We start from the raw sequence: 121,896 nt of genomic DNA on the forward strand, positions 1-121,896 counted from the left end.
GTCAAGTATTTAAAATTTGTTTGCTGAACTATTTTAGATTCTTAGTAACTGACTAACAACACCAATTCTTAGCCATCATGAAGTGATAATCGAACAGTTGTTTGTTTGTTTGTATCTGTTACACAAATACTACCCTCGACGTGAAACAAGAAAAATATCATGAAATTTATGTACAATGAAAGAAATTTTTTAACTGTGTCAGTATGTCTATGTACGAATAAAACACAGTACATTCTAAGACAAAAAAAAACACACACCACGAAGGAATTATCTCAATGTGACGGGAATCGGTAGATGTGATGTACACGTACAGATAAATAAATGATTAAAATTTCAGAAAAATTGGATTATTTATTCAAGAGAAAGTGCTTCACAAATTGAGCAACGTGTTCAACTACCTAGGGCCCTTATCCAAGCACTTATTCGGATTGGCACTGATAAAGTTATTGGATGTCCTCCTGAGGGACATCATGCCAAATTCTGTCCAATTGGCGCATTAGATCATCAAAATCCCAAACCGGTTGGAGGACCCTGCCCAAAATGCTGCAAACGTTCTCGATTGTAGAGAGATTCGGCGACCTTGCTGGCTGAGGTAGGTTTTGGCAAGGACGATGACAAGCAGTCGAAACTCTCGCCGTGTGCGGGCGGGCATCATCTTGCTGAAATATAAGCCCAGGAAGGATTGCCATGAAGGGCAACAAAAAAAGGCACAGAATATCATCGACGTTTAAACCAGTCTCAGGACTGAAGACCACAACAACCGGTGTGTTGTACGGGTGCCGCGGATTAGAACCAAAGGGGTTCTGCTATGAAAAGAAAGGACCATCAGTTCTGGTTGTCGGGCTGTATGACGGGCGACAGTCAGTTTGGTATCCCACCACTGTCCGGGATGTCTCCATGCACGTCTTCGTCCTGGACTCTCATTGACTGTGGTAGAACTGTCTTCAGTGATATGTCCCGCTTCGAACTGAGCCCCCATGACCCGTGACGACGTGTCTGTAGATACGTTCTATTCCCAGATATCGCAAGTAAGTCATTACCAGTGTCATACCGAAATATATCTACAGTTCAGAAACACAGACGGAGAAATATATTTCCTTTATGGTGTTCATATAAGTTGGTCTACTGAACTATTTCAGCTACGAGGCTCTCTGGAAATAACTCCTTAAGGGGCTCCAGAAAGGCTCAAAATCATGAAAAGTTCAATTTTTACTTTTTTGCGTTTTCTGAATCTGCAGACTATTACCTTTTAATAGATATATAATTTATTCAATTCTGAAGACTACAACTATTTTTAAATTTCTTTTGAAATGTGTTCTACATGGGCGTGACCCACTGTGGCGCTGTTAAACTGCTGTCAAATGGTGTTATTATTAACGTCCGTGTTCATCAGGTACATTTTAGTGATGTGAGATAAAGTATGTGTTGTGGCTAAACTGTGATGGTTCAATATATATCGCTGGTGTGATTGTCGATTGTTTCATGTTTATTTACTCTGTCGTTATCTCGAAAATATTCGTAATTAATTCTGTTTCTTGAGTCTCTGTTTTGTTGAAGTATAATAATGAGTAAAAGTAAAGTTATTAGAAATCCTCTGAAGGCTTTTAAGAAAAGGAGAAATGTTGGAAAGCCAAAGGTATGTGTTATTACTGTAAACAATAAAGACTATAACCAAGTGAGTGAACCTAACCTCTCAAGTACACCTGCCCATAGCAGTCAAAGTGGGAAAGAAAATACTTCACAGAAGAAGCTTGGTTCAATGAGTGAAAACTATGAATGTTTTATGGGCGAATCGGATGTGAATGAAATATTTGATATGTCGGTTCTCAAAGGAATTTTTTCAAACTGTGTAAGATGTATTCATTGTAGTGAAGTTGGTCTGGAACTCTCCATAATAAAGCACGTAGGACTTGATAGTGAAATACAACTGAAATGTGATAAGTGTTCATACATGACCACCTTTTGGAACAGTGTTGCAGTAACTGCAACTGAAGAAAATGGTAGCAAAATCTACGAACACAACATTAGACTTGTTTATTCCTTGCGTTCAGTTGGTAAGGGTGCTACTGCAGGTGCAATTTTCTGTGGCATCATGAATCTTCCAAATCCCCCAACCAAGTTTACGACCTATAATAAATTAATAAGGTCTAAAGTAGAAGATGTCTGTATAGAATCTATGAAGAACGCTGTGGAAGAGGCAGTAATGGAAAATAATGGTAACAGAGATTTGACTGCAGCGTTCGATGGTACCTGGCATAAACGGGGACACACATCTCTTCATGGTGTAGTATCTGCCACCAGTATGTATACAGGGAAAGTTTTAGATGTAGCAGTAATATCAAAGTATTGTAGATGTCCACAAAAATATAAAGGTACACATGAAAATAATTGCAAAGCTAACTATAGTGGCAGTAGTGGAGGAATGGAAGTGGCTGGTGTTGCCAGTATATTCCAGCGTTCCGAGGCGTGTGATAAAGTGCGATATGTTAATTACCTTGATGACGGTGATTCTAAAAGTTTCAAACATGTTCAAGGACTGAATCCCTATGGTGATGATGTTGTAGTGCAGAAATTTGAGTGTATTGGACACATACAGAAGCGAATGGGAACAAGACTTCGGCGACTGAAAGCTTCGTACAAAAAACAAAAACTCAGTGATGGTAAAGGGTTGGATGGGAAGGGAAGGTTAACTGACAGTGTAATTGACAAAATACAGAACTATTATGGAATGGCTATTAGGCAAAATACACAAAGTGTCGACGAAATGAAGAAGGCTGTTTGGGCTCTTTTTTTTCATACTTCTTCAACCGATGAAAATCCCCAACATAGCTTGTGTCCCAAAGAAGAAGACAGTTGGTGTAAATATAACAAAGGATTGCTAACTAGTGAAGTGTACACTCATAAGCATAGTCTGCCTCATGCAATAATGGAGGTGATAAAACCTATTTTCAGAGACTTAGCAGCACCTGAACTGTTGAAAAAGTGTATTCACGGAAAAACTCAAAACCCCAATGAAAGTGTAAATAGTGTTATATGGTCGAGAATCCCCAAGACTGTATTTGTTGGAATAGAAACACTTCACTTTGGTGTGTATGATGCTGTTGCGACTTTCAATGATGGCAACATTGTAAGGTGCAAGGTATTTAGAAATATGGGAATGAAGATAGGTTCTAACATGGTACGAGCAATGCTTGCTTTAGACAAGGAACGCCTTCGGGCTGCAGACAGGGCTGTAAAGAGTCTAGAAATACAAGCAAGAGTAAACAGGAGGAGGAACAAGAGGAAACTGGAGGAGGAGTTTGCAGAGGATGAAGATAATCCATCCTATGGACCTGGAATGCACTAAAAAGTTAATCCAATCTTTGTCACTCGATTCCCAAAACTTTTATTTTCTCATACTAATTACATGTTTTCTAAGGATCTTCTAAACATATTTGTTTCAAACTTTCAGTAAATGTTACACAGTACCTTCTGCATAATTTAACACAGCCTTTTTCCAAAAAACTGTATATTTTTGAATATATAAATAAAAAATCGCAAAAAATGTTGTGAATTTTCATTACAATTGAAAAAAAATCATCTTTAATAACTGAACTAAAATTTTGTAAAATCCCTGTGTTAAGTTGTAGCCCATATTCCAATAAATAATCTGTAAAAAGTTCAACTTCCTACCTCAAATACTTTGTGAGGAAAGATGTAATTTATAAGCGTTATTTTAACATTGCAAGTATAGGGCGTTCCGGAGCCCCTTAAAGAAATTAAGGGGCCTTTTTCTAGAAATGCACACTTTCATTCTTTTCATTAAGTGGCGGCATAGTCTGAGTTGTCGAATTCAATGAACCAAATCACATTTCTTTTCGTAGATCTTGTTGATAGTCCTGGCTTAGAATGATCTCTTCGAATTTCTTTTTCAACCTCACTGTTATTTATTGTACGTGCTTGATTGTCGCGGAAATCGTAAGTACCACTTATTTCTGAAGACAAATTACAAGTATCAGTGATGTGGTCCACTTAAAAGGGCAGGTTATTGTCAAAGTCATCATTCCAACCCGAGTCATCTTCTGATTTTCAAGGTGATTTGGAGGTTAAAATGATTTTTTTTTTTAAACGGGGACCCTATTATTTGATTTAAAATCTGAAAACAGCGTCAAATTTTACGTATAAAATGATACAATATTCAAGGTCATAGGAAGGTTCAATGTAGGTCAAATATGTTTTTAGTTACCGTACGGGTTAATTGAGAATACAAGAGGGATACAGCAAAATACAATGTTCGTTACGAATTAAAAGGGGCGTACCATTATGAATACGCATTATCTTAAAGGTAATTATCGAAGGTCATTTGAAGGGTGGGTTTTGTTTCATGGAAACCCCTATTTGCGACAATGGATTTGGAAAGAGCGAAGAGAGGTATGAACTTTAAGTTTTAATTAACATGTTTACTGCCAAAATAAATACCCCACCACATATAAATGCCATTTTGACATTTGCAAGATAGAACGAACATAAATAATCCATTGATTTACAAGTCGTTGAGTGAGTCCCCTCGATGTTCCATTCCTCAGGATGCTTGATTTAATGAGTTCCCATTCCTTTAAATACGTACCTGGAAATTAATCACTCAGCATGAGCTCAAAGTGACCACGGTTTGCTTCAGTACATAAATTAATCCTCCTTAAGAAATGTTGGATAGTGGAAAGCAGGACATCTCATGGAACGGCTGCACAAGCTCTCCAGATATGTTCCATCATGTTTTGTCTTGTTGTTGGCTGCTGCTCGTAATAAGTATTTTTCAAATATACCCAAAGGTAAAAGTCAGGGGAAGTTAGATCAGGTAAACAAGCAGGCCACAGAATGGGACCAGTATGTCCAATACATTCACATGGATACTGTTCATTTAAAACTGTCCTTAAGGTCCATTAGTAATGTGGGGGCACCAACCATTTACACCCACATTCTTTGTCTGGTCTAAGTCAACATCTTCAAGTAAGCCAGGTGAATGGTCTCTTGACATTTCTAGAAAATTATGTTGTTTTACATTATATATATATATATATATATATATATATATATATATATATATATATATATAGACACACACACAGAATTCAAGCTTTTGCAACAAACTGTTGCCTCATCAGGAAAGAGGGAAGGAGAAGGAAAGACGAAAGGATGTGGGTTTTGAGGGAGAGGGTAAGGAGTCATTCCAATCCCGGGAGTGGAAAGACTTACCTTAGGGGGAAAAAAGGACGGGTATACACTCGCACACACACATATACAGACACAAGCAGACATCTTTAAAGACCAAAATATGTCTGCTTGTGTCTGTATATGTGTGGATCGATATGTGTGTATACCCGTCCTTTTTTCCCCCTAAGGTAAGTCTTTCCGCTCCCGGGATTGGAATGACTCCTTACCCTCTCCCTTAAAACCCACATCCTTTCGTCTTTCCCTCTCCTTCCCTCTTTCCTGATGAGGCAACAGTTTGTTGCGAAAGCTTGAATTTTGTGTGTATGTTTGTGTTCGTTTGTGTGTCTGTCGACCTGCCAGCACTTTCATTTGGTAACTCACATCATCTTTGTTTTTATATATATATATAATAGAGGGAAACATTCCACGTAGGAAAAATATATCTAAAAACAAAGATGATGTGACTTACCAAATGAAAGTGCTGGTAGGTCGACAGACACACAAACAAACACAAACATACACACAAAAATATATATGGTATATGTGTGGATGGATATGTGTGTGTATGCGAGTGTATACCCGTCCTTTTTTCCCCCTAAGGTAAGTCTTTCCGCTCCCGGGATTGGAATGACTCCTTACCCTCTCCCTTAAAACCCTCATCCTTTCGTCTTTCCCTCTTTCCTGATGAGGCAACAGTTTGTTGCAAAAGCTTGAATTTTGTGTGTATGTTTGTTTGTTTGTGTGTCTATCGACCTGCCAGCACTTTCGTTTGGTAAGTCACATCATCTTTGTTTTTTATATATATATATATATATATATATATATATATATATATGAACCAATCAGTGTATATATGTTTGTGTTTGTTTGTGTGTCTATCGACGTGCCAGTGCTTTCGTTTGGTAAGTCACATCATCTTTGTATATATATATATATATATATATATATATATATACACACACACTCCTGGAAATTGAAATAAGAACACCGTGAATTCATTTTCCCAGGAAGGGGAAACTTTATTGACACATTCCTGGGGTCAGATACATCACATGATCACACTGACAGAACCACAGGCAACAGAGCATGCACAATGTCGGCACTAGTACAGTGTATATCCACCTTTCGCAGCAATGCAGGCTGCTATTCTCCCATGGAGACGATCGTAGAGATGCTGGATGTAGTCCTGTGGAACGGCTTGCCATGCCATTTCCACCTGGCGCCTCAGTTGGACCAGCGTTCGTGCTGGACGTGCAGACCGCGTGAGACGACGCTTCATCCAGTCCCAAACATGCTCAATGGGGGACAGATCCGGAGATCTTGCTGGCCAGGGTAGTTGACTTACACCTTCTAGAGCACGTTGGGTGGCACGGGATACATGCGGACGTGCATTGTCCTGTTGGAACAGCAAGTTCCCTTGCCGGTCTAGGAATGGTAGAACGATGGGTTCGATGACGGTTTGGATGTACCGTGCACTATTCAGTGTCCCCTCGACGATCACCAGTGGTGTACGGCCAGTGTAGGAGATCGCTCCCCACACCATGATGCCGGGTGTTGGCCCTGTGTGCCTCGGTCGTATGCAGTCCTGATTGTGGCGCTCACCTGCACGGCGCCAAACATGCATACGACCATCATTGGCACCAAGGCAGAAGCGACTCTCATCGCTGAAGACGACACGTCTCCATTCGTCCCTCCATTCACGCCTGTCGCGACACCACTGGAGGCGGGCTGCACGATGTTGGGGCGTGAGCGGAAGACGGCCTAATGGTGTGCGGGACCGTAGCCCAGCTTCATGGAGACGGTTGCGAATGGTCCTCGCCGATACCCCAGGAGCAACAGTGTCCCTAATTTGCTGGGAAGTGGCGGTGCGGTCCCCTACGGCACTGCGTAGGATCCTACGGTCTTGGCGTGCATCCGTGCGTCGCTGCGGTCCGGTCCCAGGTCGACGGGCACGTGCACCTTCCGCCGACCACTGGCGACAACATCGATGTACTGTGGAGACCTCACGCCCCACGTGTTGAGCAATTCGGCGGTACGTCCACCCGGCCTCCCGCATGCCCACTATACGCCCTCGCTCAAAGTCCGTCAACTGCACATACGGTTCACGTCCACGCTGTCGCGGCATGCTACCAGTGTTAAAGACTGCGATGGAGCTCTGTAGGCCACGGCAAACTGGCTGACACTGACGGCGGCGGTGCACAAATGCTGCGCAGCTAGCGCCATTCGACGGTCAACACCGCAGGTGCTGGTGTGTCCGCTGTGCCGTGCGTGTGATCATTGCTTGTACAGCCCTCTCGCAGTGTCCGGAGCAAATATAGTGGATCTGACACACCGGTGTCAATGTGTTCTTTTTTCCATTTCCAGGAGTATATATATATATATATATATATATATATATATATATATATATATATATACCAATCAGACAGCGACTTACAAATCCGCACCACACATTAAGGCTCCAGCGATGTTGATTGTCAGCAGTTCTGTACAGTGTGGATGGACATCCCACCAGTAATGACAGTTGTGCCTGTTTAATTCACCGTACTTGTAAATGTGGCTTCATCCGAAAACATTACTGACATGAATACCTCTTGATGGTGTATGGCCCAGTGGCAAAATGTAAGGCATTCTTCAAACTTATGATGAGCTTGTTCTTGTATCAATGTGATGCCGTGAGCATGAAATCTCCTACCCGTTAGGATTCTGAGATACGCTGATTCTCAAATTTAGTAATGAAAGCAGACTATTATGAGCATAAATTATGTTACAATGTAATGCCAGCACCTCATCCATTTTTCCTGCCTTCACAGACTGAGATGATGTATGAGAACTTGTTTTCTTTGTTCAGAGGCATCAGTTTACACATAAAATGTCCCACTCTTTTCAAATCTTAAATCAAATATAAGGGTTCTCATTTAAAACATAACTTTAATCTCCAAATCTCCTGGAAAATCGCATTCAATGTCAAAGCCATTACCAGCAATGCATGACCCTCTTCGCCATCTACATTTTGCTCTATCTCATCTCTATCCCGAGTTATTCCCTATTATGGATTGAAACGAATTAAAATGTTCCCAAACCAACTCATTTAACTTAGTCTTAAAACACTGTACCCTGTCCTCATCAATAAGACCTGCTGCTTCGTATGAACATGGTGCAGTGCTGTAAGGTAATATATTGTTTATTTCCATTAACTGTCCATCATGATCACATGGTCCATAAAGAAATATAGTACAGGTTGATTGTTTCAGCCTGAGCACTGTCTGTGATAATGTTATCAATCAGGCCCTGCTATCTGGCTGCACACGCGTTGCAAAATCCACTAATGAAATCAGATTCAAACAATCAAATAACGAGTCAATTTATTTTTCCTGTCAGAATCTTTTAAAAAATCTAAAGCAATGTTTCTTCTTGTCTGAAAGGTTGCTCAACAAAGCATCTAGATTTCTCATAAATAGCTGAAAGTATCCTAGAGAGGATCTATAGACTGTTACAATTACAAGAGAAGTATTCTGCAGTAACAACTTATAAGTGCATGTTTCTGGATTTTGATCTACAAAGAAACTGCTTGTTTTAATATTTCTGACTCTGTGTCCAACTTTAACATATGTTGCAACTCTGTTTTCTATGTTAACTCTACATGAAAATGATGCTATTCTATAATCCCTAGTATTTAAGATCTCTATCCTTGGTACATGGTGTTCAGAGAGCCACAGAATATCTATAGCTCCAGAATTTTCCATGTCTCCCCATGTGTCTCACAAACCTTTGACAATTCATGTTCCCATCTTTGTACACATTCCTTATCCTGTCTTAGTTCTACATGGTATGGATCCCCCACAATCAAGCAATTTTCTAGGACAAGTCGCATGAGTCATTCTTCATTGTAGGAAACAAAAGAAACGGAAAACAATACAAAAAATATAAACCAATCCAATGTTACTGAAGAAGTGAATCTGACATCAAAAACATCAAATAATCCTCTGCAGGAGTAAAAGAAGACAGCAAAATCACCATCCAATGACGAGCAACAGAAGAGGAATAAGACAGCAGTTCCAGTGCCGAGAGGGAAGATTACAGCCTCACCAGAAGTGAAGTGCTCAGAATCAAAAGAGCCAACAATGGTTCATCTACAGAAGAGGAATGCAGTAACTCCAGCTCACTTAAGTGATTTTTTTTCTGATGGGAGCCAGAAAAAGGACAAAAAGTTCGGTACACGAGGAGTAAATACCTTAGTCAATAAATTAATAATTACACATCAAAACATTCTATCAATCAAAAACAAACTTTTAAACTTACAAGTAGCTATAGAAAGCAGTGGTATAAGTCCTACTGTTCTCTGTGTAACTGAACATTGGCTAGAAAACAATGAAATAACTTGTAAAACTTAGACAATTATAAGTTAGTATCATACTTTTGCAGAAAGAATTTAAAAAATGGTGGTAGCTGCATATTTGTTACAAATTGCATCTCCTGCCCTGTAACTGCAATTCCATTGGCAATGTATGCAACTGAAAAACATTTTGAACTTCAAAATGTAACCTATGTAATAATGCCTTTATACAGAGCTCCCAGTGGTGATTTCAGTGTGTTCATAAAAAAATCTTGATAGGCTGCTATCACTATTTTGGAAGAACAAGTTAATTTTATGCAGAGACTTGCATATTGCCTCCCTATCTGAATCAAAATATAGAACAGAACTAGAGAGCTTACTTCTAATGTATAGTTTACATAACACAATTAAAAGGTATATGAGAATAAGTATGAACACTCAAAGTGCCATTGATTACATAATTACAAATATTCAGTCTGGCAGATATAATAGCCTTAGAGAAGACATGAATTTATCAGATCACAACTCACAGACAGTAATAATACAAGAAGTAGGGAAATTAGATTCACTCAGCTTTAACCCTTACAGATATATAAGAAATTCTAACATAACAGACCTGAAGATAAAACTACAAAATGAAAAGTGGCCAGAAATGTATTTATCTAATAGTGTTAATGATAAATATAACAGTTTCCTAGATATCTATTTAAAAATCATTGAAGACTGTTTGCCAACCAAAACTAAACCAATAAAGAAAAAGCGAGGAAATCTGCCATGGCTAACAAAAGGTCAATTAGCATCCTGTAAAAAGTTGAAACTTCTTCATGCAATTTGGAAAGCTCTAGATAGGCCTATTCATTTTGTTGAATATTATAAAGCCCATAAAAAGACTTAAATAACTTTAATAGCTGCAAAAAACTGCATAATGGAAATGTTATTACACAAGCTGCCAACAAAGTCAGAAGCACTTGGAAGATGATATACAGAAAAAACAGGAAAGTCATCAGGAAATAACAATAAAAGCTTAAGCCTAAAAATCAATAATGTTGTAACAGAAGATCCAATAATCATTAGCAACACTTTCAACCAATATTTTATCAGCATCTGCCAACAACTTACACAGGGTAACAATAGCAATTCTCTACAAGCCCAAAAACTAGTTGAAAATAAACAAAAGTTGCTCATGTTACCTGTATCTGGCAACTGAACAAGAGATAAGAAAAATAATAAAGAAACTAAAAAATAAAGCATCCACAGACATTAATTGCCTGTCAAATAAAATTTTGAAGCTAACTACTAGGGAAATTGCTAAACCCCTCTGTCACTTAGTCAACTCATGTCTCAAAAAAGAAATCTTCCAAGATAGAATGAAGACTGCCAGAGTACTACCACTATTCAAAACAGGTGTTCACATGTGCCCAGATCATTACAGACCAGTTAGCCTCCTTCCCATTTTGTCAAAGATCCTACAAAGAATAATATTTGTTAGGTTAATGGCATTTTTTCATAAAAACTGTATCATTAAAGGTAGACAGTTTGGGTTCCAGAAGGAAAAATCTACAGTGTCAGCTGCATTTGAACCTAGTAATATAATCTCTGCAGGTATAGATGAAGGCCAAATCCTGGTTGGTGTTTTTTGTGACTCATCTGAAGCTTCTGATCTTGTCAGTCACCACATATTAGTAATGAAGCTACTCTGCTATGGAATTATAGGAACTGCTCTTGATATCATAAAGTCATTTCTGCAGAACAGAAAACAAGCTGTGGAAGTATCACAGAATCAAGGGAAACAGCTATCAGAACTGCAAGATATATAACATGGGGTTCCACAGGGTAGTATTCTAGGACCCCCTCCTTTTCCTTATACATGTAAATGATTTACCTTGTAACGTAGACAGTGAATTGATAATCTCCACAGATGACACAACAAGCACAGCTGTGAGACTGAGCTTACAGGAGGCCATAAGTAAAAGCAATCAAACAGTTAAAATGATCACCCACTGGCTTGAAGTGAAAGGTTAATTCTCAATTATGAGAAAACTAATGCAGTCCTACTTAGAAACAACAAAAGGAAAACAAGTGAACTGACAAATTTGCAAGAGCTAGATGTAAGAGTAGTTGAAAGTGCTAAATTTTTAACGATCACCTTGGACAGTTGTTTAGGATGGAAAGATCATATTTCCAATACAAGCAATACACTTAGCAGTGCTGTTTTTGCTCCGAGACAAATTAAGCCACTAAAAACAGAAGATGGTGTGTACATAGTGTATTTTTCATACTTCAATGCTATAATGAGCTATGGTATAGAGATCTGGGGCCACTCGACTGTGGCAATTAAAATATTCAAATTACAAAAGAGAGCAATTATAATAATAGGAAACAAAAGAACAAGAGATAGTTGAAAGCCTTATTTCAAAAAATATAAGATTCTAACCATCTACAGCTTGTGCATATATAAAATTCTGCTCCTTGCCTGGGATCATAAAGATAAATTCAACAAAAATGGAGATGTACACCACTACCACACCAGAAACACCAAGAAATTAAGAATTCTGCAGCATAACAACTCAATATGAGAGAAGCAGTGGTTACATGGCAGTAAAGTTGTACAACTCTTTACCACCATACATCACTAATGCCAAATTGAAGGATAAGTTTAAACAGTCAATCAAACAACTGCTATTAGAAACCCCTTTATATTCAATCAGAGAATTTCTTTCAAATGAAAATAACTGAAGCAAACAGGCATAGTACACCAAAAAAATGTACAGGTATAGAGAAAAAGAAAAAGGAAAATGTGCTAACTTTTTAACAGCATTGTTTTATCTAAATATTTTGTTTTCTATAGTATTATTGCTGTTAATTTTTTTATAAAAGTAAATAAAGCAGAATATAGAATATGTATGTGCTATATGACTGTATTATACTGTGAATATAAAATGCTGGACCCATAGTATAGGATTATTGCAAATAAATGTTCTGTAATTTAGGTACATAGATTATGTATGCCTCATAAAATCTGTTCAGTTTACAGTATCAAAAATTTTGTAACTATGATGTTAATTTCCAGAAATGTTATGGCTAAAATTTATTAGTTACCTTAGCAAAAAAATAGTTAGAATCAGTAAAAGTAATGTATTCTATTGGAAAACAGACAAAGCAAATATGTACTTGGACTTACTCCATAGATGTACATTATAAGCTGCTAAATAAATAAATAAATGAGTGTTTTGTATGCAATCTCCTTTGTAGACTGACAGCAATTCCCTAACCTATGACTGAGCCTATGTAGTTCCATTTCATATCCCTAAAAACTGTCACACCCCAATATTTGTATGAGTTGGCCCATTTCTGGATCATTTATATTGTAACTGTCGGATATCATGCTTTTTTTTCATTTTATCAAGTGCACAACTTAACATCTCTGAACATTTAAAGTTAATTGCCCATCTTTGCACCAACTGTGAAAAGTTTGGGGTTACTGTTAATATTGTCTGTAAGGTCATTAACATACAACAAAAACAGAAAATGTCCCAACAATCTTCCCTGGGGCACATGTGAAGTTACTTCTACATCTGCTGATGATCCTCAGTCTGAGATAACATGCTGCACTCACCCTGTCAAGAAGTTCATAAATTTCACTTGATACCCCACTTGACTGTACTTTCAATAGTAAATGTAGGTGTGATACTGAGTCAAATGATTTTCAGAAATCGAGAAATACTACATCTGCCTGTTTGCCTTCACTCATAGCTTTAAGAATGTGATATAAGAAAAGTGTGAGTTAAGTTTCACATGATTATTGTTTTTGGAATGTATGCCATTTAGCGTGGGGAGGTCATTCTGTTCAAGATCCCCATTATGTTTGAATTCAGTTTATGTTCTAAGATTCTACAACAATTTGATGTCTGGGATACTGGACCGTTGTTTTGTGAATCACTTCTGCTAACCTTCTTGAAGATGGGTGCGACATGGCTTCCCTCCAACTAAGGACACAGTTTTTTTGTTCAAGAATCTGTGGTACATTATGATTAAAAGAGAAGTTAACTCAGCCACAAATTCAGTACAGAACTGATAGTGACTTCATCTGGCCCTGGAGCTATGTTCCATTTTAGCAATTTCAACTCTTTCTCAACACCACTGACACCGACACTCAACATGTGCACTTTATTCCTATGTTCATGCACTGCATTGGTCACAAACACTACTAACTTCACACTCCAAGAATATATTAGACAGTGGCTGATGGGAACAGCAGAATCAACAGAAGTTGTAAGGTGTTGAAAATATTGGACCAATGTTTACTTGTTTAGGATCAATAACAACCATAGCCCAACATACAAAGCAGTACACAGTGGCATTATTTTCACCTTCTTTGTTGTCACTGCTATGCTGTGTTTTATTTTTTGAGTCACTAACTTTGATTGTCAAATCTGTTTTCGTATACAAAAGCACACAACATGCTAAATTTAGTGTTGTATGTCAATGATACCAGGCTAGGATGGTAGTGAAGGAAATCTGTCTGTGCCGGTCAACTACCTTCGATTTGTGTCATTACAGCTACCCATGTCAACCACAGCACCATTTCTTCCATTGCTCTTATAGTGAGACGACTGCTGTCAAGTCATCTGCCTAGCAGCAGCCTTCATCTGTCTAACTGGCTGCAAGACCAGTGGAACCAAGTAAAGTTAACTTTCCATTATTCTTGGCACGACCGGTAACGAGTACATCTTCTCATTTCCAAGACTTTGTTGATATAAATGTCAATGTGGTGGCATACAGTACATAGGCACTTGTACATCAAAAAAGAAAGTCAGAATATCAAAAGACTTTAATCCATTTCTCTTCAAAGACAAAATGCTACATTATGACCTGACTTTAGAATGTGCTCATCCACTGAAAAAGCAATTCCTGTTTTCCTATGCCTTTTTTCCATCCACATTTCATTTCACTATCTACCCGGACCATCTACATTTAAAATTTTCATTACCGTCCTAACTGTCTTCCACTCTCGTCTGTTTCCCCCCCCCCCCTCTCTCTCTAGCAAAATTCCCATCATGCATCACTCCACTGCCACTGAGCAACACTCGGCTTTTCAATGTATCCACATTAGCAGTTCATAAATCCTGGTAGTAGTGAAAACTGACAGAAGATACAATCACACAGCTGGCTGCAACCAAATACCTTGCAGACCATGCTAACAGAAACCCTGACATCATTTCTAATAGTGGTACATTGAAACTGCATCAACTAGTTAAACTGGAAGTAATTCTCACAGATCTTGGCTAGAAACCAGTCTTTTTTTTATTTAAGAGTTCTCTATGTATAAATGCCAAGGCTTTCCTTTTAACATTCCAAAAACAGAATAGTTACAGTTAACCATCTAAAGATTCTACAATGTATAGAGTATACCATGTTCTCAAACAGGAAACAAAATGTCCTCCTTGACGTCTAGTGTCAACATGCACATTGTTGAGCTGTTTCGGCATCATGATTGGTCACATTTTAATGGAACTGTGAGGTGGATTTATGAGGGTTTGGAAAATGGTTTAATGGTAGCTATGCACACATTTTGCTGGTAGCAGTTGGGACTATCAATAGATGGGTTTTCACTAGGAATCCCCACACTGAACCACCACACAGGAAACTTCCTGGCAGATTAAAACTGTGTGCCGGACCGACCGACTTCACAAGGCAAAGGTTCTGAGTTCAAGTCTCGGTCTGGCACACAGTTTTAATCTGCCAGGAAGTTTCATATCAGCGCACACTCCGCTGCACAATGCAAATCTCATTCTGGCACCACACAGGAGTTTGAATCAATTGCTAGTGCAGCTAATTAGTAAAAGCATACTGGCTGGGTCTTGGACCACGCACTGTAAAATACCTTTTGCAATTGGTAGGAAGATGTGTTTCTTTCGTGAAATTTTTTATACCTCTTTATGCTGTTTATCACCAACTTGTATCCAAGCCTCTCAGTCCTTATATAAATCTTCTTTCAGATTTCATCATCGCATATCCTCCTCCACCTGATTTTTCTATTCTGATTTCATCTCATTATACTGTATATACCGTTTTTCCACCTCTTCCATGTTGTAGTTAAGGGTTTCCACTCACTTCCTGGTCTCTTTTTTGGGATCTTCCATTGCCTCAAAACTACAAGTTCTCCAACCATTTGGATAGAGTCAAGTCTCCTTCTACCTCATTTTGGCATTTCCCACAATTCCACCCCATACAGAGTAATGCTTTGTCTTCTTGATCCATATAACCTTTTTTGCCTCTTTCTCAATTTTATCTGACCAAAGATTTCTTATTTAGCTTGTGTTGTCCTCTGTCTTATTTCTTGTTTATTGGAATCCTGATCTAAGATATTTGCACTTTTGACATGCCTTAATAGTTTTTCCGCCTCTGATAATTTCATGTTATGTACTTCCAATAGAGAGGCATGTTTCAGAAAAAATTGTTGTGTTTTATTGGACAGTTCTAAGATTAATTATTACAGTCATTTGCAGCCAATATTATTTGATCATTGGCAAATAGTAAACCTGACAGCTAACCCCATCTATCTACAGGCTCATTCCTTCAGACTTTTTCATCCACTCTTTAAGGACTTTGTTCAGATAATATTTAAACAAAGTATTGTGCTGTATAGCGCCCTTTTCTTAGGCCTTTGGTCAGTCATACTGCATGGGAGATTTCTTTTCCTATTTCAAATCAAGTCTCTAACACCTCAGAAACTTTTTTAACTGCATCAACATATAACCTGTTTATTGTGTTCTCAACAAAATAATGATATATGTAGATTCTTTATTGGTATGGTGACACACACTTTTGTAAATCTATAATAATCACATGAGTGTTTCTTCCGCTGGCTCTTCTTTATACAATTGTCTTTTTTATAGTAAATATATTATTTACATAAGATCAGCCTGTGGTAAAGGCACTCTGTTCTATTATATTTCACTGAATTTCAAACATCAGCTGTGTATGCGACATTGACTGAAATCCAGGGTGCAATTTGTGCTTTTACCAGTGGGGGGGATGTCTTCAGGGGTTATTAGAATTATGTATGTTACTAGCTTGGACCGTGGCGATACGCATTGTTAAACAGCTATTTATAAATAGATGTTAATGCCGAAACTCACTATTCACGCGTATGCACTATTAGAAAAGCCATCCCTTGTTATATCTTTAAAAGTGCATTATAGGTAAAGCTTATTTACAAAATCATCTACATACAGGTATATGAGGGGAATTCAAAAAGTAGAGGCACATTTGTGAAAAGCTGTACTTATTCTGATGATAGAAAACTGAAACATATTAATAGTATTAATAGTAGGACTTATTACAAACTTTCAGTGTTCGGCTCCACAAATTTAAATTATATGTAAAGTTTCACCCCAGCGCGTGGGAAATAAACATCCCAGGTTGGGACACATAAACTAAAACCAGAGGAGGGGATGGTCTGATGCAGAGGGGGGGAAATCCCCCCATCCACCCCTGCAAATCGCACACTGCTGAAATCAGCGGGGAAAGTTGAAAATGTGCGCCTAACCGGGATTCAACCCGGGATCTCCTACTTACTAGGCACGCGCTCTAACCCCTAAGCCACCGAGGACACAGGAATTAGCACGGCTGTACAGACGTATCCCAAGCACGTCCCCAAACAGACCCACATTCTCAACTTACTCCACGCACTACGAAAGTAGTGCAGCCTGCCCATTAATCTCAGAGCTCGTGGCAAGGCCTATTCCCACATGAGTTCAAGCGTATGTGTGCATCCACACAAAAATGATCCTTGGCTTGTGATTGCCGTAATTATATATGTATGGTGTCTGTTCTATTATAATTTCATTCTCCAGATGTTCTTTTATAATTCGGCCATACAGCCTTCCTGCTGATACAGTAATGTTAATGTTCCTGTAGTTGTTGCAACACTTTAAAAAAAATCCTTTCTTATAAAATGCTATCAAATATCTTTCCTCATTATTTTGAATGTCTTCTCGCTTAATCAAACACTTGTTAAAGAAAATTTAGAGTGTCTTCTGTTGCGGTTTTTACCAGCTCAATGGAAATTCCTCCGAAGAAGTAGTTCTTTTTTGGAAGAAGTCCGTACAACATGTTCCCTTGCATAAAGAATATCTCTATCAGTTTACAAACTTCTGCAGGAAGCACGTACAAGACAGCTACTCATACACCAAAAGAAACACTCACTACATGTCATAAAAAAGAAGATCTCATTGAAACAAGTAACAAGTTGGGTTAAACCCAAAGTAGAAAGCTTCAAAATATTTCATGAGGCATGGAACACATATTGAAAATAATGGTTAGATATCGTGGGAGGGGGTAGTGTTCATTGCAAATGACAAAAATATTGTGTGTATTGTGGTCAAAATTAAGTCTAACCAAGAGGTTGTCTGGACCCAAGTAACCAGCTTAGATGAACTCAAATTAATTATCAAATATTTTATTGGCCAACCAATTTTACTATAGTAGCTATACAATAATTCAGATAAAAGTCTATGCAGGAGTGCGGACATACCCTCATCACACAGTATTAGTTGGAGGTGACTTTAACTTACCAAATATAGACTGGGAAGTCTACGGATTCATTACAGATGGTACAGACAGACTGTCTTGTACCGCAGATATGAACACATCCTTCAAAACTATTTTGAGCAGCTAGTTCAACAACCCAGAAGCAATAGAAATATTTTACACCTAGGAGCTACAAACAGGCTTGACCTTACCAACAGTGTCTGTGTAAAGACAGATTAGTGATCATGGCATTACCAAATTGATTCAGTTATGACAGTTAATAAATCTATCAAGAATGCTAGGAGCTTTTTATACTGGAAAGAGCAGATAAACAATTGTTAGCATCACACTTAGATAAAAAATTGACATCATTTGTGATGAGCACTTAATAAGTAATGCAACACTTTTTTCTGAAAGTAGGTTTGTTTTATTCAGTATTCCAATACCCATTATTTCCCACACTTTTGGATGCAACACCCTATTTTTCAACATACTCTCTGTTTCATGCATCACCATACGCAACCTTAATGGTAGGGGTCCTCATGCCTGCATGGTACCACTCTACTGGCAGACGTCGGAGCCAGCATCTTACTGCATCAGTAACCTCCCCATCATCTGCATACTGCTTCATGTGGAGTGCATCTTTCATTGGGCCAAATGGATGGAAGTTGGAAGGTGCAATATCCAGGATATTATGTGGATGAGAAAGAAGTTTTGTGAGCTACTCTCACGTGTACAGATTTGTGTGAGGCCAAGCATTGTCACTGAGAAGGAGAAGTTCATTTGCATTTTTGTGGTGACAAACACGCTGAAGTAATTTTCTCAATTCCCTGAGGGTCACACAATACACTATATTTTTCAACTGAAACAGGCCAAGAAAAAAATGCATTGCATTACTTATCAAATGCCCCTCATAGTTCAAACCTCTCCTGGGGACACCACCTTGATTAAGCACTGTTCGTGAGGGTGGATAGGCTTGCGTATTCGTGGGAAGCTGGGGACTATGCCGAATGTAGAGGACCTACTGCCGGAAAGGCTTCAGCCGATGGATCAGACTAAGAGTGTCCCACAATGTCCCATCTTCCCTATCCACTCCTAGTCCTACCCTATAGCCTGACCCAACCCATGGTGTGATGCGATCCGTGCTGAGGGGTGCGTGGCACATGGGAAGATGTGTCGCAAACAGAGCCTCAGGGATACCAGGTGACCTCCCTGAGTAATTAGCCTTACACCGCGTGGGGTATTCGTGGTGTGGACCTTCTAGATCCCCAAATCTCATCGGACCAACATGGACACGACTACAGAAAAAGAAAAAGAAACTGGGGGGAAAATTGAGACCTCAGATACCCAAACATCGGGGACTGAACAGATGGAAGGCATTTCCACTACTGAATCAGGGTCTAGACATGAGCCAGAAGTGGGACATCATTTGTGATGAGCACTTAATAAGTAATGCAACATTTTTTTTTCTGAAAGTAGGTTTGCTAGACCAGATTAAGATCAAAGGCTTGTCTGGGGTCCAAAGGAGGAAGCTACTCAGGGAGCAGAGGGAAAAGGAAGGAAAAGAATGGCTTCCTAAACACAAGTGGAGGGAAGTAAAGGGACTAGAACCCAAGACCCCCAGGAAAAAACTGTCTCAGATTTAAGGTGACATGCAGACCCCCACAACGTCAAAGACAGGTAGTAAGCGGATAAGGGAGGAATCAAAGACTCCCTCCTCCCTGAATAAGCGAGTCCAGAAAAAACCGAGGCAAGAAATAGGGAAACAGACCTATAGTACTGCAGTCTTGGTTTTTAGGATGGCAGTTGTCCAGGAAGGTTATCCACTGGTGGCCATTACTTCGCAGCAGGAGGAACTGTGCAGATGGCACTCTTTGAAAAGATTGGGGGGGATGATGTTCAGGTCCCAACTTCAGGAGGGTCTATCTAGATCATGGTGCACTCATTTTTGTCTGTGAGGGGGTGCACACAGTAGAACGGCACAACGACAAGGCGCCTATGATATCCCCGTGGGAAGATGCGAAGCTGCTGGTCGAGACAGCAGCGGAGCTTCTTAAGACCGCAAAGATATCATTATGGGTACCCAAGAACCTTAAGGAAGCCTCTCCCAAGACCCTCAGCATACCTTCCTTACGAAAACAGTTCTCCCCCTCCCTTGGAGGTGAGGAGACTGGTAGAGACTTGCCATCGGCAAGGTGACCAACTGCTGGTGGGGTGCGATGCCAATACCCACAATCTAATGTGGCGCAGCAAGGACACCAACAGTAGAGGTGAGTATCTTCTTGAATTCCTCTTAGCTAACAACTTAGAGGTCCTGAATAGGGGCAATGAACCTACATTCAGGAATAGCAGAAGGGAAGAAGTAATTGACATAACATTTGGTTCCATGACGATGGGTAGTTATGTCAAATAATGGCCTGTGGTGTTGGAGCCATCCTCATGTACATTAAATTCAAGGTTGAAATGGGAATCAGACAGACCATGACTTATAGAAATCCCAGGAAAACAGACTGGGAGGCATATAGGAGGGACCTTGACTTAGGCTTATCGGAAATTAAAACCACGATAAGGAAGCCAGTAGAATTTGAGGAAGTAGCAGAGGCTGATACCTCTGCCATAGTGACCTCATATCAGGACAACTGCACCTCCGTATCAACAGGAAATGCACAAATAGGTGTGTTCCTTGGTGGAATAACAAATTGGAAATGCAAAGAAAACAGGTATGGAGACTGTTTAATATTGCAAGATGTAAAGGACAATGGGCTAAATATTGTGAGGCCCTTGTCAGTTACAATCTTGCAAAAAGACAAGCAAAGGAGGCATCATGGAAGGCATTCTCTGAGGAAGTGGAAGGCATGGCTGTACACGCTTCTCAATAGAGTACCAACTAATCCAAGAGGTACGTTGAGGGAGGAGGATGGGGAATATACAAAGACAGCACATGAGACACTGGAATTGCTCCTCAAAATTCACTTTTCTCAATATGCTCTGCTGGATAACACAGACCAGTATGTGACTCCAGAGAGACAACGGTTCTCAGGCACTCGAAGAGAGGACTGGGAATCGGCCAAGGAGTGTGTGAACTTCAACAAAATCCAGTGGCGGTGGGAACATTCCAACTGTTCAAGTCACCTGGCCCAGATGGAATTTTTCCAGCTCTCCTGCAACAGGGAGGAGGAAAACTTATAAGAGTCCTATGCAGGCTATTCATGGTTAGCTTAGCAGTAGGAATCATTCCCAATGTTTGGAGGGCAGTGAAGGTTGTCTTCATTCCAAAGCAAGGGCGAATTGATCATACCAAGGCCAAGGATATGAGACCAATCAGTCTGTCCTCCTTCATTCTCAAAACATTGGAAAAACTGGTTAATGTGTACGTTGGGGAGAGGAGGCTAAGTAGCGTCCCTCTACATAGAAGATTATTTTCTGAATACATCATCACCCTGCTAAAGAAAACTTTGGGTCAAGAATCTTGGGAATCAGTTTATAGAGAAAGGGGAGTTGACAGCAAATGGGAAGTATTTGTAAAAATTTTAACTAGACATATTGATATTACTATCCCGGCAAAGAAGATCAATGTAAATAAAAATAAACCTCCAGTAGTCAAACATGTAAAACTGTATGAAAAAACGAAAAGAATCAAAGGAGGAATGGAGTATATGTATAAGCTACACAGAGAAACCAGTCTTGATTCGTATAAAGAGGATTATAAAAAATATAAATATGAGTATCACAAGGAAGTAAGGAGACGGAAAGTAGAAGATATTAGTAAACAGATCCGAAATTCTGACTGTGTCTCAAAGTCGTGCTGGGCAGTAGTTAATGATATGAGGAACCCTGATTCAAAAACTAAAATTAATAATATAGAGTTAAGTATACATAATGATAATTCTTCTGATCCTTATATAGTTAGCAATATATTTAATGATTACTTTATAGATGCTATTGAAAATGATACTTGCATGAAACAGGAGAGGCAGTTTAAATATGATAAGGAAAAGGAACGGGACTCTTGTAAGCTACCTACACCATCAAGGACGTAACACAGCTAATTGACAGCCTAAAAAATAAAAGATCAGCTGGATGGGATGAATTTTCTCCTTTTCTACTGAAAAAATGCAAGGGTGAGTGAGCCAGACCATTAGTCCATCTAATAAATTGTGTACTTGAAGAAGGTGTGTTTCCGAAGAAACTGAAACTTGCTATAGTTAAACCTTTATATAAAAAAGGGGAAAGAAAACAACCACAGAACTACAGACCAGTTGCCTTAACCTCAGTGTTTGGTAAATTAATTGAAAAAATAATGCTAGAAATCTTAATTGAGCACTATAATATGAATAACTTAATAGGAGATTTCCAACATGGCTTTAGAAGTGGTCGGAGCACCATATCTGCAGCAGTACAGTTTGTACACTGTCTGATGGAGAAAATAAATGAGGGCTACGAAATGGCAGGAGTGTTTTTAGATCTTTCCAAAGCGTTTGACAGAGTCTATCATGGTGCTCTTTTAAGAACTTGCTTATAATGGTGTCAGTGGGAAACTGTTGCTTTTAATAGAATCTTACCTTAAAGATAGACAACAATGCACAGAAGTTGTGTATGATAATGGAGAGGTAATCGAAAAAAGATCTACATCTGAACCAACACGCATACCAACCAGGTAAATCATGTGAGTCAGCTCTCCACCAACTCGTCGGGAAGGTGGAAAAAGCACTTCACCTCCAAGAAATAGCCCTCTGCATCTTCCTGGATATCAAGGGGGCCTTTAGCAACATGACCTTCGATTCCATGATAAGGGCAGCAGAGGTGCATGACCTGGGTACCACTGCATGTAGATGGACCAGTCATGCTTAGTGGAAGGAAGGTAGAGGCTACCATGATGAATGAAAAGACGGTAATTAAGACCACTAGAGGCTGCCCACAAGGAGGAGTTTTGTCTCCTCTAATGTGGAATATAGTGGTGAAGGAACTCATTGAGGAACTAAATTCCAGACCATGCTTCTGCCAAGGATACACAGATGACCTTGTCATAGTAATACTTGGCAAATTCACTGACACAGTCAGGAATATGGCACAAGGAGGGTTGGACATTGTGCAAAAATGGTGCATTAAACAGGATCTGAGAGTTAATCCTAAGAAGACTGACAACAGTGGCCATTGGCCAGTGGCCATTTACAAAGAGACATATTCAGCATGCAAGTCGGAATCTAAAGCTCTTCGATAAAACTCTACCTGTGAAGGGGACAGTGGTAATTAAGGGTAACCTTGGATGAGAAGCTAACTTGGACCCCTCATATTAAGAGTATCTGCTCCAAGGCAAAAAGCACTTTAGTGAGTACTAGGAGGGCTTGTGGCAAAAACTGGGGCCTGAGCCCCGAGAGTATGCACTGGATATACACCACAGTGGTTAGACCTAGGATTTCCTATGGGGCTGTAGTGTGGTGGAAGAAGGTAGAACAGTAGGTTGCTGCTAAAGAGCCTGCTAAGGTGCAGAGATTGGCCTGCTTAGCCATAATGGGCAGAATTAGCAGTACACCAACTGCTGGAATGGAAGCCATGCTGGATATGCCTACACTTCACCTTTGATTTAAGATGGAGGCAGCAGCTGGGGCATACAGACTTAAAACTGGGTTTCATTTGGATATCCAGAATCACACACTAACATAGTGAGTGAGGTGAATATACGTATGGTTGGGGAAATGCTCGCTGACTATATAATAACTCCCAACTGATTCAACAAGCCTTACAACATAATAATTGGAAGTAGGGAGAAGTGGGAAAAAACAGTTCGACACCATACGGGGGACGTCATTTGGTTCACCGATGGGTCAAAAACAGATTAAGGCGTTGGGGCAGGGTTGTACGGGGTTCGCCCAAGGCTGGAGAGCAGCATCTCTCTAGGGAAACTAACCTCTGTATTCCAAGCCAAAATTACTGCAATCAGGGCATGTGCGGAGGAGAATATGAGTAGGTGCTACAATGACTGTAGCACCTACATCTATTCAGACAGCCAGGCAGCCCTGAAATCATTGGCAGCTCCTGCAACAAGATCTAAGATTGTTGCAGATTGTCACAGGGCTCTGGTGGAGCTAAGGGGAAGCAATAGGGTGTACTTACTGTGGGTCCCTGGCCACTCAGGGATCTGTTGCAATGAACAAGCCGATAGATTGGCTAGGATGGAGGCAACAACTCCATTTATTGGGCCTGAACCTGTCTTGACAATCACCAAGGCTATGATCAAATTAGAACTATGGAACTGGCTTAGGAAACAGCATGTAGGATACTGGACCAAGGTCCATAAACAAAAACATGGTAAGGTACTGATGCCTAAGCCATGTTTTAAAAGAAGCTCTGTAATCTTGGGATTGGACAGGAAAGAATCAAACTCATGACTGGACTGATTACTGGCCATGGAAACTTCAAAAAACACCTACACACAATGGTTATAATGGAAGAGGACCCTAAATGTAGGATCTGTGATGAGGGTGAAGAAACTGCATCACCCCTAATCTTCAAATGCATGGCACTGGAAAGTAAAAGATACAGAATCTTCGGGACAACTAGACCTGAAGAAATGGTGTCTAACAAAAAACTGGTAGAGGGACTCCTTGCACTATTTAAGGGCACTGGTTGGCTTTACTAGATATACAGGGAGCGATACCATACAATAAACCTATTTTCGGTGCGGGCAGTGGTGGGTCAGACCTAAGCTGGTTTAGCTCTCCTGTTAAAATCAATCAATCAATCATAGTTCAAATATGTAGGGTATACAGGAATTATGGTGAAAGTTTGAACTGATTGTAAATTGTGCTTTGGGGAAGTATGTGCCTTGTAAATGAATTATGGTTGGAAAATACCAAACGTGGTTTAATTATTAAATTTGGTTAACGGTGAGGAGAATAAGATTGTTGTATCATCAGTTCAAAAGAAATGCAGAAATTTTGACAAAGCAAAAGTTAGTAGAAATTTGTGAGGGCTATAAAAAGATTGATGCATGAAGTATATAATAACGTCCACAATCATATTTTAGCTAAAGATCTTACCATTAACGTGAGAAAATTATGGTTCTACATAGAATCACTAAGCAAGTCAAAGGCTTCTATTAATTCACTCACCAACCAATTCGGTGTGGCAATAGAAGACAGCAAAAATAAATATGAAACTTTAAATTGTGTGTGTCTAAAAAATCATACATGCAGGAGGATCCTACAGGCGGATCATTGTTTGACTGTTGCTAAGACTACCGTACGGAGGACATAGAAATAAATATATCTGGCACTGAGAATCGACTGAAAGAGTTGAAAACAAATAAGTCACCAGGTCTTGAGAGAATACCAATTCAGCACTGACCCCTTACTTAGTTTGCATTTATGACAAAGCTCTCAACCAGTGCAGAGTTCCAAGTGACTCAAAAAACGTGCTAGTGATGGCCATATATAAGATGGTTAAAGGATGGGCCTGCAAGATTACAAATCAGTATTCTTAACTTCTGTTTACTGTAGAATTCTTGGGCATATTCTATGTACATATATAACAAATTTCCTTGAGATAGAAAAGCTTCTTTCCACAAATTGGCACAGATTACGAAAGCATTGCTTGTGTGAAACTCAGTTTGCCCTTTTCTCACCTGATGTCTTACAAACCATAGACGAAGGGAAACATGCAAATTCCATATTTCTAGATTTATAGATAGTGTTTTGACATAATTCCCCACTGAAGACTGTTAGCAAAGGGTTGAGCAAATAGAATAGGTTCTTGTACATGTGAGCGGCTCATAGACTTTGTAAGTTATAGAACACAGTACATTGTCTTGGATGGTGGTAGTTCATCAGAGACAAGGGGATCATGATGAGTGCCACAGAGAAGTAGGATAGGACCAGTCTTGTTGTCTATACACATAAATAATGTGATGGATATGCTGAACACCAACCTGTGACTGTTTGCTGATGATGCTGTCATTGACAGGAAAGTTTTGTCATTGACTGACTTTAGCAGGACACAAACACAGAATTTATGATTGGTGTGATGAATGGCAGCTTTCTCTATATGTTGAATAATGTAATCTAATGCAGATGAAGAGGAAACAGCATCCTGTAATGTTTGAGCATAGTATTATTGATGTGCTCCTTTGCAAGGTCACGTTGATGGAACATCTACGCATTGCAAAGCTACATGAATGGAACAAGCACATAATATCAGTAGTATGGAAGATGAATGGTCAAATCTGGTTTATTGGGAGAATTCTAACAAAGTGTAGCTCATCTATAGAGGTGTACACATACAGACCACTTATGCGACCTATTCTTGAGTACTGCTCGAGTATTTGGATCCCCACCAAGTCAGATTAAAGGAAGACATCAAAGCAATTCAAAAGTGTGCTGCTAGATTTTCTACTCGCAGGTTCAGTCAACATGAGAGTTTTACTGAAATGATGCATGATCTTAAATGGAAATCTCTGGAAGAGATGATGATCTTTCCGCAAAATACTATTGAGAAAGTTTCAAGGACTGGCATTTGCAACTGATGTAGAACAGCTTCTACTGCAAACAATGCAATGCAATGTACCAGGAAGAAAACATAAGAGAAATTAGGGTTTATATGGAGGCATATAGACAGCAATTCTTCCTTCACTCTATTTGCGAATAGAACAGGTTAGTGAATGACGTAGATGTAAATGTAGATTGGACATTTCACGGAATTAATAATCTTTCATCAGAATATACAATCAATAAAAGTGTTTGAAGTTCAGATCCAGTCTTTGAATGGCACAGTAGTACGTGTCACAGAACACTGTTATAGAAAAACAGAATTCCAACAATAGTATTACCATTAATATGAAAGGGCAGACTCTTGCTGCAGGACTTCTTCAAAGGATGGTGGATCATGCATTTATGTTAGAAAAGGAACATCATTTACACCAAGACATGACCGTAGTGCGATTAGCAAAGACAAACACTTTCAAGTATCAACTGCTGAATAACTAGGCTTGACACAGATAAAAAATTAATCACTTTGTGGGTGTGTCAAGAACACCATTTTTAATAAAGCAGCAGAAGTTCTAAACACAGTTTCAGCCACAAAGTTAACATAATTTTATATGGAGACATAAACATAAAGCACAAAATCACAGACGAAACAAATAGCACTTTCATAAAGATACTTTATATTTTCAGCATGTTCCTGTTGGTCAACAAGCAACAAGGGAAACTTAATGACAGCATCAGTATTCAATTATGTGATCACAAATACAATCTGTAAGTAGAGTGATATGTTTGTAAAAGACTGTGTCATGTCAAACAATAACAGTAAATCAGATATCGAAAAAGGTCTAAACATCAAGCCTGCAAAAGACTTTTATCAAAAATCAAAATGCAAAAATTTTGATGAGACCTAGCAAAATCAAAGTTGGGAAAATGTGTATAAAGAAACCAATGTAGATGTGAAATTCTTTATGGCATACTGTGCAGAGAAATGAATGTAAACACAAAATTCAACACTATTTAAGCTGAATTTTGAAAAGACATTTCCAATAATTTCCACATAAAAAATAAACAGATAAAGGAGAGAGAGAACGAAGCAAAAGCATAACAACTTGCAGATAAGGGATCGAAATAAGTAAGTAATAAATTATTCATACCTCCCAGCAAACTTCGTGAATGAGCATTTTTCAAGTACTACAAAGAAATAACATTTCATTAAAAAAAGAGAGGGGCGGGGGGATTAATATCAGCAAATAATTATGTGCTAAGTACAATGATGTTACTACCAACCACAAAGGAAACTGTAACAGAAACTGTTGTTGTTGTTGTCTTCAGTACAGAGACTGGTTGGATGTAGCTCTCCTTGCTACTCTATCCTGTGCAAGCTTCATCATCTCCAAGTAACTATTGCGCCCTACATCCTTCTGACTCTGCTTAGTGTATTCATCTCTTGGTCTCCCTCTATAATTTTCACCCTCCATGCTGCCCTCCAATACTAAATTGGTGATCCCTTGATGCCTCAGAACATGTCTACCAACCGATTCCTTATTCTAGCCAAGTTGTGCCACAAATTCCTCCTCCCCAATTCTATTCAGTACCTCCTCATTAGTTACGTGATCTACCCATCTAATCTTCAGTGTTCTTCTGTAGCACCACATTTCGAAAGCTTCTATTCTCTTCTTGTCTAAACTATTCACCGTCCATGTTTAACATTCATATATGGCTACACTCCACATAAATACTTTTAGAAAAGACTTTCTGACACTTAAATCTATACTCGATGGAAACAAATTCCTCTTCTTCAGAAACACTTTCATTGCCATCACCAGTCTACATTTTATATCGTCTCCACTTCGACCATCATCAGAGACACTGTTTAACTGCTCTTCCAGGTCCTTTGCTGTCTCTGACGGAATTACAATGTCATCGGAAAAAAACCTCAAAGTTTTTATTTCTTCTCCATGGATTTCAGTTCCTAGTCCAAATTTTTCTTTTGTTTCTTTTACTGCTTGCTCAATATACAGATTGAATAACATCGGGGAGAGGCTACAACCCTGTCTCACTCCCTTCCCAACCACTGCTTCCCTTTCATGCCCCTCAACTCTTATAACTCCCATCTGGTTTCTGTACAAATTGTAAATAGCCTTTTGCTCCCTGTAATTGACCCCTACAATCTTCAGAATTTAAACGAGAGTATTCCAGTTAACAATGTCAAAAGCTTTCTCTAAGTTTACGAAAGCTAGAAACGTAGGTTTGACTTTCCTTAATCTATCTCCTAAGATAAGTCGTAGGGCAAGTATTGCTTCATGTGTTCCAACATTTCTACGCAATCTGTACTGATCTTCCCCAAGGTTGACTTCTACCAGTTTTTCCATTCAGCTGTAAAGAATTTGTGTTAGTATTTTGCAGCCATGATTTATTAAGCTGATAGATTGGTAATTTTCACACCTGTCAACACCTGCTTTCTTTGGGATTGGAATTATTACATTCTTCTTGAAGTCTGAAGGTATTTCGCCTATCTCGCACATCTTGCTCACCAGATAGTAGAGTTGCATCAGAGCTGGCCCTCCCAAGAGTATCAGTAGTTCTAATAGAATGTCGTCTACTCCCGGGGCCTTGTTTCGACTTAGGTCTTTCAATTCTTCATGCAGTATCATATCTCCCATTTCATCTTCACCTACGTCCTCTTCCATTTCCATAATGTTACCAAGTACATCACCCTTGTATAGACCCTCTATATACTCCTTCCTCTTTTCTGCTTTCCCTTCTTTGCTTAGAACTGGTTTTCCATCTGAGCTCTTGATATTCACACAAGTGGTTCTCTTTTCTCCAAAGGTCTCTATCTTACATCTACCTTACCCTGAGTGATATATGCCTCTACATCCTTACATTTGTACTCTAGCCATCCCTGCTTAGCCATTTTGCACTTCCTGTCGATCTCATTTCTGAGACATCTGTATTCCTTTTTGCCTACTTCATTTACTACATTTTTATATTTTCTCCTTTCATCAATTAAATTCAATATCTCTTCTGTTACCAAAGTATTTCTACTAGCTCTCGTCCTTGATCCTCTGCTGCCTTCACTATTTCACCTCTCAAAGCTGCCCATTCTTCTTCTACCGTATTTCTTTTCCCTGTTCCTGTCAATCGTTCCCTAATGCTCTCTTTGAAAGTCTCTATAACCTCTGGTTCTTTCAGTTTATCCAGGTCCCATCTCCTTACATTTTTGCAGTTTCTTCAATTTTAATTTACAGTTCATAACCAATACATTGTGGTCAGAGTCCACATATGCCCCTGGAAATGTCTTACAATTTAAAACCTGGTTCCTAAATCTCTGTCTTACCATTATATAATCTATCTGAAACCTTCCAATATCTCGAGGCCTCTTCCATGTATACAACCTTATTTCATGATTCTTAAACTAAGTGTTAGCTATGATTAAGTTATGCTCTGTGTAAAATTCTACCAGCAACTTCCTGTTTCATTCCTCACCCCCATTCCATATTCACCTATTACTTTTCCTTCTATTGAATTCCAGTCTCCCATGAATATTAAATTTTTGTCTCCCTCCACTATCTGAATAATTTCTTTTATCTCATCACAAATTTCTTCAATCTCTTCATCATCTGCGGAGCTAGTTGGCATGTAAACTAGTACTACTGTGGTAGGTGTGGGTTCCATGCTTATCTTGACTACAATAATGCATTCACTATGCTGTTCGTAGTAGCTGACCCACGGTCCCATTTTTTTAATCATTGTTAAACCTACTCCTGCAATATTTAATTCTGATTTACAATCCTGTACTCACCTGACCAGACGTCTTGTTCCTCCCACCACCAAATTTCACTAATTCCCACTATATTTAACTTTAACCTATCTACTTTCCTTTTTAAATTTTCTAACCTACCTGCCCGATTAAGGGATCTGACATTCCACACTCCAATCCACGGAACACCAGTTTTCTTTCTCTGGATAACGACGTCCTCCTGAATAGTCCCCACCTGGAGATCCAAATGGGGAACTATTTTACCTCTGGAATATTTTACCCAAGAAGATGCCATCATCATTTAACCATACAGTACAGTTGCATGCCCTTGAGGAAAAATTAGGCTGTAGTTTCCCCTTGCTTTCAGACGTTCACAGTACCAGCACAGCAAGGCCATCTTGGTTAATGTTATAAGGCCTGATCGGTCAATCATCCAGGCTGTTGCCCCTGCAACTACTGAAAATACTGCTGCCCCTATTCAGGAACCACTTGTTTGTCTGGCCTCTCGACAGATACCCCTCCATTGTGGTTGCACCTATGGTATGGCTATCTGTATCGCTGAGGCACATAAGCTTGCCCACCAATGGCAAGGTCCATGGTTCATGGGGGTGCAGACAGTAGTATAAAATGGAGTTCCAGTATAGGTGCTGAACTAGGTACACAGAGGATACAAGCTACATTGACAAACATCCACATCAGGGAATTATCCCCAAATATTCAAAACAGATAAAAGTTGTGCCTCTGCTAAAGAAAAGTAACACAGAGTTTGATGAGCTAAATAATTTCTTGTATTTCTTCCTACATTCTTTCAACTTCTACATCACCTGTGGGGCTAGTAGACACATACATGTGCTATTATGGTGGGTCTTGATACTGTGTCTATCTTGGCTGTGATGATCTGTTCTATGCTGTTCTATGCTGTTCATATCAGTTGAACAGAACTCTTATTCATTATTAGACCTGCTCTTGCATACCCTTATTTGATTCTGTATTGATAACCATGTATCCATCTGACCAGGAATTATGTTCTTCCTGCCACCAACACTTCACTACATCCATTTTCAACCTACTCATTTCTCTTTTTTAAGTTTCCCAATTAATAGGCCCAACATTCTACTCTGCATTCCGTAGAATTGTGCTGATGATAACATTCTCCTAAATAGTTCCCACCACAAGATCTGAGTGAGTGACTATTTGACTGCCAGGATATTTTAACCACGAGGATGCTATCATCATGCCCGCATCCCGTGGTCGTGCGGTAGCGTTCTCGCTTCCCACGCCCGGGTTCCCTGGTTCGATTCCCGGCGGGGACAGGGATTTTCTCTGCCTCGTGATGGCTGGGTGTTGTGTGATGTCCTTAGGTTAGTTAGGTTTAAGTAGTTCTAAGTTCTAGGGGACTGATGCCCATGGATGTTAAGTCCCATAGTGCTCAGAGCCATTTGAACCATTTTTTGCTATCATCATGTAGTACATCTATATATCTTCACAAAATGTAATTGTTGCAGTTTAGCCTTTGCTTTCATCTGACACAGTAACAACAAGGCTAAATTGGCTAATGTTACAAGGCCCACTAAGTCAATAATGCAGGCTGTTGTCCCTGAAACTAATAAAAGGTTGCTGCCACTTTTCAGGATCCATCTGGCTTCTCAACACAAACCTCTCCAATATGGTTGCACCTACAGTAAGGCTATATGTAATGTCGAGGCACACAAGCCACCTCACTGTAGTAAGGTCCATTGTTCACAGAACTACTACTACTACTACTAATACTACTACTGTTTTAAGGGGAGATTGTGCCTTATATACCTAAAATGTTAAATTTGTCAATTTTTGTAGATAAGTCGCTTGCATAATTTATTTTTTAGAGAATTTTTTCAAGTTGTAAAATTTTTTCCACATATTTAAGCTTTATTAATTCATAATTTCTACAATATTAAACTGAACTTCTTTTAAAAATGCATCATTGACGTTCAGCCCAGTTGCTGTAAGTTGTGTAAGTTTCACTGTTCTATGATGGTATATTCCTGAGAAAAATGTACCTATTTTTTAAAATCTCAGGAATCCAGTTTTAAAGATGAACATAGTTTGTCACTGACCTTAGACAACCCTGCACCATGTCCTGGGTCATCTGCATTTTTCATCATCCCTGGCTCTCTTAGCATTCCTTGAGTGCATTCTTGCCTTCCTAGGTATCATAGTCACTTCATAATCTACTTTCTTCAGATGGACAGCATCCAATTCGGAAAATGTCATCACCATACTTTCCCCAGGTTGTGTGCCTAACTTTTGAAGCAGCTGAACTCTCACCACACTGCCATCATTAAATGAAAGAACTGCATCAGGAACACACAAATTCAATGTATCTTTACCTACACACACTGTTTCAGGGATTCTAGACCATATGACACTGTTAAATCATACATTTGGGTTCTGGAGGGACAAGGAACAAGTGAATGTAGTGCACGAACAGGGTAGCCAAGTGTGAGCATGAAATATTTTCACAAATCAGTAAATTAGGTTTTTGAAACTCAAGAAGTTGACAGATGGCAAAACAGGGGTGTGGCAACATGTGCCGCCCTTCAAGTAAATGAATATTTAAAGCCTTTAATGGATAAAATGCCCTCAGGAAACATATTTCTCTAGTAAAATACACTCCAAGGAATATTTACGAGCAAAAAAAAATTTTTTATATTTTGCACCCTACAAAGGTACAAAGGTACAATCAGCCCTTAAGAAGATAATCTTACCAGCAATTAGCAATAAAGGAATATTAGACAAAATAGTGAATTGCTCCATCTCATCTCATTTATTGACAAATTATTCTTTCAGAAATGTCAGGCGAGTACACCTGTAACTGTCAGTAATCAAAAAAATAACACTGTTCATAGATAAGATGATCACCAGTATATGTAGGAGTATATTTATAAATAAGTGCAGACTCTTCAGATTCCGCTGTTGGAAAGCTGTGAAAGTTCTTACGAGCTGAAAATAAAAGAAATAGAATATCGTTAGATAGTGATTTATCTATATACCTTTATGATGTGGCAATTTCTTGAAGTAAAATGCATATTGCTAAAATGGAAGCAACATTAGATACTGTCCAACAAGTGCATAACTTTTAGGTTGTACAATTTTATTCATATTGTGAGCTGCAACAGGCAAGGGAGTAAATCTCTATTGCTTTCACAATTAATTATGGTCACATTCATAGTTGCAGGTATTTGTGCAATCTGCACAGCATTATGATTTGAATAATTAGGTTAACTTTTAATGTGAATGGTAGGTGTCAATAGTAAGAACCATCTTCCTCCATCTATATCCTTACGAAATATTGTACAACTGTTTCGAGACCTTCCAATTCAAATTTTAGCTGCAAGGAAATGCCTTCCATATTCTTGGAACATCAGATAACTTTAAACTTTAAAATTATTCATCACAACAATGTCTCATCCCAGTACTATTAACACCCAGTGCTGCTGTCATTCTTTTGTTGCTCTTTCTGCCTCCATGACTTTGTTCTCCTTAACACAATATTTTTGAAATATTTTTACAAGAGAAAAATTTTTACAAGAGAGGTTATGATGCTTTTTTATCTGAACCAACTTGCCATTCAATGGGTCAGATCTCCAGCCTTGAACTTCAAGGTGGTTTCAAACGCCTTATTTCACATAACATTTCATCTATAATTAAGTTCCCTCTTCTCTTTCCTTGTAACTATTCTATTTCTAAATTTTCAAAAGATGATGCAGAATTACTCTTCCTCTGCCAACACAGAAAAAAATTTAGCTTTTCATTCAGAAAGGCCCGCATATTTTTCAATATCTCGTTGGAAGATGGTACCAAATATATTTCTTCACCATGTTAGACTGATTGTCTTTGACACTGGTAATAATAATAAACTTCTGCTGAACAGTAAGTTTTCATCATTTACTAACCATAATTACCTAAAACTATCATACACACTGGGATGAGTCCTCTTGTTTTGGTTTCATCATAAGTAAACTTTGAGATATCAGAGATGACAGAAATCAGGCATGCAAATTTGTGCAAAAACTGCCACCTCAATCTCTGCATTCTTATTAGCTTACCACTTCAATTCACCCGTTTCTTCCTGCATGTACAGGTCTTTCATAAAAAAGATATAAGTTCAGACCTTTTGTAGGTTTTCTCAACATACCATCTAATTTCAAGGATGACACTGTTTTAAACCCAAGCTTAAATGCATCAGTATGCTACATGTAAAGACTTCATATCATGATCATTACACAGGTTTACTCAAGTACATCAATTTATCTGTGAACTTACTGGAACTGACTATGAAATTATCAACCTAAACGCTAAGAATTATATAGTGACCAACAGGATAAATTGCAGTGATTGTCCTTTACTCTAATAGCAGTTTAATATTTTGCACTCCTACAGCATCGACTGTACACCGACCTGTGCACCAACACAAATAGCAGGCAGCAACACAACTCCAGGAAGACAGAGTTCAGTACCCCCTGTCAACACTGACTTAACCAGCTGCCCATCGCTGGTCGGGTCCAGTTTGGTCACAGACAACACTGCTGAGTAACACAAAGACGATACTTAGCATGCACTCTGTGAGTAGTAATAGTGTATTGTAGGAGGCACAGGAAGGGCATCAAGCAAGTCAAGGACTTTATAACGAGAAGTAAAGATATGTTTCTCACATTTTTGGAAATATAGTGATCTATTAATTTGAAAGTGTTATGTCCAGATCATTCTGGATTCCTGCCAACGGCCAATGCAACTTCTCTCCTTCCTTGTTTGTGTCGGTGGTGCCTCCCACATAAGCTGACACTATACCTGGCACCACAGAGTACAGGATAAACACTGTTTTCACTCTTTGCCACTCTGTCACAGAGCATCACTTATATTTCTCTCTTTTCTGTCAGTGGAGCTTTGCTATTAATTTGTTTTTTCTTGCAGACTAGCCGCAATACTACTGCTATTTGTGTACTTGCCTTGCTCCTAATTACTTTGTCATGGTGCTCCTCTCATTAAAATGGCCTCTAACTCACCTCCTGTAACACCTGTGTCTATATCTCCAGCTGCTGCTGGCTTTGATCTAATGTAGATTTTTCAGTTTCCAAACCAGAAAATGTCACAGTTGATAATTACAGTCCAGATGCTCATTAATGCACAAGCTGCTGCTGCTGCATCAACTCCGCCACAACAGCCAGTCACATCCATGGCACTGCCTCCGTGCATTCCACTGTTATGTGCTTTCAGTGAACAACAAGAGGAATGGAATGAGTTGTACATTCAGTTCAATGCTCATTGTGCTACAAATCAAATGCAAGATACTGTCAAACTTCCTTACTTCTCGGCAATGGCCAACACACAAGTATACCGCCTTGCTTGAAAGTTATTCGGAACTAGTAGGTCGGAGTTGCTAGTTTCTGGAGTTTTAGTTTCCACCCTCAGTAGACAGTACGAGAATCAGGTACAGGTTGCTGCAGTTCGTTACAAGTTCTTTCAGTTGTGGAAAAAGCTAGAACAGCCATACCATCAGTGGGTCACTGAACTTCAGGGTTTGGCTAGACAGTGTCGTTTTCAATGTAGCTGAAGATAGTACTATACTCACGCAGTGATTCATGATGCAATTATGCACAATGTGCCATACAGTAGGAACCATGAACAAATTCTCAAAATTCTAATCCTACTTTGAAACAGGTGTTACAAATTATTTAACATCAGGGCCTCACGTGATAGTGCCATGGAAAACATTGAGGTAGCTCCTGTCTTCAGTGAAACATCAAGTGACAAGCAGGTGCAGCCTTGCGACCAACCACCACACACAAAAAGACCACTGCGCTGTGAACAGAGTAAACAGTTCAAGTCCTCCCTCGGGAATGTGTGTGTGTGTGTGTGTGTGTGTGTGTGTGTGTGTGTGTGTGTGTGTGTGTGTGTGCCAGAACAGTGACATTTAGGATGTGTGAGACTTTGAAAATGTTTTTGAGTTAGATTCATTTGATTTGTTTGATTTCTGTATTCAGGACAATGTACTATCTATTTCTACATCTACATCCACATATATACTCCACTAGCCACCAAGCGGTGCATGGCAGAGGGCACAATTCGCGCCAAAGTCATTCCCCCCCCACCCCCCACCCCCCGCCCCCCTCTCTGTTCCACGCATGGATCACACAAGGGAAAAATGAACACCTCAGTACAAGCTCTAATTTCCCTTATCTTTGAATGGTGATCATTGCATGATTTGAAAGTTGGTGCCAATAATATATGCTCTACATCCTCGGCGAAGATCAGATTTCAGAATTTAGTGAGCAGCCCCTTCCATTTAGGGCGTCGACTATCTGTAAGTGTGTCCCACTTCAAACTTTCTATGAGATTTGTAAGGCTCTCGCGATGGCTAAATGTACCAGTCACATATCTTGCCGCTCTTCTTTGGACATTCTCAATCTCTTGAATCAGACCCAACTGGCAAGGGTCCCATACAGACGAACAATACTCTAAGACTCTAATGTATTGTAAGCAATTTCCTTTGCTGAAGGACTGCATCGCTTCAGGATTCTACCAATAAACCACAATCTAGAGTTCGCACTGCCTGTTACTTGTGTAATCTGATCATTCCATTCGAGATCATTTTGAATAGTCTCACCCACATACTTGACGGATGTTACTGCTTCCAAAGATTGGGCATTTATTTTGTACTTGTAATGGAGATTCCCACCTTGTTATACGCAGTAGGTGCCACATACTAATATGGAGAGATAACTGACAGTCATTACGCCACACATTTATTTTCTGCAAATCCTCATTGATTTGTTCAGAACGTTTGTGTGATACTACTTTCCTGTAGACTACAGCATCATCAGCAAACAGTCTAATTCCACTGTCAATACCATGAACCAGATCGTTTATGTAAATCGGAAAAAGCAGCGGACCTATTACGCTGCCCTGGGGCACACCTGAAGCTACGTTTGTTTCTGTTGAAGTCACCCCATTCAGGATGACATACTGCTCTCTGTCTGTTAGAAACTTTCTATCCAACCGCATATGTCATAGGATAGACCATAAGCGTGCACTTTTTGGAACAAGTGACAGTGCGGAACTGAGTCGAACACCTTTCAAAAGTCGAGAAATATGGCATCAGTCTGGGAGCCGGTATCTAGAGCCTGTGTATATCATGCACAAAGATGGCCAGTTGTGTCTCACATGACACTTTTTCCTAAAACCGTGCTGGTTTCTGCAGATGAGCTTCTAACAGTCTAGAAAGGTCATTATGTCTGAACACAAAATATGTTCCATGATTCTACAACAACTTTCAACCCAAATGACAGTGTTACTCAATAGACTAAGGGGTTTCCCAGTTTATTTTCTGGCAGACCTGGTACAGCAAATAATTTTGTGGCACACGATAATGAAGGACAATGCGCAACATATGTTTTTTCTGGTGCGTCCCTTCCCTCATGCACTTGGAGACAAAATTGCAAGTGAACTTAAAGAATGGCAGGACAATGATGTTATTGCTCCTACCCACCCTATTCAATGGGCTTCTTTCTCAGTAATCTTACCAAAGCCTTCTAGAAGACTTTGTTTTTCTGTTGACTTTAAATCCACAGTGCATCCATAAACAATAACTGATACTTATCCATAGTCTTGGCCTGAGAAATTTAGGAGAGGCTCACTACCCCAAAGCGTATTTGTAAATTCTATTAGATGAGGAGTCTCAGAAAGTGTTTGTGGTCAACACACATTTAGGATTGTTCAAATTTCTGCGCTTACCCTTTGACAGTACTTCCGCACCTGCCAAATTCTTACGCTACTTACAACAGCTTATTGCAAAAGTTTCATTCTGTTCAAATTACTTGGACGACTTTCAGCTGCAGGTTTGAAATGTCACCTGGACAAATGTACCTTTTTTCAGATCGAAATTCAGTACTTACGACATGCTATTAATCGCCAAGGCATTCATCCCATTCAACTACATTTGCTGGCTAGCCAGGACTTCCCTACCCCAAGGAATGTGATGGAATTGCAGTCAGTTATCGGGAAGATGACATATTATATCCAGTTTATGCCCAATCCAGCCCAACGAATGTGTCAGGAAGCATTCCAGAAACTTAAAAATGCCTTTTTGAGTGAGGGACGCATTGTTCATTTTGATCCCACTAAGTCTGTAGTTTTGGCAATGGACGCTTCTTCATACAAGATTGGAGCTATGCCTTTGCACAGATTTAGTTCATAGGACAGGCCGATTGCTTTTGCTTCCAAGCTATTGACTAAGACTCAATGTAACTACACCAAAATCGAGAAGGAAGTGCTCGCTACTGTCTACGGCATGACAAAGTTTCAGCATTATCTGTTTGGTCACATGTTTCACCTAGTGACAGACCGTAAGTCACTTCAGTCTTTCTTCAATCTGCCCAAATCTGTTGTGCCACACATGGCTAAGAAGCTGCAGTGTTTGGCTTTGTTATTGTCATAGTATCAGCCCACACTGAAGCATATAAATGCTGACAACCTTTTTTGCCTTCTTGTTGGTCCTGATTCTGAATCCTATGCTACTGCTGTAGCTCATTGTTACATCAAAGTGCAGGACACTGAACTTCTACAGACTTTTCCACTCCACTGTAGGAAAATTGCACAGGCCATGGAAGCAGACCCTGACTTGAACTTTTTGTTGTACTACATCCATACTGTTTGGCCTTGTTCAGTGAAAAAACATTCAGAATTCTTTTGTGTGCCGATATTTTGCTTTTCGGCATAGCCTCTCCATCCAGCACAGTGTGATTTTATTGCAGATTTACTCTGGACAATTGCATGTGCTTATTCATAAAGTGTTGCAAAAAGACGTGTTGCGATCGCTCCACCAAGGGCATTGGTGAAATGTACACACAAAACAGTTAGCACGTCAGCACTGTACATGGCCAGGCATGGTGTTGTGCTTGTGCTGAAAATCTATCGGCCCCACCACAAATGTTTTCAGCTTGGCCAAAGTCTCCATCACTATGGCAACAAGTGTGTGTTGACTTTGCAGATCCTTTTGGAACACTAGTTGTCTTATTGTTGTGGACTCTTTTAGCAAATATCTGTTTGCAGTGCCCGTGAACTTGACTACATCATATAGTATCATTCAGGCTTTGTCATCTATCTTTGCTTGGAAAGTTTGCCTGAAGTGTTGGTTAAAGACAATGGACCACAGTTTATGCCTTAGGACTTTGAACAGTTTTGTATAGCCAATGATATCATTCACCTTACCAGTGCTCCGTTTCATCCTCAGTCAAATGGAGAAGCTTAGTTTGTACAATATGTTCAAGCAACAGATGAACAAACTACATGCCTCCCATACATGGCAACAAGCACTGCTGCTCTTCCTCGCAATGTACCACTCACAGTCGTGAGATGGTCCATCGCTCGCGGAGCTTCTACATGGCCAGTATTACCATACACTGCTCTAGTTGTTGCACCCACTGCAGCGCACTGAGCCTCCCACGCTCTGCGAGTATCACTTTGTGACTAATGATTCTATTCTGTTCAGAGTTGTTGGTCGCGCCAGATACTGAGAGAGAAGTTTGGGCACTTGCATGTATGTAATTCAATGTCCCATTGGGTTACTGCGCCATCATCAGAACAAGATCCATGCTTCTCGATTGTGAGACATGCTTGTCAATTGCTAGATTCTTTCGCAGATTTTCTGTTCCCAGATTTGCATCCTACAAGGATATTGCGCCCAGTGCAGACACTGCTGGGAGCCTTCTCTTCAGCAATGCCTGTGGAACCAATGTAGCATTTGCCACTGCAGCACATCAACTTTCCAGTGCTCATCACAGCAGCCACCGTGGACCCGCGTCCGTCACCACTGCTGTCAGCATCGCCACCACCATTGTCATCGATGCCTTCTCCATTTTTCATCAGGCCAGCTCAGAAAGAGGGTGGGCATGCTCTCAGGAGTTATCCGAGTGACATTCCCCTCAGAGTGCAGGGCAGATGTTGGGGTGCAGCCGGGGACTTGGCATCGGTCCCAGTTGCACCTCCCAGCTCCTCATGCCACCCAGCTTTCTCCCCCCCCCCCCCCCCTGTTGTCATAAAATGGCTCCCTACACGACAACAGTGTGGCAGTTTGGGGTGGAGGAATGTGCAGTCCCAAAGCTTCAACTGCACACCGATCAGCGCAGAACTGCAAAGCGGCAGCAAGAAGGCACTGATCCGCATGCCAATGGAAAGAGCGGACAGTGCCAAACTTCCAGGGACACAGAGTTTATGACCCCCTGTCACAATGAATTAACTGGCTGCCCATCACTGGTCGGACCCAGTTTATTTGCAGACGTCGAGAGCATCAGTACTGAGAAATATGAAGATGATACCTAGCGTGCAATCTGCAAGTAGTAATAGTGTATAAAAGTAACTTCTTGTAGGAGGCACAAGAAGCACAACAAACCACTTCATAACGAGAAGTTAAGTTATGTTTCTTTCCCTTTCAGAAATAAAGTGATCTATTAATTTGAAAGTGTTGTGTCCACATGATTTTGGATAAATGCCACTGGCCAGTGGCACAAATCTCTCCATCCTTGTTTGTGTTGGGGCTGACACCCACAGTAGCCAACACGACAAATATATACATGTCAAATATTAAAGGAATAGATGCAGATTCCTGAATATGTTAAGCATTTCTTCAAATATAGGTTTTAATTTATGTAATTTGTAGCTTCATATCTATGTTTTAGAAGTCAACTTTTTCTGAAAAACAGTGTTTATTAAAACAAGTTTCAGCTACATTGTTCTCATGGCAGTTTCACTAGGACCAACATACACATTTCTGAAAAGTCGGAAGTCCTTAAAAGCAGGTTTATTAAGACAGTATTTTACTGTATTATCTCCTGTGTTTGCAGGCAAGACATAATGACTGGCTGAGATCTCAGTACATGGTCTTTGCAGGACCAGTCACAGTTACAGCTTCCACAGACTCAGTTAAGAAGTTTTCAGTATTTACCTTTTTTAATGACAGGTACCAATGATGGTGCTAATACTGGAAATTTAAAAGTCTAGCTAAATTTTGTACCTTGAGCATACAGTATCCTCTTACTTGTATAAGGGGCAGTCAAATGAAAATGAGATTTCCTATGGAATCAGGATTATACCCCAGTGTGCATCTCTTCATCCAATGCAAATCAACAGATATGAATGTCTTACTTCAGGGCTCTAAAAACATGGAAGTCACATGGGGAGAGATCGAGACTGTGTAGAGTATGTGTAAGGGCTTCCCAGTGAATCTTCTGCAGCACTGTCAAAACAACCTGCCAACAAAATTCCCACTCCCATATTCCCAAGGTTGTTTCAACTACACTACAGCAGTTCCACTGGGAAGTTCTTACACATCCTCTGTACAGTCCCGATCCTTCCCCACGTGACTTCCATATTTTTGGAGCCCTGAAGAAAGACTTCCATGGCTGTCAATTTGTTTCAGACTAAGAGGTGCACCCTGGGTATAATCATTGTTCCATAAGCAACCACAAACATTTTTTCTGTGAAGGTGTTGACCATCTTGACTCACAGTGGGATAAATGTACAAACACTTACAGTGGTAACTTCACTTTTTTTCCCATTTATCTCATTTTCACTTAATTATACTTTACTTCAATGAAAACTGAACAGTCAGGACTTCATACTGCATGATTCCTAAATGCTGCATGCATACCAGTGAAGAGCAGGATGCCACTGTTTCATACACAACTCTCCCACAGATCATCTGGCCATTGCACAGTACAACAATGCACCCACACTTCTGGCATTTGAAACAGCTCAATAATCTGGGGACACAGTGTCACATCTTAAGTCAAGGGAAACAAGCCTGAAATGTCTGGATAAGATAGGTGAACTGAAAGTAACTATAAATATGTTTTTAAGCTAGCCATTTATATTCATGCAATTTCTCACTCTTGTTACACCTCCTTCTTCTCAACTGACTTTTAATTTTTAAACATCTATCCACAGTAGATCTGTCTAAATGAAACAACAAAATTCTTGCTGAAATTATGTCCTGTGAAATATTTTTTTGCATTTTGTAACTGTTGAACTTGCAGAGAAGTAGATGTTTTTGCCAGAAGTTTATGACCTCTGTAACATACTCGATGTTGTGCTATAGTTGATTGCTTTTTTAGAGCTATCTTTCATGAAGGGCTATCCCTTAGGGAATTTGGTCAGATTTTTTAGTTGTCAGGCCCATCCCAGTGGGAAAGTTTTCAGTTTGTTCACTTCTTATGTTCCCAAATGAAGCTAGAGAAAAGGCGTGAACTCAGGAAGAGTCCTGCCCAGTAGGTTTCCACTAATGACTGTTTCATCTCAACAAGCACACAGGCCATCAACATGCAGCTCACCTTGAAACAGAAGGGCTTTTAAAACAGTGTTGTGCTATATGATGGAGTTCAGCCAAGAGCCTCACTCTTTGTGAAACACAATGTTAACTACTGTACTCAATGCATTTCCAGATTTTACTGGAGCAGAAGACCAGTGATGACCAGATCTTAGGTCAGCAACCACGTGTATGCCAAACCCATATCCAGCCCAGCCTGGTTTAGTTTCCAGAGATGCTCACCATTTATCATGTCTGATAAGCACATGTAGTTCATCAAATGCAAACTCATACAGGGCACACTGTCTACAATTTGTCCTCAGTGGAAGTGTGTGTGGTTCAATATGACTACAGATCAATACAACACCATACAACTCATATAGATATCCTGTCTGCTGAGAATACTTTCAGAGATGTTACATTACAAGTGAAACATATAAGAAAATGATTTTATCGAAGACATAATACTTGATTTTATCCATGACGTAAGACAATTGCCAGTAAGTCAGTGTTCACTTTTTTGTTGTACCCCTGTGTAACATAATAGAACTAATGAAAAGGTCACTTCTGCTGCTCTGTATAACTTTATTAAGTGCATTACCAGTTTAGGTTTTTTTGTTAAGCCATTCACAAGTGGATCTGAAAAGTGGAGAAATAATGTCCAATAGTACAAGGACAAGTTTGATAGATTTGAAGCAAGTTTGATAGCTTTCTTGTCTAATGATGTCTTGAAAACATGGTTGTCTCAAGGCTAGTTCAAGACAAGTCTTGAAACAACCATTTTCCTGGGTCATCATTAGACAAGCAAGATTTTAAAACTACCAAACTTGCACTTACACCTTTCGGCATTACTTCCCCACTTTTCAGATCTATTTGAGAAAGGCTTAACAAAAAAGCTGAAACTGGTAGTGAACTACATATAAAGTTTTACAGAGCAACTATTAGGGGATTTAAATGAAACCCCATCACTATTGTAAAGTAACGCTAACAATTGTACTAACTCAAAAATGTAGTTATATACATTACACATACCCAAAAATAGTCGCCAAAACTGTTGACATATTTATCCCATTGCGACACTAGCCAGTCGATTCCATCCTTGAAGAAGCTAGTAGACTGCTGTTGGATACAGGCCTGGACCCAGTCACACACTACATCGTCTGTTACAAATCTATGTCCACAAATAGCTTCTTTTAGAGGTCCAGTCCCATGAAAGTCACACGGTAAAGGGTCGGAGCTGTATGGTGGATGTTCCAGCATTTCCCACCAAAACTGTTGCAATGTCGTCTTCACCACATTGGCCATTTGTGGGCGGGCATTATCATGCAGGAGGATAATGCCATCGGACAACATGCCTCAGCATTTCGACTTGATGGCTCGTCTAAGGTTCTGTAAAGTGGCTTGATGACGCTGGGCACTGATGGTGGTTCCCCATTCCAGGAACTTGACAAACAGTGACCCTTGTCGTCAAAAAAGGAAGACATCATGGCCTTACCAGAAGTGGTATGTATGGCCTTTGATTTCTTTGGAGATGGTGAAGTCCCATTTTTCCACTGCTTGCTCTTGACGCTTGCTTTCTGGTTCAAAATGGTGACACCATGTTTTGTCACCTGTGACAATATGTGACAGAAAGCTGTATTCCTCCTCATGATAATGTTGCAGATGACTCAAAGACAGCACCATTCAAGTATGGCGCTGTTCGGCGGTCTGTTGGTAGGGAACCCACTGTGCACAGATTTTTCAAAAGTTCACGTGTTGATACACCAATACCCAGTAACCAATGGATCTTGTCCACGGTGATTCTGCGATTGTCCAAGACTAAAGCATTCACTTCCGCAACCATTTCCGGTGTGATGACGTGATGAACCTGTCCAGTAAAAGCATTGCCCTTCCAGTGACTCACGCCCCTCAAAGAATCGTTTGCACCATTCCACAACACTTAAACAACTCAGACTGTACTCACTGTACACAGCCTTCATCTGCCGATACATTTCACACCAACTCCCTCTGTCATCAAAAATCTAATCACTCCTCATTGTTCCTGCTTACTCGCCCAAGTGTTCGGTAGTGGATGATAACTTGTGTGACCACCTTCTTTTCAGGGTGAAACCACACTGGCGCTATGCAACATCAAACGGTACGCACATATCAGTCTCTCTACCAATAGATGGCGCCACCATACCCGCAGTTACATGGTGCCACCTTACATGTAAGGCAAAGACAGATGTACTGACCAGGTTTCATTTGAATGAACCTCATTGAACAGCCTTTTCATTAATTAATGAGCAGTTGCAGAGTATGCCATCCCCTGGAAATTCGGCAAATATTGAATGAATTACAGTACAAAGTGTTGTGCTCAAAAAGGGCACGTGAAAGTGACAGTAGAATCATAGAATGTGGAAAGTAATGTCAGAGATTATTATAAACCTTCTCTTTTATGTGTTAACTTTTGTTCATTCTGATTCGGCTGCTGCGCTCGACAGAGAGAACATCGCTGTGCTAGCATATCTGTTTAAATGATGGAAATATTGACTCGCTGAAGCTGTGTGCATCATGTACGTGTGTTTAAATAATATATCAACTGTTAATTTCAAGTTGTCATGGTTTCCTTTACCTTCACTTTCCGCTTGTGATATGGAATTGAATAATAAGAATTTTTCTACCTTTGCAAAGCTCTGCAATTGTTGGTTATAGGCCATCAGCTGCTATCATGCCAGAACAACTTTATTTCAAATATTACAGGCTTCACCCAATAAATAAAGAAGCACTACTCATATTGTTTAAGAGCGAAAGCTATACCAATTTTTTTATTTTTTTTTTTTAAACAGAGTATTAACTGAAATAATCAATTATTGACAATATAATTTAATTGGGTGGATAAAAAATCTACTCACAAAGAGGCAGCAGGAAAAACACATACGCACACACACGCACGCACGCGCGTGCGCCCCCCCCCCCCCCCCCCCCACACACACACACACAAGTTTAACTCTCCTCTGACCCAGGGTTCCGGATAACTTTTCTGAACTGTACCCCTTTTCCTAAATCTCTCCAGTCCTATTCCTTCACCCCTCTTCTGTCCCCTTCAGCTCTTCTGCCAGAAGAAGGAGACACAGGTTCCAAAGGCTTGTAAAAGTTAAACCTTTTTGTGTGTGGGTGTCCTCTGTCACCCTTGGTGAGTAGATTTTTTTATCTATCCATTTACATTATAGAGCATTAACTGAAATAGTTTCTTTCATGAGAATATGTAACATTCCAATCTGGTTAGTCTTGCTATGAAATAAATTCATAAAACAATCTCTTAACGAACCTATATGGTAAACTAATGGATTAATGACCCATCTGAAAGTATAAAGTAATATTTTCAGTCAAAGGTCAGCATATGTTCCCTATAAATTTCTTTAATTATGTTGGTGTGTTGTACTGGTGGCTTCTTCCATAGCACAAAAGTTTATGCTGGGCAAAGAATAGTGCTTATTGCACACTGTGATTAATAGCATTGGGTATGAGACGTACTTGCAAATAATGGTGCATATATTAAAAACTTTAATGAATTTTCTTTGCTATGTAATGAATGATTATTATTCCTGGTTGTTGCTAACTGCCCATTGCTATGAGTACTTCTATGCATAACTTGATGCAACTAATATTATCATGCTGAGTAGTGGCTGTGTGCCTGAAATTGAATAACCTTGCAGAATTGACTATTTGTTGCTGTCAATAAGCAGAAATGGGAAGCAGCCAGTACAAGAGAACATGGAGGAACACATAATGGAATTTCAACTATGAGGACACCTGAATCCAATGTAGCAAATAGTACAGGAAATAAAGGGTGCCTGCACAAACCCGTGTGCCATTTACCAAGTGAAACTTGCTGGTGCCATTCACTAGTGTACATAATGTCAAAGAGAACTTCAGTTGGTTTCATGTAACATAACTTGAAAAAAGAACATGTAGTACAGAGACTTCAATTTGTAATGCTATTTTCATTGGTGATAATGATATTTACTGTGGACCTGTTTGTGAGCAATGACACGAATTTTCACCTAAATGGATAGCTGCAGGATTTAGAAATGGTTAACTCATTTGAAGTGCACAAAATGCCTTTACTCCCTGAAATTAATTAGCATGTGTGTCATATCACCCAAACATGTTGTCATCATACTTCTTTTAAAAATGTTGTACACCAACAGAAGAGCAGAACAATTCATGCACATGTTGCAAAGACTGTTTCTTCCAGAGTTGTGGCATTTTGTAGTTCCAGTAGGATGGACTGACAAGGGACACCATTTGCATAAAAATTAACATCCTTGTCAACATTTTCAAACCAGACCTATTCCATGCTGGATGCACAGTTTGGATCTGAACAGTCTCCAACCCTCTAGCCCCAGACCTTTATCTCTATAGGTATTTAAAAGTGAAGCATACAGACAACATAACAAGAGGCATTATAAAGATGAGAACAAAAGCTGCGCTACTGAGCTTACATCTGACATGTTATGAAGTAACTGGTCACAAAGGGCTATAAATGCTGTCAGAAAAGGAACCACCAAATGAAAAGCATTATATTCACCAAAATACTTTCTCTAGCAGTAAGATCTCTTTTGTGAATTTTCACACATCAACAAACATAACTGTAATTTGGTACACATTTTACATAAGAGTAAATATACTTCATACTCTTGTTAAATTTCAATCCCGTCTCCGGCCATTCTGATTTAGGTTTTCCGTGATTTCCCTAAATCGCTTCAGGCAAATGCCGGGATGGTTGCTTTCAAAGGGCACGGCCGATTTCCTTCCCCATCCTTCCCTCACCCGAGCTTGCACTCCGTCTCTAATGACCTCGTTGTCGACGGGACGTTAAACACTAATATCCTCCTCCTCCTCTTGTTAAATTGTCTGTAAATAGTTGGAAGATCTTGTTCAAGATTTCATTTCTGATGTGTCGGCAGCTGGGCCAACACCTTGTAGAATGAAGTGGCTGAAAGTGCACGCTAAACTAACGCAGACGGGCGTGAAGTACTGGAACATGAGACTTATTAATGAATAAGAAGAAAAGTACGTAGCTGGAATAATATACTTAACTTTATTCTCTTGTTGGAATACATCTCTTGAATAGTAGTAAGCTATAAGCACTGATACAAATGGCGCCTTGCTAGGTAGTAGCTATGGAATAAGCTGAAGGCTATTCTATCAGTCTCTCGGCAAATGAGAGGAAGACTTGGTAGGTCTGGTCGCAAGCTATGTCGTCCGTACAACTGGGGCGAGGTCTAGTCCGTGTCTTGTGACCTGCCATGTGGTGGCGCTAGGTTTGCGATTACACAGTGGCGACACGCGGGTCCGACATGTACTACAGGACCGCGGCCGATTTAAGTTACCACCTAGCAAGTGTGGTGTCTAGCGGTGACACCACAATTTCATCAACAACAACAACAAAAAATGAAAAATTTATTTCTTACTTTCTATGAAGGGAGGTCATAAAATTTCTACCTCTGACTACACTAATGCCAATATTTGAAGGTACACATATGCATTGGAAGCACAGGATTTTTCTGTTGTTCATGCAATTCTTTCTGTATTATGTTCCTTGGCAGACTACTGTACATTGCTGTGCTGAATAATTTGGTCACATGTGCAGTCATTAGCATTTACAAAAGAAACTGACAAAGTTAGTTCAAGATGAAATGGAGATAATGAATGTGTGTAATGCACAGATCCGTAAGACACAGAATACAGTATCAGACCATTTCTAATGAAGCAACCAAGGATCATCACAACAGCTGAAGCTTTGGTGTTATACAAAAGCTAAAGAACAACTACTAATATCAAGTGTGGCATTAAAGAAGTGTGCCAATGAAATAGTTAACCCCTTACCTACCTTACCGATTGCTGTGTTAATGAAGACATGTATACAAGTGCCTTAAAAAACGAGTGTAATTCAGCTGATCCATACAAAGGAAAGTAAAGAAGTAGTTTCAAATTATAGACCAAATCACTAATTCCCACCTTCAATAAAATATTTGAAGCTGTTATCCTGTATTAGAATTAAATACATATTTCCTTGCACAAGGACTGAAGGCCAATGTAAGTAAATACCAGATGATAATATTTGCAACTGGCAGCTCACACTAGGGCTGTTGACAAAACATGGACATATCAAAAATGTTTCCGAAAAATGTCGATGTATATCGCCAATATTTCTTTCCCCAATATATCGATGCATCAGTATCAAAATGGCAATATCGAGTTCCGATACTTTTATTTTATATTACATTTTTTTAACAATTTTTGATAAATATTTGAAGTTATTCTTTTTAAATTGTAGTAGAACATAATTATACCTCCACTGTGTGAAGGAGTCTTACTACTTTTTGAGCTTCATCACATCCAAACTTTCTCTTTGACTGTGTGAAGGAAGTATATGTGGCATGAAAGAAGAAGACCAATTGCACTGGGTGGTGGCAGTGTCAATGGCATAACAAGATTTCCAATGTGAAAAAATAGCACACCAGTTGTGTTAAAAAACAATTTTTAATGCAACTAGTGTGCTATTTCTTCACATCAGCATTCTTTAAAAACAGTTGCTGAAAATGAGGAACAAAAATCTAAATGACAAGATCGGCCTTTGCGGTAGGCAGAGATATGTGAGGGGAAATGCTCATGATCAACACTCAGGGCTACCAAGAGAAACTGCAATTTTTGGCTTCACCACACATTTTTGACACTACAACTGCTAGCTCACTGGCGTTGGCAGAAATGAAAAAGCAGGGAAGTCGACATGAAGTGTTCCAGACAAACCCACATGTATGTCCATCCTTCTGATTGGAGATTTGAGAGACTTTGCTGCTCACTTATGTAATAGAATGGAACACCTACAGTTGTCCTTACGATATTATTTATTATATGGCTACCAGTTTCAGTGCTTTAGTACAGCATCTTCAGGCCTTGATTGATGCTGGTGGCCAAAATCTATGAACTGGGTTTTGCAGACTGTAACAACTAGTTGATGGTTGGAAAAATAACATTGTTGTTACAGGTAGCCTGCAAAAACCAGTTCATAGATGTTGGCCACTGATGAATCATATATGCAGTTGCAGTTAACCCTCTCAGCTACAGTTAAGGCCTGAAGATGGCTACCGAAATGAGTAGCCATATTATAAATAACATCATAACTATGGCTGGAGGTGTTCCATTTTTTACAAATCCTATAAGTGACAAAATCAAACGGCAGACCCATGAGACACCTTTTATTGTGCCACTTACACGGAATTACCATTTTTAGTAAAGCAATTATCACCAAGTGTGAACGTGCATTGTTTTCCTTTCTCTTCTTGCAGTAAAGGGGATAGGCAGGCTGCTAGCTTGTTGATGTACATAACATGTAATAATAAATCAGTATTTAAATATACATCTCTAAAACTGGAGGTATATTTACAATTAACGGCCAATATTTTTTATAGACAGATACGTTGTTATTTCTTCCATCAATATCGATACTTTTTTTTCGATATATTGACAGCCGATAATGATATTTTTATAAACACTGATATATTGGATTCCCGATATTTTTTAAAATATCAACAATCCTAGCTCACACCACTCATGCATAAATGAGTTATGTGGGATAATGGCAGAGGAAGTGAACAGCTGTAAATTCCTAGATGGCTATCTGGATATTGCTGTGTAATGACATAGGCACTGGCCTATTATTTTCTGTCTGAACTGTCCAAAATGGTGCCCACCCACAGTCTGAAAACTGTATTTTATGGACAATCTATCTCTATCTTACCTATTGCATGGGGTTGTGTTGTAGAATATACCTTAGAAGAATACTGCTACTACAAAAAAGAGTTATGGGTCACACAAGGACTGGGCTATAAAAGTTTTTGTCATGAAATTTTCATACAACACACATTCTTCACCATCTATTCTTTGTACCTCTATAAATTAATTATTCTTTTTGTCTCTAAGAAAACTGAAGTAATTAAATATGGTGATATACATGAGTACAAAATAAGGTCCAAAGACAAAGAATAAAAGTAAAAATGACAGACCGGGCCTATGCACTAATGGAGTGATAAGGTATAATAAGCCACCACAGTCTCGGAAAAATAGTATTAAAAATAACTCAAATAAAAACTAAAAAAGTGTTAATTGAATTGTGTCTGTAGTCACTTAACAAATTTTAAAGCACAAAACATTAAGACCCCATAGATGTGCTGTAACATCATATGCAAGTTTGACATAAAATGTTTCAAGTGGTTTTATAAATCAGCAAGAACATTTTGATAAAATATAGAGTTCACAATAAGTGGTAAATTAATGGTTTCTGTTGTACTAATATATTTAAAGATTGTTAAGTATTCTGTCAAGCAGTATTGATTGTGTGTAATCACTACCTTAACACTAACACCTCTTGAATTTCATATTTCCAAAACCCTTCATATTGATGACTAGACGCAAAAACAATTAGATAAATAAAGATTCATTACCAGCCAAACAACTGTCAGAAAGAGTGGTGTTAGTATACGGTCAATGCATAAGAACCCGAACGATCTACTGTACACATCAGAATGTCAGCACAATGGGTTCCCTGTTAGTTAATGCTCATTCACAGGTAGGAATGTTGTAGAAACGTTGAGAACATGGAAGCACAAGGAATACGAGGTTTTCAGCCATGTGATAATAAAGCACAAATGTTGGTTTCACAATTACAACCCTTAAACAAATAAAAGATGCAAAAAATTCCCCTCTATCAAAGAAGACAAGGACAGAGTTCTCTCCTGGAAACATTATGCTGCCCGACTCTTCAGATTGTCGCTGACTATACAAAAAAGGAACAGGAAATTACAACAGATAATTAAGGCAACGGAATACCACCGCAGATTATCTTCCCTGCATAATGCAGTCTCCATTTTTTGACAGAGAAAGGCTGGAGGCTTTTGAGATCTGGACATGGCGGAAGATGGAAAGAATAAGTTGGATGGACAGAGTAAGAAATGAAGAGGTACTGAGAAGAGTGGGAGAGAAAAGACAGTTACTAGATGTAATAAAGAGAAGAAAAAGAAATTGGATTGGGCATATATTAAGAAAGAATGACGGACTGATAAAAACTGTTTTAGAAGGTTATGTAGAAGGGAAAAGGAAGCGAGGAAGGAAGAGATTCCAGATACTGGATGACATGATGGACGGTACAACATACAGATTTAAGAAGGAAGCAATGGATCGCAGAAAATGGAGAGACAAAGGACCTGCTAATATAGCAGATAACTGATGATGATGAATTAAAAAACATTCTGATTAATCTGTAGCCTGGGATCAAGGAGAAGAGTTAAGAAATGAGTGAGAAAGGTGTGCAACTACTGCATGACCATGTACCTGATCACCTTCACTCAAGAAACTATGACTCTGTTCACACTTAGTCTATGAGATCTTACCACAACTGCCTTGCTTGGTAGATCTAGCACCCAGTGATTTCAACCGTCATGTTTTCTTTGTGTAACTTTTCCAGAGTCAAACTGGAGACTTCTCTTTTCTTCCATGTGAAGGTATGAACTTTACTAATGACCTTCTAAAATATAAATCAAGCTATGTCTTTCAAAATTATTACCCAATTCTCACTCTTTATCTCGTTTTTCTGCTACTTTTCTTTCTCTCCTTCTTGTAAGCTTCATCATTAATAATCTCAAATTCTCTTTGGTCTTGATTTATTGTTTTATTTCATCAACCTCAAGTCCAATTTACTCCTTGCATTTTTTCTGAACTCTTTTTACTTTGCGTACAAAACCATTCTACCTCCACTATCATCTGTGACAGGTTTCTGTATTCATTTTGCCCTAGTTCTCCTCACCCTTATTTCCCTACCACCTCCCTCCTCTCTCAGACTACATCATTATCATGCTGTGATAAAAAGTTGGTTACATTGTCATCATTACTTTCCTCATTGAAAATGGCTACACCAAACTTACTTATAAAATCTAAATACACAATATTCTTCATATCATATACCTTCATGTAAGTTCAGGAGATTTTTTGTTTACTTAGCAGTTTGTATCCTGTCCTCAAGTTAGTGCATGAGGTGAAAAAAAATGCAAATAAATAATAAGAATTACTTACCTTCATTCACAAAAAAGTTTGCAAAGTACTGCATCGCAACCACTGCATCTGAACTATGGGGTATGTTTTTATTTGATTTCCATTCATATGCATTTTTTTCTGGATGAAAAATGACACCATAAAAAGGATACAGTCTTGACTGGATAGATGATATAAATTCCAAACCATTTATATCATGGTTCACAGAGAGGACATGCCACTGCCCACTCAAGCCGAATTCTGTTAAGTTCTATAAACATAATACCAGAACATGTAAACATCGCAATTATCTGTCTTAACAAGAGACTGAAATATGCTGTTTTTAGTACCAGAATTACCTTTTGAGTTACGCAGAAGTTGTGGTAATCGGCAGTAATATTCTGTGACCCAAGAGCAGTTATAATATTCTCTGGAGCTGCACCAAAAAGGCTGCTTTCATTGAAATCTGCCACGAAAAACAAATGTTTATATGATACAATGAATGTTAAGTTATTTGGTATAATAATATTCTGGTGGTGTAAAGGAGGGGTATGCATCAAGAAGAGGAGGCTGAGTATTAAGGATTAAGAAGTTTTTTCATATTATTGCATATGTGCATTTAAGTTATGAGCACACTTGAGACCTCACATCACAATCTAATTGCAATTAGTAGAAACACAAATGACAAGCAATTTCAGAAGGGCCAACACTGAAACAGTGACAAAGTTACAATTGGAAACTGCAATTTAGAACAGACATACAGATGTAGACCACTCACAAAAAATCACAATGACAGTCTATTACACACAAGGTTTGTGGTTTCCATACTGGAGAGCACTGAGACATTTATCGATGGGAATTAACCTAGACTGCAGCCTACACTAGAGATCAGCCTGCCACCAAAACCAAGATTTCTGGGTGGGAGGGAGAGAGGGGGAGGGGGGGGGAGGCGATGTTGGTGTGGGCAATATCACTAGCCAAAAGATTTATTTAGAATCTGCACAGGTGTGACAATGCCACTAAACAACACTGTCAGCACAAGTTACCATATTGGCCGATGGTGCTTTGACAACAAGCTGGGGAGTGGAGCTCTGCAAAAGGAAATGAAAACTCGCTATGTGAGTCAATCTATAGGAAAGCACAAACCTGAAACCACATACAGATGTGTGTGGGGGTAAACAAAACACACAACAGGCATGGGCAGTTGATAACAGCACATAGAAACAGCACACAGCACAAGGTGAAAGGATGATACTTGGTGGTTGAACACAGACAGCATTATAACTGCCCCACCCAGCTGACTGTCACCACTTCCGTCAGCAGGTCTGTCCAAGCATCACATGTGGCCCCAATGCTGCTACAATAACTACACCAGTTGATCTGCCTCCATCATAATATCCACTGGCAGGGATTCTAAATCACTCCCTTCTGAAAAGGCCGTGTAAGGCCAAAAATAGCCAGCTTAGGCACTGACCATTGGTGCAAAACCAGAGAGAGTGCCAGAAACCCAGGCAGCAGATTGGCTACTGAAGAAGACAATGCCAACACCACTGGCTCTGCCAGAGGGGCAGAAGGGTGCATAGGCAGAGGTAACAGTCAGTACACTGGCAGAGACGAGTCACATCCACAGACTAGGAGCAGGAGCAGGAGCAGGAGGAGGAGGAGGAGGAGGAGGATGAGGTGGAGTTGGATCAGAGTCCATGGGCTCCACATCGGGAGACATAGGAGCAAGCCTCAATGGGCCTGAGGCCACAGGCAAAGGGAGGGCACCACAGGGCATGGAGGAGGTGGCAACAGGAAAGCACAATGCTGAAAATGGGAGCCTGCACCTGGAACAATGCAGTGACCAACACTGCCACTGGGCTGACTGGAATACTGCCACAGTCATGTCCCAACAGAGCACAGGTATAACTGATTTGCATGAGAGGTCACCTGCACTCAACCAATGTCCTGCGCAAACAACTGCCAGTATTTGTGATGCACCACAACACCTGGCATCCATCCCTGATGCTGGCCCAAAGAACAGGCACAAATGGATGTCCTAGGGGTGAAATGTGGCAGGCCACAGTTGTCCAGGACATGTGACTCAGAATGCAACAAATCCAGAGCCCCAGTCTTGCTTCCATGCAAACATCCTGCCGAACTGCAACTGGTAATCACATCACTCTGTATGGTAGCCAGAAACCTTGACAATGCATCATCACAGGAAGAGGCAGACATGACTTCTTCATTAGGATCTTGAACATACAGATTCCATCTACCAAGTTAGAAGTTGAGTGAAACAGGGCAGTAGTCAGATGCTGGATACTGTTGTAGATACAAAAGTCTTGTAACTCCCACAAAACAAACTGCTGATTGTTATCATACACTAGGTTCCTGGGGGATCCCTCGATGGCAAAAATAACTGACAATGCACCAACAGTGGCAGTTGACAACATGGAAGACAGCTCGGCTACATACAGGAAATTTGACGAAGCATCGACCACCAACAACCACATGCTGCCCAAAAATGTACCTCCAAAATAGACATCCACCCTGTCCCCACGGCATTCTGAACAGTCAAGGGGAAAACAGGCACAGTGGCGAAAACTGGTTCTGCGCAGGGCGGTCAAGGGAAAAACTGGCATGGTGGCGCAGCCTGGTTCTGCGCACAGACTGCAAGCCTGAAGTTTGAAGCTGCAATCAATCACAAGCAGTAGACTTGATGTTACACCAATGCCTCCATATGAGTCATACTCCAGTGCGACGTATACAGCAACTGGAGTAAGTGAGGATGCAGCATGGGGGAGGGCAGAGGGCAACCATTCGACAGCACTGCTCCTCTGTCACAAGCATGAGTGCCCTCTGGATGACTCTGAGTTCATCACATAAGAGAAAAAAATGTACACTGTGCTGGATCTGCACACAAAGAGACGCACTCGAGCCAATCCACCAGGACAGCTGAAACAATTTTCTTATAAACTGGGTCAGCAGCTGTGGCAGTCATGACCTCTCACACTGCCCATGGAAAATCAGTTTGCTGCAAGGTATCATCCAGTGCAAACACAAGAGCCACCTTACGATTGAACTCTGGGCCAAGCCACACCGGTAGTCACGAAAGCACATTGGCATTTGCATGCTATACTTGGCAGTGGAGGAGTAATGTAACAATTACTGACAAAAAGGGACCACCTCAGAAATCAATGGGCAGTCATATCGGGTATCTTGGAACAAGAGCCATATAAGGAAACCAGTATCTTATGGTCAGTGATGAAACGGAACCTTCCTCCATACAAGAAAATGAGAAACATTTTAGTCCCAAAAACAACAGCTGGCTCCTCCTTTTCCACCCGTGCTGCAGAAAGAGTCTATGAGGCACAAGTGATAGACTTTTTGGTGCCATTCAGATTCTGATGGGACTGAACTGCAACAAAGCCATACTGGGAAGCATCACAGGCCAGGGTAAAGGTTTACCCAGTGTAAAAGAAGTCAAACAAGGAGCAGAGCTCAAACACTGCTTGAGGGATTGAAATGCACATTGACAATCTGCAGACCAGACAAACTTAATGCCCTTTCGGCATAGCCAGTTAAGAGGATAGCAAATGTGTGCAGCCTGCAGAATGAACTTAGGCTCAAACGAAATCTTGCACAAGAAAGACTGGAGCTTCTTCAGGTTTCTGGACGCCAACATATTGACAATGGCTTTGATATGTTCGTTTGTAGGGATAAGGCCATCTTTGCTAAGCATCTGTCCCGAAAAATGCACCTTTGGGGAGAAAAAACTACACTTCTCCAGCTTACAACAAAGGCCGTTCTCCAGGCGGCTTTGGAACACTGTCTGCAGGCTTCGTAAACGCTCCTCTTGTGTGGAGCCCACATCCCAGATGTATCAAGGTAGTTCACACAACAGGGAATGTCTGGAATCCACTGCTCCAAACATCGTTGATACATTTCCAGTGCACACAAGATTCCGAAATGCAAGCAATTAAATTGACAAAGCCTAAAGACTCTTTTGAGTAAATAGAAAGTCCAAGAGGCTGTGTTCAACAGAAATTGCACGTATGCATCGCACAACTCGATGCTTGGAAAATACTGCCCCCCTCCCCAACTCCCGCTCCCTCCCAATGACTTCGCCAATAACTCCTTCAGCTGCAGAATCGGAAAGGAATCTGCGACACATTGCACACTGACAATCTGTTTAAAATCGGCGAAAACATGCACAGTGCAATCAGGCTTCTGAACCACCACCAAAGTGGGGTCTCAGAGAAACAGGAGAAACAATGCCTTGTTCTTGCCAACATTGCAACTCAGCCTTTACCTTGTCGAGCTTACAGAAGGGAATGAGGCACAAGCAACAAAATTTAGGCACCATCGATGGCTTAAGTGAAACATTAACCTTGAAATTTTCTGCCCAGAAAAAGTAATCTAACACAGCTGGTTGCAAGATTGTAGTAAAGAGTTCAAATCCTGAAAAGGGACCAACAAACACAAAACGAACTTTGTCAATTATCTGGATGCCAAAAACAAAAAAAGCGTCTTATCCAAAAATATTTTGCACCAACGGGGAGTTGACCACTAATAATGTAAGTTGTCGTTTCACATTCTTATGACATGCAGAGACAGAGAATTGCCCCTCATAAGGGTACACTGTTTAGTATACGACACAACTTGATGTAGTGGCCGTTGCAACATCAGGTAGCACAAGAGCCTGTTCATACCTAATTAATGAGTCTGATCATCACTCCTGTATCTACCTGAAATTCTACCAGGTGCCCATCCACTAACATCAGCAAGATACACCAGGATGCCCGTGCAGGGCGTCAGAGACAGCCCACAGTCCAGTGAAGGCACAGAGGCAACCAATCACTGACCCGCAGCTCTTCAACTGTCACAAGCAGTTGCTAAGTCACGCACTTGACAGTACACCACAAACATGGCCTCCATGTGTAGGCAATCTCGTTGAACATGAACTAAAAAATTGGGGTAAGACTACTGGCTGACCCAATGAGTGGAAGGAGAGCAATACCAATGACCCAAGAAACGCCTGGTGCAAGAATTATGACACCGCAACCAATGCAAACATACCGAGCCTGACGTGGGTAACAGGCAGGACCACGATGCGACTGCATTGGAATTGTCAACAGTTTCAGTTCAAGGCAACTCAGTGATGGGTAAGGCCACATGGAACACTGGGGGCTGTTTACCATGCACACATACACATTCCACCCACCAATCTTCGAAAAAGATGTCTGATGTCACTGCCATAAGCTCATGCCATTCCACAGTCTGTGTAATGCCAGCTAAAGAAGGATCGAAAAAGGTCAATTCTCTAGTTTGGACCTGAGGATCAGAAGCTAACCAGACAATAACATCACGAATTAGTGAGTCTGCATATCTGGTAGCAAATTTGGGCCACTCAAATCAACAATTGGATGAAGGACCCTGAAAACCAACAAGCCAGGCTGCATATGACTGCCCGGGGCACTGATGGTGTTGGTTAAATTGCAACAGTGCTGCCATCACATGGGTTTGATGTCCAAAACACTGCATAAGCAACTGACAAAGTTTGTCAAAAGGGGAATTTCTTGGGATCAGTGAAGGGATATTAAAGCATACAGTTGTGTCTTCTTTCCATTTCACAATCAACTACAAAATAACATTAAAAGCTAATTCCAAGACAAGAGTGTATTCTCCATTGACATCATATTTACTGACACTTTATCACAACAAAGCACATTAAAAACATTTTGGAGTTTTAATGCAGTGTATCATCCTTTTTATGCACTTCATTTAGCACGCTAAATAGGTAGTTACAACAAAGGAAATGATTATCATCGTATATCAATGCACATTTTGTGTACCTTAGTTTATTTGATTATGGATGAAATCAGCTAGTGTCACTTTCTATGCTGTAAAATGATCTATGACCATTTCATTGAAATTTGGATGATTCAGTAGTACTTTTTCAAGAGAATACATCACAAGTGCACGAAGTCTGTCCTCATTCATAGTATTTTGCACGAATGTTTTCACCTGGAAGCAACATTCTGCCTCTCCAGTCATCATTCAGAAGGCCACTATTATCTGCAGAAGTTTAGCACTTGCGAGAAAAAAGCTTTTGCCAAGTTGTTCTCATAAAGAAATTTTGGTGAGGTCATAGCACCTGATGCTTTCATAAAACCCTTTTGGTGTTACAACACATTCATTTCATGAGGTAAGTCTGAAGACTAATTTAAACAAATTAACAGCTACTTTCAGTTTTTTCTGGGAAAAGTAATGTGGCAATTTGGCACACTTATTTCCTGTAATCATTCATGAAATTCTCGCTAGTTGGTGATACTCATATTATCATTAGCGTATTCTAGCGTACTCTAGAGAGACATTTTGAACTTATTCCTACAGAGGACAAAACTGCCAATTAATTCTAAATGTCAATTAGTAACGCATCAAAGCATAATAGAGCTATTCAGAGACATGTTTTGATATTGGAGTTTCAGACACTCTGTTCACTCCCTTCTGATGTAAGCAGTGAAACATGTAAAGAGTTATTATTTAGTAATGGTAAGCATCCTTAGACTAAACAATCAGAGCCTTTGGGAGGTCCATATGAGCAAATGTTTGATGATGCAAGCTGTGCTGATCTGCCGCTAAATGAAGAAATGCATGTTTTACAGACATAACAAAACCTTCACCTTTCATAGAGTGACACTACATAGAACTAACTAGTATTCAAGGCACAGTCTTGACAGTAGATGTTACCTTTCAGAAAAGCATCACTCAGTATAAACAGTTCCAGAAACAATGACTGTCAATGTGGGAAATATGTGAAATGTTTCATTGTAATTTAAACTCTGTCAATTAATGAGAAATATATTTTAATATATAGTTTGGAGCAACTCCACCTAAGCCATTAACTATGCAATTGAGGATTTTAAAAAAGTGTGTGAAGGAATTGCATGTAACATCAGAGTGAAGTACAAAGGAGACGCTATATTAAGACTTACTCCATTACCGTTAATTTCAAATTCACAACCAGTTATTTGTTCTCACCCAGATTTTAAAGATATTCATGTACGTACAATTAGGTAGAGAAAGTTTGATGAATTAAAAAATGCTTGTAAAAAGCCGTATCCTCTGGCTTTCTTTCAATTACTTCAAATGTATAATATTGATTATTGAAATGAAACACTGTTCTAATGTAATAATTCATTTATTTACAATTTTGTACAATACAAATGTATTTACAATAAATACAAGATATTATATTCAAGCTTGTTTAATTTCATATTGTCCCTTGTACACTGATGATTCCTGATTCCTTTTCACATTTGACGTATAAATCATATCAGATCCACTGCTGTTTCAGCCGTTCCAGATAAAAGCGGTGTATTTTCGTCTGTATCTACATCTATTGCAGTGTGACCTTCGCCGTACTGATATGGATGACGCTGGCGCAGTCCAGTATTAACTTCTTCTGATGGCATTGGCTCCAACTCAAATTCGACGACTTCTTCGTCTAAATCATATGCTGGATTTTCTCCGTAGCTAATTTCATCTGCGGCATCTTGTCGAAACATTGTCCGTATACTATTATCTCTATTAATATTAAAAGTGTTTCCATGTTCCGCCATTTCAATATCGTCCACTGGTCCTGGATATAAAGTTCCTCTGTCGTACTGAATTGAACTATGCGATCCTGTGCTTAAATACTGATTTAACCACGACATTGTGCTGACTGAATGAAATGTAGAAGATTCTGCATTTATATACATATTGAACAAAAAGGGGGCACTGCATGACGCTCGCAAAACGACAACTTTTACACGTGCCAACCTTTTGCTGGCGTGGGTGCTTGCTCAGATAATTGTCCTAAAAGGACAAATTATCTCAGTGGGACAGGGACCGCCCCCCATGCTGACCCCGGGGGCCCCGGTGGGTAAATCACCTTGGGTGCTCGAAACATGAAGACGAGTCGTCATGTCTTCGTTTCATGATCTATTTATGAAAAAAATATCATTACTTGATGTGTTCCAAAACAAAAATGTTACTACTTTCATCAGTCCTTATCTCCACAACACCCATCACTGGGCACATATGAATCTTAAGTCATACATCACTTATAAAAATTATACTTTTTTCCTTGTTGGTTGCAAACATTCATTGCATACCCTACCCGTTGGAGTGCTTAAATATGATGCACACATAATAAATACTATAAATTCCCAATGAGTAATTTTCCATTGCCTTTGTCAAGCACAATACAACTACTGGCTTTTGAGAACTAAGGCTGGCTGACACTGCACTGACAAGCAAATAATAAAACAGAATAATTCGGGCAAGAGCAAAAAAGCTTTTCTGTCAGAAAAAACTAAATTTAAAAAAAGTTCAATCCCAGCCATGAATAAACAGCATGAGGTATTATTATTAATGTTACATAGTTATACTGACGCTGGCAAGCAAGGAACCCTGTAGTGAAGAAAAATTGCTAACAATATTGAATGCAGCACAGTGGGCATGACAACCAACAAGTTGTCTGTCTGCATGAATGGCCACCAACAAACTGTGGCCAAGGATCAAGTGGACCACTCTGTCGCTGAACACACTGCCAAACATGACATCCTTCATTTCAATGACTGCTTCACAACCTGTGCCATATAGACCCTTTCCACAAACACCAGCTTTTCTGAATTTCACAGGTGGGAACTCTCCCTGTAATAATCCTATGTTCTCATAACCCTCCAGACCTCACCCTCCATTCGTCACTGTCCTCACCCATCCAGCCCCTTCCTTGTTCCCATTCCAGCACTACACAGCCATCATTCCACCATCACACTCAATCTTTTTACTTATCTCCTTTTCCGCTACTTGCCCCTCCCCCCCCCCCCCCCCTTTCCTCATCTTTCCCTTGCCCACCATCTCACCTATAGCACTTCACTGTCCACCACCCCCACCATACTATCCCTCCCCCTCCTGCCCCAGCCTCCTTCTTACCCCACCCAGTCAGCACTCCCATCATGCATTGATGCTGCTGTTCGCAGTGTGGTTCCAGTTGCCTGATACTGTGGTCATGTGTGTGAGTTAAGTTTGCGCGCGCGCGTGTGTGTGTGTGTGTGTGTGTGTGTGTGTGTGTGTGTGTGTGTGTGTCTATTGTCGATGAAGGCCTTAATTGCCGAAAGCTTTGTTTATTTGTGGCAGTCTTTTTGTTGTGGCTATCTGCGACATAGCATCTCCGCTATATGTTGAGTAGCAGCATTTCTTTTCATAATATTGTTACATTCTATCTTGGTTTTTCCATTGTTCGATTTTTCCCAATTAAATGTTGGATAATTAAAGTCTCCAGTGATGATTAACCAATGACTGGTGAACTTATGTACAAGTGAACCAAGGTTTTCTCTAAGGCTTTTGGTTACATCAGGAGATGAGATTGCTGGCAATAGAAGGATCCAATTATCATTTTATGCCCATCCCTGATACTGAGTCTTGCCCAAACAATCTCACACACGGCTCCAGTTTCTAACTCAGTGGATCTGAGTTTCTTGTCTGCTGCGAAAAATACACAATCTTCAATTCCCATTTCCCATTTACCTATCCTTTCAATATACATTTAGACTTTTCCCAAAAATCCCATTGCTATCAATTTCAGGTTTCAACCAGCTTTCTGCACCTAGTATTATCTGAGCTTCACTGCTTTTCATGATCGCCTCTAACTTCAGACCTTTGTTGCAAGTGTTTCAGCAGTTTACCATTAGGATTTTCATACTCTCACCTGTGGGAGGCATTTTCTTTTATCTTACACTGATACTTCTGGGTTTCCTAAGGCTATTGTTATCTGGAATTGATGGAAAGTCACCTAATCTAAAAAACCCTTGTGTGCACCCCACCAGTACCAGAATGTGTATTGCACACCTGATTCATTTAGGGAGACCCTACAGTTCTCAACCTTATGGCGGAAGTCCAGGAAGTCACAACCTAGCTCGTCACAGAACCTTCGAAGTATTTGGTTCAATCCTTCCAACTGACTCAGAACCAAAGGGCCACCATCAGTTCTGGGGACAATGCCGCATAGTGTGAAATTCGTTGAAACTTCATGTGAACACATGGTCTTCTCAAGCTTCTCTGCCAGTCACTGGAATGATCCAAGTATGACCTCAGAGCCCAGACGACAGGCATCATTTGTTCCAGTGCACTACAGTCTGCAGCTGGTGCACCTGTTCCCTCAACGCAAGACTTGTGCCTTGTTATTAAAGACGGAGTATTTTCTCCAAGCAAAAGGTCAGTTAGCATTAAGTAATCATATGTTTTATAGTTTTATGTTATGAAAATTCATTTATAATTAGCATAGTGAAGGGTTGTCCCAAAATATTTCCTTTAAAAGAGGAAATCTGTAGTGCAACATGCTGTTTAGGCAAATAACGTTTCCCACTCTCTATTTATGACAAGGAAAGATGACAAGGACAAAATAGTAAAGTAATATCTGGTAGGGGAATAGGTAGCAAAACACATACCATGCACGGTCATTTTGTTCCATGTTTGTGCAGAGTCGAATGAAGAGGTGTGTGGTTCAAGTAATTGGTAAGGCATGATGGCGAGTAAATGTCTTCACCTGCTGTGGGTAAGCCTTTTACATTTTGACATGATAGCTTGGCTGTGTCTTGACTGTCAAGGAGCAGATACACTCTCCAAGAATGAAAACAGCAATGAACAACGGAAGCTCTAAAAACGAAATGAATTACTTCTTATTGAGTCTTCAAAGCAGATGTTGTACTTCATTTATATTGTATCTTCTCCAAGTTACAAAGTAATCATAATCTGTTCACCCATTGAAACAAATAGAAGACAGTCAATTATGAAAAGTCATTTTGTAATTATAGTAGATACCATTTTCCCGACGATCAATAACAGCTGCAAAGGCAAAGAGTTAACGTTTTACAGGGCTACAAATGATTCTACAGTGATATTGCTTTGAAGGACCTCCACATAAAGAAGATAGTTAACGGTGACTGAGTTACACTACACATAAATTAACACACAATGCTTCGGGTGACAGATCAAATGTGAGTTTCAAACACATATGAAGAGGGTCAAAACAGACATTTCAACAGGTCATATTTTTTAGTTATTTTGTCATGGATCATATACTACAGAGTAAACATTTGCTATCTGAGTGACATAATATCAATTCCAAGTTAGCTGACCAAAATTTAGCATTCTGTATTATAATACAAGCACATGATTTAAGGAAGACAGTGGGAACTTTATTTACTACACTGTGTCATAACAGAATGTAAATCATCAGCCTAAAAGACTTTAGAGTAGCTTGCAAACTCATTACTTCTAGCAAACCTAACAGTAATAATCACATACATAGCATGTTACTGATGTATATAGTTGAACCTCACTTAACAAGCACCTCCCTTAATGCGCAATTCGCTTAACAAGCAAAACTCTCACTGTTGGCAGTGGCATATGAACAATATCTTCAGTACGTACCGCAGTCTGGGTTCAGCATTCTTTCCGCTACCATCTTATTGCAGCTCATGATCACACATATTTCTACACAAGTGTTCAAATGTGCAAATTTTAATAACCTCCTTAGAAATGTCCCTGAAGATAAAGCCACACAAAGACAATCATAAGAGAAAGAAAATTATGAAATTACAATGAAATTAATACCCCTGGCTGCATACAGGTGCTGATATAAGTCAACGGGGACAGCTGAAAATGCATGCCCCGAACGGGACGCAAACCCAGGATCTCCTGCTTACATGGCAGACACTCTATCCACCTGAGCCACAGAGGACACAGAGGATAGTGCGACTGCAGGGACTTATCTCTGGCACGCCCCTGCCCATTATACTCATTACTCACAGCCTTACTGCCAATTCCCGTAAGAGTTTGAGCACTGTTTGTACATCTGCACAGAAAAAGATGATCAAATGGCCAGTGAGCCTTAACTATATATATATGAAGATGGTATCTGTTCTTTTGGGCATGTCCGAAAGAACAGATACCATCGGTAACCATGCAGCTCGTTAGAATAAAATTACAATGAAACGAATACCCCTTGCTGCATACAGGCATTGATGTAAGTCAATGGGGGCAGTTGAAAATGTGTGCCCCGACCGGGACTCGAACCCGGGATCTCCTGCTTACATGCAGACTCACTATCCATCTGGGCCACTGAGGACACAGAGGATAGTGCGACTGCAGGGACTTATCTCTGGCACGCTTCCCGTGAGACCCACATTCACAACTTATTGTCCCGCATTATATTCATAGTGCCCCTGCCCATTATACTTATTACTTGCAGCAGGCATGGGTTTGATCAGGACGGATGTGTGAAGCTGGCCACTGGACAGATGAAGGTCAACGTCGAGGAAAGTGGCATGGGATCTGCACCCACCAACAAGCAACAGTACCTCCATTAGGACAGCTGCCACCCATTCCATATCAAACAGTCCCTTCCCTACAGCTTAGGTCTTCATGGCAAACGAATCTGCTCCAGTCCTGAATCCCTGAACCATTACACCAATAACCTGAAGACAGCTTTTGCATCCCGCAACTACCCTCCCGACCTGGTACAAAAGCAAATAACCAGAGCCACTTCCTCATCCCCTCAAACCCAGAACCTCCCACAGAAGAACCCCAAAAGTGCCCCACTTGTGACAGGATACTTTTCGGGACTGGATCAGACTCTGAATGCAGGGATACGACTTCCTCAAATCCTGCCCTGAAATGAGATCCATCCTTCACAAAATCCTCTCCACTCCACCAAGAGTGTCTTTCTGCCGTCCACCTAACCTTCGTAACCTCTTGGTTCATCCCTATGAAATCCCCAAACCACCTTCCCTATGCTCTGGCTCCTACCCTTGTAACTGCCCCCAGTGTAAAACCTGTCCCATGCACCCTCCCACCACCACCTACTCCAGTGCTGTAGCCCAGAAGGTGTACACGATCAGAGCCACGTGTGAAAGCACCCACGTGATTTACCAACTGACATGCCTACACTGTGAAGCCTTCTATGTGGGAATGACCAGCAACAAACTGTCCATTCGCATGAACGGACACAGGCAGACAGTGTTTGTTGGTAATGAGAATCACTCTGCGGCCAAACATGCCTTGGTGCATGGCCAGCACATCTTGGCACAGTGTTACACCGTCCTGGTTATCTGGATACTTCCCACTGACACCAACCTATCTGAACTCCGGAGATGGGAACTTGCCCTTCAATATATTCCCTCTTCCCGTTACCCACCAGGCCTCAACCTCCGCTAATTTCAAGTTGTTGCCCCTCGTATATCACCTGTCATTCAACAACATCTTTGCCTCTGTACTTCTGCCTCGACTGACATCTCTGTCCAACCTCTTTGAATTTACACATGTCTGCCTGTGTCTGTATATGTGCGGATGGATATGTGTGTGTGTGTGCGAGTGTATACCTGTCCTTTTTTCTCCCTAAGTTAAGTCTTTCCACTCCCAGGATTGGAATGACTCCTTACCCTCTCCCTTAAAACCCACATCCTTTCATCTTTCCCTCTCCTTCCCTCTTTCCTGATGAAGCAACCTTGGGTTGCAAGAGCTTGAAACTAGTGTGTGTGTTTGTGTGTTTTTTATTGTGTCTATCTACCAGCACTTTCTCGTTTGGTAAGTCACAGCATATATATATAGTTAAGGCTCACCAGCCATTTGACCATCTTCTTCTGTGCAGATGCGCAAACAGTGCCCGAACTCTTATGGGAATCGGCAGTAAAGCCTCGAGTAATGAGTATAATGGGCAGGGGCACTATGAATATAGTGCAGGACACTAAGTTGCGAATGTGGGTCTCACGGGAAGTGTGCCAGAGATAAGTCCCTGCAGTCACACTATCCTCTGTGTCCTCGGTGGCTCGGGTTGGATAGAGCATCTGTCATGTAAGCAGGAGATCCTGGGTTCGAGTCCCGGTCGGTGCACACAATTTCAACTCTCCCCGTTGACTTATATCAACACCTGTATGCAGCCAGGGGTATTCATTTCGTTGTAATTTCATTCTAATGAGCTGCATGGTCACCATATCCATATATATAAAGAAAATTATCTTAGAAATGAAACGTAGAATCATTGAAAACTTTGAACATTGTGTGAGCACTGCTGATTTAGCACACACATACAATCAGTCAACATCAAATATTTGCACTATCCTCAAGAACAAGGACAAGATGAAAGAGATAGATGCTTAAAAGGGAGTGACAATAGTATCTAAACAATGGTTTCATATTCAGGATGATGTTGAAAGGTTGCTCCTTATATTGATAAATGGAAAGCAATTGCAAGGCAACACTATTAATGAGAACACCATTTGTGAGAAGGTGAGAATGATTTTCACCGACCTTGTTAAGAAGATGCCAGGATCATCAGCGGCTGAAAAAGTGTTTAAGGGAAACTGTGGGTGTTTCAAGAAGTTTAAGAGAAGAAACAGCATCCACAACATTGTGAGGTACGACGAAGCAGCCAGCTCTGATACAAAGGTGGCAGAGAAGTTCATCCGGAACTTCAAGATGCTCGTAGCTTCTGAGGGTTATCTGCCACAACAGGCTTTTAACTGTGATGAGACGGGTCAATTCTGGAAAAAGACACCAATGCGTAACTTTATAACAGCAGAGGAGAATACACTACATGGTCATAAGCCAATGAAAGATGTCTGACACTGCTATTCTGTGCCAATGAAAGTGGCAACTTGAAAATTAAACCACTACTTCTTTACCATTCAGAAACTCCATAAGGCTACAAGAAGTGTAAAGTACAGAATATCGTATTAAATGTGATACCGAGGTCCAACAATAAGGCTTGGCTGACACATGATCTTTTTTGTGATTGGATCAATGAAGTCATTTGGTCCTTCAATAAAAAAATATTTTCTTGAGACAAATCTGCCACTCCATGTCTTGTTTTTATGGACAATGCTCCTGTCCATTCTCCAGGCGTACAAGACCACCTCCTTGAAGAATTTCATTTCACCGAGATCCAATTTCTGCCTCCCAACACCACACCATTACTCCAGCCTATGGACCAAGGAAAGCATTTCTGAAGAAGAGAAATTTGTTAACATCGAGTATAGATTTAAGTGTCAGGAAGTCTTTTCTGAAAGTATTTGTATGGAGTGTAGCCATGTATGGAAGTGAAACATGGACGATAAATAGTTTGGACAAGAAGAGAATAGAAGCTTTCGAAATGTGGTGCTACAGAAGAATGCTGAAGATTAGATGGGTAGATCACATAACTAATGAGGAAGTATTGAATAGGATTGGGGAGAAGAGGAGTTTGTGGCACAACTTGACCAGAAGAAGGTATCGGTTGGTAGGACATGTTCTGAGGCATCAAGGGATCACCAATTTAGTATTGGAGGGCAGCGTGGAGGGTAAAAATCGTAGAGGGAGACCAAGAGATGAATACACTAAGCAGATTCAGAAGGATGTAGGTTGCAGTAGGTACTGGGAGATGAAGAAGCTTGCACAGGATAGAGTAGCATGGAGAGCTGCATCAAACCAGTCTCAGGACTGAAGACCACAACAACAACAACATGGACCAGCAGATTATCTCTAACTTTAACAAACTCTACACTAAAGAAAGCACTCTTCGAGCATTGCTTTGAGTTGACTGAACCTACCAATCTCACTCTCAGAGTTTTGGAAATATCACTTCAACATAGTTGCCTGCATCAAGATGATTGAAAAGGTGTGGGAAGGTGTTTCCAAGAGAACTCACTTCTGCTTGGAAGAAGCTTTGGCTGAAATGCATTGTCGAATGTGATTCTGAGGCTTCTGAGTTAGCACCTATGAAATGAGATTGTGTCTTTGGCCAAGAGCATTGGACTAGAAGTGGATAACAATGATATCGATGAACTTGAAGGAGATCACAGCCAAGAAATGTCCATCGAAGAACTTATGCAGTTGCTAAGTGTTTCACAGCAGGAAGTTGTGGAGAGGAGTTCAGAGGAGGAGGAGGAGGAGGAGGAGGAGGAGGAGGCGGTAACAGCAAAGCAGTTATCTTCTGGCGCAATAAGAGAAATGCTGAAAGCATGGGAGTCGGTTGCATCATACACTGCAAATCGTCACCCCAAATAAAGGAGCAGCTACGCATGTTACATATTTATTTGATGATATGCTGTGTCGCATTTTCGCAAAGTGTTGAAGTGTTGGCAGAAACAAATCACTACAGACAGCTTCCTAGTAAAAATAATTAGTTATGTATCATGAGTACTCAAGTATATAATACTGTATGCATAATTTTCTTTGAATATATGGTATGAATAAGATAAAACTTTAGTACTTTTACTGTGTGATATAATAATAATAATAAATAATAATATATAATTAATAAGTTAGTTAATTTTTTTTTTGAATGTGTAATCAATAATTGATTAGTCAGGAGGAAAGCTAATAAATGAAAAGTAAAATGAATTTAAATATCTCATTCTCATACACAAACAACTTTCTTAATCTTTTTTACCTTTTTTGTTGTTTGAAGTGAAGATCAGTAGACTCTTAATGTGCTGTAAAAATGTTTAGTTTGCAATCTTAAAACCTCAGGGGAATGGAAAAATGTCTTCTCTCCTCGTGAGAAAATTCAGATCAGTTCTAAATTAATTTCGTGGGTATCACATTGACAACATAAGAAAAAATGTAGTAAAGCAAAATCTGTAACATTTTATAAATTGGGAATTGATAACTATTACTATGAAATGAAAGTGGAAATGCCAAATTAAGCAATTATTATTTCACAAAGTAAGTATTTTATACAGACATCTGACATCTCAAACACTAATCTCACAGTTTTGAACAAAATAAAGAATTGTGCCATATTTTGGCAAAACACATAGAAATTATAGTAATCTCAGCTCAATTCTGGAGCAAAAGAAAAATATTCATAGTAAAGTCATTTTGATAATCGCAATTGCCGATAATAATGACACAACTAAACAAATTCCTAACAGGAATACAATTTCAGTTCATTTGACACAAAATGGAAGAATATAGGAGTCTGATAGTGTAAGATGCTGTCGGAAAGGTGCACGACTAAAGAGAGAGAAAGAAAAGATGAGCACGCATTCTTATATAGGACAAAATACAGATGATAATGCTACGCCATTTTCATTATCCTGGGTGTACATATTTGCTGACTTGCAGTGCAGTTAACTGGCACAAAGATTAAATTATAACTTTAACTTTTGATATTTTGATAGAAAAGGAAAATAGTACATTATTACATCGCGGGCAGGACACAATATTACAGTGGAACGCATTATCATATTTTACATTAATTTATACGCGATAATTTGTTGCACTCAATGAGTGTTTCACACAATGAATAAGATTCTGGAATGAATTACGCTCGCTATGCGAGGTTCCACTGTACATTGTACCAAATATACTGAATATGAACTTCAAAGCTGTATAAACAATCCTTCACAACACTGCTCATACACTGATTGTATTAATAAATTAATTAAGATGTATGCATGCACTGGTACATTACAGAAAGTACAACATTGCAAACTACATTATAAAACTGTAAGATACTTGTGCTAACATATTCAGGTAATCCCAAAATCCTCCAAATGAATGGTATAAAAGGGCTATTTGGTTGCACTGGTAAAACTAATTCAAAATGCATTACTCAAACGATTTGCTAATATACATTACTTATCCTTAACGTGAATGCACTACAAATATCAAATCTTAATACAGAAGATAGAGACAACGCAGCACAGTGGTAACGGTATAATCACTATTCACATTACATAACAGGAACACACAGGCTTTAACACATATTCTTACTTACACATGCTGGTATATCTATAAATTTTCCATCCCCTTGCTTAAATCATATGGCTGTGTTATAATTGAGAACACCAAATTTTGTTGATTAACTTAAAACTGATACTGAGTCACTCACTCAGATAGCAAATTATGCTTATTATGTAGCTTATGATCTCTGACACTATGACAGAGAATGAATCTGTTTTTTCCCCCCACCAACAGACTCAGATAGCAAATGATGCTTATTATGTAGCTTATGATCTCTGACACTATGACAGAGAATGAATCTGTTTTTTCCCCCCACCAACAGACTCATCTGTCATTTAGACACCATACGCAGCATCTTGAACAAACAGGTGTAAATAACAAATGTGCATTCAACCAGTCAGTTGTGAGCATGCAGTGTTAAGTGGACATACAGCCTGGAGCAACATCTCTAAATCAAGTGTTCAAGACACTCTCTTGAATGTTTTGAATAAAGGAAAAGTGTGTGCAAGGTTTGTCCCATAAACCGTGACTCCTGAACAATTGCTGTTCGTGATCACCTGTCACAAATTGATTGTAAAGCAGAACACAGACAATTCTTTTCTGGATAAAATCATCACAGATGACAAGACTTGATGTTATAAATACAAACTACCACAAAGTGACACAGTGCAGAATTCACATGAGGGGTCAATAATTTGACAACGTAAGTGATATTCAAGCCAATGTTACACACGAGTTGGACAACATCCCAAAGGATTTTTCTGACAGTTTTACATGTTTGAATGAATGTAATGTGTATTGTACTCAAGTGGGGGCAATCTATGTAGAACACTTGAAAGATTAAAACCAACATCTTAACATTTTACTATTTTTTTAATTACTCCAGTCTCCAAACTTTATTGACTGATGGGGTATAGTGTAATAAGTAGTGGTTTAATGTGATTTGTATAAAGGATGATAATAACGATAACACCTTGTATAGGGTTGGGTTGGTTTTGGGAAAGGAGACCAGACAGCAAGGTCATCGGTCTCATTGGATTAGGTAAGGATGGGGAAGGAAGTCGGCCATGCCCTTTCATAGGAACCATCCCGGCATTTGCCTGAAGTGATTTAGGGAAATCACGGAAAACCTAAATCAGCATGGCCGGACGCGGGATTGAACCGTCGTCCTCCCGAATACGAGTCCAGTGTCTAACCACTGCGCCACCTCGCTCGGTAACGCCTTGTATAGTTTATGCCATTTTTCTGATGTACACAGTCTTGTTCTTGATTAGTGTACACAGTCTTGCAGTTAAACACCCAATAAATGGTTATTTGATGATGTCACACATGTATGTCGGATATACTCGTATTTTAGGAAATGCCTGGGACAATGGGACAGGTCTTGCTTCTAGAGATATTACACGGATATGAGCCATGGGTCAAGGGATTGGAAGCACGGGAGGAATAGGGATGGACAATAATATTGCATAGGTTGGGTGTGTGGTCGTACACCACTGTCGGAGAGGTGGGGACAATAGTAGGGTGGATACCATGATGAGAGGCAGCTGAAATGATGGCAAGAGAACATTATTCAGCTGTTCCATTCCTGGGTGGTACTTAGTCCTGAAGAGGGTGAACCTTTGTGGCTGGTCAGTAGTCATGTGGCTGATGGTAGGTGACAAACTGTTTCTGGGCAAGGTAGAGAATGTTATTTTGATCTGCAAAGCTCAGTGAGACAATTGGCATATTTGGACAGAGAATGCTCATTGCTGCAGATGCAATGACTATGGGTGTCTAGGTCATATGGAAGGGACTTCTTGGTGAGGAATGGGTGGCAGTTGTCGAAAGGGAGGTATTGTGGTCATTGGAAAGTTTGATGTGGGCAGAGGTGTTGTTCTCCATGAAGTGAAGGTCAACATCGAGGAGGGTAGCTTGTTGGGCTGAGGAGGACCAAATTAAGTGAATAGAGAAGGTGTTGAGATTCAGGATAAATGTGGATAGGATATCCTCACCCTCAGTCCAATCATAAAGATATCATCAATTTGAACCAGGTGAGGGGTTTGGGATTCTGGGTGGTTAAATTCCTCTAGATGGCATGTTAATAGGGAGGCATAAGATGGTGCCATGTGGGCATCCACAGCAGCACCGCAGAATTGGTCATAAGTGATGCTTCCAAACCAGAAGTAACTCTTGAGTGACAATATAGCGGTCATGTTGACCAGGAAGGAGGCTGTAGGTCTGGAGTCAGTTGGGCACTGGGAAAGGTAGTGTCCAATGCCAGCAAGGTCATGGATACTGGGGATGTTAATGTAGAGGAAGGTGACAACAGTGACGAGCAGGGCACTGGGTGGTAAAAGGACAGGAATAAGAGCTTTGTTCACTTTTAAATGCACTTTAAATGTGCCTTTCTGCCACTCCAAAGCTCATCTACATGATGAATAGTAACCTATCCTGTTTAATATAACTGGATAGATTTAAAAAATCTACTCACCAAGGGGTGGCAGGAGAAAACATATAAAAGATATGGAAATTTGCAATCTTTTGGAGCCAATGGTTCCTTCTTCTGGCAGAAAGATTGAAGGAAAAGGTAGAAGGATGAAGTAAAAGGACTTTTGAGCTTAAGGAAATGGAAGAGTTACAGAAAAGTCGCCAATAACCCTGGGTAATGAGAGTTTACTGAACAGGATGAGACAGAAAGACTGATTGTTGTTGCCTGCATTGGATGAGGTTTGAAAACTTGAGAACTTAAAGATGGAAGACAGGGTAATAAGCAACACTGAGATTACTGAAAAACATCATGTAAGTATCAATAAGAGCAGAAAGCTAAGTGAATTACACATAGTAGGCAGGTGAGGAGGGAAGGGGTGGAAGAGACAGGTCAAAAAAATAAAAGAAAAGAAATAGTAACTGAAAATAAATGCTAAAACCACAGAAATTAATGTAAATTTAGGCCAAGTGCATGGCAAGAATCCAAACAAATGTCAAGAACAAATTGAGAGAGGAACCTGGGAGGCCAACTGTTGACATATTTGCAGTGACATGGCACCAGGAGTGCCACTACAAATTTGGGGAAGACATTGATACAAAAAAGACATCTAATAGCATCTGTACAAGACCTGTCAGGAAAGCACTAGAAAAGAATGGAGTGGGAAAAGATACAAGAAACAAGAGTGGCATAAATGTACTATGGAAGTTCGAGTTGTGTGAAAAAGGGAAATGAAAGGACAGATTGATTCCAGCAAAGAAATGCTGTGAAACAGGGCAGTACATTGTCACCCTTGGTCTTCATAATGGTCTTGGATGAAATAAGGACTAAGGTGGGAGAAAAAACTGGAGAAGACAAGATGAAAGTAATGGTGTTTGTAGATGACTTGATGATCTGGAGAATCAGGGAGGTGGAGATTCAGGAACAGCTGCATGCTTGGGAAGAAACTGTGAGACAGTGTATAATGAAGTTTAATGTAAACAAATGTGAGATCCTGATTACAACAGAAAGAAAGATAAAGGTAGACAACTGGCAGAATAAGGATTGGAGGTGAACAATGGAAGAAGGGGCAAAGTATCAAGTAGATGGGAAGTGTGATAGAGGAAAATGGAAAAAATGAAAGAGGTACCAGTGAACATGGCAAACAGGTAGAAGCATTCGTCTGAAGTGTTAGAAGCTTGGTGTGGAACAAAGACATTTCACAAAAAAGCAAAGTAGTAGTATACAGAAGTTACTACGTTCCCATACTGACATATGCATTTGAAGAAAGATGAAAGCAGGTTACAAGCATATGAAATGAAATTCCTCAGAAGTATGATAGAAGTAAAAAGAAGAGACAGGATGAAGAATGAAAGTGTAAGGGAAATAGTGGAAGAGCAACCCTCACAGAGCAGTACAGAAACATCGAGACTAAGCTGGTATGAGCACTTAAAGAAAATGAAAAACAAGACGATTCCCAAGAAGATATGTGAAATGCAGGTACAAAGAAAATGATGAAGAGGAAGACCAAGGTATACAAGGCTGAAAGGATGCAGGAGAGTGTTGTAAAAGAGGCAAGAACTGGACCAGAGTGAATACAGAAAGATGGTGGGAAAACAGGACTAGGTGGCGAGGCTCATTTTCAAAACAGGCCCAGCCTAGGGCTGGAAACCTTTAAAGATGATGATGGGTGTTGAGAACCAAGCACATGTAATGCCACCAGCTTCAATCTGCAGAGTTATGAAAAACTCGTGTCAGCTGCTGAAAGATTGCACACGTCCACATCTTTAATATTTGTGTTCTCCTGCCACCACTTGGAGATAAGATTTTTTTATCTACTCATTTATATTTTCAAACATTGATTATTTTCACTAACCTATACTATTTCACTGTTATAATCAACACAGCTTTGACAAAACACTATATGTAAATCAGTGAGGAACTTCTTAGAATTCGTATGGGTTGAAACAGAATTATAATATCTTGAATAGTACTGTATCTATAAGGGACATCCACAATTTAACACTCAAAAATAATCCTCCTGTAAATTGCGTCTTCTAGTATTCTGTATTATGGTGTAAAGATCGTTAACTAGCTGACTGAAGAATAAGACAAGAAATATAGGGTCCCAGCACATTAAAATGATTAAACAGAAATGTCATTTAAAAAAATCTTAATAAGTATCTGATAAAAAAGAGCTGAGAAAAAAATAATGACATTTATTGTACAAAGGGTCCCATTATTACTTGTTTTGATAATTATCAGTGTATTCATGGTCAACAGTCTCCCTAATTAGCAAATAAATCATACAAACAGCAATACCTCACGGAAAACAATGCAATTAACACGTAAGTTGTGCAGTTGTCAACACCAAATGGAAGTCAATGAAGCTCACATGTCCCTGCCTCATTTGTATATAAGAGACAATTCCACACTTGAGAGTCAGATGTCAACGGGTACTGTGAAAATGAGTAAAGGTGGATGACGCAATCAAACATAGTTGAATTGCAATGAGACAACATTTACATCTGCTATCGGCAAATTTATTGTTGTTGAAACTCAGGAAGATGTGACCATGTAATTAAATGCTTGTTTTTCTGTTGTTTGTAGACTGTATGACATGAATGTTTATGATGGGCCGACAAAAATAAACATCACCTTCAAATTTTTGAAGGCAGCGTACACAAAGGGTATGGTCACAACAAAATTCAATTTGTCATTGGCTCATTCTGTTCCACAAATCCCATCATGAAGGAGAATGTTCAGCAAAGTGGAGTGAACTGAACACCCTTTCTTCAATAGTCTCATCAGCAGTAGGATGCTAAACCATATATTCTTATTTATGATTTGAGGAGTCCGTAGCAAAGAAGCTAATTCTGAACACTGTATTAACAAATGACTATCATAATTTTAAACAAGAAAGAGAGTTACAGATGTGGATTCTATTCAAAGTAAACTTTTCATTTCCAATATCACAAGCTAGCTGCCTCTGAACAGTTCATCCACTTGCACCCTACATACTGAAGAACATATTGTAATGAATCAAATAGTACCTGTAGCTCAGTGTCACGTTCCAGGTACTGACTGCTGTGGTCAATGATCTATGCTGATACAGCACCCCCAGCAATGAGCCACTTAAATTCTCTGTTCTATTTCTGCAAGGCGATGACCAAGTCCTAGGACAATGACCATTCTTTGAGAAGCTTCCACATAATGAAAGAATGTGGCAGTACTACCTCTTCTGCATAATCAGCCCCCTGACAGCAGTACTTATACCCACTGGGGCAGCCAGTCATCATCGGACAGATGGGGTACATTACGACACCAACCCTGTGTCAGACGCTGCTGTGTAGGCAACACCAGTAGCTTTGGCACAGCTGCCAACATCATCACCAGGCCTCAAACCCTCAACTGTTACCTGATCACTCAGGCTCTTGGCAGCCCTGTGCTCAGCCTCCACTGTGGGACTTCTCAACAGAATCCAGTCACTTTCCATGTGAACTAAGATTCCCCCATCCTGTGCCTCTGGGACATGACACAGCGAGTCGTAGCTGTCCATCCTTCAATGTAGAGTTTGGGGCACTGTGTCACCCTACTGTCACTTCGATGACTTCCCTGGGACAACAGTAGACACCAGAGCCATGTCTGTTATGGACTCAGTTACACAACACATCCACAGGAACTGACGCAGCATCAGTGGGCACTCAGTACGCGCTGCTGCTGACTAGGACAGCAATACAAAAACAGCTGTGGCAAGAGATGCTGCAGCATTGTTTTTTCACACCTGCCAAGGTCCCAGAGATGAACACCCACGGTCAAGAAGACTGAATGATAGTAAATAATATACAATAAAGGTCATTTATATCCATGGACTGCTTTCTTCTGTTACACTGACATCCAGCTTCAAAGAGAATCTCGTGCCCACTCCACACCATCCGAACACACTGTCACAATATGTCACACATCTGTTGCTACAATAAATTTGTGTGTTATTTATTCTAAAGATACATAATTAACAAAAGTCCACATTTTTACCACAAATTATGTAATGTACTGGATAGTTCACTCAAAAAGATGGTTTTGCATTTCCGCAGAATATGCTCCATTGTCAGCAATGCAACTATCATGCTCAACTGTGCACAATGTGTCAATCAGCAGTCACAATGAAATATGCTATGCATTTACAATTTCAAATTCCAACATTTCAACAAAGAGATCACATCAAGTTTCAAGAACAGGTCATTAACAGATTACTCACCATGTGTAAACTCTAGAGGAAGAGCAACATCATTTGCAGAACAGGAACAACGATGTTCTCTTTGACCAGCTGCTAAATATAGCATCAGTTCAAATCCCAAACATGTGCTCCAAAGTGGAAAATAATCACCATTTTCATTTAAACCAACGGTTAAATTGTACAAAATTTCTCCTGCTGCTGCATAGCCATCAGTATTCGTAAAATATGAAGCACCACCAGGAAGCAGAAGTCTGCAAGCACACAATACACATCTTCAGATCACCACCACCACCACCACCACCATTATCACCATCACCATTTAGCGCATTAACAGGCATTTAAGGCCTACAGCAGAAAAAAGAAATAACCACACTGCAAAAGGAGAAAAAAACAGCAATCTATAAAAAAAATACAAAAGAACACTACAAATGCACAATGACAATGGAGGTCAGTCAGTCTCAACAGAGGAGATATCTACTGCAGATGGCAGTCCATCATTGCCAGTCTTCAGCTTCAGCTTCCACTGCTCTCAGCTCCACTACTTTAAGGACTGTTAATACTTGATCCTTCCATCACATCCTTGGATGTCCCCTTGGGCATTTCCCAGCAAACTGAGAATGGAGGATGCAGTATGGAAGAGATGTATCAGCTTGAAGGATGTGACCCAACTAGTGCAGCCTCTTGTACCCTAATATTTGGCCAATGTATCATTTTTCCAACCACTGGCACAGGTCTTCTATCTTTTCTCATTCCCATTTACCTTCCATGGTACTGTAGACAGGTCCACAGATCTTTTGAAATACCTTCTTTTCGAAGACACAGATTGTTTCTTCAGTTGTTGCTGATGATGCTCAAGTTCACAACCATTTGAAAGTACTGGTCTTACTAGTCATATACAGCTGGATCTTATTCTTCTGTGATATCAGTTGTGACGTGAATAAATTGTTCAGGCTAAAGAACATATGATTAGTGTTTACCATTGATTGATGTGCATCTTTCATCACTCCACTTTCATTAGTATCGGACCCACGTACTTGAATTCTTGAACTCATTCAAAGGTATTCCAATCAATCATGGAAGGAAGGGGAGCTTGACAGCACGATAATGCAAAATATTTGGTTTAATCATCACTCACCACCAGCCCAAATTTCTTTGGATTGTTCAGAAATCAGTGCATACTTTCTCCACGATGTCACCAAGAAGAACAATATTGTCAGCAAAAGCCAGGATTGTGTCTACTCCCACCTTCAGATGTTGTTGTTGTGGTCTTCAGTACTGAGGCTGGTATGATGCAGCTCTCCATGCTACTCTATCCTGTGCAAGTTCGTTCATCTCCCAGTACTTACTGCAACCTACATCCTTCTGAATCTGCTTAGTGTATTCATCTCTTGGTCTCCCTCTACAATTTTTACCCTCCACGCTGCCCTCCAATACTAAATTAGTGATCCCTTGATACCTCAGAACATGTCCTACCAACCGGTCCCTTCTTCTTGTCAAGTTGTGCCACAAACTCCTCTTCTCCCCAATTCTATTCAATACCTCCCCATTAGTTATGTGATCTACCCAACTAATCTTCAGCATTCTTCTGTAGCACATTTCGAAAGCTTCTAATCTCTTCTTGTCCAAACTATTTATCATCCATGTTTCACTTCCATACATGGCTACACTCCATACAAATACTTTCAGAAACTACTGCCTGACACTTAAATCTACATTCAATGTTAACAAATTTCTCTTCTTCAGAAACGCTTTCCTTGCCATTGCCGGTCTATATTTTATATCCTCTCTACTTTGACCATCATCAGTTATTTTGCTCCCTACCTATCAAAACTCCTTTACTACTTTAAGTGTCTCATTTCCTAATCTAAGTCTCTCAGCATCACCCAACTTAATTCAACTACATTCCATTATCCTCGTTTTGCTTTTGCTGATGTTCATCTTATATCCTCCTTTCAAGACACTGTCCATTCCGTTCAACTGCTCTTCCAAGTCCTTTGCTGTCTCTGACAGAATTACAATGTCATCGGCGAACCTCAAAGTTTTTATTTCTTCTCCATGGATTTTAATACCTACTCCAAATTTTTCTTTTGTTTCCTTTACTGCTTGCTCAATATACAGATTGAATAACATCGGGGAGAGGCTACAACCCTGTCTCACTCCCTTCCCAACCACTGCTTCCCTTTCAAGCCCCTCAACTCTTATAACTGCCATCTGGTTTCTGTACAAATTGTAAATAGCCTTTCACTCCCTGTACTTGACCCCTGCCATCTTCAGAATTTAAACGAGAGTATTCAAGTCAACATTGTCAAAAGATTTCTCTAAGTCTACAAATGCTATAAACGTAGGTTTGCCTTTCCTTAATCTTTCTTCTAAGATAAGTCGTAAGGTCAGTATTGCCTCACATGTTCCAACATTTTTACGGAATCCAAACTGATCTTCCCTGAGGTTGGCTTCTACCAGTTTTTCCATTCGTCTGTAAAGAATTCGCGTTAGTATTTTGTAGCTGTGACTCATTAAACTGATAGTTTGGTAATTTTCACATCTGTCAACACCTGATTTCTTTGGGATTGGAATTATTATATTATTCTTGAAGTCTGAGGGTATTTCGCCTGTCTCATACATCTTGCTCACCAGATGGTAGAGTTTTGTCAGTGCTGGTTCTCCCAAGGCCATCAGTAGTTCTAATGGAATGTTGTCTACTCCTGACGCCTTGTCTTGACTCAGGTCTTTCAGTGCTCTGTCAAACTCTTCATGCAGTATCGCATCTCCCATTTCATCTTCATCTACCTCCTCTTCCATTTCCACAATATTGTCCTCAAGAACTGGGTTTCCATCTGAGCACTTGATATTCATACAATTGATTCTCTTTTCTCCAAAGGTCTCTTTAATTTTCCTGTAGGCAGTATCTATGTTAACCCTAGGGAGATAAGCCTCTACATCCTTACATTTGTCCTCTATCCATCCCTGCTTAGCCATTTTGCACTTCCTGTCGATCTCATTTTTGAGATGTTTGTATTCCTTTTTGCCTGCTTCATTTATTGCATTATTATATTTTCTCCTTTCATCAATTAAACTCAATATTTCTTCTGTTACCCAAGGATTTCTACTAGCCCTCATCTTTTTACCTACTTGATCCTCTGCTGCCTTCACTACTTCATCCCTCAAAGCTACCCATTCTTCTTCTAATGTATTTCTTTCCCCTATTCCTGTCAATTGTTCTCTTATGCTCTCCCTGAAACTCTGTACAACCTCTGGTTTAGTCAGTTTATCCAGGTCCCATCTCCTTAAATTCCCACCTTTTTGCAGTTTCTTCAGTTTTAATCTACAGTTCATAACCAATAGATTGTGGTCAGAGTCCAAATCTGATCCTGGAAATGTCATACAATTTAAAACCTGGTTCCTAAATCTCTGTCTTACCATTATATAATATATCTGGTACCTCCAGGATTCTTCCATGTATACAATCTTCTTTTATGATTCTTGAACCAAGTGTTAACTATGATTAAGTTATGCTCTGTGCAAAATTCTACCAGACGGGTTCCTCTTTCATTTCTTACCCCAATCCATATCCACCTACTATGTTTCCTTCTCTCCCTTTTCCTACTCTCGAATTCCAGTCACCCATGACTATTAAATTTTCGTCTTCCTTCCCTACCTGAATAACTTCAGATATTCACAAAATTTTTGGAAAATCACAAGTAAATGGGATTTTAATTACTTTGTTCATTAGTCCTTTTTATCTAGAGTAACAATGAATGCTTCAAATATTAGACATGCCAAATACACTGAAACTGTACACAGTCTTTTGCATAATTAATTCCTTAAACTGAAGCATGAAGTAAATATTTATTATAATTCTATCAGTAACTAATACAAGAATTAAATATTTATTACAATTCTATCAGTACTCAGCTTGAATATTTAAGTGAACTGTGGATAGGAAATTGAACATGCAGCAATACTGTACAAGCCCTTAAATTCACTGCCTGAGTGGAAGCAGTGGCACTGTAAATGTGACAATACAGATTTTTTTAAAACCTTTTATATACCTGATGGTTTGAAGTTTTTGGGGAGTTTGTTAAAAAGTTGCAAACCCAGGTTAAATGTGCTCTTCTGGCACTGTGTACTACTGGTGTGAGTTACAGGGAGACTATTGTTCAGTCTGGTATTGTGTTTGTGAATGTCACGGTTTCTTTGCAATGATTTGTCTTCATCAATGAAATGCACTTTAGACTTATTGCTCTGATGTGAAAACATGTCAGAGGACGCACGACAAGCAATGTGAAATCATGTTTGCATAATTCGCATATTTTATTTACACTCATTATTCCACTGACCCCTTGTGCATTCTTAGAGTACTGAGTGAGAGTGGAAAGTGCCCCAGAATATCATATCACAATTTGTGTGTGACTGAATATAGGCACAATAGGCACTCGTAATTGTTTCCATATTGTTGTAATATTTTAGAGTTCTTAAAAAATAACCATCTCTCATTAATATAACATTAACTCACATTACAGTTGCATCATTTGTAGTCACCTTCCTCTAGGTCTACTGGCAAAGGGTGTTTTTGAGGATTTATTTACAGTTTTGTCATGACCCTTCTACTATGCACGTCATTATGTTGCCTTAAAAAACTACTGATTTCATTGGTTTACTGTAGTGGATGGAGTGGGAAAGTTTATTAGTCTGGTTTCCTGTCATGGAAGGACTGGAATCTGCATCATCTATGGCTGTTTGGCAAGTCACAAGTCTCACCAAATTCTATTTTCTTTATGCACATTTGTTTAGTGTGAAAGATGTCAGTGACCAAATAGGAAAACATGTTTGCCAGTTTGATCTCCAACCCATCTTCTATTTCTCTGTAAGATCCAGAATATGTTAGGCTTCAGAAGGGACAAGACAGATGCTCTAAAGTGTTTTTGATACGTACCCTTACTTCTATACTGCATACTGGACTACTTCCATATAAAAACCATGTATCCAGCAAATCTGTATGTGCACGACTGCACATTGCACAGAGAGTTGTGTGTCACTAAGTCCTCTTTGATATATTGCGGAGTATCTCAGGAGTCATGCTTCAAAAGGCTTACTCATCGAATTTTGCATAATTCCTCATTAATCTTACACCAGTACTGAGTCACTTGATTACTCCACATTATGATTTGTCTGCTGTGATTTGGTCCGGGGCTTCATGGTGGCTACTTCAATGGAGCTGGAGACGTCGCTGAACCACACCACATCCAGTGGCATCAAAAATGTTCATAAAGGAACTCACATACCGCATAGCATAGTGTGCTGGAGATCCATCCTGCTGTAGCTACACAAGATGCACGATTCCCTCATCTTCGAGATGAGTTATTAAACTTATTTTTCACCTGGTCAAATAAGAATTTCCATTCTCTTTTCCTTCAAAAAAGTTTGTTTTGAACAGTCCTATATGTAACATAAGGTGGGTTCTTTCCCAGCTTTTGCACATAACAGGGATTTTCTTTTGACCAGAAGAATAAATATCTCCTGATTTAACTGTGATATATCAATTATCAATCTCTTTATTAATCCATTAACAATATACATTGTATCGATGTAGTCAATTACAATATAATTTCTTTTATTTAATTTGTTTCAAAAACTTGGATAATAAACAAAAATATTTTATGTCAGTATATATAAATAATATTACTTTTCCATATTCAGAGATTCTTCAATGTTATAAAAACTATGTATTAGTAAAAATTGTTTAAGGACTACCTTGAATTTATGAAATTCTTTAATTTTCTTTATTGTAGCGGGCAAAGCAATAAAAAGTATTTTGGGCTGGTACTTAACACTTTTTTGGTAGAACACTTCTTTGTGGGTGTCTTTGTGAAAATCATCTCTGTTCCTTGTTTCATGGTTATGAACCTGATTATTTCATGTTGCAAATTCCTGGTGAGTTTTCAGAAAGCAGGCACATTCATTGATGTATAAGCTAAGAAGAGTCATTATTTTAAATTCTTTAAATATTTACCTGCATGACACTCTACAGGGAACCCCTTTAACTATTCTAATAGCCCTTTTTTTAAGTTTGAAAGCCTGTTTTGCCATACCTGTATTTCCCCAGAAGATCACACCATATCTAAGCAAACTGTTGATATAAGCATAATAAGCACACAGCAATGATTCAGCGTTGCAACAGTCCCGAAGCATTCTTAGCACACAGCACCATTTATGTAGTTTTTTAGTCAAAAGTTCTAGATTCATTTTGCATCTCAAGTGCTCATCCACCCACATACCTAGGAATTTCGTGTATGGAGCTTGTGCTATAAAATATTTCCCTAACTCAGCTTTTACTCTTCTCCTAGCTTTACTTTTAATATTACTGAAATTCATCAATACCTTATTTATGATCAAAGCATTATCGCTAAACCATCTTCCTGTGTCATTTATTGTCCTAGAGACACTTTGCTGCAGATTATCCTCGGAGTATCCATTTATGAAAATGCTAGTGTCATCAGTGAACATCACCATTTATGTAACTGTCAAATGGTTTGGCAAATCGTGTATACACACCAAGAACAACACAGGGCCTAACACAGGGCCCTGGGGCAATATACTCTTTGCCTTCATGACATATTTGTACTTTCTGTTGTCTATCAGTGAGATAAGACTTGAACCATTTGAAGTCAAGTCCCTGGACTCCATAAAATTCTAGTTTCATAAGCAGTAAGTCATGGCTGATTAGAACAAACGCTTTAGATAAATCTAACAATATCTCACAGCTTAATTAATTCTTGTCCAAGGCATTTAGGACCATTTTCATGAACTGAAAGACTGCTGTTTCTGTGGATATGTTCTTTCTAAACCCATTCTGAGCATTAGTATTTTATTTTTATACAGGAAGTCAGCTAGCCTTTCATACGTTACTCTTTCAATTACTTTAGAAAAACTTGACAATAATGACACTGGCCTATAATTATTTATGTCAGCTGTACTATCCTTTTTGTGAAGTGGCTTTATTATGGAGAGTTTTAGTTTTGATGGGAACACCCCTGTTCTGAAAGAAGTATTAATAATGTCAGTTAGGTGAGTATCTATACCGGTAGAACTATGTTTGATTACCTTGTATGGAATTCCATCAATACCACAAGACATTTTATTTTTTAATTTATTAATAGCATTTCTAACTTCACATTCTGTTAATGGGTACAGAAACATTGTCTTTTCACAAGCTGGTACTTTTATGTTTTTGTTGTTTCAATTGCACGGACTTTTAATTAGGTACGGTGCTATGTTCCCATAATGTCCATTGAATTTACCAGCAAATAACACTACTCAATGAGACAAGACATTTGAAAAATGTGCCAACAATGCACAGTAGGCTGCGAAATGCTGCTCCACGTCGTTCTGAGGTAATTATTTTACAAACACAAGTCTAAATCCTTTAATTTTCAAATCTTTTGTAATGTATTCATGCACAGATGATCTGGTATTCTTCTGTGGCTGGAGTCCATTGCAGACTGCTCTGTGAGTGACAGAGGCTAATATTTCCTTTTCCATTTCTTTGTATCCACTGTATGATCTGTATCTAACATTGCCTGAAACAAAACCACACTTCCAGTAACCAAGCAGAGTTGCTTTATGAAGTAACGCCTTCTCAAAGCAATTTCCAAACACACTCATTTTCTTTGGCATTATTTTCCCTGACTTGGAAGTTTCATACACTGTCACGCAGGTCGCTAATTGATCCTTGACAATGTAACTGTGTACAGTTTCATCAGCCAGGCACCACAACTGAAGCAATCAATTAAAAAACAATACTGACAATAATGCTGTGTGATCCACAAAGTAATGTTACCAATAAAACAACTACTTATTTTCCCAATTTTACAGAGTCAAAGGGGTATTCAGGCTCCTCTGACACACAGTACACAATGAGGCCACGTACATGGTAGACTGTGAGTGTGGAGAAGTCTACGCAGGTGAAGCTGGTGGGACAGTAACAACATGCCTCTGGAAGCAGGAAACTTACTTTCAGCTTGGGCAGCACAATTAGTCGGTGGTGGCAGAATGCCAGAAATTTTGTGACAAGAAAACAAAATTTGGTGAGATTTACATACTTGCCAAGCAGCCAGAAATCGTGAAGTACAAGAACAGGGTGGCCACTGAAATATCATGATGCCCTAAAGATATAAATAGTGATGATGATGACGATGATATTTGGTGTGTGAGGTGCTCAACTGTGTGGTTATCAGCTCCTGCACAAATTTCCAATCTTTTCACAGCCAAATCTTGCCTCTTTCCCAAATTATGACAAAATGATGAGGACAACACAAACACCCAATCCCGGGCACAGAAAATCCATGACCTGGCCGGGAACCGAACCCGGGACCCCGTGATCCAGAGGCAGCCACAATATAAATAGAGAAAACATCTATGGATCTGTCTACTAGCCATCAGAAACCAAGAGACCCCACAACAGCTAAGGATGCAAACATTATCAGTGAGAAACTGCTGCTGCATGCTCAGTGTCCTGCACAAGGATAACAAGAATCTACACCTCATTTGCTATTTTTTCTTTTTTTAATTGTGACATAATCTCATGCCCAGCAGAGGGGTTGTATGGACCTTCAACAACACAGTACAGTGACAGTTACTTTACAATATGATGTGCTCAATATGCTTAACCCATTTCAGGTAATCTTCCAGCCACATACACTCTACGATAAGAAAGAAAGCAAATGCACCATGAAGGAATTGTCCAAATGGGACGCAAAACAACAGATGTGATGTACATGTAGAGACAACAAATGATTACAAATTTCAGAAAATTTGGATGATTTGTTCAAGAGAAGGATCTTTACAAACTGAGCAGGTCAATAATGCATTGGTCCACCTCTGGTCCTTAGGCAAGCAGTTATTCAGCTTGGCATTGATTGACAGAGTTGTTAGATGTCCTCCTGAGAGATATTGGGCCAAATTCTGTTCTATTGGGATGTTCAATTGTCAAAATCTCGAGCAGGTTAGTGGACCCTCCCCATAATGCTCCAAATGTTCTCAGCTGGGGAAAGGTCCAGTGACCTTGCTGGCCTTGCTTTAGCAAGCACAAAGTCATGGAGTGGAAACTCTTCCCGTGTGGGGGTGGGCATCATCTTGCTGGAATATAAGCCCAGGATGGCTCGCTATCAAGGGCAACAAAATGGTGTGCAGAATATCAGCACTGTATTGCTGTGCTGTAAGGTTGCCACAGATGACAACCAAAGGGGTCATGCAATGAAAAGAAATGGCACCCAAGACCATCGCTCCTGACTGTCGGGCCACATGGCAGGCAACAATTAGGCAGATACCCCAACGCTGTTCAGTGGGTCTACAGACATATCTCCACCCTGGAATATCATTGACTCGAGTAGTACTGTCTTCAGAGATTAGTCCCACTTCAAATTGAGCCCCGATGAGCAGTGAAAATGTGTCCTGGACAATGGTGGGATACCAGCCTGACTGTCACCTGCCACACAGCCTGAAAATCAGGAGTGAAGGTCTGTGGTGTCATTTCTTTTCATAGCAGGACCCGTGTGGTTGCCATCCACAGCACCCTTACAGCATAGCAGTATGCCAATGGTATTCTACACCTCATTTTGTTGCCCTTCATGGCAAGCAATACAGGGCTTACATTTCACCAAGATAGTGAGTTTCTACTACTTGTCTTCATGCTTGCTAAATACTACCTCGATCAAAATGGTTAGTGGATCTCTACACAACTCAGAACATTTGAAGCTTTACGGGCAGGGTCCTCCAGCCAACTCAGGATTCTGCCAATCTACCGTGCCAATTGGACACAATTTGGCACAATATACCTCAGGAAGACATCCACCAACTATATCAATCAATGCCAAGCCAAATAACTACTTTCAGAAGGGCCAGAGGTGGAACAACATGTTACCAACTTGCTCAGTTTGGAAGTTCTTTCTCTTGAATACATCACCAGATTTTTCTAAAATTGTAACCATTTGTTTGTCTGTACGTGCACATCACATCTACTGTTTTCTGTCCCATTCTGATAATTTCTTCTTGGTGAATCATTATCTCCCCCCCCCCCCACTCCCCACTCCCTGAGTGCACTTAAGGGGTTTTGCTTCTAGATAGTTAGCAGTCGTTCATTCATTCTTAATTGTAACGACAGGTTTACGTGGATCCTATGTTGATGGACATGAAAATTCAATATGACAGTCTTCTTGCTATTTACGATTAACTGGTTATCATTTTCCCAACTGCTTTTCTTTGTGGCATAGTTTACAGATTGTTGTAATCCATAATCAGTCCTGCCATTAAGTGGAATTGTATCATTAGAAAATAAGATGACCCACATTTAGATACATATCATTAATATATAAGACAAAGAGAATGGGTCCCATCACTGAGCCATACAGTACCACATATTTTAGTTTGCGCTCACTTGACAGTGCTTCAGTGGCTGCTTTGGACTTCTAATCAGTGTACCTTAGTTACTGATGTCAGTTACTTCCAGTTACAAATGAAAGAACTGACCCGCTTGTTGGTGTGGCCCTACATGCCACTATGTTCAATCTTAGCAAGAAAGTTTGTGTGTTCAACAATATCAGAAAATTTTTGACAAGTCTAAAAATATACATGTTACTGATTGTTTATTGCCCGTCAGATTCAGTGTGATAATGAGGTAGTTATATGTTGTATATTGCCATTTGTGTTGATTTTGCCCTTCTGAGTCCAAACTGGGACGCAGACAGTATATCATTCGTATCTACAAAAGTTATCAGGTTTTTATGCGTAATATTCTTTATAACTATAAATACACTTGAGGAAATACCAATGCTCATATAGTCTTTTTGAATGCTGGAGTGAGTCTAGCTGCTTTCACTCAGGAGAAATGCCAGTTTGCAGAGTTGCACAAGTGTGTCAATGGCATTATTATTATTATTGAGAAATTTCTTTAAAATTATCACAGATCTACCATCAGTGTTTGTTGAATATCAGCTTTTTACTTCCGTTATTGCTCTGTAGCCTCAGCTTTGGTGACAGAACTAGAAACATTCACCTGGAACATCATTCTAGTTTTATATGATAAATGCAAGTTTCATTTTAAAATTCTGTTGTGCCATTTTTTCCCTATTCTGTTAAAGAAGATACAGTTTGTGACTTAGGGGACTGCTCATCTTATTACTGTTATGTGTAAATGTAATATTTGTGTTATTATTTTTCCCAGTCACCATTTTATAAGATCCCACTATGCATGGCTTTTATTTCATTCATTGAGGTATTTACACAACCACTGCTGTTCATTCTTTTAACTAGTTTTATTAACTTATTTTGTATATCAATATATGTTTTTTAGTAAGCATGTAGTTCAGATGATGAATTGGGTTACTTACACATTTTGTTGAGTAGTCCTTTCTTCTAGTAGGAGGTTCTTTAGCCCACTATCACCTATTAATGTACGAGTATTGTTTTTCCTAACTGCAGTTTTCAAGGGAAATGCAGTCTAGAAATGGTTTGGTAACGTCTCTACGAAAAAGCTAAATTTTTCATTTAAGAAATTTATTTCATGCACTTGTGTCCACTTTTCTCCATCCAGTAAACTATCAAAAGACCTAATATTTTTCTCACTTAAGATTCTACAAGTGATTGTAGTTCAGCATGGTACATTACAATTTATACTGATCTTTAATACCTGTGCAAGGTGCTCACAGAATAGGTAATACATCGAACAGCTACAATGTTGTACTGTATTCATCCTCATTTACAGTTATTTTGTCCAAGGATGCTCTTGAATCAGATGTTATTCTAATGAGAGTATCACTGTGTTATATAAGTTATATCACATTTACATATTTTGTTCAACACCAGGCCAAGCCCTATCCTATCAAACCTATATCACTCTAAGATTATTACTGGGTGAATAAATACATAAATAAATAAAAGTCTGTTACAGAACAATATGAAGTTGCCCGCTCAGGAATGATTGATAGTGGAAACTATCAAATTAATTGTGGTGACTTTTACTACAGCTAGTTTTAATCTTTCTCTACACAAAGTTCTCTGAACTTTGATGAAGTAATGAATTCAATGTTACGTTAAATAAAGATACCCACTCCACCCCGCTTTAACTTATTTATATAATAATTATTACCAAATTTAATGCCTCTCGATGAAAGAAGTTGAATTATTGCAGTTTTTGAGACAATGTTCTGAGGTACAAATTTTCGATATGCCACTGTGTTTGTATTTTTAAGAGAATTTCAAGTTCATTAGTTTTATTGAGTAATAACTGAATAATGTGGTGATATAATTTCAGAGATTGCATATTAGTTTCCTGGATGAGTCATGTGCACAGTACAACTAATCTTAGTTTAAATTCTGCCCTTCCTAATATTTATGTTGTTCTGAAACAATGAGATATTGCCACTTCATAGGCATTGCCCTACCTATGGCCTCTTCATATGCTACATCATTCTAGTACCCAGCTGCTGTTCCCTGCTAATCACTGCTGTATGACAGTAAGGTGTCTCTTTTATGAACTTTAAGAAGTTAAAATTTCATGCAGCATGATACTGCCGCAGAAGAAGCTGAGTAGCACCATCACTGTGGTGTAGAAGTGATGATACTGAACTGTCGCATGGAGGGTCATGAATTCAAAACTCACCTGAAGTGTAAAATTTTAAAATATCCACAAATATCAAGAATCATTGTACTGGAATGTTCTGCAACTGTATACATATCGTATGTGTTCTGGCTGGAGGCAGTTCGCTCCATGCTCTTGTATGTGCAAGTGCTGAATAAACCTTTGTTAAGTGAAGTTAGTATTTGTCATTCACCTAATTACACCTTCTTCTACGTGACATTATTCTGGTGGACTAACCGTGTATTGGAACTTGTGACAGTGCACATTATCAACGACACAATGGCTCCCATCAGGCCACGACAGAGCCGCCATTTATGTGGCAAGAAACTCGAGTTCGAACCATATTCAACAAATCGCAATCTATTGGAGACAGAAGAGGACATTACGATGACAGCAACTGTGTGCCACCACATGAGACATCCTTCCGGGTTCTCTGGTGACAATAGCCAAGACCCAAACAATTGGCTCAAGGTATACGAGCGTATAGCCAAATTTAACAAACGGGATGAAACCGTGTGTTTGGCTAATGTATTTTTCTACTTGGAGGGCACTGCCAAGCAATGGTATGAGAACAACGAGGAGAAGTTCACAAGCTGGGAAGTATTCCAGGCGGAACTTCGTAAGTATTTCGGCGACACACGATGACAGAAGTGCAAGGTTCAAGATAAATTAAAGTGCAGGGCACATCGTCCAGGAGAAACTACAGCATCCTACATTCGAGATGTCTTGGAGCTGTGTAAAATGGTGGATCCTAGAATGGAGGAGGAAGATAAGGTTGTACATCTCATGAAGGGTGTTGCCGAGGACATGTATAAAGCCCTACTCCTGAAGGAGGTTTCAACAGCAGACAACTTCATAAAATGGTGCTAGTATATTGAGACAATGCATCAAAAAAGAATTACACGCAAGAAGTTTGAACGACTTCCAAGCATCATATCGATGTCTGTGATGGAGTAAGAAACTGATTTCACAAGTGTTCTTTGTCAGATAGTGAGAGAGGAAGTTCAGAAGGCACTTGGATTGCACAGCAAGCAAAAAACCGAGACGCTTCAAGAGGTCATTAGTGAGTAAGTGGAACAGACATTGAACCCAATCTCTCATTATTCATTTCCCTTCAAAACGGTGAAAAAGTCAAGACCCAGGCAAAGTTACGTTCCTACAATGCCGCATGAGGAAGCTGTTTGGGCACCAAGGAAGACTGATGTCACGAGGACTCAAGATAACTAACCACTGCAGACGACCGGGACATGTGGTGCGCTAATGTCGAGAAAGGCGGCGGATATTTGATGACACCTGCGCCAGAAGACAGTGGACCAACCTTAGCCGACACCAACTCCGGGACAACGAAAATGAACAAGAAGATTTGGGTGCAGGACAACGTAGGTCACCACCGCAGCAAGCTAGCCACTGGAGAGGACACTCCCCAACATGCCGATCAAGGTCTCCATTGCCGTTTAGAAGCTACAGCCGATCACCTAGTCGTCGCAACCTGGAAAACTAAAGGGTGCGACCTTCCTTGGAGGTGAGGCCGCCGAAGAAAAAAATCCTCCACCATCATTCACTACAAAAATGATAGTAAACTACATCAATATCCTCATGGATGGCCGACCAGCCCAAGCTCTTGTGGACTCTGGAGCATCATATTCAGTCATTTCGGAGAAGTACTGTCGCCAGTTGCAGAAAACCGTTTTCGTCGACAACAAAACATCTATGCTGAAGGTGGCTAATGGGATATATGTAAAACCTACAGGAAGATGTGTCATTCGTGTGGGTATAAGTGGACATACACAGCTCTTAGAATTCATCGTCTTACAAGAGCGTAGTCATGACATCATTCTCGGATGGGACTTTTTGAAAGCTTCTCAGGCAATTACAGATTGTGGTCGCTCAAAGATTATGCTAGATGAGATGAGATACTGTGGACAGGAAGATGCGCATTCGAGTGTGTGGAGACTATGTGTGCTGGATGAAGTGATCATTCCTGCAGTCAGTGCTTGAAAGGTAACTGTCATGTGTCATGCCATGCATCAACCCATGGATCTTGTAGTGGAATGTAAGAGAAGCATACCACTGAAGAATAACTTGGTCATCCCAGCCTCTGTCATCTTGTTTAAGAATGGATTCGGTGAATTGTGGATAGTTAACTGTTGCCAAGAACCACAGATCCTTGCAAGATGCATGTGCATAGCAAACGCTGAGCCGTTAATTGCAGAACAGCTGAACATCATAGAAACCTTCCACGTCGAGTCTGTGGGCGAAATTAGCACTACCACTATGAGACAAGATCTTCTAGCTCACTAAGGATCTCACTAAGGAACAACAGAAGAAGCTACTTCCCATTCTTCAGGAGTTCTCTGACTGCTTCAATCCACAGGTGAAGAGCAAATTTGACAAATCGACTGTGAAGCATCAGATTAGCACTGGAGACCATCAACCAATAAGCCAGAGTCCATACCGTGTGTCAGCAACGGAACGTCGAATAATTCGCAACGAGGTAGGGAAAATGATGAAGAATGACATCATTCAGCCCTCGCAGAGACCATGATTGTCACCAAGTGTTCTCAACAGGAAGAAGGATGACAGCTGGTGATTTTGTGTTGATTACAGGAAGCTTAATAAGATAACTAAAAAGGATGTTTACCCTCTTCCACGAATTGACGATATGCTAGATTGTCAAGGGGGCTAAGTTTTTCTCAACCATGGACTTGTACTCGGGATACTGGCGAATCGAAGTAGATGAGGCTGATTGTGAGAAAACTGCATTCATCACCCCTGAGGGCCTGTATTAGTTTAAGGTAATGCTGTTTGGTTTGTGTAATGCACCAGCAACTTTTGTATGGATGGTGGATAATCTTCCAAGTCACCTGAAGTGTACGATGTGTCTTTGTTATTTAGATGACATTATAGTGTTCTCAGAGACATGTGATGAACACATAAATAGACTGAGGGCCATTCTTAAGTGTCTCCAACAAGGCGGACTGAAACTTAATCCAAGAAAGTGTCTCTTTGCAGCAAAAGAAATCAAAATACTTGGACACTTTGTGTCAAATGAAGGTGTGTGGCCAGACCCAGAAAAGGTGAGATCTATAACAGAATTTTCTATTCTTAAAAGCATTAGAGATGTGAGAAGCTTCCTTGGATTATGTTCTTATTACTGTCATTCTATCAAAGACTTTTGTATCAAAGCCAGGCCACTCCTAGAGTTGTTAAAAGTCGATGTTAAATTTACCTAGGGTGGTGCTCAACAAGATTCTTTTCGATGTGCTGCGAAAAGCTCTGACGACTGATCCTGTACTTGGTCTGTATGATGAGAGAGCACCTACAGAACTACACACAGATGCCAGTGGGCATGGGATCGTTGCTGTTCTGGTGAAAATTTCGGATGGAAAACAGAAGGTTATAGCCTATGCTTCTAGGACACTTACAAAAGCTGAGAGAAACTACCCAACTACAGAAAGAGAATGTCTTGCTGTGATCTAGGCCATGTGCAAATTTAGACAGTATCTCTACGGAAGGCCATTCACAGTTGTTACAAACCATCACTCACTTTGTTAGTTGACAAGTCTTAAGGATCCAACAGGACGACTCACCAGGTGGGCACTACGTCTTCAAGAGTATGACATTACCATAGTGTACAAAAGTGGAAGAAAACACCAAGATGTCAAACTATCTCTCAAGAAACCCTGTGCAAGACCATCAAGACTTTGATAAAGATAGTGACTGTCTCGCTGAACCAGTGATTCCTAAACACATGCGCTTAGATGTTCTACAGTAATTCTATGACACACCTGAGGCCGGTCATTTAGGTTTTCTTAAGACATGCAATAGGATTTGCAAGAGAATTTTCTGATCAGGTTTATATAGCAGTGTCCGTCACTATGTGTCGCACTGTTGAGTGTGCCAGAGGAAAAAGGCAGTCCTCTGAAACTACCTGGCCAACTCATACCAATTCCACCAGCCAAAACGCCTTTCCAGCATTTTGGGATTGACCTCCTCAGACGATTTCCAATGTCTGCTAGTGCCAATAGATGGATTATTCTTTGCACTGATTATCTGACATGCTATGCCATTACAAAAGTCGTGAAAACAGCCAAATCATTCGAGGTAGCCAAATTCATTGTGGGGGACATTGTATTAAAACAGGGTGCCCCAAAGCCATTAATTACAGATCGAGGGAAAGATTTTCAATTGAATCTTGTGACAGAGATAAACCATTGGTCCAACATTACTCACCACATGACGACTGCCTACCATCTGTAAACTAATGGGCTTACTGAACACCTTAATAAGACCTCGGCCAACATGCTATCAATGTTCGTCAATGTTGAGCAGAGCAACTGGGATGAGGTGCTACCTTTCATGATGTTTGCCTACAACGCCGCCAAACCAGACACCACAGGATTTACACAATTTTTCCTGTTGCATGAGCGTGAAGCGACAATGACAATGGACACTGTGTTTCCGTTACATCCTGATGACATGGACGACAACTACATTGGCCACATGTTAACCAGAGCTGAAGAAGCTCAGCAGTCAGCTCGACCCTGCACACTGCAGGCTCAAGAAAATGATCGCCGAAGGCATGACACGAGTCACCGCCCTGTCGTCTACCAGCCTGGTGACATCTCGATCTTCACTCCTACTCGGGAGGTTGGTCTCTCTGAGAAGATCCTCAGGCACTACTTTGGACCTTATAAGGTTGTAAGACAGTTGTCTGACATTACTTATGAGGTTGAAGATTTTGAGCCCGACACAAGACGACGAAAGATCAGAGATACGGTCCAAGTCCTTCGAATGAAGCCCTATAAGGATCCCGCAACCCAGAGTAAATTCGAAGCTCCAGTGCCAGGCAACAAGCTGAAAGGTGATGAAGAACGTAGGAGCAAGAGAAGTTCTAAGAAGATCACCGCCAGGGCAAACATCAGTCGTCAGGAGTTGGAGTACGCAGGACCAATGACTCGTTCCCGGACTAGGAGGATGTTAACACCAAGACGCTGTTCTCTTAAAAAGGGAGCAATGCTGCAGAAGAAGTTGAGTAGCATCATCACTGTGGTGTAACGGTGATGATACTGGACTGTTGAATGGAGGGTCGTGAGTTCAAAACTCACCTGAATCGTAAAATTTTAATTTCCATATTCAGTTCGATAACATTCAAGAAATATTCATAAATATCTAGAATCATTGTACTGGAATGTTCTGTAACTGTATATATACCGTATGAGCTCTGGTCGGAGGCAGTTCGCTCTGCACTCTTGTATGTGCAAGTGCTGAATAAAACTTCGTTAAGTGAAGTTAGTGTTCATCGTTCATCTAATTACACCTTCTTCAATGTGACAATACAGCTCAACAAAGTGAATATTCTAATTCTACATGAGGTTTAAAAATGATAAGAGTATGTGGCATGACACACAATATATCTGAGTATCAGTATTTGATTCTTATTGGATATGGCGTTTGGTCTGCATGTACTGTGGCATGGGGGCCAGGCAGGCGAGCCTCTGACAGTGGGTGGTAGGCATGGCAGCACTGGACAGCACAGTTGGGCCATGCAGTACTGAATGCTCTCCTGATGTGATGTCAGATCCAGCCAGTAGCAAGCACAAAGGAATAGATGTATTGTGCAAGTTTGCAAACATGCAGTGCAAACTATTATGGCTACTGCAAAGTTCAATACACCATGTTAAAGAGGAAGAAAAAAATGGTTCTGTGGACACGCAGATATGCTGTGGAGGTGATGAATGTGATAAGTTACAGTACTGAGAAGATTTATTTACTGGAAAAATAGCAAATAATTAATAACTATTACAGTTTTGATAATTTACGGGAATGTAGTCGGTATACGTCTTATGACAACCACTGATATTGTGACAGGTACACAAATCTGTTATTTTCAAGGTACAAATGCAGGAAGGAAGTGCCATGCAAGGGAATTTAAAACTTTGGTTTGCACCCTTAATAACACTGTCCCAATGGCTGGAACTGCATGCTAGAATCTCCATATCATTATATTCCATAGGATGACTGGTGCCAAGGCAATGTTTGCAAAGGCAGATTGAGCATAAGTGTGTGTAATGCTCATGCTCAGTACACTTGTTCTCCTTGTCCTGAGAGTCTGACCAATATATGACCCTAAAAAACTGCAGGAATGACAGACAGCTGCCTTATGGAAAGCAGTGTCACCCTTTACAGATCCTTCTAGGGCCCTTATCTTAGATGGTGGTCAAAAAACACATTTCAGATCAAATTTCCACAAAATATGACAAATTCTCTTGGAAATGCTTCCTGTGTAAGACAAAAAGGCTGTAGACATAGGTAACCACCTGGTGCATGGTTGGTTGACAGCACACAGCTTGTCTGGCCTGTCTTTCACTATACGCATTCTGACAGAAAATGAGTTAACTCAGCTGACAAACTTGCAGGATCTGAGATGACATGGGCTCTGTCAACTAAGATACAAAGTACCCCCAAGATGGCTTCCAATAAATGGCATGTCACAATGTACCATCAGCCTTCCTCGTGACTAACACATCAAAAAAGTGAAGCAGCCACCCTTTTCCATCTCCATCTTGAAATGAATACTCCAGTGGATTGAATTCAGATATTCTATAAAACTGTTTAAATTCTTACTACTACGAGGCCAAACAACAAACAAAAATTTCCCCTAGTACCTAAAAAAAATAAAGCAGCAAGTTTCAATGCCAGTAACTGTAAGGCACACTCCTAGAAGTTTGCCATAAATAAACTGAAAATAGATTTGTTAACTCAACACCAAACCTAAACTCACTGAATCATAACAAATTAGATAGAGGAACATGAGTGAAGAGAAAGACCACATCATAACTTACTACAATAACAGAGTAATTCAAACGCAGTCTTTCTAATGAACAAAAGAAATCCACAAAGTCCTTACTGTGATGCTCACACCAACCTAGTAGTACACTCAACAAAACAGCAAGCGGTTTTGTTCCACAATCTGTCAGAGCACCAATGTTACTTACAACAGGCCTAAGATGAACACGTTCCTTGCGGATCTTCAGAAAGTTGCATAACCTGAGAGAGGGGAGGGGTGGAGGGACAATAAGAATTAAGACCCAATAATCTCCTGTGACAAGGAACTTTCCTTCAGGAGATAAGTAGTGTTTCCCTAAACACTTTTTGTAAGTTCAGTACCAATCCCGCAAAACGCTGAATCAGATGATAAACACCACATCTTTTGAATGTAATATTGTTTGTCCAAAATCATTGTAGCATTGTACCCTTATTCATGGTAAAATAACAATATTTGGATCCACTCTGAATGAATGAAGAGCAGCTCTCTCAGCTGTTGGTACATTGCTCTTAGGTGAATGTGCCCCAATCAACAAACTACACGCTTCCCTCCTAACCATCTCTGCAGCAGCAAGAGGTAGTTTAACAGCCTGTTCAACAGAATTTATAACATCAATGACTGGCACATGCTTGGGTGTTGGTGCAAAATTTAAAACTTCCCCTAGCATGGATAATGAGGTGTCATCAAAGGCTTTCTCCATAAGACTGATCACAGAATGTCAAGATATACACAGATGGAAAAAATATCACAAAACCAAAAAATAATTAATGTAGAGTAATGAAATTTTCGAATGTGTGCTGGGCATGTGTAAGGGATTAACATCACAAGTTAACATAAGCATAAGATAAGCCATTGCAAAGGTGACATGCCGATACATTAATAACTGGCGTAACTGCCTGAATGTTGATGGCAAGCATGCAAATGTGCATACATTGTGTTGTACAGGTGCCAGATGTCAGTTTATGGTATGAAGTTCCAGGCCTGTTGCATTTAATTGGTGAACACAGGGATGGATAATACTGGTTGCGGATGACACAAAGTTGTCATACAATGATGTGTTGCGGCCACGTGTAGTAAGCGTTGCTTCACACAGTGGAGAATGGCAAAACAGAGGCAGCCGGCGATCGCGGCATTGCGAAGTAGGCGCGGCACAGATAGCCTTGCTGACAGTTGCAGTCTACCAACTGGCTGGCTCAAGGACGCATGCAGACTGAGCGCCGAGCGAACCCTGGAGAGTGCTGAGTAAGGGAAGTGAGGCCAGCACGCTAAGTTACGCTGCAATATACTGCGGGAGTAATAACAAGAAGCTGTCACCGAGGGTAAAAAATGTCCTCCTGCCAGATACAAATAGTGGAGCGCAGGCAGCCACGGACAGAAGCCATTAGGAAGCAGTTCGGATCTGAGGACGGACGTGGTCCGTGTCCAAATGTTCACTCTTCGTAGGTGACGATTCCGGAGATCTGTTCCAGCTCGCAGGAGTCATCCGTTCGCTGCCAGATGTCTACTTCAGCTCTGGGGGTCAGTCCGAGTCTGGTTGGCACCATGGCTGACTAACTACAGCGAGAACTTCCAGCAGGACCGGCCGCAGTGCTGTCTTGGACACAGGCGCTGCAGGGGACTGACGCCTGGACTCCACGGCAACCCGGCCCCACAGCGCGTGGTCCGTCCATAACAGGAGCTCGCGGACGTCGCAACTGACGGCTTCCCAGCCGCTGGTGCAGCAGGCGGCAGCTGACCTCACGTCGACGCGGCTCCGTGGGGGTGCCATACTGGGCTGCCGAGCGGCGACGAGTTCATCTCAACCACAGGGCATCCTGACTTCAGCGGAGCACTGGTGGCATGCATTGCACGCATTGTCGGAGAATCTACACAGCAGCAGCCAGGCGGAAGGATCCGCAGGGCTGGGCAGCGACGACGAAGGAGAAATTGTAAAGAAAGCTCAATAAATAATTGTAAAACTCCACGCCGTCTCAGTCTTTGGCGCAGCCACTGTGTCTGCTGCAGAAGTCATAACACATGTCCATCTGACATAACAAGTGGTGTCAGATGCACCCATTCCACAACTTTAACTAGCAACGTGCGGAGCAACCGAGAAACACCGAATAGGGTGATTCCAGCAACTGCCTTCTCTCTATGTTTTCTGTGTAGCTAGACATGTTGAGGGTAACGTTAAAGGATGTGAGAGTGTCATTTGAAAGGCCTAGCAGCCCTGTAGACTTATTGTAGTTTCATGGGAATGATAGTCATGTTAACTTGGTACCATCTAAATGTCTAGTGTGTGGATTAACAGGTCACGTCCCTCCTTGCGATAAATTTGTACCAAGCACTTGTGATGTGTGTGGCTTCTATGGTCATGTTACTGGGCAATGCGGTAAGTCTAGATGGCTTGCCATTAGATGTGCTAGGAATTAACTTGCTTCTGGGTAATACAATTTTATTTTTGTGAGGTGAGGTATACCACACGGAAAATGCCTGAGACACGTGCAACCGGGACAAGTGACGCCATAGTCGCATTGACAGAGCAAGTTAAGAAACTGATTGAAGAAAATAAGTTGCAAAAGCAGTACATGCAGAGAATGGAGCAACAATTGTTGCAAAATACTCAATCAGGCTCAGGAAGTGATGGTGTAGAATGCAAGGGTACTATCTTTTCCTGTGTGGCAGATTGTTCAGCGGCTAATTTGATACCGTCCTTCTCGGGTAAAACATCAGAGGATGTGAATGTTTTCATTGGTGACGTACGTAGTACGGCTAGACTGTGTGGTTGGTCAGATGAAATGTGTTTGCAAGTGGCGAGGTTACGGTTAGTAGGTGACACAAGGACTTATGTGGCATACCACGAAGGGTTAAAGGATGCTACTACGTTCACAGAGTCGTCTGAGGGATTATTGCAAAGGTTTAGGAAACAAAACAGTGCCAGATTTTTTAGGGAAAAATTGGGGAGGATGATGCAAAAAACGGGTGAAACAGTAGAAGAATTTTCAGACAGAATTAGGAGAACGAATGTGCACACGTATGAGTTAACGCAAGATGTGAGTGCAAATGGAGTTCTATTGAAAGAAGTAGAGAATAGAGCTTTAGACGCATTTTTGCGAGGGGTATCGCCGGATTTTTCATGCCGGATACAGATGGAAAATCCAAGTGATTTGGCAGCAGCATGCGTGTAGCTACACATTTGCAGGAAGTGGATAGCACCACTAGAAGTCACAATGACAAGAAAATTTTTTCATCTTCCAGAAAGTGTTACCATTCTGGGCAGCAAGGTCATTTTAATGGACAATGTCGGGAACCACAGTGTTTCAATTGTCAGAAAATAGGGCATAAGGCACGGCAGCATAAAGCCAAGAAATGGGTTAGTAAATGATACAGCAGGTAAAAAACTGTTAAATGAAAAAGGGAGCGTTGCTACCGTCTGGAGGCATTGCCAGTAAAAAGAGGTACTCAGAGAGTGCATGAAGAGGTGCATTGTAGTTTGATGATTTGGATAAAAGATAAGTGGTGAAGAGTTTTAGTGGATACTGGAGCCCATGTATCAGTTGTCAGTGCGGACCTCGTGGGCAAGAAAGGATTGGAAGCTCTGAGGTACAGACTGCGCACAGTAGGTGATAAAAAATTAGATGCACTAGGGACAGCACAGCTCAAGTTTATGATAGGGAACGTGTGGTTCCGGGAACAAATGGAGGTGTTGTCAACTGTGGGACAGGGATTTTCAGTGATACTTGGGTTGGACTTTCTGATTAAACCTCACGCCAAAATTGACCTTTCGCAACATACGCTGGAACTCGATGGGAACTTGTTCCCAATCGGTACAGCCGTTGCAAATGTTTCAGAGTCACAAGGTGCACCGATAGCTAAGGTGATACCAACTAAACTGTGTACAAGTACATTAAAGGTGATTTCGTGTGACAAAGTACGAACAGGTACAGCGAAGTTGATCTGGGTACCGGAGGATGTCGATGTGCCACAGCAGGGGTTATTCTTGGTAGAGCCACTACCGAGTAATGAGGTTTTAGATGAAAAGCATTGCTTTATTCATAGGAGTGTATCATGGGTAATGGACATAAATGGGCAGTTTATGGTTCTCGTGAGTTTAGATAACTTCGGGCGGGATGATGTCGATCTGCCGAAGGTATTAGTAGTAGCCGCATTAGAGTTAATGGATGAAGAGGACATCGATAGTTCAAGGCTAGACTATGATGTAAAGCAAACCATCAGCATGTCTGCACTTCGTGACAAGGTAAATCATTTGAGAGGAAATGATCGTTCGGGTATGGAAGCATTATTAGTAAAGTATAAAGCATTGTTTGAAGCACAGGTTACGTTACCTGCTACACCGATAACACAGCATCGTATTCTGACAGGGAATCACGCTCCGGTGTATCGTAAGCCATACAGACTACCGAAACAATTACAGCCAGTAGTAGAGCAATTAATAGAGCAACAACTGGAAGATGGGATAATCTAGCACAGTAATAGTTGTTGGTCTAGTAGAGTGGTCCTAGTTCCGAAGAAGACACCGGACGGGTAGAAAAAATTTCGCTTTTGTTGCGATTACAGACACTTGAATGAACGGACAGTGGTGGACATATATCCGATTCCAAATATCACAGAAATGTTAGATAACCTAGGGCAGTGTAAATTTTTCTCCACTATGGATTTGCGAAGCGGTTATCACCAGATTGAAGTATGTCTGGAGGACAGGCCGAAAACAGCATTTACGACACTTTGTGGTCACTTCGAGTATAAAAGAATGCCGCTTGGACTAAAAAATGCTCCCGCAACATTTCAGAGGTTGTTGGATGGAGTCCTTCGCGGGTTGAAACCAAAAAAATGCATGGTGTATCTGGATGACATTATAGTTTTTTCAAGAGATATAGAGCAGCATGTGGAAGGGTTAGAGGAGGTGTTTAAAATATTAGAGGCAGGACGGCTAACATTAAGTTTGGACAAATTCCAGGATGGGGTACGGACAGATCCTCATCTCACTTCTGCAGTACAAGATTTTCCGGTTCCGCAAACAGTTAAACAACTGCAATCGTATATTGGTCTTGCGAGCTATTATCGAAAATTCATACAGGGGTTCGCAGAAATAGCGATTCCACTTACTAAGTTGCTAAGGAAAGGTGTTACCTTCCAGTGGACGTCAGAGTGCGAGAAAGCATTTCAAGAGTTGAAATGGATACTGACATCAGATCCAGTTTTGAAGTTTCCAGACTTTTCGAATGAGTTTATACTACAATGTGACGTGTCTAATCATGCTCTTGGGGTTGTACTTGGGCAAGAAATTGATGGCAAAGAACATGTGATTGCGTTCGCGTCTCGTCAACTTAACAAGGCAGAACAAAATTACTCCACGACGGAGAAGGAATTGTTAGCGGTGATATACGGGATTTCGTACTTTCGATGTTATCTGTACGGTAGAAGGTTTAAGGCTGTGATGGATCATTCAGCTTTGAAATGGTTATTAGGTCTGCAAGACCCAGTGATTAGGCTAGTGAGATGGGTGCTGAAACTCAGTGATTTCGATTATGAGGTAATACACAAGCCAGGTGTGAAGAATGCCAATACTGACGCATTGAGCAGGAAAGCGGCAGTATTACAAGTAACAGGGGTGACTGAAGATGAGTGGAAAAGGGCACAAGTCGTGGATAGTGATTGCCAATTGTTCTGAAAGCAACCACAGTTCCTAGTACAGGATGGGTTACTTTGCAGGTCGACGAAATGCGGCCCGCGCGTCGTCATACCAGCAGCGTTAAGATCTGAAGTTTTGCAACAGGTGCATGACCATTTTCTTTCAGGACATGGCAGGAGAAGAGTTACAGATAGGCAGATAATGGAGAAGTTCTGGTGGAGGACACAATGTCAAGACGTGGATGAGTACATCAGGAATTGTGTGCCATGTGCACAGCGTGCGGCCTTGAGCCATCAAAAGATTCAACTTCAAAGATTACCAGAGGCAGACAGACCTTTCCAACAAATCGGAATTGATGTAATAGGTCCATTAAATAGGAGTGCAGCAGGGAATAAGTATGTGTTAACAAAGATTGACCACTTTTCTAGGTATTTTGTCATGGTCACATTACCAGATCAGAAAGAAAGTATGGTGGCACAAGCTTTAGTTAATAATTGGTTACTCAGGTATGGGATACCTCAGTCCTTAATCTCAGATCAAGGTACTAATTTCACGTCTGATCTGATGAAGCAACTGTATAAGTTACTGAAGGTAAAGAAATTACGGACTAGTCCATTCCATCCACAAGCAAACGGACGAACGGAGAGAGTGCATCGCACGATCGCTAAGATGTTGAGTCACTATGTAAATAGTCAACACACCGACTGGGGATGTGTACTTGCAATTCGTAACCAGTGCATATAATAGTAAGGTACATACGTCAACAGGATTGTCGCCATACGAAGTGGTGTATGGGCGGAAGATGCCATCACCATTTAACATGCTTCGTCCAAGGCTGGGAGCGGAGGGCTAGCATGTAAGGCAATTTGCGAAAACCATTAAGGAAGTATGGCAGAGAGTTAGACGAGCTAACACAAAAGTGTTGGAATGACAAGAACAGATGCGAGGTACAACGAGGAACTTGCCACAGTACAGAGTAGGCCAAAGGGTGCTAACTAGCCAATCCGTATGTTCCAAAAGGGAGAACCAAGAAGTTCACAAACAAGTTCCAGGGACTGTACCAGGTAGTGGAAATGACATCACCTGTCAATGCAAAATTATAATTGTCTACCAAGACAACGGTGGCTCACGTTAGTAGAGTTAAGCCGTTCCAGGGGGTAGTAGATCCGTGTATATGTACTTCTCCTTCTGGCAGAAAGCGAAAAGAAGCGCCAGAAGCAGACAGTAAATTGGGTATTAAGTATAAGTTGCGTTCGAGGGATGTGTAGTTAGCAGTAATTATCATGTGTGTATTATTTTTGTGCATGGGCAGGTGAATGTGACATTGATGTCAGCAGAAAAATTCAGACGGAGTCTGAAGCAGGCAGAGGGAGAGTTTTCAGAGGGGATAGAGCACGTAGTGCAAGTATGTCACTTTTTTATCATATGTCTAGGATTAAGGTAACAACAAATCTAGTCAAGATGTATATAGAGATTAGATTTCCAGTAACTAGTATGGGGAGACAGTATCACCATTACACAGTGCATCCTTATCCGGTCTGATGGGAGCGCGTGGGGAAGGACGTACAGTTCAGGACACAGGAGGTTTTATTAATTTCTAAGGAGGGGGATACTCATGCTAATATGTCGAGTTTAGAGTTGAGTAGATGTCTAACGGAGTCAGTTTCCATTTGTCCATCACGGATTGTTTTCACGGGCAAGGGGTCGTGTGAGATCCAGTTATTTAGGGCAGAAGCAGAAGCTTTGGAGTGTCGGTGAATAATAATGAAGCCTACACCACATTTTCAGCAAGTTGGGAGGTATTGGTTGTATTCTGTATTCTCTACGGAGAGGATATCAGCCAAGTGTTATGACAATGGGAATTGGACGGCAACCACGGAGATGGAATTACGGGACAGTGGTTTGCTAATCAATGGGACAAACTGTGAAACAGTAGTGGATCATTTCAGCTTACCAGCGACAGTCACGGGAGTCACCAAGGTTACAGATACTCATCTGACGTTGTACTGGCCAGATGCATCATTCAGCATCACTCCAGGAGAAAGTCTGACGTATATTAACAACACCTTGGATGCTACACTATTGCAAACGATAAATAAACAAGTAGATTCTGAGAAAGATCAAATTCCAATGCAGCAATTATTAAGGCATGTGGAGGAGTACCAGGCGGAAACGTAGCATAGTGACCATTGGTATTTCAACCAGTACTATTACCATGATGATTGTATTTATCGGTGTGGTATATGTCTTATTAAAATGGAGGATTCTGCATATTAATGCAGGACTGCTCCATGAGATTCCTGTAGAATGGGTTACCACTAGGGCATGAGTCAGGGCAACATGGATGTATATAGGGAAGAAGTAGAATATAGGATAGAACTAGAGTTAATGTATAGGGTAAATTCGGGGATGAATTTAATTTTTAGGAGGAGGCAGTGTTGCGACCACATGTAGTAAGTGTTGCTTCACGCAGTGGAGAGTGGCAAAACAGAGGCAGCCAGCGATCACGGCATTGTGAAGTAGGTGCGGCACAGACAGCCTTGCTGAAAGTTGCAGTCTACCAACTGGCTGACGCAAGGACGCATGCAGACCGAGCACCAAGTGAAGCCTGGAGAGTGCTGAGTAAGGGAAGTGAGGCCAGCATGCTAAGTTACGCTGCAATATACTGCGGGAGTAATAACAAGAAGCTGCCTCCGAGGATAAAAAACGTCCTTCTGCCGGATATAAGTAGTGGAGCGCAGGCAGCCACGGACAGAAGCCATTACGAAGCAGTTCGGATCTGAGGACAGACGTGGTCCGTGTCAGAATGTTCAATCTTTGTAGGTGACGATTCCGGAAGTCTGTTCCAGCACGCAGGAGTCATCCGTTCGCCGCCAGATGACTACTTCGGCTCTGGGGGTCAGCCAGAGTCCGGTCGGAACCATGGCTGACTAACTTCAGCGAGAACTTCCAGCAGGACCGGCCGCTGCGCTGTCTTGGACACAGGTGCTGCTGGGGACTGACGCCCGGAATCCACGGCAACCCGGCCCCATGGTGCGTGGTCCATCCATGACAGGAGCTCGCGGAGGTCGCGACTGACGACTTCCCAGCCGCCAGTGCAGCAGGCGGCGGCAGCTGACCTCACAGCGACGCGGCTCCACGGGGGTGCCATACTGGGCTGCCGAGCGGCGACAAGTTCATCTCAACCACAGGGTATCCTGACTTCAGCGGAGCACTGGTGGCGCATGTTGCGCGCATTGTCGGAGAATCTACACAGCAGCAGCCAAGCAGAAGGATCCACAGGGCTGGGCAGCGATGACGAGGGAGAAATTGTAAAGAAAGCTCAATAGATAATTGTAAAACTCCACGCCATCTCAGTCTTTGGTGCAGCCACTGTGTCTGTTGCTAACGAGTACTGCAGAATTTGTAACAAGTGGCCATCTGACATAACAGATGTCTCATATGCGTTCAATTGGAGACCGGTCTGGTGCTCGAGCAGGCCAAGGCAACATGTCAGTACTCTGTAGAGCATGTTGGGTTACAGCAGCAGTATGTGAGTGAGTGGTATCCTGTAGGAAAACACTGCCTACAATGCTACTCATGAATGGCTGCACAACAGCTCAAGTCACCACACTGACATACAAATTTGCAGTCAGGGTGCATGGGATAACTGCAAGCTCCTGCTGTCATATGAAATCAGATCCCAAACCATGACTCCTGGTATAAGTCCAGTGTGTCTAGCAAAGCACATGCATTTGTTGGACACCCTCAGCTGGTCTCCTTCTAATCAACACATGGGCATCAATGGCACTGAAGCAGAACCAGCTTTCATCAGAAAACACAACACATCTCCACCCTGCCCTCCAGTGAGCTCTCGCTCAACATCACTGAAGTCACAAATGGCGGTGGTTTGGGGTCAGCAGAAAGCACACTATAGGGCTTCTGACTTGGAGCTCTTCTTCAAGTAACCAATTTGTAACAGTTTGTTGTGTCACCATGGCACCGACTGCTGCCCAAATTGCTACTGCAGATGCAGTATGACACACCCCAGCCATACGCCGAACATAATGGTCTTCCCTCTCAGTAGTGCCATGTGGCCGTCCACAGCCCAGTCTTCTTGCAACTGTACACTCTTATGAACACTGCTGTCAGCAATCATTACAGTGGCTACATTCCTGCCAAATCTTTCTGCAGTATCACAGAAGGAACATCCAGCTTCTTGTAGCCCTAATACACAACTTTATTCAAACTCAGTGAGGTGTTGATAATGGCATCTTTGTCACCTTAAAGGCACTTTTGACTATCATCAACTCACCAAGTCTAATCTCAAAGACAATTAACACTCATGACCATTAAAGCAAACCTGATTTGCATCCACATAATGGCACTACTAGTACTACTTTGTCATGGAACTGGGGAGAAATTTTGATAGACATCAACTTTCAAATGTAGAAACATGTGGACCAACTTTCTTTTATGTCACAAAACACCTTCTTAGTGTTGCGATTTTTCTTCTGTCAGTGTAGCACTAGACTCCGAGCTACAGAAATGTTAAAACTTTGCTGAATGCCAAGCAGTTACAGAATGAAATTCCCAGACTGCAACCATGAAGCACCATCCAGCCAATCCCAAGAAAATGATGAAATTTTTGAAGCCATCATTAAATGAAGCCCAAATGATTCATTGGAAACAAAATCCAACTGTTAGCATAATGGATCCTTCCACAAAAAAAGAGCGAAATCAGGGCGCTGCTGATGCAATTGGCAGCATGAAATTTTCAAGGCACAAATGCAGCAAAGAAGTGGTGTGAAAGGGAATTTAAAAGTTTGGTTTGTAGGGTGTATGACAGGATGTGCACCCACTGAAATATTGGTGGTTGTTGAAGACATCATCCAATTGCATGCCCATAAGTTATTTGAAAACTTTACACACTGGGAGAAACTCATGTTTCACACACTTTACCTCTATGTTGGTTGCAGAGGCTGCATAAATTCTACAGTAGTAGAGTACGACTGCAATGTGTACTGTTATTTTGTTGAGGTATTATTATCACAATATTGTTCCAATGTTTGACAAAATTGTATGTAATACACTCCTGGAAATTGAAATAAGAACACCGTGAATTCATTGTCCCAGGAAGGGGAAACTTTATTGACACATTCCTGGGGTCAGATACATCACATGATCACACTGACAGGACCGCAGACATATAGACACAGGCAACAGAGCATGCACAATGTCGCCACTAGTACAGTGTATATCCACCTTTCGCAGCAATGCAGGCTGCTATTCTCCCATGGAGACGATCGTAGAGATGCTGGATGTAGTCCTGTGGAACGGCTTGCCATGCCATTTCCACCTGGCGCCTCAGTTGGACCAGCGTTCGTGCTGGACGTGCAGACCGCGTGAGACGACGCTTCATCCAGTCCCAAACATGCTCAATGGGGGACAGATCCGGAGATCTTGCTGGCCAGGGTAGTTGACTTACACCTTCTAGAGCACGTTGGGTGGCACGGGATACATGCGGACGTGCATTGTCCTGTTGGAACAGCACGTTCCCTTGCCGGTCTAGGAATGGTAGAACGATGGGTTCAATGACGGTTTGGATGTACCGTGCACTATTCAGTGTCCCCTCGACGATCACCAGTGGTGTACGGCCAGTGTAGGAGATCGCTCCCCACACCATGATGCTGGGTGTTGGCCCTGTGTGCCTCGGTCGTATGCAGTCCTGATTGTGGCGCTCACCTGCACGGCGCCAAACACGCATACGACCATCATTGGCACCAAGGCAGAAGCGACTCTCATCGCTAAAGACGACACGTCTCCATTCGTCCCTCCATTCACGCCTGTCGCGACACCACTGGAGGCGGGCTGCACGATGTTGGGGCGTGAGCGGAAGACGGCCTAACGGTGTGCGGGACAGTAGCCCAGCTTCATGGAGACGGTTGCGAATGGTCCTCGCCAATACCCCAGGAGCAACAGTGTCCCTAATTTGCTGGGAAGTGGCGGTGCGGTCCCCTACGGCACTGCGTAGGATCCTACGGTCTTGGCGTGCATCCGTGCGTCGCTGCGGTCCGGTCCCAGGTCGACGGGCACGTGCACCTTCCGCCGACCACTGGCGACAACATCGATGTACTGTGGAGACCTCACGCCCCACGTGTTGAGCAATTCGGCGGTACGTCCACCCGGCCTCCCGCATGCCCACTATACGCCCTCGCTCAAAGTCCGTCAACTGCACATACGGTTCACGTCCACGCTGTCGCGGCATGCTACCAGTGTTAAAGACTGCGATGGAGCTCCGTACGTCACGGCAAACTGGCTGACACTGACGGCGGCGGTGCACAAATGCTGCACAGCTAGCGCCATTCGACGGCCAACACCGCGGTTCCTGGTGTGTCCGCTGTGCCGTGCGTGTGATCATTGCTTGTACAGCCCTCTCGCAGTGTCCGGAGCAAGTATGGTGGGTCTGACACACCGGTGTCAATGTGTTCTTTTTTCCATTTCCAGGAGTGTATTAATTATCCTGCTGAGTGATTTCTAATTGGATTTTTATATAAAAAGTTGTAAGAGACGCTGGTGACAGCTTGAGGTCATTACATGATGCAGAAGCATGAGTTTTCTAGAGTAGGGGGCCACAGAGGGGATTAAAAGGGCAGTGGCCATCTTCCTCATTCACACAGTTCTGGTAGGAATTGAAGATTATTTTGATACAGGTTCATTTAGTAAGCATGAAAGTGTCCCAGAGATTATCAACCAATTCCAGTGGCAGACACTGCAAGAGAGGCATACTGCATCATGGTGTGGTTTGTTGTTAAAGTTCCGAGAGCATAAGTTCCTACAAGGGTTAACAAATACATTGCTTCCTTCTACCTACATCTTGCAAAAAGCTCATGAAAATAAAATTTGAGAGTTTCAAGATCACATGACGGCTTACAAACGACCATTCTTCCCACAAACTATTAGCAACTGTAACAGGAAAGGGGGAAGGTGACAATGGTACACGAAGTATCTTCTGCAACACGGTACTATGTGGCTTGCACAGTATAAGTGTCAGTGTGTATGATTTACATCATGTGTCAATCAGACTTGGATTTATTTGTGTCAGAGCAAATTTAGGTCTGAACAACTTAGCTATGAACACCACCCATGTTTTCGGACCTATTTGGTTACAATATATTGGGGCAGGGGGGGGGGGGGTCAAGCTATTTTCAATTCAAATGATTACATAGCAGAGTTTACCACCAATCTATGAAATTTCATGATATTTAAGAATAATACATTTTGTTTGTTAAACCTTAACCACCTGTAGCTGGGATACATTATTTACACTTGCTGCACCTACAATAAAATTCGTATCATTTTAAATTTGACTGGTACATCAGAGACAATTCTAGTATTTTTTTCTAGTTATTATTAAAGTGACAATAATTGCACAAACAATTACCATAAATGAACCTATTTATAAACTGTCACATCTAATATTTCTCATTTGCAGTAAAATTTTACCTGGGCTGCTGTTCTGAGGTAAATTTTAATTACTTAAGTAATAATTTTCCCCATCCAATATCTTCATATACTTTAAACAACACAACATCAATTTCAACACGCACATTTTAAATAAATGAACCTCTCTGGGTGCTACCCCTTGGGGAAACTTTTCACAAGGTATGACTTTGTGTTTATGAGAAGCAAAGAAACACCCAAACTGTAGTAATGTTTTGAGGAACAAGTGAACATTCTCATATAAGTTATGCAAGAAAAGAGGAGTTCAATTAAAATCAGTATCATGTTGCTACATATTTACTGAAGTGTTATATTAACAGTAATTGTTGCTATACAGGTCACAATACAGATCACATAAAACATAATCAGTATTTCATTTTAGCCTTTTTTTTCTTTTTCTTCTTGCTGTTCTTTTAAGCACGGTTGGCTTAATTTTGTGATCACCCTTTTCCTGAGAATTTAGCACACACAGGACTGGTGGTAATGAAAAAACAGTTTTCAAAGTTGCCATTCACAGCACTTGCTGCAGTTTCACAAACCATTTGGTAACTGATAAGAAACAGTGACTGCCTTACAACAAGTAAGCTCAAGCTACCTGTACCTATACCTTTGTTCTGTTCCAAAATAGCTCCCTTATAACATCTGTCACAATCACGGTTGTTATAATTAAACTTTAGCTACTTTAGAATGGCCCCATGGAAAACAAGTTATCACAGAACAACAAAACTTTGTGGGAACATTTGTACGGACATGCAAAAGAGAGAAATAATGAATAAATCATTGAAAGAAGCACATTTTGCTTTCCACATGAGAGCTTAAGGTATGTTTAGTATCTTCAGAAGGCGTGATAATGCCACTACTCAGCATAGTCTACATCGGTTCTTCAGAAGCCAACAGCGACTCAGTAACAACTAATGAACAGAACCCCATGAATAGAATGAGCTCACCATGCGAATTGACCTACAAAAGGTGGAGTGTCCAGACCCACATAGATACGCACAGGACAAAATATTCGGCATGTGGCTGGTGCAGGCAGCTACTGATTGAGCACACTACTCTCAGCAGAGGCGAAAGGTTAGGTCCACATCAGTTTCACTCAGGAGTACTGGTCTGCTCTGCTTATTGCCACTCATGAACAAACACTTCCTGCCCATAGGACAGACTTCTGCGTCCTCCATCTCCGCTGTTCCACCCATGGGAGCTCATCTGCCTCCATCGGGATACTACCCATGCCGGCTCATCTTCCTCCATCAGGATGTCCACTGGTGGGGATACTAAAATTTGTTAATTGCATACCACGTTTACGTTCCTGTTTACAAATGTTCCTCAATGTGATGACCACCTGGATCCGTGACAGGGGACTGGACTAAGAGACTGCTCTACTGCTGCCCAAAATGTCTCAGGTGGAATGTTGGCTACCTCCCTCACTACACTCGTCTTCATCCTCCAACATGTGTAAGTGTCCCACTGATAAACCCTGTTCTTCAGGTAACACCACAGTCTGAAATCACACAGGTCCAAATCTGATGATCTTAGACACATGTAGACTGTCTGCAACTGTAATGCACACCGACACTTGGTTTCAACCCTACATTGTCATACCAATATTAGCAACTTCTAACAACACATACCCTCCAGTGCACAGTGTGAGCATCATTCCTACACATTTGAGTACCCATATGATGAACAGTTTTCTATCTATGATGGCTTAAGCAGCAAAAGTTTGATTATAATCACCCTGTACTTCATTTAAATTTCTATGATTATACCTAAGCCAATAACACTATTGCATTTTTATGTAAATATGGTATCACAAATAATAGATCCTCTGCAGAAATAAAACTGCTGTATGCAAATTAATCATACCTTATAGATTAAAGAAGGAAATTTAAACAGAAATTGTCAAAAGTAAAAGATACAGAAATTGATGAAGATGTACAAAGTGTTATCAATGGCTCTCACTCTGGAAAACAAAGTATCCAGCACAGAAATATTAACAGAAGAAATTGTAACAAAACAGAAAAGGATTAATTATAGGATAAAAAATTAAATGTAAATAGCCAAATGTTGTAGGGCCCCTGCATTGGAAGAGAAAATACACAAAGTATTGCAAATATATTAAGAAACGATTAGACACTACAATGATACTTTTGAGCTATTGGAAAACAGAAATGAAATATTTCTGGGGAAATTTATAGGAGTAATGCACTATCAACTACTATCAAGGGAACAGCAAAATTGTGAAAACAATGAAAAACAAAAACACCATAAATATCATAAATAAAGAATGGCAATAAAGCTAATAAAACTATTTCAACACAGAAATTATATCTTTGTGATGGTGCTGATGTTATGAGCTAGAAATGAGGGATAATTTAAGAGGAGAAAGTGGCAGAAAATTGACAGTGGAAGAAGTTGCAGTGTGTGGATCCAATAGCGCTAACAATGCAGATTTGTTATTTTCTACTTTTGCAGGTTTTCGTCATTCCTCAAGTCTCTGTATGATGCTCTACTGCAGCGGAATGCAGATGCATTACTATTAAAGAGGCTAAAACCACTTTAATTCACAATTACAAATGTCGTTCCAAGTATGCGTCAAACACGACAGAACAATTTAGTTATGTATTTATTTATGGCCACTTACCCATTGATTCTACTAATTACTTCTCTGTAATAGGACTCGGTCTGGTTCACCCTGCACAAAAATTTTAAACAAAAGTACATTTCCTTCTCTACACTAAATAAACTTAAATTTTAACAGATATTTCCAAAATTACTCATATTACACTCAATGTCTAATAAAAACAAGTAAATTACTGCTGTCTCTCTGACTCACCGAATACCTTGCTTCCATAAGAAAAAGACAAAATCAGCCAAAATTATAACAATTCTGGCAAAAGTTATGTACTGGAATGCTCTTGAATCTTTACAATATGACAGGGATGTAAACATTAGGCTTCATTTCGAGTCACTTTGTTAACACAACCAGATTTTCTGCTTTCACATTCACTGGCTTTGCCACTCACAAGCAAACTATCACCTTCCAGGCTAACCTCGACTTCATGCAGTGCTACAAATCAGTCTATTACCACAACCAACAACCAAGACTACGACATTGAGGGGAGCGAGGGGGGGGGGGGGGGTTGAAGGGGTCCAGTACATAACTATCATAGGATGGTAGCCTACTGCTCAGTAAAAATTCATCAAATGACAAAATTAACATGTATGTCTAAGACTGAAAATAACAGCAAAGCAATCTAAAAGGTTGCAAAAACAAGAAATGGAAAATGCACAGAAAAATATAACGACTTACAGCTACTGGGCAGGAATAAGTAAATACACAGATCACAGGAACTAGAAAATAACTTGAATGAGTGATTTCAAATTATAACAAAACTTACTTAAAACAGATACAGCTTCTGTAATAAGGAAATATGCAGAAAATATGTATATGATTCCCACCACAGAGAATGAAGTCAGAAAAACAGTAGAAAAGATAAAAAATACGAGGGCATATGAAAAAGTAGTGTGTCTGAATTTTTTATGTAAAAACTCTTAAAGCTTTTTCAAATAAATCAAATGTTATTAACATTCTACATCTTTATTCTTGACTTCTGTACTTATCACCTGGCAATGAGCAAATTTCTTCCATCGAGAGACCTGTTTAAAGATACCGTACCATCACTGTATAATGTTTCACTTTGTTGATGAAGCCAAAGCGTCACCTCCGCTCGCAGCACTTCATTGCTATCAAAGTGAAGTCCTTGAAAATGTTCTTTAAGTTTTGGAAACAGATGAAAATCAGATGGAGCCAAGCTGGGACTGAGTGGACAATGATCAATGACAGTGAAACCAAGGCGTAGATTGTTGCAGATGTCAAAAGTGCTTATGCATGGTCTGTCATGCTGAAGGGAAGGCCGGCCGAAGTGGCCGTGCGGTTAAAGGCGCTGCAGTCTGGAACCGCAAGACCGCTACGGTCGCAGGTTCGAATCCTGCCTTGGGCATGGATGTTTGTGATGTCCTTAGGTTAGTTAGGTTTAACTAGTTCTAAGTTCTAGGGGACTAATGACCTCAGCAGTTGAGTCCCATAGTGCTCAGAGCCATTTGAAGGGAAGGGTTCTCCACATGTGGATGAACTATTCAAATTCGAAACTTTAAAAGTGTGCTATTTGTCATGCTCTGGCATAGTTAAATTGTACATGCATGGTTACACGCTACAATTCAGATTCCTCCAGTAGCAGAGGGCTGAGAATATATGAACATGAAGAATAATGCAGTAAATGAGTTTTCAGCTCACCAACTTTCCTGTGTATAAAACTAGGCAAAAGTCCTATTGTTATAAAATAAAGGTACTTCATGCACTAGACAATAATAATAGTGTCATGGAGGTATTTCATACATGGACAAGGTCACTGACAATGATGAACATAAAATTCCAATAAATGAGCTATAATCAGGAATAAGGGATGCAGCCAACTACAGGTACAATCATATGTGTAAAATAAAACACAGAGGGTAGAGACAACAGATTTCTAATGAATCAAACATTTTTGTGGAGTATCTATCAGATCTAAAAACAACAACATAGAATGTCCTCACAGTAGCATCTTGGGACCATGAATTGTTCTCAAGGTAAATCAAAAACTTTCCAGACCTCCTCATGAAGAAAGCAAGTGAAAATCCCCAGACATTACAAGTTTATAAGTTTCCTCAAGGTAACATTTCAGGACCATCATTGTTCTCAATGCAAGACAAAAAATTTTCAGACTTCCTTATTGAGAAAGCAAGCTCACAAATGGTCAATATGCAACATACAGAAAACAAATACCATGAATGGCTGATTAAATACAGACAATAATATATTAATTGCAAATAATTCCACACATAATACATGCCTTTTGGGAATTAATAGTGACTGCAGTTGAAGTGGAATGAGCACACAAAAGTACTAACAAAGAGAATGTCATTAGCATGTTTTGTGCTCGGAGTCCCATCTATGGCATGTAGCAGCAATTGACTTGTAGTTAAATACTACTCCTATGTATACTCAGTCCTTAGATAGGAAATCATTTGTTAGATATCTAATGTATCCAATGCGCACACAATTTTCAAACTTCAGGAAAGAGGCATAGGAATAGTTGCTAATTACCCATTAGGCTTACTGAGAAAAATTAGTTTAAAGAGCCAGGGTTTCCAAATACACCTTCCGAGTACAGTATATCTGCCACAGCATTAACATCAAGATCAATATTAGCAGTCATGACACTAACAGTGAAATCTTTCAACTGAAAACAAGGATCAGAATTGAGTAACGTTCAGTAAGAAACATACAAATAAAAACTCATAACAGTGTTTTATACCACAGAATCAAACAGTGCAATATACTGCTGTGAAGCTTAAAATGGTTCATTAAAACCAATGTAATAGCTATAAAAGCAGCTTTGGAAACATAAACAATGTACTGGTACAGCAGGTGTACTGCCATGGTCCTCATGTCGCCTCATAGAGAGAGAGAGAGAGAGAGAGAGAGAGAGAGAGAGAGAGAGAGAGAGAGAGATTTATTGAAAATTTTATGTGTAAGTAGATCTGTGGACAACAAAACAGCTAAGTAACTAATTTACAGCAACTTACCATATAGGTACTACTCTACCTCCAGCCCCCTCCACATACTTGACATACGACGCTGCGATATAGCTAGAATGATTTCCAAATATTCCTGAAACTGTTGGCGACAGTTCTTGAGATAAAATCCCTGTAAAAAAAATGGGAATGCTACTTATTGATACTCTAATCGAGTTGATTATGAAAACAGGTTGCCATGTCATACAATGAAAAATGTAGGCGTATCTGTAAACATTTTAGAAATTTAAGTAGTCTATTGTTAATGCTGTTAATTGTAATCGCAGCCTTTTCACTAGGCATGGGCAACATCTCAACACCCCCAGCAAGACTAGTTTGTATAGCACAATTATAAACATCGTAAAAGACAGGCTTAGACACTTAAATGGTTGTGAACCAATCCCAATGACGTTTACTAGTGATAGTTTTTTAGGGAATGGCCGGGCCCTACTTTAACACAAGTAGGTATAGATGATGGTACGAAATTAAATCTAGGTTTTAACCCTGTTAGTTGTGGAGATTTAATTAATAAGCCTGCCATTTTTGAAGATATAATTAATAAACCGAAGAGAAATATCCAAGGTGATATAGGCATACTTACACTAGTAAATAACTTTGCTGTTGATAATTTGTTAGATATTTTATGTTTAAGTGAACATTGGTGGAAGAAAGAAGAATTGCCATTTGAACTATTAGATGCTTATATATTAGTTAGCAGTTTTTGTAGGGAACAGTATAATAATGGAGGTACTGCAGTGTATATTAAAAAGCATTCTTTGTGTAATGGTTTTAAATTGGACCTCGATTTTCTTTGTCATGAGTTTGATTTTGAGGTTTCAAGTTTCTGTTTGGAATATGCTAAACTGCTAATAATCCCAACTGGAGATCCTTCTGTTTTTTTAGGCAAACTTGATGATTTACTTAATTTTTTGTGTAGGTCAAAATGGGAAAAATTTAACATTGCTATAGGGGAAGATGTCAATTCTGCATTTGATGTAACTGAGGATAATCAAAGTGTGAATGCATTAAAAAATCCATTAAGGCAATATAATTTTAATTTTTTAAATTCCAAAATGACAAGAGGATCAGCATGTATTGACAATATTTTTACAAATGTCGATGGAGCATATTGTACCACAGATGTTTTCACTTTTCAGATCATGATGCTGTGATACGTGAATTAAGTAATATTAAGTTACCTAATAAGAGTACAGTTGCTGGTAAAAGTACTAAGTCAGTAGTTTCTAGACCTCTGAATGAAGTAAATTCATGCAATTTTAAGAATGCATTATGCACTTTTAACTGGAAATGTTTAATTGACAGTTATCAATGTTTATCAGCTGATATTATGTTTAACAATTTTTTTCAGTTTTTTGTTCACTTGTTGAGGAGTTTACTCCAAAAGAGGTGTGCAAGGTCAATCCCATTTCACATAAAAAAAGCATATCTAAGAACCAATGCGAGTGGTACACTCCTCAATTACTGCATATGAAAAATAAAGTACTGTTTTATTGAGATTTGTATAGACAGTATAAGACAGAAAATGCTAAATTAATGTACAGTGAAGCTAAGAGAGAATACAAACCAAGTGTCAATAATGCAAAGAACTCTTACAATTTAGGTATAATTAACAGATCTATAAATAAATGTCAAACAGCATAGAAAGTAATTATTCACTTTCCAATAATGGCAAAAAAAGAGGTTGTCAACTTATCCCCAGATAGTTTTGACAATTTTTGTACTCAATCGGTGGAAAAAATTTGTAGAAACATAGTAAAACCCAATGAATCCCCTGCAGAATTGATGAAGCTTTTTGGGGAAAATATTCCATTTTAATATTTTAATTTTAGGGGAGTAAATCCTGAAGAGGTTCTTGGAGTTGTTAAAGCTCTTAAACTATCTGAGAGTGTTGATATTTTTGATTTGTCCAGTAATTTTATAAAAAGAATAAGTGAATGTATTATTGATCCATTGACCTAACTCATAAGTAGATGTATTGGTGAGGGAATCTTTCCTACCATTTTGAAATTGTCTAGAGTAGTTCCTATTTTTAAGAAAGGTGATAAAACATGTCCCTCTAGTTATAGACTTGTATCCATTACTCCATTCTTTTTCTAAAATTATTGAATGTATTATGTATTCCCAACTTTGTTCCTGTCTTCAACAATATAACCTAGTATGTAATGAGCAGTTCGGTTTTAGAAAAGGTAGGTCAACTGTGGGTGCCATGGACATACTCGTTAAAAAAGTGCTGGAGATATTTGAAGCAACGGGATATGCTCAGGCTACCTTTTGTGACCTTAGCAAGACTTTTTATTGTGTTGATCATGGGGTACAGATAGAGAAACTGTTTTATTATGGAATAAGAGGTGTTAGCAGTAAAATGCTTAAATCATTTCTTAATGACTGGCAACAATAGGTCTAGTGTAGTCACACTTAGATACGGTGTGCCACAAGGCTCAATTTTAGGCCCTTTGCTATTTGTGTTATTGATCAACTATTTACAATCTTTTATCAACTATCAAACTATATTGTACGCAGATGACACTACTGTTTTTAACAGTAGTTCTGATTTCAATGAACTGAATATACAATATCTTAGGCCTCTATTTGGTTTAGGGCTAATGGCTTTTGTTTAAATGAAGGTAAAACGCAACAAATATTTTTTAGTCTTTGTAATTTACCATGTACAGACAACCCAGATAGTATTAAATTGTTAGGTTTAAACATAGACAGTAAACTCTCATGGGAACCACACATTACATAATTTAGGTGCTAGGATTTCTTGAGTAATTTCTTCGCTGAGAAAATTAAAGAGCTGTGTCCCAGATAATTATGTTGGATCAGCATATTTTGCATTTTTTCTGAGTTTCATTCCTTATTGACATCTTTTCTGGGAGAACAGCAGCCATGTCCAGGATATTCTTCTGCTACAAAAAGGGTGGTCAGGATTATTACATGTTCAAACAAGGGGGAACATGCAAAGTCACTATTTGTGAAATAAGGTTGTCTTACAGTTGTTAATCTGTATATATATCATGTTCTAATTTACATAAAAATAAATTACCTCGCCAGCTCTTAAAGGAAGACATCCATTGTTATAATACCAGAAAGGGGAAGAAAATAGATGTGCCATTCTATTGATTGTCAAAATCATTAGATAGTTACAATCTTTTAGGCTTAAAAACGTATAATAAGTTACCTTTAGAAATAACTAATTTACCTTTAAATTTATTTAAATGCAAATTGTATAACAAATTATCTGGTTTACCTTTTTATTCTGTTACTGAATTTTTTGAATGCAATTCTGTGGGAAATTGCAGTATGAAGCATGAATGAGGAGATACCTGTCGATATATTAAGAAAGTCTATCCAGCACAACTTAGTGTATAAACTTATATATACAGTCTTTCACTTATTAATATTGACTTTGTCTATGGCTTTGAAAAGTTCAATGACACTAAAACTTATATTATTATTACTATTATTACCATTATTATTATTATTATTATTATTACTATTTAATATTAAAAATGGCGTTTTCTTGGACAGACCCATACCAGCTTACGTGGGTATTGTTAACGGCAAGTTATAATTGTTTACCTACTATCGGTCTGTCATTCCGTCTCAGTGGTATTCCTTTTACAACTGTAAAAAGTATCAGCAGACATACGGCAACATGCATAATTAACAGTTTCAGTACGACTTTTTCTTCCGTACTTGCACAGATAATACTTATCGCACAATTATCTTTCGAGTGAGCCTTTTGATAAGAACAGCCAAACAATAACACTTTTAAATTAGTAACGCGGTCTCACAATATGTATCGAACAGCTCGATGCATCTCAAATTCTCGACGAGCAATTCAAGCTAGCTAAGCTGAAGTTTTTCAGAGATGCATTTTACAATTACTGTAGACACATAAATTATGACAGAAATCGAACAAAATTCTTAACTGTTTCATCTAGAGTAATTAAGATCGCTGCACATAAATAAGCCTACTTGACAAACACATATGAAGAAAATTCTGTGACCAACACGCAAAAGTGCTATTGCTTCTCCATTATTAGACTTTGGACTTATCTTTCGTATTAACAGAATTATATTTGGGAGCTGAGGCAGTGAGCTCTGCCCATCTCAGCGAGTGGGAAAAAAAATGGGGGTGGGCATTCACTGAGCATTAAAACAAAAAACAAATGTGCCTGTTCTTGGAGTCCTTGGTTGTGCCACGGTTGTACCATATCGAAACAAACTGTCAACAAAACACAATAACCCCTATGGAATTGGTTTCGCACACACCATTTCATTGTTATTATTAGATACAAGGTTGGCAGCAGCCTACGCAAGAACTAGCAGTCCGTTCGAAGCCTTCAACTTCTACCGACAGACATCGATGGAGTCTGCACTACAGGCAGCGCAGCGATTAAGGGAATGATTATTCTTATTTTACGGGATCAAATTGGCCATCAGTCTCTTGTTGACATTAAAATGTATGTGTACGTTAAATGTCTTTATTAATTCGTTAAAAAGCAAAAAAAAATCCGTATTAAAATAAACCGCATGTCGCTAATTACAATTACAAATGAAATTTTATCTTCGTAAGTGTAATAAGGACGTCCATAATTACAAAAGTATAATATAGTGTTTGCATAAACTGAAGTTCAAATTTAAACAAAAGTGCGCATGCGATACGTAGGTTGTAAGGGGGGAGGGTGCAAACTGGGAGGTTTTTCTGGAAGACGAACGGCGATTTGTAAGTAGCCATAAAAATGTAAAAAAGTGTTTTAATTCCAACCCTGTTAAAAACCTACGTAATACCGACATTTAAATTATTTTCTTGAGATAAACACACCTGACTGCACAATATTTTTTCATTTTCCTGAGAGCCAGGGGGAATTAGGGAAGACGACCCCCACCCCCTCTTTGCCACGACTGTGTGGGCCCTTGAGTTTCAAAGTTTCAAAACGCTGTATCAAGAGAACCAGTGCTCATAAGGACGTCAAATGTGAACAGCATATTATTAACGCAGGGGAAATGTCATGGAACAAAAAACCAAACAAAAACATATTTACCAATAGATGGTGCTGTAAGCGTCTTGACGTAAATGGCTTCGGCTATAGCTGCCAGATGAATCGCAATACGGTCACTATGGTTTGGGTTGCACATTACACCATTCGCACTGTTCAATTTCGGCAGTCAACAGTCTGGGCACTGTTAGGTAAGCCCATCCACCACGGCAGGGTCGTAGCTTATATCGGATGGGACAGATCGGGTTTAATTGTCCTTGGGTCAAAAACTACATAAAAAGCAACGTGACATCAATTTCTAATTGTAGTGAGACTGACGCAAGACAAGTTCACTACGCTGTTCACCGTTTTCCGTCGCAAGGTGAAATCGAGATACAGCGTGTTCCACAATAGATCGGCAGTTTCGGGAGTGCCGCTCAGAATGTGTTGCGTAATGTGTGCCTTCTGTCCAGCTACGGTCGTATTTGGAGTATTGAACACGTCATCTTTCAGATAACCCCACAGCCAGAAGTCACACGGAATAAGATCAGATGATCTGGACGGCCAGACTGTAGGGAAACGATGCTGATAATTCTAACATTTCCGAACTGCCTCTGCAGCAGCCGTTTCACTGGCTGTGCAGTGTGCGGAGGAGTACCGTCTTGCATAAAAATGATCCTACCCATACATCCACACTGTTCAAAATCTGAAATAATGTTGGTGCGCTGAAGTCTGTCATTGTGTTTACCAGTGACGCTGCAAATATCAGGACCCCCAGGATTCATCTCCTCCAAAAAATATGGCCCTACGATTAACAACGCCATCAACCTGCATCATCACACAATCTCCTTCGCAGAATAAAGTGATACCGTTTGATGTGCATTTTCCGTTGCCCATATTCCGCAATTCTGCTTATCTGTCCACAGAATGCTCATGGCAATTCATTGTTCACTTCCACGTGGGCAACAAATTCCAGAAAACGAACCGAACGTTTGTTGTGCTGGCTCAAATGGCTCTGAGCGCTATGCGACTTAACTGCTGAGGTCATCAGTCGCCTAGAACTTAGAACTAATTAAACCGAACTAACCTAAGGACATCACACACATCCATGCCCGAGGCAGGATTCGAACCTGCGACCGAAGCGGTCACGCGGTTCCAGACTGAAGCGCCTTTAACCGCACGGCCACACCGGCCGGCCGTTTGTTGTGCTCGCAGGTCCAAAGGAAGCCACTCCCTCCTGAACATGGGTGATTTTGTATGGACAGCAATGCAGGACGTTTCATAGTATTTTACGTACGGCACTCACAGGCAAGTCTAGTGTTCGGGCAATTCCCCGTGCACTACATGTTTGCACACCACCAATCGACCCCTCCCACAATGTTGTGTCCACATCTTCGACAAACGTCGGGCCAACTGCTTTCGTCCCTCTGCCACATTGCACTTCAAAACAGCCTGTCCTTTTCGAAGTTTTTAATCATTTTCTCCAGATCCTTAGTAGACTTCCAACCAACGCCTTCTTTCACACCCATG

General features: G+C 40.2%; 1 protein-coding gene across 3 annotated transcripts; it reads right to left on the reverse strand.

Moving 5' to 3' along the window:
- Positions 1–33,099: 33,099 nt before the first annotated feature.
- On the reverse strand, positions 33,100–120,796 carry LOC126251815 (gamma-glutamyl hydrolase-like). Of its 3 annotated transcripts, none has more exons than XM_049952461.1 (7): positions 120,433–120,796; positions 115,373–115,493; positions 112,386–112,436; positions 77,186–77,415; positions 53,078–53,184; positions 52,761–52,989; positions 33,100–33,286 (listed from the first exon to the last, which is right to left on the reverse strand). In XM_049952461.1, exons 1-7 carry the CDS (start codon positions 120,524–120,526, stop codon positions 33,162–33,164), a joined length of 957 nt encoding a protein of 318 aa, XP_049808418.1. In that variant the 5' UTR covers positions 120,527–120,796; the 3' UTR covers positions 33,100–33,161. The 3 variants fall into 3 exon arrangements, with proteins under 3 accessions (XP_049808418.1, XP_049808420.1, XP_049808419.1); XM_049952463.1 differs by lacking the exon at positions 120,433–120,796 and adding an exon at positions 119,363–119,419; XM_049952462.1 differs by lacking the exon at positions 120,433–120,796 and adding an exon at positions 118,964–119,290.
- Positions 120,797–121,896: the final 1,100 nt, after the last annotated feature.

The sequence above is a fragment of the Schistocerca nitens genome, chromosome 4 (genome assembly GCF_023898315.1).
Source record: "Schistocerca nitens isolate TAMUIC-IGC-003100 chromosome 4, iqSchNite1.1, whole genome shotgun sequence".
NCBI lineage: Eukaryota > Metazoa > Arthropoda > Insecta > Orthoptera > Acrididae > Schistocerca > Schistocerca nitens.

Bases quoted from the DNA above. Each gene is read 5' to 3' on its own strand.
- LOC126251815 (XM_049952461.1), bottom strand. From the start codon at position 120,526: ATGTGCAACCCAAACCATAGTGACCGTATTGCGATTCATCTGGCAGCT. The intron at 77,416-112,385 runs GTAAGTGGCCAT...GTGTGCTTGCAG, and splicing joins GTAATTAGTAGAATCAATGG to ACTTCTGCTTCCTGGTGGTG. The intron at 33,287-52,760 runs GTAAGTAATTCT...TTTTATTTTCAG, and splicing joins AAACTTTTTTGTGAATGAAG to CTCGTAAGAACTTTCACAGC.